The 121,896-nt window shown below is 40.7% G+C and overlaps 1 protein-coding gene across 2 annotated transcripts; it reads right to left on the bottom strand.

Annotated features, from left to right (window-relative positions):
* Nucleotides 1–972: 972 nt before the first annotated feature.
* On the bottom strand, nucleotides 973–110,969 carry UHRF2 (ubiquitin like with PHD and ring finger domains 2). Of its 2 annotated transcripts, none has more exons than XM_064140861.1 (16): nucleotides 110,347–110,969; nucleotides 97,726–97,968; nucleotides 93,526–93,788; nucleotides 78,525–78,743; nucleotides 46,973–47,082; nucleotides 38,900–39,086; nucleotides 35,952–36,075; nucleotides 35,446–35,553; nucleotides 32,004–32,108; nucleotides 10,781–10,887; nucleotides 9,028–9,190; nucleotides 8,388–8,525; nucleotides 7,465–7,585; nucleotides 6,889–7,052; nucleotides 4,649–4,747; nucleotides 973–3,233 (listed from the first exon to the last, which is right to left on the bottom strand). In XM_064140861.1, the coding sequence occupies exons 1-16, from the start codon at nucleotides 110,497–110,499 to the stop codon at nucleotides 3,087–3,089; spliced, it is 2,451 nt and encodes an 816-aa protein (XP_063996931.1). In that variant the 5' UTR covers nucleotides 110,500–110,969; the 3' UTR covers nucleotides 973–3,086. The 2 variants fall into 2 exon arrangements, with proteins under 2 accessions (XP_063996931.1, XP_063996932.1); XM_064140862.1 differs by having other exon boundaries at nucleotides 6,889–7,049.
* Nucleotides 110,970–121,896: the final 10,927 nt, after the last annotated feature.

Raw genomic sequence — 121,896 nt, 5'->3', positions numbered from 1 at the left:
TTCCTCATAACATCCAGCCTAGACCTCCCCTGGCACAACTTGAGACTGTGTCCCCTTGTTCTATTGGTTCTATTGTAGCAGTATTCTCCTTCCAGTTTCAGAGATTTTTTACTTGTATGCTCACTTTGGCTCACACAGTGAGGGCAGCATTTGTTATGCCTGTGGCTTGTGCGAAAACTGACTCATAGCTTTATCTCCGGCCCCCCAGACATAACAACAGCACCCTGAGACCCGAGTCCTACTGCTACACACAATGCTACATTTAATCACTCCGTATCCATAACACTGACCATAACCAGGAACTTCCCAGTCAAATTTTCAGTAAACCTGATCCTTTCACAGTCATGCACAGCCCCCTGCACCACCCAGAGCATCTGAAAGGAGCCCCAGAGCCAGTCTGCACAGCTTCATTTGTGTTTGATGCAAATGAGTGTCCCTACGGAGACAAACTCATTCAGACCTAAGGTGTAGGAACTTGGTGAATGAGGAAGTGGGTACTTGGTAACACCAGACTGTGAAAATGACTGCACAGGTTTTCACCTTACAGCCAGCAACTGCTCAACCTCTTCTTGAAGAGCTACATGTACACTCATGCCTTGAAGATTTCTCTGACACGACACACAGGAGGCCAGTGTTCTAAGCACTGTTTTAAGTACTGTATTTTTGTGTCATTTTATAATGTAAGTTTTGGGGCTCGAACACTTCAATTACCTAACTTATGCCTTCAGCGGGCACTTTAATTAACAAAGAAGCTGCAAATGACAGGAGAAGAGAATGGATTTCATTAAAGCAAAGTCAGCCCAGGTACCCGTTTTGATGTGAAAAGCTGGACCCGGTCTTAAATCATCTAAATACACACTGAAGAAAAGAGCTACTGACACAGCACTTAGGGTGTTAAAAAAATGTGCAACAACGCCGCCAGCTTGTGATGTGAGGAACGACAATCTGTGGCGCCAATCTACCTCCACAAAGTCTTGTCAAGCTACTTTAATGTTTGTTAAAGACAGTTTCACGTTGCTTGATTGTCTGTCACTGAAAAGATAAAGTACTGGTTTACACATTTTTGTATTAAGCAGAGAACTTCCCATTGTTGACCTTGAGCCGACAAATTCATCAATTAATTGGTAAAAGCTATCAAATGGAAAAAAGCATTAAAAGGTATAAAATATTTCACAGCACTCAAATGTCAAGTAAAAAGCCACAAGTCTCATGTGCTTACTACACAGACACAATGATTGTTACAAAGGTAAATTACATGTTTTATCCCCATAAAATACTGAGTTTCCATTTTGTAAAACAGTTCATCAGGATATCAGAATCTGTCTACTGTTCCTCTGAACAAACGCCGAACAATTGTTTCAATAACCATAGAAGTTGAGGAGTTAGATCTGTCAAAGCTGTTCAACAACACCTGTTTTTTTTTTGACCTATGTCAAGAGACAGTACCAGCAGTATGTAATTTGGACTCAAGTACTAAGTAGACTGGAGAGTGAGGAGAGAAGTTGCGTATTTCAGATGAAGCTAATAAGCCATTTAAGCCAGCTTTCAGCCACAAACCCCAGCAGTGCCAGGTGCATCCCCACAACCAGTTCATTACCACACCAGGGTAAGGCCCTTAAATTACTGAGAATGACATAAACTACATATGCCCCTTTGCATGCTTCAGGCTCAATGCAGCCCTGTGCTTGCAGTGGGAATCTCTCAGATGGTCACACTCAGCTCTCAGCTCCACTGCCAACGCCAGCAGGTCAGGAAGGGCTTCCTATTACTCTACTACATAGATTGTGCACTAAGTTTACCTTCAAATGTTCAGCAGAGAACAGAGTAGCTACATGACAGCTGCTTTGTACATTGATGTTGCTTGGGTTTTTTTAATCATTTCACATTTTGTTTTTCATTGCAAAATGAGTTAAGAAACTTGAAAGCACCATGTCTGAAAAAGAAGCAGCCCACCTACAGAAAGCATTTAGTAATTGGAAAAAACTTCCTATAAAAAAAGTTATGATTTCATTAAATGGATAATAGTAAAAACAAAATTAGCAACTTTTCTGAATCATAAAATATTTAATAAGGTATATTTGGCAGGGGGGTATATTGTATATAAAATTTAAGATCACAATATGAAGCGATTTGAACCCTCTCCAAGCTAGCACTGCCTTCAATGCCATGTCGATGTATTGCCACTGATACAAGACCTACTAAAAGCATACAGTTCAACTAATACAGAAGTGGCTTTTTTATATGAAATATTTTTTACACAACTAGAGTGTCTTGAATACCCTCTTAAGTGCAAAAAACACAGCTCACCTTACACTAATGCAGCAACAATGCATTCATATTGTTCTCATTAGTCATTAGTAGTCAACTTGCATAAAATACAAGAGAAGCACAATGAAGCTCACAAAAATAGACTAAAAATCAGCCTGTTCTTGCAAAAAAGAAAAAACCAAACAGCATAATAGAAGAAAAAAGACAAAAAAAGGATTCTGCACATCACAGAATTTTCTGTTGTTTAATCCAGCTGGCTTAAGTGCTGTTTCTGGTTTTTTGCTGTTTTTTCTGTGGGGTTTTGTATTGGGTTGGGTTTAATTTTGTTGTTTTATTTTTGGCTTGGTTGGTTGTTGGGTTTTGGGATTTTTTTAAATTTTTTTTTTTTTTTTGTAAATCAAACCACATGGACCAGGCACAACTAAATTCAGGAGGCAGTGTGTAGCTAAAACTTCACGAACTTTTTGTTATCCCCACAATTTATTTTCCTCTGTCCTGAGGTAGTTACAAAAAAACAATTCATAAATTAAGCATCAGCTAGGCCAGTAAGAGCTGAAGCTTTTCTCTTTTATTTTTTTTTTCTTCAAAAAACTTCTTTGTTAACTGGCCCAAACTACCCTTGATGTTAAAAGACAGCTGAGAGAGTTTTCACTACACCAAAAGATGGCTATGAGGGGAAGAGGGTTAGCTGCTTCAAAATGTGTCAATATATTGAGTCCCATTATCAAGCTGGCTGGTCCATTGTCGCATTCCCCATATTTATTCTCCTTTACTGTCTATAAAGTTACTGGGAGCAGCACATGAAGGATCAGAGCACATCATCGTCCTTTGCTGTAACCAGGGAAGAACTGGTCCAGTAGCGTCTGCAGTATCTTGTTGGGAACCATGGTGTAGCCTTTTCCCAGGTCGTAGCGGCAGGCAGGGCAGGTGAAGACTTCAGCTCTGAAGGAACGCTGTAAACAGCTCTAGGACATACAAAGACAGAGAAGTAATCAATGAGAACTTTATTTTATAGTGACAGGTTAATCAGCAAAACCTATGGAGTCTCACCATAGACCAGAGGCTGCTCTACTACTGGCAAAAAAGAAGTCATTATCAAGCCCTCTGGTGCCTAACACTGCTTCAGTGACTACAATACCCTCCTAATAAAGGAACTCTGCTCTGTGCTGGGATGTGAAGCATCGAGCTTGGCAGGAATTAAACCACTGCTGAGAAATCCCTTTCATTTCCACTAGTGCCTTCCAGTGAATCAGTCATGTCTGCATCTTCCCCCCAGCTTTGTGGTCAGATGCTACAGTTTTCCAGACCTCCATTTCAAGAGGAAGGTGAGTATACCAGCTATACTGTTTAATAACAATCTCCATCTATCTCATGGGATGAGATTCAGTTAAGCCTCAAAGATGTACAGAACAACACAATCCCTCACACATTGACACCACTGCTGCCCTCCTTACTGTGTTACCACAGGCTGCTTACCTATGTAGCCACCAAGCATGTGAACTGAATATCATCAGGGCAGATCTACGCCCGAAACAGTAACAGCTACTTACTATCAAACTATTCCTTACAACTTCAACTGCATTTGCAAATCTTCACTGGCATCTTCCAATTCTGTGCTTTCTGATTGTATTGCCATTGAGCTTTCTCTTCTCCATGGTCTTCCAATTTCGGTCATTAGTCTCTCCATAATAATTTTTATGTTTTTTTCAGAAGCCATAATCAAACTCTGCGAGCAGGCCACTCATTACAACACAGTGATTTTTACTGGAGGGATACCTATCTTCTTGAACAGCAAACTCTCTGAGTCCTTTCAGGCTTTAACACAAATTGGATTCCAAACTCCTTACATTATATCCAACTGATCAACACTTTAAGATACAACAGTTATAAACTGACTTCTGTGGCCCTCCTACAAAACAAACAATGCCAAGAATAACAATGTAACATAACTTCATCCAAATAAGTCCAAGTAATTTTACTGTATTTACCCTGTATCCTTTCAATTACTCTTACTGAGAGTGTTACACAACTAATAACATTTGGGTTTATTCCTTAACTATGTAAAATTAAATTATTGTTACTGTGCCAATATCTAGCTTCTGGACCAAACTAATTCCTAGTGTAATTCCATAAATCACAAAGGAATGACTGCAATGGTAAACTTCACTCATTATGTCTATCAGGAACTATAATGAATTACTTCCACTTTTATTACAAGCAGTTAAGGTAATGCAGCAATCACTGAATGCAAACTTGTTGCATGTTTTCGCTCATAACATTACGCAATAATCATGGTCTTTCTATAAAGCACACATGGATTTGGCAAGTGGCATCTCAGAATCAAGTAAGCAGCCCAGACAAAGGCTGAGCATATTCTTACTTTACAGACGTTGTGCAGGCACTCTGTTGTCACTGGCTGGTAAACCAGCTCCTGGCAGCAGACACACATGAAGGATTGTTCCAGCTTCTTCAGAAAATTCTAGTGTAGGGCAAGGAAATATTAGTTATATAGACTCCACTAAGGTTCTTATAATGGTCACCTATTACATAAAGATGATGAACTTCCAAAAGTTAAGTTCTCCATATCCACGAGTGCAGCTTTCTGAAAGCAATCAGGAAGCAGGTCCGTGCATGTTTTATTTCCCTGCTCTTCCGCAAATCAGAGAAGTAACCTTTTGAAGATTATTTGCCTGTTTGTACGATTATTACTATAAAGAAAATTAAAGAGGCCAGAGGGCTCCTCATGCCTGATTCTTAGCATAGGTCATAAAATTCAGTAATTGTGTTCAGAAACTGTTGTTAGAATCTGCATATCCTGATTCTCTACCGAGGGCATTTCTTCTGCTAAGAAAGCCACTTCTGCACCTCCCCCTGTGTTTATGACTAGATTACTGACTTCTCCTCTCCTCAGGCCAAATTCTCTGCAGTGTGCACACTAACATAATCATAGAATCATAGAATCAACCAGGTTGGAAGAGGCCTCCAAGATCATCCAGTCCAACCTAGCACCCAGCCCTAGCCAGTCAACTAGACCATGGCACTAAGTGCCTCATCCAGGCTTTTCTTGAACACCCCCAGGGACAGCGACTCCACCACCTCCCTGAGCAGCCCATTCCAATGGGAAATCACTCTCTGGGAAGAACTTCCTCCTAACATCCAGCCTATACTTCTCAGGGCATCGCTAAAGAATCTTGAGTTTCAGTTGCGTTGTGTGTTTTACACAAATGGCATACTTATCTCTGACATGTCAGTGATATTCAAATATCAATACAACAATCCAAGCTGTGGTATAGGAAAATAAACTAACAAGCAAACAACCCCCCCCAAAAAAAACCCCAGACCTACAGCTAATCAAAATATAGTTCTTCATAATAATGTTTGAAATACCAGATCCACCTTAAGCCAGATTGTTTACTTAATGGGAAGGTGGTTATTTCAAGCAGAAAGGTTTAAATTTTAACAGCAGAGACCCAACACTGACAGAGATTCTCATTGCCTTGAATGGCAACCAAATGGAAATCTTACTAAAATTACGGGTAAGAATCTGTAGAAAAATGGTTTCTTAGTAACTCAACCACTTTAAAATTACTGCTGTCTCATTTTCACAAACATGCCTCCCTACTGCCTCTCATCATGTACAATTTTATGAGCTGAAACTCCTCCTGGCCATTACAAACACTGAGTAGAAGACAGACAACAGCGAATATGCAAAGATAATTTTCCTACGCAAAGATAACTACAGCAATATCACAACAAAAACTAGTACTGTAAGTCCAAGAACAGAGAAGTATAGATTTTTTTTCCTGTTACAGAAGCACCACAAAGAGCCACTGATAATTCACAAATAAACTAATTGTTTATGTTGCTTTTAGACAGTTGAACCAATGGTTTGGTTTTCACTGATCTGAGTTTTATCAAGGTATAAAACTCAGTGCCTTCTGCAAAACAGTTCAAACGACTATGAAATCAACACTGGTAAGACTAATTGTCAGTGAACATGTAATATTTCAGGACAAATTGTTTCTGTGGACTTCTTTTTTACTAGCATCTATAATCTCTTCGATATTGAGTCACTCGTAATTTCTTTACATTTAGGGAAGTATTTTCTCTCTTACTTAAGCTTCCCACTCAAAAGAGTGCAATAATCCAGATTTGAATGAAAATATTTTAATTTAATATCAAAACATGAATGTGGCAGTACTTCTGTCTTCTTACACAAAGCAAACTGTGTTCTCTGCCATAAAATTATTTTCTATCTAAACAAAACATAGCAACTAGGAATTTATCTTTGTTTGTGTCTGATTTCTTCCACTAGCACAAAAAGATACTGATAACTTCAAAGAAAATAAGATCCCTTCAGGAATGGAAAAGCCACCCCTAACTGTAAAATGGAGGTTTTTGAGCAAGAAAGATCTCCACTATGCAGATGAAAACCTGCAACAGCAAATTATGTAAGTAAAGATTGTTTTCTTAAAACCTTACCTATAAAAGTAATGCTAGACACAGTCTGTATTCAGCAGAAGCTCAAAAAGAAAATTAAGTTTTAAGAAGGACTCAAGATTTCTTGTAACAATTTTAAGAAAATGTAAACATTGAAATTTATTCATGCAGCAAACATACTGGTCCTTCCTTAAGTGAAGCAAGTACTTCATCCCACAGTTTCTGGTTCATACAGTCTTCTCTAATCAGCCATTGCTGCTCTTGGGTCAGCTGGAAAGCCTCTCCTTTCCCTCCATCTCCCATTTTCATGGCTTTGGGTGTACTCGTAGGTTCTTTTATACCTGCTTAAGATTATAACCATCAGATACAGTAACAAACAGAGTGTTAGTCTTAACTAACATAATGGGAAGAGAAAACTGTTTTTAGAAGGCTATAACATGGATTACACTCATAAAATGCATCATTAAAACCACTACTTAATCACTACAACTCATACTATTCAGCATTGTTTTGGACTGCAGCACAGCTGCACAAAAGAATGTTCACTATTAAACAGAGCTCTTAAGAGTACAAACCTCATAAGAGCAGAAAATGGGGTAAGATCCCTACCCTACTTAATTACAAAGCATGTGTTTATCAGTTTACATCAGTATTCCAAATAACTTCACACTTCTGCTAAGTTTTTATGCTACTGGCTTAGTAAATGTGACATCACAGACTTTGATGATGAATGCTAAAATATCTAAAAAGAAATACCATCAAGAGTCCTTTTCTGGTTTCCATTACTCTGGGTGGTTGGCTCCCGTCTCACAGTTTGCTTTTTAACCTTATCTTTCTTCTCCTTACTAGCCATGGCTTCCAAATAACCTTCTGGATACTAAGATGAAAAAACACAGATTTAAACCAAGACTGGGATACAGGAATACCCAAATATCAGCACAAGCAATTCCTAGAAGATTTTAAAACCTTGTAACTACATGTTAAAAAAACTACAGAGTAATACATGATAAAGGAAACATTCAAATTAGTATATATTATTAAGAAAGCATAGTCAAGTCAAAGAATCTAACCCAGACTGAATCACATTCTTCTAATATGGCCGTATCTGTGCCTTTACAACTACACAAATAGGTTAGGCAAAGCTGAACATGATGCTGTATTGTAATGTGTATCACTGCCTTGCTTAGAAAAGAAACAGTACATAAAGTCTTTCTTACTCTCATGGAAACTACAGTGCCCAAGTCATGATAGGTCAGTTTATTTCTGTGCCTGAAACACACCATCTGTGCAAACTCCTCAAGTCAATATGGAGATAAAAATGCATTACTATGCATGGGTCTTTTTATTTGTCAGACTCAACTATAACAATAGTTGCTTGTAGAAATTCTTTCCAGCCTAACAATTACAAAACTGGATTCCAACTCTTGATTTTTCAATCCATGTATGCAAAGCAGTTCACTGCTAAAGCAGAAAAAGCTTCATCCACTGTTCCCTCTGCTGAGTCACTACGACAGGATTCTTTTGGTCAGCAGATAATGGGTAGTGACTTTCGGCATTAAATTCTGCCACAGTGAAGTACAAGGGCAAAAAAAAGGGGGTTTCATTATACCTACTTCTATTTCTGAAACTCATTTACTGGAACTGAGAACAAAAACAGCTCTGCGAGTCCTGACTCAAACCTGTACGCTCAGACCCAGTTTCTTTGTACGCTCCATCCCCTCTGAAGTCCAAGGTGCAGGCTCAATATCATCTCTCCTCAGAAGATATCGCCAAACCAAAAATCCACATTTTCCAATTTCTGGCCAATACTTCACCACCTAGGAAACAATGTAACATTACTGCCATTATTTTGTCTCGAGCTAAGCACATGCATGTAGTCCTACATTAACTGCACAAGAATGGAGAAGACTAAGCTGTCCACAACTATTGTACAGCAGCCCTTTCCTCAGGTGTGACATGTTTGCATTTCTGATAGAGTGTTCTTGAAAGGCACACACCTTTACATTACATTTTACACAAACCTGTACACTGAGAAGTCATTAAACATGCAAAAAGCTACCACACAGTTGGAAGGACTGAGCAATAATTTCCAGGGATGGATATGACTCAGTAGCCATACATAAAAGTAGCTTACATAATCACTACACTAGTATCACTCTTCAGAATACTTTAATTCTAGTGCTTTCCAGAATTAGCCAAGGATAAAAAGCTATGACAGAATTATTTCAAGTAGCAATGAAGAATTTGTTCTGTAATACGAGACTTCTTTAAAACAGTTGAAGAAAAAGGCTACGTTGCACTCAATAAAAATCAGAGTACCTTGTAAATGCCATCGTATCTGTTGCCTTCCTCTGGAGCATATTTGCTGATCCGCCGTCCTTTCGAACTGCGCACCACTCTGACTGGCTTACCAGCTCTCCAGTTTTTAGACTCTGCTCCATTTTTGTCATCCAGTGGGGCATCACAGTTGAGGGCCAGTGCCCTAGAAAGAGATTTTAAATCTTCATAAACTAAACTGCCTGACATGACAGATTTTTGAGAATAACATAATTAAGCCACACCTAATTCCCTTGTCTAAAAATGCTTTATCAAGTAGCAATGGACTTTTCAGTATATTCTTTAACAACTGCAGGACCAAGGGAAGCAATGAGATCTATGTATGGCAAGAAGAAAAAAAAGAGAACACAAAATAGTTTGCTGTCAAGGTTCCAGAAGAAAACTCAGCTGACATTGTTAAGTAAAACAAGCCAACCATCCTAGATTTAATAGTTTTCATTTTTAAAAATAATATGAAAATCAAACTTAAACTAAACCATGGATCACAGAATGGAATGTGGCTTAGACACAGTCAAAGTACAGGTAGGAAACCCATGGTGTACAGAACAGTAAGAGACAGGTGTGTTGTGACAACTTTTAAAATGTTTCCTATGTAAAAACACTTCAAACTGGAAAAGTATCTGAAGAAGCAAAACCAGTACTGATTCAATTAGAAAGAACTGTCATAATTTTCAGGATCAAAGTGCTGGAAAACATACCAAAATCAATAACTGAGAGCAGTACCTTGTTGTACATACTCCATGCACATCAAGACCTGCAAAAACTACAAGGTAAGCTTTGCCAGTGCATTTCTCATTTGTGAAGAGCAGAGAAATGCTGAAACTAAGGATTCCAGCTTTTAATTCAATTCCCCAAAGCAAGGTTTCTCTCTTCACTGAGTGCAAGCCTGTTCCTTGAACCTACTTTTATCTTTCTTCCTTCCTTGCTTTTGTTCGTATCATGTCCTGTCTCCCTCCCTCTCTCCCTTTCTCAGCAGCCAGGTCAGGTGTTTCCTTTCTGTTCTCTAATTATCACTGAAAAGCTTGAAGAGTCCCTTTCCAGTCTGCTCGATAGCAGCAACAATCCAAAGGCAGACCTGGCAAAGAAGAGGCCTCAGTCAATCGCTGCGCCCCACAGATGTTATGTGGTTATCTGTGTAAGAGATTATGCTCTTAGAAATAGAAAAGGATAGAGAACTTTTTCTACAAGATAGGCCTCTAACGCACGTAAAAGCATTTCAAGCTGATGTCTAACTCAACTTTTGGTTCTGCTTATCTGTTTTTGATAAAGCAACACCTGATCACTTGTTTTTCAAAGGAAATTAAGATGGAAGAAAGGGCTGAAAAAAATAGGAAAGATTATTTTAACACGGGAATATCAGAAGCTTTCTTCCTAATCAAATTTCACACTTGATTTAATCATTGAAGGTGAAACTTAGTAAAACCACCCAGAACAGAAAACTTCCACCCAACTTCTCACTACATTTAAACAGAGTCCCCTGAAGGAAATTGTAGGACAATGGCATAGACATGAACACTAGCTGCAACAGCAATACAGGCATGTATTCCATTGAGATGAATGTTTCCTTAAATCAACAAAACATAGTGATAGATACAACACCTCTTAGCAGCAAGAGGCACCACAAAAGCAGCACATACTGGAGTAAATGAATATAGCAAAATGTTAGGTTTAAATGAAAGCACTACAAGCAACCTCCTTGTTTTAGAATACTGATAATTTTATCTTCAAAACTTACCTATTCATGTGTGTTAATGTCTGATCAAATGAATGTTCTCCAATCCTTTTATTACCAGAAAGATCTCTACCTCCACTCCCAGTGTAGGTGAATTCATCTCCTCGATCCTGTGCAAGAAGATTACCCTTCATTTTAACACAAGTTGAAGAAAAATGCAACTTTCATTTTCAAGGCATGGAAAGATGTGTTTCCAACTTCAGCATCACTGTCCTTTGACACTAATTGTGCTGCACAAAGCCACTTGTCTGGATGTTAACTTATTCACCAGAAAATACACTTTAAAACTGTTTGCCTTTAAAAAATTGGACTTTTGCATCATTTAAAAATCTGGGTTTGAAATAAATAAACAAATAGTTTTAAGGAAAAGAACACATACTATCAAGTGGTTACCTGTTCTAGAACTTTCATTCAATTTACAAGAACTTACTGTTTCTAAAATACAAAACACCTCAGAGCTGTAACTTCAGTTTATGCAAAGGTTTAAGCACTAATAAGTACAAAAAGCTTTGCCCTACATACAAGGCAGGTGCTTCAGAGCAACACTAATCCTAGCTCTTCCCAATCAGTAAGACCTAAAATTCAATTTAGATACACATTTTGCACTAAGACATATTACAGACATAATTCCGCAGCCTATTTCCTGCATGGAGTTTTCTTTGAATCAAAGGATTTACCATGAACCATATAAAAACCCAGTCAAAATATGCATAAGCAATAAATAAAGGTCAGTATTACTACTTTCTTTAGGAAATGTGTCACAGAAGCTCATATTACTCCTGGCAAAATGAAGTACTTCTAGAACACACATACTCTACAAATACATTCAGTATATCTGTTTGGAGATGCAATTTTTGTACAAAGCATGAACATAAACACTGAACAAGAAAATGATCTTTATATTACATTTTTATAGCAATAATCTGAACATAGCTGTATATGGTAGAAAAATCCAGTCTATTTCTTACTACTACTAGAAGTCTGTACATTATTATGGATCCAGTGTTACAGATATTTTGTGACTGACAACAGCAGACAGAAGTTAGAAAGAGATATGCCAGATGAAGAAAGCCATAGACTAATTGTAGAAATTATATTTCTTTTATTCTATGAGGGGAAAAGCTAGCATAAATTTGGATGCAATTTTGAGTACTTCTTGATCAAAATTATTCTAGACGTAGCAAGAAGTGCTATGAAATAAAAGTACTCAAAACCTAACATGTGTAAAGGCTAGAATATATCCATTCTTTAGGCAGTTCACTTACACTGCTCAACGACCCACCTAAACATAAGAGAAACTGAATGATGTTGAATAAGGACAATATATGAAACAAGCTCAAAAGAATTAGACCAACAAGTGCTATTTCCTAAGAAGAGACATAAAATAAATCCTACTATAGAACTGAGCTATGTGTAATTTTACAGTGATTGTCAGGGCAAACAAAATGTGCAGATCACACACAGGTTATTTTCACAGAATCATAGAATCAACCAGGTTGGAAGAGACCTCCAAGATCATCCATTCCAACCTAGCACCCAGCCCTATCCAGTCAACTACACCATTGCACAAAGTGCCTCATTCAGTCTTTTCTTGAACACCTCCAGGGACAGCGACTCCACCACCTCCCTGGGCAGCCCATTCCAATGCCAATCACTCTCTCTGGCAACAACTTCCTCCTAACATCCAGCCTAGACCTCCCCCGGCACAACTTGAGACTGCGTCCCCTTGTTCTGTTGCTGGTTGCCTGGGAGAAGAGACCAACCCCAGGGATGGATCTGCTTCATGAATCAGGCCTATTCAAACAAACTACATTTTAACACTGAATAAGAAGCTCGTGCCCAGTTCAGAAAACCAGAAAGACAGATCTCAGAAAGTCATGAATCCACAGTGATATGGGTTTCACAACAAAGAAGAAAACAAATATGTCTTTGTGGTGTGGCAGTGGGGAAAACCACTATGGTAGTTTTTTTTAAATTATTATTTTCAAGGAGAAATAAACCAAAACTGGACAAATACTGAAATAACATGTCTAAGAAAGCAAAAAGAATACAGCACATGGAAACACTACAAATGCAAGCAAGATAGAGAAAATGATTTACAAGATAATACAAGTTCTTGACAAACTGTTTTGTTTATCAGCAACTAGGTAGGGCAATGTTAATGAGAAGAAAGGGCTGCATAGACTTGCATTGGCATAACAGATAAACATAAATCACTGTGGTCTTCAGCCAAGAATTCAAGCTAGAAGGCACAAATTCAACAGTACTCACAATTACCAGCTGCAACACACTCCTATGGAAAATAGATTAAATGTAAAAAAGGCTAAAATCATCACACTTCCAAAGTCTTCAGAGAAAGGCTGAGTGGTTCTCTAGGTGGTAATCTTTAATCACAGAAAACCAGAAGACACTATGCTAGAAGAGACAGCATGGATATAAGGCCTACACATACATGCTCACCTTTTGAACAGACTCCATATTTGATAGGTTACGTTTGCTTCCCTTTAATTATCCAAGTAATCTATGCACAAGTATACAAATCTATATGGGCTTAGGGGGAAGCTGGAAATGTAGAGGAAGGAAATGGAGGAGAAACAGAATGATTAGGGAGCATAATTGTTACTGGTTAAATAAGAAGAAAATGGCATCTTTTAATGCTCTCCAGATCAAGAAAAGGCTCAGTTCTGCTCTACTTGCCAGAACTACACTCACTTATTTCACATCAGACACATTAAAAATAAAGAAGACTGTGTGGAACAAAGCTACAGAGGTCCTAGAACCAGAGGAAAATTACAGAGATCTTGCTATACAGGGTGCTGATCCTTTGATTTGACAGTAACTCCTAAACAAGGAGAGGAAGAAAGCTCTGGAGCATATAGAAGTGCTTTCGCTACAGGGAGAAAATCTAGAACCACAAGAATAAGTAAAATTACTGAAATCAGAATGAAACAGGTCAAACCAAACCAGCAGATTAACCTGCCTATTTCTATTTTCCCAACACAAAAGTGAGGGGAAAGTAGCACACAAAAACTCAGGGTTGTGATAAAGAGAAAAGAGTTTACTGATAAAAATCTGAAAAACATAGTACAAAATGCACAATTCCCTTAGCCTATTTGCAGAAAAAGCACAGCATAAAGCAGCAGCAGCAACTGAACCAAAATCCCAAGACTTTAGAAAACTACTCCCCTCCCCATATCTCCTTGTTCCACTGCTATCCCAGCAGAAAAGACCAGCACCCAAGAACCGGGAACACAGAAGCGGCAACAGGAACAGGAAGCCTCCCATGCTGTAATCTGAATTTCAAGCCCCATAATACTTTGCTTCATCCAGTAACCTTCACCTCTGAAGTTACCATGACTACAGCACAGTAGGAATAGCAGCAGCAGGTCCAACTCGATCTATGACAGTAAGAGATGCACAGGACAGAGAATCCTTTGAGTACAGTAATTACGGAGAGTAATACAGCCCGTGAAAAGCAGAATTGAAATGAGCATACTGGTAGCCTGGAAACCTAATGGAAGACTTACAGAACCTACTTCCCTCATGGTTATGGTGTTTACTTTGAAAGTGGAGTATGTAAAGGGTTCTTGTGATGTGTTAATCAGTAATGACTCACTAAAACAATTTCTCAGCAGTATGAAATTCTGTCTATAGACAATGATCTTTCTACCACCCATAACAATGTACAACAAATATTCTGTATGTGACACATGTAATGTTATTTTTCTCTTGAGAGTATCAGAAAGCAGATGTTAATATACAGATAGTGATAAAATTCTGCATTCAACAATTAAGGAAAACATTTGACAAAAGGAACTGTTGATGTTTCTAAGTCCTTCTTTAAGAAACGAAGTAATGGTCAAAAAGGCTATTAAAAGAGTTGTCTATCCCTCCTGTTCCTTCTTCCTGCCTTTTCTTCATTTTCTTATCTAATTCTGCCTTTTCTTCTCTTCTGCTTTCCACAACTTAATTCGAATTTCTTGCGTCAAAACTTACTTTCAACAGCTAGCAAGTCTTTTGTCATTCTGTCTTTTCTTAATGCCTTCTGTGTTTCTCTGTTTCTTATGTTGTCTCCACAAAGTCATTTGTTAAATGTCCTGCTTATAATGTTTGACTACTTTATAGTGTAAACTTCAGATCACACACAGTATCACACAGTATCACCAAGGTTGGAAGAGACCTCACAGATCATCAAGTCCAACCCTTTACCACAGAGCTCAAGGCTAGACCATGGCACCAAGTGCCACATCCAACCTTGCCTTGAACTGCCCCAGGGACGACGACTCCACCACCTCCCCAGGCAGCCCATTCCAGTGCCCAATGACTCTCTCAGTGAAGAACTTTCTCCTCACCTCCAGCCTAAATCTCCCCTGGCACAGCCTGAGGCTGTGTCCTCTTGTTCTGGAGCTGGCCACCTGAGAGAAGAGAGCAACCTCCTCCTGGCCACAACCACCCTTCAGGTAGTTGTAGACAGCAATAAGGTCACCCCTGAGCCTCCTCTTCTCCAGGCTAAACAGTCCCAGCTCCCTAAGCCTCTCCTCGTAGGGCTTGTGCTCGAGGCCTCTCACCAGCCTCGTCGCCCTTCTCTGGACATGCTCAAGCATCTCAGTGTCCTTCCTAAACTGGGGGGCCCAGAACTGAACGCAGTACTCGAGGTGTGGTCTGACCAGTGCAGAGTACAGGGGCAGAATGACCTCCCTGCTCCTGCTGACCACACCATTCCTGATGCAGGCCAGGATGCCACTGGCTCTCTTGGCCACCTGGGCACACTGCTGGCTCATGTTCAGGTGGGTATCAATCAGTACCCCCAGATCCCTCTCTGTCTGGCTGATCTCCAGCCACTCCGACCCCAGCCTGTATCTCTGCATGGGGTTGTTGTGGCCAAAGTGCAGCACCCTGCACTTGGAGCTATTGAACCCCATCCCCTTGGACTCTGTCCATCTGTCCAGGCGGTCAAGGTCCCGCTGCAGAGCCCTTCTGCCCTCCAACCCAGCCACATCTGCCCCCAGCTTAGTGTCATCTGCAAACTTGCTGATGACTGACTCGATGCCCTCATCCAGATCATCTATGAAGATGTTAAAGAGGATGGGGCCCAGCACTGATCCCTGAGGGACACCACTAGTGACAGCCGCCAGCTGGATGTGGCACCATTCACCACCACTCTCTGGGTCCGTCCCTCCAGCCAGTTCCTAACCCAGCACAGAGTGTTACCATCCAAGCCATGGGCTGACAGCTTAGCCAGCAGTTTGCTGTGGGGGACAGTGTCAAAGGCCTTGCTGAAGTCCAGATAGACCACATCCACAGGCCTCCCCACATCTACCAAGTGGGTCACCTGATCATAGAAGGAGATCAGGTTAGAAAGGCAGGATCTGCCCTTCCTAAACCCATGCTGGCTGGACCTGAGCTCTTTGCCATCCCTCAGGTGCGCAGTTATTGGCCCCAAGAGAACCTGCTCCATCAGTTTCCCTGGCACTGAGGTCAGGCTGACAGGTCTGTAGTTCCCAGGTTCCTCCATCCGACCCTTTTTGTGGATGGGGACCACGTTGGCCATTTTCCAGTCTCCTGGGACCTCTCCGGTGAGCCAGGACTGACCTACTAGCTCCTACTGAGGCATCTGAGTGCAGGCTAAGCCCAAAGCTCTAGTACTATAAGCTAGTTATCCTAAGACATGAAATATAAGAGGATGGTCAGTTTTATTACATCATACTCCACTCTTTTAGTGTTGTCACATAATCAGTTGTAAGTCTAACAGTGTTATCATGGAGAACAACAACAAAAAAAACTAATTCCACCTAAGCATCTGACCACCTTATTTCTATGGATTGCTTTTATATGGCAGCTGATACAGGCAAAAGATACTTCAAACTACTGCAATAGCAGCTATCTGAAGATAGCTCTCAATTACCTTCTCTTTCCATGAATGCCTCTGGTATTATGCTCAGATTACTAAGTTTGGTGTCAACATACACATAGAAGTTGCATTTATCAGTTTGTAAAGTATGCTACTATGTCTAGTCAGAGACCTGTGGCTAGTAGTGTTCCCCTAGGATCAGTACTGGGTGCAGCCTAGCTTAAGATACTCTCAGTGACCTCACTGATTGTAGAGAGCATACTCTCAGCAAGTTTGCTGGTGATATAAAAATGAGAGGAGCAGGTGACACACCAGATGGCTGTGCAAGACATGGGCAGGCTGGATAGCTAGACATAAGGAACCCTCACAAAGTTCAACAAGGGTAGTATAGAGTCCTGCACCTGGGGAAGGGTACTTCCATGCATCAGTACAGGTTAGGGGTTGGTGAAAAGCAGCTCTTTGGAGAAAGGCCTGGGAATGCTGCTAGACAACAAGCACACCATGAGCCAGTCATATGCTCTTGTGGCCAAGAAGGGCAACAGTCTCTTGGGATGCATTAAGAAAGTGTGGCAAGCAGGTCACATGAAGTTCTCATTCTGTTTTACCATGCCCTTGTGAGGCTACACCTGGAGTTTAGTGTCCAGTTCTGTGCTCCCCAGTTTAAATGGGACAGGAGTATCCTGGCAAAAGTCCAACAGACAGCCATGAAGATGATGAGGGGACTGAGCATCTCCCTTATAAGAAGAGGCTGAGAGACCTAGGGCTCTTTAACCTGGAAAAGAGAAGACTGAGAAGGACCTCATTAATGCATATAAGTATATAAAGGGTGGAGGTCATGAGAATGGTGCAAGGCTCTTCTCAGTGGTGCTCAGTGAGATGATAAGGAGCAACAAATGCAAACTAGAAGGCAGGTAGTTTCTCTTGAACTTAAGGAGAGACTTCTTTATTTTGAGGGTGACAGGGCACTGGAATAGACTGCCCAAAGAGGTAGTGGAGTCTCCTTATCTAGAGACTTTCAAAACCCACCTAGACATGTTCCTGTTCAACCTGCTCTGGGTGTACCTGAGTTGGCAGCAGGGGTTGGCTAGTTCTGGGGGGTTCAGAGGTCCCTCTGAACTTCTACTATTCTGCAATTCTAATTTTCTAGATAAGCTTCAAGCTCCAGCTTGAACCAGTAAAAAAAAAAAAAAAAACAACAAAACCCCCCCAAAAAACGTTAAATTGGCGATTTTGATACAAGAAACCTCAATATTTCATAATTTCATCAAACCCTGGACTAATCAGATTCACCTCAGCAAAACATGATTAATAAAAGCCAAGATTTTGATTAATATGTTAAAGCAAAATAAAAAAGCACTAAGACTTTTAAAATGAAGTTATTCAATCCAGTACAAATATTAATTATCAGGCAACTACATTTGAAAGGATTTTCCTTCCCTAGTAGTAGAGGTACCCAAAAAAGTATTGTGATCATTCGTCCCAGTTATAGTCTCACAAGACTGTATGCATATAAGTGCTGACTTAATTAGTCTACTTGCCCAACTGTCTGGTTTATGTTTGATAATTTCATGGTTTAGCACTGCAGTGAAAGGTGTCAATCAAATCAATAAAATGCAGAGCTTAGGTATCTCATAATTGATGTTTCTCAGTCTTCCTCGCAAATGATCTTGAGAGCAAGAACCTGACAGTAGTGGGAGATTACTTAGCAGATCCAAGATTTTTGGAGACATTTTATTACTAATAATTACACTGGACTATTTGTTGGAGATTGCTGATTGTGCCTCTGAGCACAAAAAGTCCTGCAGTCTCTATCAGGAATTTAATCAGCCTACCATAATTCTAGTTAAAGCAAGGCAAGGCAAACCCCTCTATTTGACATTCACTTCTCTCCATACATATCATTAGAATTCCTTACTTTCACCCTTCTTTTCTCTGCTGTATTTAAATAAATGCTTAATATCATAACAATCAGTTTTTATAAGTTAATGTTGGTAACAGACTCATTGTGATGTCCTAGAACAAAATCTCTTGTTTTTCAATGTTTTTTAAAACTTTTTTTTAGGAAAGATGAAGAAATGCTTGATTTGAGTTACATCCTTTTAGTTACACCCTGTAGAGAAGCAATGCATTCAGACAGTTCTGCCTCATGACTCAAGAATAGGTGTATGGTTGTAGATCTCTTTGAGTGGTGGCATTACACATGAGAAGTGCTTCAATTAGAAGCAAGATCTTCTAGCGTGTGCCAAAACTTACCTGATAGCAGTCAATGCTAAATAAGAAAATACCTTCTAACTTCATACTAACTGGTCAGATGCTGAATATAATTTCCTTTCCCCTTCCCATTGTCAATAGGTATGTGTAGCAAAGCAATGCTACAATGTGTTTTGTATAATGAGTTCCTCTTCTGAAGGAAAAGGCCCAGGTGGCCAAGAGAGCCAATGGCATCCTGGCCTGCATCAGGAACAGTGTGGCCAACAGGACAAGGGAGGTTATTCTTCCCCTGTACTCAGCACTGGTCAGGCCACACCTTGAGTGCTGTGTCCAGTTCTGGGCCCCTCAATTCAAGAAAGATGCTGAGGTGCTGGAACGTGTCCAGAGAAGGGCAACAAAGCTGGTGAAGGGCCTGGAACACAAACCCGATGAGGAGAGGTTGAGGGAGCTGGGGTTGTTTAGCCTGGAGAAGAGGAGGCTCAGGGGTGACCTCATTGCTGTCTGCAACTACCTGAAGGAAGCCTGTAGCCAGGTGGGGGTTGGTCTCTTCTCCCAGGCAACCAGCAACAGAACAAGGGGACACAGTCTCAAGTTGTGTCAGGGGAGGTATAGGCTGGATGTTATGAGGAAGTTCTTCACAGAGAGAGTGATTGGCATTGGAATGGGCTGCCCAGGGAGGTGGTGGAGTCACCATCCCTGGAGGTGTTCAAGAAAAGCCTGGATGAGGCACTTAGTGCCATGGTCTGGTTGACTGGCTAGGGCTGGGTGCTAGGTTGGACTGGATGATCTTGGAGGTCTCTTCCAACCTGGATGATTCTATGTGAAAAAAAATCAGTGAAGTTCAGCAAGGAACTTATGGTTTGACATGACAAAGATTAACATAACTAGGCTGACTCTTCAGAATTTTATGGAGGGAATAGATTCATGACACTACAAATACTGCACTAACAGGACTGATTTCTCTTGAAAGCATGTGACTTTCAGAAAGTATTTCAGTTCTTGGACAGAGTGTAATACAGAATCCCACAAAATGAAATGGTGACTTGTGAAGTACTGGCAACATTAATTTCTACTTTTTAATCTGCTCTACCATTGTGTGAAATGGGTTTTCAGCACTCTAAAAACAACCATGTATGCAAAGTCCCCTGAATTAACTCTGGAAAAGCACAGGTAAAGCAGTACAGGCAAAGATTCCACAATCCATTGCAAAAGAAGATGACAGGCAAATAAGGCTACCTTCACATATGTAGTAGTAGCAGTGATAAATGACAAAAAGCATCTTTATAATGCAACAAGGCTTTCCAGAATTTGTAAGTAATTCTGAATATAATGCAGGTGCAAAGGAAATAATGAAATTCAGAAATGCAAAAAAGAGGTTTTTTTAGTATTAATTATCAGTTTGCATATATAGCTAGTACAGAGTAATAGAAAAGATGGAGAAAAAACTGCTGCAGAATGGAAGCTGTCCTGCAAAGCTGAAACACTGGTAAGAACTAAGTATTAAAGTGACTGCTTTACAGGTTGTCAAGTATGCCCTCAGTATTCAAGGTAACAAGAGTGGACAAACACACATCTAACTGGTAGGTATACTGAGATACACAAATGTTTTCACATTATGTTGGGGCTCCAAGCAAGTCACAAAAGAAGTAGGGCTTTCAAACCTTGGAAACATGACTGCTTTTGAAAAGAGCAAGTTTCACGGCACGAAGCATCAAGTTTTCAGTTACATACTCAATTCAGGTGACTCACAATAGAGAGGCTCTCAGTGTAACAGCTGTAATGAACTTCTTGCATTGGATTCTCAGTACTACAAAACAGGTGTGAAAACGTTCCCTTGGAAACACAGTCAGCTGTCGTGGTTTGGATGTTCCCCGCCCCCCCCCCCACTTTAAGAAATACCCAGCTAGACTCAGCCAGGTTCTGGGAATATAAATGAAGCTATTTATTTACAGCTAGCACAACACACAAGCAGATATTTACAGTATATACAGTTATATACAGAAATATACAAGGTAAAAAGTAATACGGAAGCACAACTCCCCTCCCAGAAACCTGAGTCCCCAGGAGGGGCTTTCAAACACCCCTGCACCTTCCCCCTGCCCCTCTCAACCTTACCCCAGTCCTAAGGAAGAATAGAGGTGCAGCCAAGAGGTTAAGAAGCAAAAGTGAGTGGCAGGAGAGGTTAGGGAGATGCAGCTCAGCCAGAGCCCAGCCAGAGAGTGAAGACAAAATGGCAAAAATGATATCTAATGTTTACATTCTTCTTCAGCAAGACTCAGAGGGAAAGTAGATATCACCATTGGTTTTTGTTTTTTTTTAACAGCCTATGGTCTAGTTTTTCTTACCAAAACATTCTAGCCTGCTTCAAACTAGCACAATCCACCCCTGTCTACTTCACTCAGAGTATCGCTGAGAATTATCTGATCTAATCTAAACCAATATTTACACTAACGAATATTACAAGTTCAGTTCACACTTCATTCCAGCTATCTCATGTGTAGGTGATTCAAAAGCTCAGAACAGTTTGTCTCCTCACAGGTGAGACGAGAACAGGGACTCCCAGGTGACATTTGGTTCGTGCTCATGTACTGTAGATTCTCTCATAGATTCTCTTATTGTTGGATGCCAATGGTACCTAGAACAGAAAACTCCTAATAGCTTGTATTAGACACTCTGAATTTAAACTTTCTCAGCTAAAGTTAGATTTCTCTGTGGCACACATTGGATTTCACCATCCTCCTGCATTACCCAGTAGGTGTGACCAGGACCTTCAGCAGACACCACCCCTCGGACAGGTTTCCCTTCGCCCGAAGGAGAAAATACCCAAACAGTTTTCCCTAACAGATTCTTTTCACGTACAACAGGAACTTTATCACTGTCTACTGTTTGGACCAAGTCTGATTGTGCAGGTCCTGCTCTGTTTACTGAACCTCTACTATTTACCAACCAGGTAGCTTGTGCTAAATGTGTGTCCCAGTTTTTCAGAGTTCCACCCCCCATGGCTTTTAGGGTGGTTTTCAGCAAACCGTTGTAGCGTTCAATCTTCCCTGAAGCTGGTGCATAGTAGGGTATGTGGTAGATCCACTCAATGCCATGCTCTTGGCCCAGTTTTTCACTAGATTGTTCTTGAAATGAGTACCATTGTCTGATTCGATTCTCTCTGGAGTTCCATGTCTCCACATGATTCGTCTCTCCAAGCCAAGAATGGTGTTACGTGCAGTAGCATGTGGAACTGGATAGGTTTCCAACTATCCAGTGCTGGCCTCTACCATCGTTAGCACATACTGCTTGCCAGAACGAGATCGAGGTAAAGTGATGTAGTCAATCTGCCAGGCTTCACCATACTTGTACTTTGACCATCTCTCACCATACCATAAGGGCTTGATTCGCTTAGCCTGCTTAATAGCAGCACAGATGTCACAGTCATAGATCACTTGGGTGATAGCATCCATGGACAAGTCAATTGACCTATTGCGAGCCCATCGGTATGTTCCATCTCTGCCTTGATGTCCAGATGAGTCATGGGCCCACCGAGCTAAGAACAGCTCACCTCGGTGTTTCCAATCAAGGTCAAGATCAGAGTTTGTAACAACTTGAGCAATCTTAGCAGCTTGGTCTGCCTGCTGGTTGTGGTGATGTTCCTCAGTAGCTCTGCTCTTAGGCATGTGTGCATCTACGTGCCGCACCTTCACTGGAGTTCTCTCCAGCCGTGCATCAATGTCCTGCCATAGATCAGCACACCAAATAGGCTTTCCTTTCCTCTGCCAACCGTTCTTCTTCCAGTCCTTTAGCCAACCCCATAGAGCATTGGCTACCATCCATGACTCGGTGTAGAGGTAAAGGGTAGGCCAATTCTCACGTTCAGCCACATCAAGAGCAAGCTGGACAGCTTTTATCTCAGCGAGCTGACTGGATTCTCCTTCTCCATCTCTCGCTTCAGTAACTCTCCTGGTAGGACTCCAGACTGCTGAATTCCATCTTCACTTGATCCCAACAAGACGACAGGAACCATCTGTGAACAAAACATAGTTCTTTTCCTGATCAGAGAGATCACCACAGGGAGGAGCTTCCTCAGCACGAGTTATTTTCTCCTCTGGAGGTTTGGTACAGACTGTGCCTTCCGGCCAGTTGGTGATCACCTCCACCAGACCAGGTCGGTCAAGATTCCCCATTTGTGCTCGTTGGGTTATCAAAGCCATCCATTTAGACCAGGTTGCATCTGTGGCATGATGTGGTGATGAACCTTTGCCCTTGAACATCCAGTTTAGAACTGGCAGTCTAGGAGCTAAAAGCAATTGTGACTCAGTTCCAATCACTTCAGAAGCTGCTTTCACTCCTTCATAAGCTGCTAGTATCTCTTTCTCTGTTGCAGTGTAATTTGCCTCTGAACCCCTGTAGCTACGACCCCAGTAACCAAGAGGACGACCATGTGTCTCGTTTGGAGCTCTCTGCCAAAGACTCCAAGTTGGACCATTGTCACTGGCAGTCGTGTACAGAATGTTCTTAATGTCTGGACCAGATCTCACAGGTCCCAAGCCCACTGCATGGACTACTTCTCACTGCATCTGATCAAAGGCTGCTTGTTGTTCAGGTCCCCACTCGAAACTGTTTCTCTTATGAGTCACATCATGCAGAGGTTTGACAGTTTGACTGAAACCAGGAAGTTGTAGTCTCCAAAATCCCACTACACCCAAGAAAGAAAGTATGTCCTTCTTACTGGTGGGAACTGCCATGGTAGAGATGGCAGTTGATCACATCCTGAGGAATGTGACGGCGACCATCCTGCCACCGCACTCCCAGAAACTGAATTTCTCTGGCAGGTCCTTTGACCTTGTCTCTCTTAATGGCAAAACCTGCTTGCAACAGAATGTCAATAATTTTGTTACCTTTCTTGAAGACTTCCTCAGCAGTTTGGCCCCACACAATGACGTCATCGATGTACTGGATGTGCTCTGGAGCTTTACCTTTCTCCAGTGCATTGTGGATGACTGAGTGACAGATGGTTGAGCTGTGTTTCCACCCCTGAGGCAAACGGTTGAACTGGTACTGGCTTCCTCTCCATGTGAATGCAAACTGAGGCCTGCACTCCTTGGCTATGGGAATAGAGAAGAAAGCATTAGCAATGTCTATGGTTGCATACCATTTAGCCTCCTTCGATTCCAGCTCGTACTGGAGCTCCAGCATGTCCGGCACAGCTGCACTCATGGGTGGAGTCACCTCGTTGAGGGCACGAAAGTCAACTGTCAGCCTCCAATCGCCCGTAGGTTTACGCACAGGCCAGATGGGACTGTTGAAAGGTGAATGAGCTTTCTCGATGACAGCCTGACTCTCCAATTGACGAATCAGCTGATGAATGGGCAACAAAGAGTCACGGTTAGTTCTGCACTGCCTGTGGTGCACAGTTTGAGTTGCAATTGGCACTTCCAGATCCTCTATGTCATGATGTCCCACAACTGCAGATTCATCAGAAAGTTCAGGTTCGATGGACAATTTCAATTTACCATCCTCAGTCTCTACAGATGCTATTCCAAAAGCCCATTTGTGACCCTTAGGATCTTCGAAACAACCTTGTCTCAAAAAGTCAATTCCCAGAATGCAAGGCGCATCAGGACCAGTTACAACAGTATGTTTCTTCCACTCTTTACCAGTTAAACTGATCTCAGCCTGCAACTTTGTTAACTCTTGAGATCCACCAGTGATTCCAAAAATAGATGTAGACTCTGTCCCTTTGCAGTTGGGTGGCAACAAAGTACACTGAGCACCTGTGTCAACTAAAGCCCTGTATTTCTGAACTTTTGAACTGCCAGGCCACCTAATGAATACATTCCAATAGATTTGGTTCTCTCCACTATCCCTTTCCTCTTCCTGGCTGGAGGCAGGGCACCTCTAATGCTGAACGTGGCATTGTGGGGTGTACACAATGTTTGGTGTTGTTGTGAGAGGAACTGCAACTGTTGGAACAATTGCAGTTGCTCTGGGGAGCTGAAGAAGTGACAGCTACTTTCCTGGCATTGCTGCCTCTGTTTCTGCCACTCTGCACACCCCTGACTCTCTTTGAAAGAGCTGAAGTAGGTTGACCATCCCACTTGTTCACGGTCTCACCATATTTGTCACGCAGAAGTATCCACAGTGACGCATGTGATTGCTGATGTCTAGGTGGAATTTGTCTCCTCCTGGGCTGGAATTGCCTTGCAGGAGGTGAGCATCTGTTCCTGATGGCAGAAACATGCACCCATTCAGATGATGCAGGAATGGTATGCTTTACCAGATTGGAAATGGAGGTTTTGATTTCCTCCTTCAGTTCTTTCATGGTATCTTTAATGTCATTCCTTATCTCTTTCATCTCTGTACCCAGAGTTTTTATGGCAGAGTCTAGGCCAGAATGTGACAAGCTGTCCTCTACCTGCCTGAGCTGGTCAGTGAACTCACCAGCAGTGAAAGACCTTCCATTATCACCCCTTGATAGAAACTTGCTGGCCAAGATGTTAGCATAGGATGAAGGAGCACGCTTAATAAGCTTCTTCATGAGACCTGTTCCAAGAGGAATGTCATCAGGCTCATGTGTGCCATGATCTCCATAGAGCACTTCCTTCACAGAAAACTCCTTCAGAAGCTTAATTCCCTGCTCAATGGTGTTCCACTTCTTGGCAGCCCATGGCAGATCATTTCGGGAAGGATATCTCATAGCCACAGCAAATAGCAGGCGTGTCCACAAGCTAACCTTACCAAGAGGACTTGCCAGCTATTTGTCCACTCCACTCTCCTTGGTGAGTGGTCCCAGCTGCTTGGCAGACTTGTCTCCTACCTGCAGGGCATTAGCACCAGTGCTATGGCATCTCACAGCCAGCTTAGGATTGGCTCACCTGATTCCCTTGAGTATTTCTTTCTAACTTCCCTGACCTCTCTGAGTGGATCGTTGGAGTTCTGGATGTCATCCTTCTCCTCTTCCTCTTGTTGATCTGGTTGTCCCTGGCCTAGAAACAGAACCTTCCTCATAGCACTCTTAAACTCATTGGAACCATCCTCTTTCTTGGCAGCCAACCTCACAGCGCTCTTCTCATTTGAGTACTGTGATCTCAGCATGTTTACCAGGTCTCAAAGATTAAATGCCTCCTCTTCCTCCTCTTGCTCACCAGAGGTCCCCTCTCTTACATCCTCCTTTGAACCACACTTTGTCAAAAGCTGTGTCTTGGCTTTTGCCTTAGCAGGTGCCAAAAAGGCCTGCACAGCAACAGACTTGGACGTGTCTACTGGAGGGTTTGAATCATTGGGGGTCTGGCCTGAGGTCTGTGAGTTCAGATGTGCCTTAGAATTAACAGGGTTCTGGTCTGCTGGTTGGGGATTCAAACTGGCTGAGCTGGTGTTATTAGTATTATTATTAGTGGCATTATTTGCCTGTGCTCCTGGGACCCCTGCCTACCCTGACGTCTTATTATCTTTGTTGTTAGGAACATTGGCAGTTTTCCCATAATCTGAAGAGGGAGGTATAATGGCAGATGTCCCTGAATTTTGCTGGGAAAGAGATTGTGTTCCTTTCGCTTTCGAGACAGAGACTTTCCTAGTTCTTACAGACATTGCATTTGAATTTTTCACACATAATGCCAGAATTAATATGAAAATCAAAACTATAAGACCCAGGATAACATACGAGAGAAGCATCACAGTTTTACATGAACAAAAACCTGAACAAATGTCTGGCATCTCAGTTCTGGTGTGAATCACCCTCATCAGTGCTCTAGATAAGGCAGTGTTTTGGTTGCTTGTAAAGTTATTGGCAAATACCCTTCTAATGTTACTGGTAAGATTTTCAGTGACATTAAAACCAGCATACCCAAGAAGGAGATAACCCCAGGACCAGATAGTGATTGTCACTTTAGCTTTAGCCTTCGTATAATCTACATTAAGAAAGTAAGAAACAGTTTGGGCTTTGATCCAATTGAATGCAAGAAAACAGAAACCAGACCACGTAAGAGCCCCCACCAAGTACAATAGCTGCTTTATTAGCTTCATTCTGATTCCCAGAGTTAATTAACAGTCACTCAAATGGATTTACCCCACGTTGGGGAAGCCAAATAAAATATGTGGTGGTTTGGGTGTTACCAACCCCCCCACACTTTAGAAATACCCAAACTAGACTCAGTCGGGCTCTGGGAATATAAATGAAGATATTTATTTACAGCTAGTACAATATCTAAGCAGATATTTACAGTATATACAGTTATATACAGAAATATACAAGGTAAAAAGTAATACAGAAGCACAACTCCCCTCCCAGAAACCTGAGTCCCCAGGAGGGGCTTTCAAACACCCCTGCACCTTCCCCCTGCTCCTCTCAACCTTACCCCAGTCCTAAGGAAGAATAGAGGTGCAGCCAAGAGGTTAAGAAGCAATGGTGAGTTGGCAGGAGAGGTTAGGGAGATGCAGCTCAGCCAGAGCCCAGCCAGAGAGTGAAGACAAAATGGTGAAAGTGTTATCTAATGTTTACATTCTTCTTCAGCGAGACTCTGAGGGGAGTAGACATCACCGCTGTTTGTGTTTGGTTTTTTTTTACAGCCTATGGTCTAGTTTTTCTTACCAAAACATTCTACTCTGCCTCAAACTAGCACATCAGCATAGCACAACAACTCAGAAAAGTCACACCTCTGCAAGGGCTCACGACGGATTCAAGTGACGCAGGAAAATCCAGCAGGTTAACTGGTTAACAAATCAGCAGATCACGGATCAAGATAAATTGCTAATCACTGTAGTTTTTGGATATAAACTATTCAGGTGTAAGACCACTATTGCTACTTAATTTGGATTTAAAGCCATTTATGTATGCAGTTCACTAGAGCACTGCGCCTTCAGCACTGGTGAATTGATGAAGTCCTCCAACACAGAGGTTCTAAAATGCTCTATCCTCATAGACCTCAGGAAAAGCTGTGGAGATAAACAACTGCTCATTTTCAGTTTTACTGCTTCAGACGAGTGCAGTAACTTGTCAGCTGCACTGACACCTTAGAACTGATTAATGCAAAGGCCCAGAACATTTAAAACGGACACCAAGACATTTCACAAAGTGACTCGTGAATGCTGGTATGTTCCAGACACTGAATGAGCTTGGTACACAGTATCAGTGAACCTAAGCCATGAGTATATTTGCCTTGTGTCCTTTAACTAGAGAAGCTGTTCTCTCTATACTCTCAGAGTATTTTACAAGATGTGAATCATCACAGCAGATATTATTTTCCACAAGGTTCTAAATTTCAGTTTGGAGATTTGCAGAGCTGCTTGAAGATACAATCTCTGTCCAGATAAGCCTAAGCACATATAACAATTTATTTATTATCTTACAACACTACCTCAACTCGGCAGAAATACAGATCTTGAAAGTTCTGAAAATAAACAGCTGTTTTAGCACTGGATGACAGTGGAAGGTTACAGTGTCACACAGAATATAAGCAGTAAGAGGGTGACTTTTCGCTACAGAAGTGACATTTCTTTGGCTGCTCACTTTGACGAACAGCCTAGTTGTCATGGCTTTTAAAGGTAGCCAACAGAAACTAAACTCTCAAATCAAATTGGAGAAAAAACACATGATTATATGTGGAGAGAGATACAGAGAAAGATATTACAAAGCAATTACCACATCCCTGGCAATCTCCCTTTAGTTTTCCCCAATCCCAAAAAAACTAAATCTATACTCCCCAGTGCTCCAATCCTCCGTGTGTCCCCTGCCCTCAGTGCCTTTGCCATACAAGAGGCCTAAACAAGCCTCGGGAGGCCCCAAAACAGGCCTACTGCTTACATGTCCTTCCTGATAAAGTGGCTCCTGCCAGACACAGAGCAGGAGGAGGAGGGAAGGAGAACAAGCTGACCTTGTTGTGAGTTTAGAAAGACATAGCAGAATTATGGCGTTGAATAACAATCTTCCAGTCCCCAGAGGATCTTTTAACCCTATAGTCTCAACCTAGGACATTAGTCCAAATACTTTTCTCACCGACACTGTGATTGCACAATGTCGCGGATGGGGCATTCTGCGACCTACGCCGATTAGGCACAGAGGAAAAATTAATTAATGCAAGAGGATATTTATAAATATATATATATTTATTAACGTCCAATATTCCAACTCTCGCCACACCCAACCACTGAACTTTAATATTAAATTGTTCTTTACATAGTTATGAAGACATCACAGCATCACAGTATCATCAGGGTTGGAAGAGACCTCACAGATCATCAAGTCCAACCCTTTACCACAGAGCTCAAGGCTAAACCATGGCACCAAGTGCCACGTCCAATCCTGCCTTGAGCAGCTCCAGGGACGGCGACTCCACCACCTCCCCGGGCAGCCCATTCCAGTGTCCAATCACTCTCTCAGTGAAGAACTTTCTCCTCACCTCGAGCCCAAATCTCCACTGGTGCAGCCTGAGGCTGTGTCCTCTTGTTCTGGTGCTGGCCACCTGAGAGAAGAGAGCAACCTCCTCCTGGCCACAACCACCCTTCAGGTAGTTGTAGACAGCAATAAGGTCACCCCTGAGCCTCCTCTTCTTCAGGCTAAACAGTCCCAGCTCCCTCAGCCTCTCCTCGTAGGGCTGTGCTCAAGGCCTCTCACCAACCTCATCGCCCTTCTCTGGACACGCTCAAGCATCTCAATGTCCCTCCTAAACTGGGGGGCCCAGAACTGAACACAGTACTCAAGGTGTGGTCTAACCAGTGCAGAGTACAGGGGCAGAATGACCTCCCTGCTCCTGCTGACCACACCATTCCTGATGCAGGCCAGGATGCCACATTATGGGAATATATATCTACAGAAACTTATTAATAACTAGCAAACATTGAATCTATTACCAGAGAGAGAGTTTTCCCCACGGCTTAATGCCACCTGGGGTCTTACACAATTTGCCAAGCAAAGCTGAGCTGAAAGCTGCTGTCTGCTTTATGGCACAGGTAACAGAAATTAGAGAGGCATTTCAAGTATTTACTTACAATTCAGATTAACAAGAAATCACCCTCTGGGCTACGTCACAGCCTATTGCAAGGGTCAAATTCTTCAGGATCTCTGCCTGTGGACTTTAAGGCTGGAATTCTCCCGTTTCAGGGGAAGTGGCAGTCTCTGACCTTATGCGGCTGGATCCTGCTGGCTGCTCTCTCCAAGGGTAGGCAGGCAGGATCTCTGGGTGCAGAGGCAGGATTCTGTGCAGTCTGAGCACAGGTCTAACGCTGGCTCCTCAGGCTGATTGAACGCAGACAAGTGGCTCTGCACCTGGCAACTTGTGGCAATGGCACACACCAGGCAATCATATAAAGGCAGGCATAAAGCTGCAAGGAAGTATGCAGGCAGCAAGCAAGCAATACGTCAGAGGCGCAAGTAATGTGGGGAAGGCTGCACATGAGCCTGTGCACCCCTATTTATTCAGTGTGGGCCGAGAGTGAATGGTCTCATTGGCCACTAGAATGACCAATCAGGTTGGCAGTCAGCCAAACCTTACCATACTGGGCAAAAGGCACTTGCTTGGACTATCCCAAATATGGGGATCACATGGGCTTACATCAGGAGACATGAGCTGGGCATGTGGGGACTTGCACAAACAAGTGTCCTGGGCAACTGACTTTATGGCCCCGGTCTGTTGTGCCCCTTTGTGCTCGTTTACCCCTGGCGCAGGCAGAGAGACATGTCCAGGCAGATCAGGCATAGATAAGCCTGCTTTCTGGCCTACAGGCCCTCCACAACACACAACCACTATTAATGCCCAACATCTGGTTTTGAAATGTTATTCTACTCTGAGTAATTCTCAAGATTTCCACATTCCTGAAAGACTTCCCATTTGTTTCAACCGATGTTTGCATTACGGTTACTATCCAGAACAAGACCAGGAGATTGGCAATGTTAACATACCCAAGACTATACAGCTAACTATTGTAATACTCTATTTTAGATGGGCAATCCATGTCACTTGTTGCTAAAAGCCAAGGTTAAATATTTACAAGAGGGAGATTAACACACAGACATTTTCCACGTGCAGAAGTAAGCACAAAGTAAAGCACAAATTAAAAACACAGTATATAGTGACCTGACAAGGCAGGTGCAGCTACTTAGCACAGTACTCTGAGGACCATCCAATGGCTAAGGGTCCTAGAACAGGGTTTGAAGTTAACTCCAAGTACATAGTACATACATATCCCAGCACCAGCAAGTACCTCCTCACAGGACTTCTTCAAAAAGAGGCACAGACACCTTCAGAAGCAATACACTGAAGCAGCTAGTAAGTGCTGTTGGCAACGAATACATTACATTCTGATGCCACTTCAGTCACTTATTTCTTTCTTCAGTGTCATTTTTCCTTGTGACTAACAGCTAGGCATGTTTAAAAAAAATCAGATGGCTTGCTGCTTTATCCTTCACATGATGCATGATTCAAAATCCCATCTGAGATCACAGATCTACAGAAAGAGATGTATCTTGTGCAACCTTTACTTATTTGCAGAAAAGAGCAATCTATTAATAAACAAATGTTGGCCAACACCAAAAGATGAAAGTCAGATCCAGTTACTGTTTTGTTTAGCAGCACAATTACTTTCATCGCTCCACTAGGTTGTTACCATCAAAGCAGAAGATTTTTGGAGTTCCTTTAGGCATTTTAACAGAAGACACCAAGACTTTCCTAAGAAATGTTGAAAGCACTCATCAGCAGGAGTCAAGAATGCCCAGAACTTAATAGAATGAAGTAACATGCACCTTTTATTCTTGCTTCTTTAAAAACAATGTATCATGTATTTAGAAGCGCTAAACCTGAAGGAAGAGGCATCAATCTGTCTTGAAAATAATAAAAATGTCCCAATCAGAAAATAAACTCACAATTTGCATATAATTACAACATCACATTTCAAATAATACTAAAGATTCCAAAGGTTCCAAAACTAAAGATTCAAGAATCCAAAAGTGTTTTGTAATTTACCTACCCTGGGCAAAGTAAAATCCAGCTGCAATTGACATATTTTGCTTGAGTAGAACCATGAGCATAAGCACGCTCTTAAGAAATATTTTCTTACATATTTCTCCCCCAAATACTAAAAATTACTCTGTCTGTCATCAGTAGCTGCATAGTGTTAGCTTCAGGATCAAGAACAAACACTGATACATTAGAACAAACAAAGCTGTCACTGGCATACATGACTTACCACTTCATCTTCAAATCCTCCAGCTAATACAAGTGAATAAGCTCCATCGTTACTGCGTCCATGAATTCCACCCACGTGTGGTCTGTGAACACCTGCTTCGCTCACCTGGCAACATGTGAAAACAGGTTCTAGCATTCTTTTCAAGCAACCAGCCATCTACAATAATTTCTAACAATCTCCTTTCTGTTTAAAATATTGTAGAAGGGTGTCTGTGTAAACAGCTAATGTAAGACTGCCACTGAAAGTGAAAATCCCACTTGTTTTCAGACAGACCAGTCAAAAGTAAGGAAGAACAATGCGGGACACTAGTGGCACTGGAAGACGTGAAGATGCACTTTCTTCTTTGGGAAAAATCTCCTTGATTCCTTCCATAGGCAGTATGTACTCACTACTGTACTCCACTTGCACAACCATTTAGAACAATTCAAAGCAGATAGAGATTTTTGTTGTATTGTACATAATTGTATAGCCATATACACAGCATCACATCTTCAATATTGTTGCATGATTAAGTCTTCCTGGGTTTATGAAACCCTCACAGTTGTTCACATTACTAGATCTTCTTTTCCTGACTCTTCTTTCCACAATAATTTAACACTTTATTTACTTGGTGATCACTACTGGGTGTCAAGGTGACATATTTTTAGAATTAGTTACTAGATGATCTCTTTCCTAAATAACAAGTAGCTGAAAGTTCATTACATATCATACATTTAAACATCAACAACAACCTAGCATTCTCAACTAACTTCATCAGCTATTTGCCAATTTTTCCAAACCATTTACAAGTATGCTGAATAGAAAGCCCTTATTGTTCTGCTCCTCCTTCCTGATGTATCAAGCATTTTTTCATTTATTCCTCCCTCCTTTCTTTCATTAAATTTATTTTTATGGAAGTTGAACGCTGTTAAGTAATTCACTCTAAAGACGCTATTTAGATGCTCTCTCCAGGAAGAAAATTTAGTCAATTTACAGTATCACAGTATCACCAAGGTTGGAAGAGACCTCACAGATCATCAAGTCCAACCCTTTACCACAGAGCTCAAGGCTAGACCATGGCACCAAGTGCCACGTCCAATCCTGCCTTGAGCAGCTCCAGGGACGGCGACTCCACCACCTCCCTGGGCAGCCCATTCCAGTGTCCAATCACTCTCTCAGTGAAGAACTTTCTCCTCACCTCCAGCCTAAATCTCCCCTGGTGCAGCCTGAGGCTGTGTCCTCTTGTTCTGGTGCTGGCCACCTGAGAGAAGAGAGCAACCTCCTCCTGGCCACAACCACCCTTCAGGTAGTTGTAGACAGCAATAAGGTCACCCCTGAGCCTCCTCTTCTCCAGGCTAAACAATCCCAGCTCCCTCAGCCTCTCCTCGTAGGGCTGTGCTCAAGGCCTCTCACCAGCCTCATCACCCTTCTCTGGACACGCTCAAGCATCTCAATGTCCCTCCTAAACTGGGGGGCCCAGAACTGAACTTCTGGGGAACAGAGAATTTGTGTCTCACAAAAAGACACAATTCAGAAAAAAAGAAACTACACTCTCTAAATCCTAACAGATTTCCTGAGACAAACTCATATCTCATACAAGGGTCTAGTCATGTGAGAAACAAGAGAGCAATCCAAATTTCTATGCAGAACTTTCAAAAAAAAAAAAAAAAAACCACCAAAAAACCAACCACTTGAGCACAGAATTGAAATGGTAATTGCCTTTCCATGTCTAGTCTATATACATATAAGCATTCTCTGCTTGATTCTCTCACAAAAGCAGTGCTCTAATTTTGTTCTCTTTTCCTGCCAGCACCAGAAAGATCTGGAAATTATCAGGTTTTGTGTCGCCCATGGCATTCCTGTAGAATGGTGAGCTACTAATTTCAATTATTGTTCAAGCAGTCAAAATTAAAATTGATTTCAAGATTTTCACAGTGATTTTAGAAGCTGCTCTTATTTACAAGACTAACCTGGGAGCCAACAAAAAGAGAATTATTGAATTATTTTCACATAAACATTCTTCAGACTCCTACAGAAGAGTTCAATGAAATATCCCAAAGAATCAAAACTGAATTTTGGTCTTAAGCAAGTACCTTTGTATAAAATTGTATGATGAGCAGGATAATTTTACATGATAAATTTAATCTATGGTTGTATCAGTGGTAGTGCTCATGAAGGATAGCAAATGGGAAAGGAATGAAAGAACTAGTTTTGGTTTCAACTGCTTCACTAGGACTTGCAGTAAGGAGAAAAACTTAAAACCATTGATAAATGTATCAGCCTTAAAACTTGTACAGCCTTACAAATAGAGCTTTTCATACAGCGCTGGAAGACAACTCTTACAAGAAAACTTCCTGTAAAGTGCTCTCTTCTTCCAATTGAACAGTAAAAAAATATATTTTCTTTTTATAAGAAAGTAGGTGAGGAGAGGTTCAGAAAACAAAACAGAAGAGTTGGATTCTTGGCTTTCCTCCTCAAGCAATTTAAAACCATCTTGATTCTACTCTTTCAAGTATCATGAAAAACATTCCATTTAATACCTTTACACATGCACAAGACAAAGAACTGATTTTGGAAACAAAAAAGTATACATTTCCCTGTGTAAAAAAGAACATAAAAAGCCAAAGAAACAAACAAACAAAATCCATGCTATCAGATAAAGAGCTGGGGGAAATGTAACAATGTTTGATGTTCAGTGGACATTTTGAAACCACCAAAAAATTAATGCTAGCAAAAAATGAAATTGTCCCATTCTCCCTGTTTGTTTGTTGTTTTTTTTTTTCCCCTGACCCTCTGAGTATTGTCACAGTGCCTACACAACCATAAAGTGAAATGGACTGAGAAAATTACCTCATACCCTACCCCAGGTGAGATTACCTTTCTGCCAGTTTTTTTCTACCAATCTAGTTTACCACAGAGTCTAAGAAACGCAACAGAAAATGAGAGTTTGAGAAACTGTGAAGGTTGAATGGATAGATGACACTACACACACTGATTTCAGTAGCAGTATAAGTTTACACTTCTCCAAAGCTGATCATCACCCTGAAAGCAAGAGTTGGACGTCCATTACATACGACAAAAAAATCCAAAAGGGAGGCAATTTATAGGGACATCAGATAACATTTTCATAATCTACCTTTCCACAGTCTGTGTTTTCATAATCTGCAACTTCTAAGTGGGACAATCACTTCATGTGAAATACCCTTCAGAAAACATGCCAACAAATATTTAACTTCATTTTAACACGAAATTTCTTCATCCTAGTGACAAATTCTCATTAGTTGTATCCCACTTCAACCTTTGCTACTATCAGCATTACTTTCAATGTTACAATCATAACAGGCTTGGTTTATTTAGCCTTGGTGAGAATGGCAACTGTCAATCTAAACTTATTTTAGTGTTCAACCCATTCATTATGTTCCTTCATACTACTTCAGATACAGCCCACACTGAAACAACATACCTGGACTCTGAATTTCCAGGTTGTCCCAACAGGAACACCAGGTATAGGTCCATAATGATTTGAAGGAACAATAGTGCATTCCTTAGTACGACCAACACAGGCCATGCCCTAAAAACACATCAGATTAAATTAATTAGTATTACAATATTGAAGACTATTTGCAAATTCAAGGCAGATGTCAAGAAATCAGATGACTGTAACAAACACATACTTTAAAATATGTTAACAATTGTTTAAAAGAATGTTAATTAAACAACACATGTTTGTGGGTTTGCAGGAAGGATCAGGGTGTTTGTTTTTTGTTTTTTTTTTTTTTTTACCTCTAGTCACCTTAATAATTCTCCCATTGATTTAAATGCCAGTAGATAGTGGGCAAGATTAAACATTGTCTTATCGTCTGTGCAGCCCAGTACTGAATTTTGTGTAGTGCATATGTAAGTAGAGTTATAGATGTAGCACATACATGAACAATCAGAGTTAACAGCTGTTTCTAAAATACACTCTACCTTGCCCCAGTCTCTCTGGCTTTCAGTACTGGCAGATGGCATCTTTGCTTTCTTTTTACTCTGTTTGAGCTTTTCTCCAGCCTTTACAACTTCATTAGAATCATTTTTGCAGGAAGGACAATACCTAAAAAAAGGTTTTAGCAAATTCTCAATTACTTAATAATAATGGCAATACATTTCTTGTAGCCAAAATAGTGTCCATTTGTTTATCTTCACTGAATACTTCAAGTTAGCAAACACATACCAGTCTTAAGCAGCTGAAGCCTATGGCATACAAAAACGAACCCAACATGAACAAATGCTGGCAACTTTTAGAGAAGGGCATTGCAACATACTTCAAAGTAGAGTGCAAAGTCAAAACTTTTAATTATTCTTTCTCATATGATATGTAAGAAGTCCCCATATCCCCTGTGTTCTTTCTTCCTTCTGCCCTCTGTCACTTAGATCACGTACAGAACATAGCTGATAACAGATTATGGTGATAACCAGTACTCACGCTTGTTTCTACATCCTGTCCACTGCACCCTAATTTTTTGCTTCTAGTGCAATAGACAAGGTATTATGTAATATGTGAAGACACATACACTCACTCCACAACGCTGAGCCTCACTTCAGCTAACAAAAAGTCATCCTGCTAGGAAAACAGGAGAGATGAACACACAGTGGCTACATCAGAGAGACAAATGGAGCACACTGGTCCTTTTGCTGCTTCTAGTATGTTTTTACCCAACTCCAGGAATGTCAATGCAAAGGCAATTCTCTGTGTTTCTGGCTCACATGAGCTAGATTTGGCCCACACTTCACTCGTGGAGGAAGCACAATCTACACTAACATTGGTAACCTACTTTAGATAAGTACCACGATTAGCATTACTACCACTGTTAGGGCTTTACTAATTAACTTTTGTACGTGAATAAGAATAGAAGAATAAACGACTAATATTTACAAGAACAGGTTTCACTATGTCAGTAAGGGTGTTGAATCATTAAGGCAATGAAGCTATGTAGACGAAAACAAATTAAAAACAAAACGAGATGCTGAAGTTGTCTAACAGTAAGACTTTGAATGATGATATGGTTGTAAAAAAGAGTATGCAATGACCACGTAAATGAAGGAACGTGACATAACACAAATTCACAAAGTGAATTAGTGACGGCATTCCCTGTGTCTTGACAGAGTAACCATATTACCTTAGTAATTCTTAAACTGAGTTTTGTATGGAATATAAAATACCATTTCACATATAGAGCATCTTAATCTCCAAAACAGAAACTTAACATCATTTCTCAAACTGCAGGCTTAGCCCCTGCTGAAAGTTCGTCAAATTTTACACTGTTTTGTTTACCAGAAAGTCTTCTGTGACTAGTACTGGAAAATAGATGGATTTTATTATTGCTAGAATACTTGATAAGAGCTGGTTCTGTGAGTAAGAGCAACTGAAAAATAGATGGACCAAACAGATATGTACTTCCAGACAGATTGTCTCACTGAATATTCTGAATGAAGTTAAAGAAGAGCTTCTCAGGTGCTATATCCAAAGGACAGGTGCAACCAGGTAAAAATACTGTTATAAACTGCAGACAGGAATAAATCATTTGTATAGTATGAGTGGTTTCTGACATGTAACATCAACTTACTTATAATGACAAGTAGTAGGAAGCAAGAAGATGTCATGCACAGAATGCCAATCTGGGAGAAAGTTCAGATCAATACACTGTGTAATAAACACTGTTGAATAAACACTGTGATTATTTTGCATATGCAGGAAGTGGAAGACACACAGACAATGTTCTATTATAAAAGCTATTTTTAGTTCAACTAACTCATACATATTTCTAGTAGTTACTGAAAATGTGTTTCCAGATAGTACTTCAGTTGGCAGTTCCTCCAAAACCAGCAAATACATCTCTCCCCGTGCATTAATTTAATGAGAAAATACCTAGCAGTATCCCTAAGGCCAAATGTACACATTGAGAAACACCTATCAATGTTAGTGGTCTCAATTACTAACTCACACATAAAAAAAACACAGTGACCCAGGAAACATGCAGGCCATTAGGAACTGACTAACAAACAAACCTACTGTGGCATCTGCCACACAGGAGATTGAGTTATTTAGAGAAAGTTAACATTTCCAAAATACTTACACAGATTTTAACAAAAAAAATTAATCACAAGGAAGAAAGACATTCCATAAAATTCATCCATAGACATCTTAGATATTTACTAATGTCTATATAATGGAAAACTCTATTTGAATAAAGTTCTGTTCATTACTTAATTATAAAGGATTAGTGTCTCTTGTAAATCACAGGCAGGTGATAAATGCCAGCAGTGTAAATTGTAGACAACTATTAGAGGCAGAAAATGGTACAGAACCCAGGACAACTTAATGGGCCATTAATGGGTCCACACAGATTCACTTCAAAGTACTATTATTTGGACTCAACGCCAATTTTCAAGCTGGTAGAAATGACGAATAGCAAGGTGGTGGTCCTGCCATAGAAATATGAATGAACAGAACACAGGCAACAAGAAGACACAGGAAGGGCACTGGGACAGTAACAAGGACAGAGGATGAAGTGAAAGAGAAGGCTGATCTTAAGAGGAATTTTTAAGCAGTGAAGCTTGAACAAAATTAAAAGGCTGGATTAGATCGGATAATGTTACAGAAGATCACAATGATCATAATGAACAAAGTGAACACACCAGTTTTGAAACTCCATAATGGTCATTAAAGCTTACTACTAACCCTTTGTGAATGATTTGATTAACCATGACAGAAGACACAAGGCTTGTATTAAGCAGACAGATGAAAACCACATCAGAATTAGAAAAAAATCTCCAGTATTGTCTCTGATGAGGTGTAAAGAACAAAGAGGTGTCATGTATAGAACTTACTTATCTGTATTGCTATACAGATAAATAAGTCATCCTTGTGTATTTACCAGTCCTCATCTTCTGGTATCTTGCTTAAGGGAGGGTTCAGGCAGTATATATGATAAGCCATGTTACACTCATCACAGAGAAGCTGCATGTGAGCATCCTGTTTTCCACCACACAAATAACATGAACAAAATCGGCATTCCTTGTCTGGATCAGCCCTACAGTGCTTGCATTCCGGGCCACTTTTTCCTGTCAACAGAAGAGAAAAAGTCAAATGTCAGGTATCTTAGAGAAGTGCACTTTTGTATCTACAGCAAAAACCATATTTCTGCACAAGAACACTCCCACCTTGAAAATGCTTTTTGCGTATAACAAGAATTTTGACTATGAAGGCTAGAGGGATTTTTGCTGCTGTATAAAGTAGCAGTAAAAACAGTGACTACTCAGTAATTTCTCTTATTTTCTCCCCTCCCATTCCCAACATGCCACCTGCACACTCTCCCTTAAAAATGGAGTTTTACAAAGATCTGTGGTTAGAGTCTCCTTAAGTACAGCCATGAAGTAATTCCAGTTAGGTTACTGGTAACAGTTAAAAGTAGATGAAACTACAATTTGGAACAGAGTTCTTTTCCTTAAACTAAATTAACAGTTTGATAGAAGTAGCAGTCAGAGATCACGGACAAGGGTTAACCCACAGTACTTTCACTGCAGCAGTTTAAACACAAAGAAACACCTTCTGTTTCAGCTCACTTGGAAATTTGGACCCAGGAACCAAGTAAGAAACAAAACACTGGCATTTGCCCCCCAGGGAAAAAAATGTTTTTATACAGAACAAAATATTTAGTAGCCTAAACTAGATATGGAGATGAGAAGAAACACTGACTTAACACTTACAGGATGTTTGCAACAAGTAGTAAGTCCAGAGAAAGGACAGATTACTTCAGACAAGAGCATTATTAGTGCCCAAAGAACTCTAAAAAGACTATTTCATAGCTACAAGTTGAAAGTAGGAAGCTGAAGAATCTACACAGCTGAGACAATGGAACATTTATCTTAAAGATTAGAAAGGGACAGAAAATGTTCTTTCAGGTACTGTTCTGAAGGAAAACAAAACCTGCAGGTAACAGATGTTCAGATGGCGACTCCACTACCTCCCTGGGCAGCCCATCTGCCATTGGAACAGGCAGCTCAGGGAGGTGGTGGAGTTACCATCCCTGGAGATGTTCAAGAAAAGGCTGGGTGAGGCACTTAGTGCCATGGTCTAGTTGACTGGCCAGCGCTGAGTGCTAGGTTGGACTGGATGATCTTGGAGGTCTCTTCCAACCTGGTTGATTCTATGACTCTATGAAATAGCTGGAATATCAACACCTGGAATAAATTTTAAGCCCGCAGCTGTGGACTTAAAGCTGTCTGAGGAACTCATTAACTGTTTGACAATGTCTACTCAAAGACAACTGTGTCATACGGAGACAAGCTTACTCCTGTCAAAATATTCGACAAAAGTACTCAAAATATCCAAAAAGGAGGTGGGGACAGGAGGCAACAGGAGGAGGAAACAGAACAAAGATGAATAAAAACAGGAGAAAATTTTTATCAAAAGAATGAAAAAAATTAAAGCTGCAAGAAAAATGGGAAGAGGTGGAGAAAAAGGGGAGAAAGAAGTAGAAGAAACAGGAGGAAGAACTGGAAGACTGAGAGTAGTCAAAGACTATAATCTCAAGGATCTTTTCTGAACTAAATGATGGTCATGATGTCACAAGTAAGTTCATTAGAAGTTTTTAAGAGCAGACCCACTACAAAAATGAAAACAAACAATCCCCCTAAAACCCTGCTTCTGGAGGCTGCATAAGCATCACATTATTCCACAGCTGTTGCACAGAATATTAGACAAAAGGAGAGGGCACAAGAAACAAATTATGCTTACAGAAAATGTCACCTGTTCCCACACAGTTAAAGATTTAGTCCTTATGAAAACAGTTTTTTTTTTTTTCTTTCATATTAAAGGACTACTGCCCTTGTGATGTATTTACAGAGACCTTAATTTGTCAAACCTCAAACATGGAGAGCTGCCAAAGGTTTCTCTCATTAGCATAAGAGAACAGTATACAAGGGTAAACTTTGTTATCTTTTATTTTTCTTCACTGTGAGTCACTATGTAGCTGTTTATCAGTTCCTTCCAAGTTAGCTTTCTTGGACATAAGCAGCCAAAGTAAGTATCTAACTCAGCTGGTTCTTCAGTAGAAAGATGAGATGGAGTCCTGATGTATCCAGAGGAGTTCTATCAGTCAGAGGCATAGGGGCAGACAGCAACAGGACTATAAAGCACATAACTTCTAGCTAGAGGAGTTCTATCAGTCAGAGGCATAGGGGCAGACAGCAACAGGACTATAAAGCACATAACTTCTAGCTAGAGGAGTTCTATCAGTCAGAGGCATAGGGGCAGACAGCAACAGGACTATAAAGCACATAACTTCTAGCTACTGTAGCAGCAAAGGTTTGGGGACTGAAAACAATGTGAAAGCCTTTTCTGACTGTAACACTGATAGGGAGGGATGGAATTCAGTCAGCAAAAAGGACAAGAAGGAAGACCAAGGAAACTCCAGGCCAGTCAGCCTCACCTCCACCCCTGGAAAGCGCAGAGAACAGCTTGTTCTGGCCATCATCTCAAAGCATGTGGAAAAAATAAAGGTTACCACAAGTAGTCAATATAGATTCACCAAGGCACAGTCATGTCTGACTAATATGGTAGCCTTCTACAAGGGTATGACTGGATGGATAGATGAGGGAAGAGTAGTGGCTGTGGCCTATCTTTACTTCAGCAAGGCTTTCAACACCATCTCCCATAGCACACTCACAGGCAAGCTTAAGAAGTATGGATTGGATGACTGGATAGTGAAGTGGACTGATAACTAACCGAAGGACACAGCTCAGAGGGTTGTGATCAGTGATATGGAGTCTAGTTGAAGGCCCTTGGCTAGTGGTGTTCCACAGGGATCAGTACTGGGTCTGTTCTGCTCAATATCATCATCAAGAGCCTGGATGAAGAGACAAAGTACTCTGAGCATGTTTTTTGATGATATGAAACTATAAGGAGTGGCTGACACACCCGAAGGCTGTGCTGCTATTCAGTGAGACCTGGACAGGCTGGAGAGTTGGGCAAGAAATTCAACAAGGGTAAATGTAGAGATCTGCATCTGCTTTAGAACAACCCCATGTACCATTACAGGATGGGGACTGACTTGACAGAGAGCAGCTCTGGGGAAAAAGGACCTGGGAGTCCTGGGGCACAAGAATTTCAACATGAGCCAACAAAATGCCTTGATGGCTCAGCAGGCCATGGGCATCCTGGGGCACATTAAGACTGTGACAAGCAAGTGGAAAGAGGTTCTCCTCACCTTCTACTCCGCTGTGGTGAGTCCTCATCTGTAACACTGCACCCTGTTTTGGGCTCCCCTGTTCAGTAAAGACAGGAAACTACAGAAGAAAAGAGTCCAGTGGATGACCAGAGAACTGGAACATCTACCTTACAAGGCTGAGGGAGCCATGCCTCTGTTTAGCTTGGAGAAGACTGAGGGAGAGTCTCATTAATGTAAATGTCAGAAGGATTGAGCCAGACTCTTCTCAGTGGTATTCCACGACAGGACAGGAAAAGAAAGGCAAAAACGGTAACACAGGAGGAGGTTCCACACAAACATCATGAAAAATTCTTTACTTTGAAGGTAGCAGAACACTGGAATCATTTGCAGAATCTCTTGTCTCTGAAGGAATTAAAAAACCACCTGGATCTGCTCCTGTGTGATTTACCCTAGCTGCTCCTGCTCCATCAGACCCCTTCCAACACATACCATTCTGTGATTCTGTACACTTGTATGTTTATTCCTAGGGGTACTGAGAAAGAAAGGAATAACCATGCATTTGCAGAAATTTCAGCTCCTTCCTGCTGAGGAAAAATTTGCCCTCCTAACTGAATAGATTTTGTGGAAAATTCAACCCACGTGGATAAATACCTATGGAGTATCTCTGTGTAGAGAAATTCCAGACTGAAATTTTCTAAGGAGAGCTGAAATATTAAGTGTAGTGCTATAGCTACACTCCTTCTGAAGTACTCTGAAAAATATTTTTACTTTCAAAGGTGGAAGTAGTTAGGCTTACAAAAGGAAAGAGATGGAGTTTTGAGTAACAGGGAGTCAAGGGGCTGCTAATGTATTAGGAATCAACAGGGGAACACCTGTGAAATGCCTCAAAGGCAAGAGGGTTTTTTCCCCTAAAAAGGTGACAGAGTTCATAGTCCAGCTGAAACATCTCTACATTCATTAGATGAATGTAGTGTGGGAAAGAAGAGGAATTGGAAGTGACTGTGCAGGTGCAAAGCTATGATTTAATAGCTATCAGTGAAACTTGGTGTGACAAATCACGTGAGTGGAGCATTGCAATTGATGGCTATAAACAGATGATTAGGGAAAGAGAGGTTGGCAGTTTGCCCTCTATGGACTGACTGCACAGAGGCATCTTTGATAAACAGCAATGAACACAGGTCAAGAGCTTGTGGGTGAAAATTACAGGGCAAGCCAAGAAAGAGTATCTCATGTTGGATGTTCATAATCAGCCACCTGCTTGAGAGGAGCCTGGTGACTAAGTGTTCTTACTTAAGTACAGGAGGCATCATGCTCATATGCTCTGATCCTGCTAGAGGACTTCAGTCACACTGACATCTGCTGGAAAAGCAACATGGCAAGCTGTAAGTAGTCCAGGAATATGTTGGAGAGCATCAAGAATCATTTTTTAGTACAGGTGACAGCCAGAGATTAAGCACTACTGAACCTGCTGCCTACCAGCACAGATTAACTCACTGGAGAGATGACAGCCTGGGCTGAAATAACTGTGCCCTGGTGGAATTTACAGTCTTGAGGGTTATGGGCCAAATAAAGATTAAAGTCAGGATGCTGAAATTTAGGAAACCAAACTTTTAGTTAGTTAAGGAATTGGTGGATGGAATTCCCTGGGAAACTGGAAAAAGAGACAAAGCAGCAGAAAAGACCTGGCAGCTCTGCAAGGACATTTTTCTTAACGAGTGCAGGAGCTCTCGACTTCCACACACGAGCAATCAGACAAGTGGTGCAGCAGACCAGCACTACTGAGTAAGGACCTCCTGGTCAAACAGAAGAGTAATAGAGAAGTGCAGTGGAATCAGTGATATACAACCAGGACAGAGTATGGGGATGTGTAGGGACAGGACACCTAAACCTAATGCATATTTGGTGCTAAACTTGGCAAAGAACATCTTCTACAGGTACTTTAGTCAGAAAATGAATAAAGAAAATGCACCTGCCTCTCCATTCCCCTTTCTTTTTACCAGTAACCTCTGTTTCCACATCTCTCAAGTCCCTTAACTTCAAGGCTGGGACAGGTAGAATGAAGTCCCTCCCACTGTAAAAGAAAATCAGGTTTGAGACCACCTGAGGAATCTGGACATAGGCAAATCATTCACAAGACCAAATGAGATGAATCCCAGGGTTGAGAGGAGTGCCTGATGTGTTGCTAAACTTCTCTCAACCATACATGAAAAGTCATGGCAGTCAGAGAAAAGTCCTCGAAGACTGAAGGAAAAGGTGTATCATATCCATTACGGAAAAGGGTAAAAATCAGCACCCTGGTAATTACCAACTAGTGAGCCTCACCTGTGCCAAATAAGGTCACAGAACAGAGACTGCTAGAAAACAAGTCACAGCATATGGAAGACAGCAAGGTGACTAAAGATAGCCAACAGGGTTCCAACAAGGGCAAATTGTGTCTGATCTAGGGGTCTTCTACAACAGACTGATTGTATCACTAGGTCAGGGAATGCAAAACATGGGCCCACTGCTGAATGGGATGGATGACCTGCTGACAGAGGACACAGAAGATTGAGTTACTGAATGCCTTCTGTTCTTCAGTCTTCATTGTTAATGCTGGCCCTTAGTCTCTGGCTGTAACAGAAAAAGTCTGGAGGATGGAAGACTTGCCCTTTGTTGAAGAGGATAAAGTTAGAGATCAATTAAATGATCTGTATAACCACAAATCCAGTCCTGATGGGATGCAGCTGTGAGTGCTGAGGGAGCTGGCAGAAGTCACTGCTGAGCTGCTCTCAATCACCTTTGAAAGGTTCTGGAGAACAAGCAAGATGCCCGAGGACTGGAGGAAACCCAGTGTCACTCCAGTCATCACAAACGACCAGAAGACAGACTCAGGAAACCAGAGCCCAGTCAGCCTCACCTCCATTTTTGGAAAGAGGATAGAACAGCCCGTTCTGGCCACATGGAGGAAATGAAGGTTATCTCAAGTAGTTAACATGGGGTCACCAAGACAAAGTCATGTCTGACTAATGTAATAGACTTCTATAAGGATGGATAGGTGAAGGGAGGGCAGTACATGTGGTCTATCTTGACTTCAGCAAGGCTTTCAACACTATCACACATAACATCTTCATAGGCAAGATTAGGAAGTTTAACAGACAATGAGGTGGCTTGAGACCTGGATGAAAGGCAGAACTCAGAGGGCTGCAGTCAGCAACCAGACCAGAATCTAGTTGGAGGCCCTTGACCAGTGGGGTTGTTTAGCCTGGAGAAGAAGGAGGCTCAGGGGAAACCTTATCACTCTCTACAACCACCTGAAAGAAGGCTGTAACAAGGTGGGGATTCATCTCTTCTTCCAAGTAAGAAATGATAGGTCAAGAAAGCTGGTATTGGATAATAGGATGAATTTCTTCACTGAAAGGGTTGTGAAGCATTGGAACAGGCTGTCCAGCAAAGTAGCTGAGTCACTGTCTCTGGAGGTATTTGCAAGACATGTAGATGTTGCACGTATGGACATGGTTTAGTGGACTTTGTTAGGTTAACGGTCGGGCTCAACAGTTTTTTCCAACCTAAATGATTTTATGATTCTACCATAAATACTACTTATGTCAGATTAGATTGTGCCACTGCAGAAAATTCTGTATAGTCAGCAAGTAATTATTCATGCCCTCGAACACACACAATTAAAAAAATTAATTCACTACAGAGTAGCTGCAGGGAACAACTAAATAACTGAAGTAATTTCATATGCCCTTTAAAAAGTTTCATAAACAATTACAAAATAAGTAGGTACATAAATGCAAAGCAGCATCTGTAAGTTTTTTTTTTCTCATACTACACTTTAAAAAATAAAACCAGGTTTTAAGATACTGCAAAGAAGCATTTAATGTAACCAAGATAAAAATGAAAACTGACGTCACAGTGATTCTTCTGTGAGTAATCTGTGAGCAAAGTAATGGAAAATTGTGACAAGTTCATTTACAGAAATTCCCATTTTTAAGAATACAATGACAAATGGTATTCAATCCTCTGAAAAATGGATTTTTTTTAAGATGACAGGAAACAGAATAAGCAGACTTGCTTTCAGAACAAGGGTTCTGAAAAAATGCCTTGGAGTCAGGAGTCATATATATAATAATTTCCAATACCCAGTAGTAGAGCTGCAGTGCAATTGTTCAGTGTTGCCATCACATACATTTACCACGCCTAACTTTAATGTATTTATAAAGTCAAGATAAAATGTCACACTACTTTTACGCAAGCTGCCACCAACTCCTTCTTATGGTTAGGAGGAGGTTGAGGTGGTATGACGATTGCCTTCTTAGAAGCTTATGCAAGAAAAAACACTTATTATTTTTTCCATAGTACAAGCAGGTTTTGCACAAAGTGGGGTTTTTTTTGTAATTCTGACACGATGAGAGAGTTAGAGTGCATCACCACAGACTGGTTCCATCTTTGACATTTATTCATTTATTGAAAGTTTAAATGACAAGTCAATTGTAAGAGCAGTTTTGGTGACCTGGACACCTGTCGAGGGACTGAACTGAGACTACAAATTCATTCTGTATATTTTATTTAGAACATTTTTAGCTGTTCACTCATGACTGACAGCACGGAGATGCTAAGTTTCTTAACAGAGACGCCAAATATACTTGTTCCACAGGAATCTACTAAAGATTCCATGTTATTACTTTCTAAAACACACAAAACACTTTTATTACCTCTGCATGCTTATCCTTTTATTTTTCTACAGAAACATTAATTTGTTTTGTACTTCTAGTTGAATAACTTAAAAACCCATACTTTTGAAATCTCCATCTCCAAATGTCAATGGATAGGCTCCTGGCTTTTCGATCTTGTACATTTCTTCTATGAAAAGGATTTTACAATCATTTATTGTGTCTTCTGGGCCTCTGAAAAACAGAAAGTATAAAAAGAACATTCAGTTTAGTTCCTCCGAAAACATATTCTCTACAAATCCCAAGCAATGAGATAAAGCTAACTAGCACACCCTTTACATCATTGATAGAATACTTAATTTCAATTTCAATTCACCTGCTGAGTTAATTAACCACAGTTCAGTAGTACTCTCAACTTTTAGAAAACCAAACATGATTCTTAAAACTCACATGAAGTGTACTGCGCTACCTGCAGCTTGCCTGGCACCTGAATATGTACTTACTAACAGATATCCATAACTTTGCAATTAGACTTTGAAAACACACAGTTTTTTTTTCAGCTGAACATAGCAGACCAAACAAGAATCATATCCTCACAACATGCCATATCGAACACTATTATGAAAGTATATTGTCAGAAATGAACCCATATCATGACTTAGCAGACACATTAGTAGATGCTACTTTGAATCCAAAGCAATAGAAACCTTTAAAAGCCCTTCCATGGCTCCTAAGTGTTCTGGAAACCTAAAACCCAACCCTGCAAAGACATTCACAACACTGAATTATGCACTGCAAGTAGTCCCGTTAACGTCAGGTTTCTGTGCAACATCTAAAATCTGTTCACCATATCTCAGTGATGACTAACAAATACTCCATGACTTCACAACACTAATGCTGAAAGCCTTCCAGAGAAGGATTAGGAAATACTAAAATGTAAAAAAGTTTTTGCTTCTTCTTTCTATAATCTCTTTGTGTTTGCTAAAATTCTACTTCAAATGTAAATGTTGCTAGGAAGAAAACAGTCAAATGCTAGCAAATTTGAAAGAGAGCATACAAATACTACACCAACACAAACACAGTCATCAGACAGAGCTTGTTTTTTTCTGACCAGGAAAATCATTTAAGATAACCTTTGTTTGCACCCTAGAAGGCATAACTTAAAAGCAGTTCTGGCCACTGTGGGCAACACTCCCTAGATTTTTTTTGGCATACCATGCAGTGAACACTAAAAAGTGATTTTCTGCACCTTTGTCTGCATGACACTGTGCATGGTCCAGTCAGCCACACTGGAAAACCAGGCACGGCTTCTGTTATGACAGAGTATGACTCCGACAACCCAAGGCTACTTCTAGTCTGTAAATAGCTACAGCACTTAAATTCCTCCAGCTGTTGACAAATCTACAGCAGTATTTAAGCCATAATCTCCAAAATTTTTAAGCGAGCCATTCAACTAGGAAATTGTCCCTGAAACAAATATACACAACACATACTGATTAAATGACAATCACAAATGCACTGTACGTGCAAATATAGAAAGGACAAATTGTACAGATATGTCTGACAGGTAAACTGAAAGAACAAATACAGACTAAACCTCTCAAAGCATCAAGGTTTGCCTGTTTACTTTTTGTACTTCAGTCTTAACTGCTCTATACTTGGTAGTTGCAGACCATTTCAAGTTAAAATCACATCAAATCTCCTGACACTCTTTAATGCTATGAATCTCATTATATTAGGACCTTCCTCCTTAGCTATGCCACTGCTTACCTATCCAGCCCGATTCCTCTAGGACTTACTTCTACCATAACTTCTAAGTACCAAATCTACTTTAAAACCAAAATACAGAACTACACTTTCTTTTGTCACTCCCCTTTGCTCTTGTGAGACCCCACCTCAAATATTGTGTCCAGTTCTGGTGAACCCATCATAAGGGGGATACAGAGCTGCAGCAGCAAGTCCAGAACAGGGCCACAAAGATGATCCAAGAGCTGGACCACCTCTGCTGTGAGGGTACGCTGAGGAAGCTAGGGTTGTCAGCCTAGAGAAGACCACAGGGGGACCTTACAGCTCCCTTCCAATACCTGCAGGGATCCTACAGTCAGGCTGAAGATGGACTTTTCATAAGGGTGTCTAGCTAAAGGACAAGAGAGAATGAATTTAAGCTGGAGGAGAATAGGTTTAAACCTGATCTTAGGAAGAAATTCTTTAGTATAAGAGTGGAGAGACTGGGAATAGAATGCCCAGGGAAGCTGTGGATGTCTCCTCATGTTCCAGGCCAGGCTGGATGAGGTCTTGAGAAGGTGAGTCTAATTGAAAGGTGTCCCTGCACACAGCAAGGAGGACGGAGTACACAGTCTCCTAAGTCCCTTCCAACCAAAGTCATTCTATGATTCACCTACATACTGTGAAATCTTACACTCTTATAAACTTAACACAGAAACGTAAAATGCACTGTGTTGGGAGGGACCACTACAGGCAACCTAGTCCTTCCTGCTACTTTGTATAAAAAATCAGCAAGCACACCTTAAACTTTAAGCAGATCTCCATGAAAAGTCAGAATAGTCACAGAAGTTAGTAACATGATGAATATTAGTAAGCACACTACTGTAACACATGCATCTACAGAGTGTTTGAAGTGCTGTTTAGTAAAGTTAAAAGCAAAACATGAGCTCAGCAGAATTTTTCTTAGGAGTAAATTCCGCTGCTGTCAATTAAAACTATTAAAATTACTTAAATTACTATTAACTACAATAATTATCATATTGTTTTCTTGGAAGATACAACAAAAAATTATCTCTATGATGTTACTGTTCTGAAATGCACCACAGCAAAAGGTTTCTTTGAAGTATGAAGAAATGTGGGCATTTTATCATCAACTTTATTTAAAAAAATCACATATATATATATTATCTCAAAGAGTGGAAGTGCAACATTTTTTTAATATATAGCAAATTAAACAAAACAACTCTAATAGAAAACACAGAAGTCTCAATAATTAAATTTGACTGCATAGGTAACAACTAGTAAAAGCATGGCACAGCACTGCAATTCTGCCGACATAAGAAATACTATTCCTACATCCAGATGGAATTGACAAAATAGATGAAATTATCTGTATCGTGTATTAGCTCACGGTCTTCTGTATTTTTCCTTTGGGATAAGAGCACTCCAAAAGTAACTTTCAGAATAAGTTTTTCCTACATATAGCCAGTATTCAAACCAGAGACATTTCATTTTCTATGAGCTACGCAAGGAGCAAGCAAATACTATACCTTTGTAAAGCTGGTACGTTCCAACAAATGCCACAGACAGATATCTGGAACTACACTGTGACAAATGGCAGCTAGTAACAAATGGTTAAGTGTTAACAAAGCTAAACATCTCTACTCAGCTAGTTGCTCTTAGAAGAGTAGTTCTTCTGACCTATTACATTGTGAGGTCATATCATGGCTGAAGTATGTGTACCTTAAAAGTTACTGTTGTCCAATAAAACTGCAGTTATATTATTCTATCTACACAAGAAGTATTACCTTTCTTCATTCCTTCATACTACCATACCAAAAATTTGGTTAAAGAAACCAGTGAGTAACACAGATAAGTGGGACTTAAGCACTGGTATTTCACTTAAGCACACTAAATGCTTTAAAGAAATCAAAGCCAAAGCCAGACCCTTCAGTACAACAGAACTGCTAGTAGAGGTTTTTCCTTTCAAGAAGATTAGCCATAGGCAGACAGAAACCTTCAGCTGAATCCTCTTCTACTTTCCCACCCCACCATAGTTTCTGTTCTGTTTTTAAACTTTCAGGTTGCAAATCACTCTAGACATATGCAGTCTATGGCTACATATTACAACTGACATATGCAGTCTATGGCAACTGGGCATCGCCCTAGATATTTAAAAGGTCAACTTCCAATAAATAAAAAATAAAAGCTTTCAAAATAAAAGCTTCTAGATGGCAATTACCACACTGTAAAAACTCAGTTCTCGGTCTGTGAAATTAAGTTACAATTGCCAGATTTCTGCCTGAAATTTTCTGGGTTTATCACTTCACCACAATGAAACTACAAGAAAAACACTTCAAAGTACACAAGGTGTGCAGTTCTACACAAAAAAGAGGGGGGAATTTACTATTCAAAAACGTAACAAAGGTGATACTTGTACCAAAAAAAGGAAAAGTAGTTAATGAAAGTCAACAAACAATAACAAAATGAGAAGAAGACCAAATTTTCTTTTAGTGTCTGTATTTTCATGTGCTACTGTTTACATCTTATTTCCACCTGTCAGCCTCCATTCCACTTCTGCAAACCTTTCAGCCAGAAACTATTTTCTCCCACCTCAAACAACAGCTGTGTAACTTCTTCAGAAAGATGCAAACCATCTTGTTTTTATTACCACTCAAAATGCCTGCTAGAACTCTTACTACCATCCCAAGCTGAGCTTGTAGAGTTCATATCGTAACAGTAATTCATCTTCGCCTTTCATGCTTTCATATTTAACAGCTGCATGAACACGTATCCTAAGTAAGTATATACTCTTTAAAGTGAGGACTGTTTTTTTTAAAACACTTTCTTTGACTTTGAAACAAGGGAAGCTGTGCTCTTGAACAACTGTTTATAGGCTTTCATTATTAAAATAGTAAATCAGAAATATATGACAAATCATCAGGCTAGAGAATCAAGTATGCACTATTGTAACAAATAATTTCCACAGGTTATCTTAGAATCATAGAATCAACCACGTTGGAACATGTTCACTTCCCTACCCACATTATTAAATAGAATGCTTCTAAATTCAAGCAAATACATATCAGGGCAAAAAATACGTTAAATGGAAAATACCTCTGACAAAATATTGCAATGAGAAAATTACTACAGGTTGCCTTACATTCAAACATTAACTGTAACTTAAGCTAAACTGTAGTTTCAAAACACAAACACACACTGTCCACACAGAATGAAACATCCATAAAGTAATTCTAACCCTCACCAAACATGACTTGAACAACCTTGCTTAAAAGGTAACCTACAAAACCATGAAGATAGCCAATTACACTGATTATTTGACCAAATTCTGCTGTGTTGCTCTGAATTATATAGAAGTTATTTATATTTTTTACTGTATGCAGGCAGAAAAGCAGACAACATTTCAAGATTTTTCTCAGGATATTTCACACTCGTGCAGTTTAGCATGAAATTACAGAGTTACAAAACAGGACAGTATTAGCTGTACTTCTAATTCAACTTTCATTCACTTTTATTACACAGGCCACTGGAATAACAATGACAGAAGTCAACTTTTAAACTATACAAAAATTTGGTTACTATATACAGCACTAGGATTGAAAAGAAAACAAAAATATAAAGCACACCATTATTTTCCAGAGTATGCCAAAGACTTTACTATCAAAGCTATCATGATCCAATATGAATTGTTAATGCTCTTAAAACCAAAATAACACAGAATACATGTGCTAGTTCGAAGCAGGGTAGAATGTTTTGGTGAGAAGAACTAGATTACAGGCTGTGAGAGAAAAACAATGGTGATGTCTGCTCCACTCACACTCTCACTGAGATGTATGGCAACAAGAAAGAAAAACATTAGATAACACTCTCACCATTTTCTCTCACTCTTGCTTGGGCTGCTGACTGAGCTGCATCTCTCTAACACACCCTCCATTTGGACTAACCCACTTTGCTTCATAACCTCCTGGCCGAACCTCAATTCTTCCTTGGGACTGGGGTAAGGTTGAGAGGGGCAGGGGCAAGGTGCAGGGGTGGTTGAGAAGCCCCTCCTGGGGACTCAGGTTTCTGGGAGGGGAGTTGTGTTTCTGTATTACTTTTACTTTGTATATTTCTGTATATAACTGTATATACTGTAAATATCTGCTTGTATATTGTGCCAGCTGTAAATATAAGCTTCATTCATATTTCCAGAGCTGGCTGAGTCTAGTCTGGGTGATTTCTAAAAGTTGGGGGAGGGGGTAGTGGGGGGGGGGGGGGGGGGAGGGGGGCAGGGAACACCCAAACCATCATGCATTTTTATTTGGCACTCCAATGAGGGGCAAATTCATTTTGAGCAATTGTTAATTAACTCTGGGAATCAGAATGAAGCTATGAAGCAGCTATTTTACTTAGTGGGGGCCACTGTGTAGCCTATTTTCTGTTTTCTTGTGTATAATTGGATCAAAGCCCACATTGGTTATTTCTTGTTTAATGTAATTTTTAAGAAGGGCAAAGCTAAACTCACACATGTTTTCTGGACTTGGGGGGATTTCATCCTTGGGAATGCTGGTTTTAATCTCACTGAAAATTTTACTAGTAACATTACAGGAGTATTTACCAATAACAATAAAAGCGATGGAAGTACTTCTGCTTCGTCTACAGCCCTCATGAGAGTTATTTTACCTAAAACTGAGATGTCAGACCCTGGTTCAGAATTTTATACACGTCACACTGCAGTATTTCTGGTGTGTGTGATCTTAGGTCTTATAATTTTTTATTTTATAACACTTTTAACATTCTGTGTGAAAAACTCAAGTGTAATGCCTGTAAGTGCTAAAAAGAAAGAGAAGGTGCCAATGCTGTTTCAGATGAAAGATAATCAATGTACCAGTGCAAACCAAAAGACAGATAATTCATGGGCACAGCAAGGAACAGCTACCAATACACCCACTTCTCCAGATTCTGAGAAAGCTGCCAATGTTCCGATTAGGAACGATAACACAGCAGGACTGGCAGGATTCCCAGGAGTACAGGGAAATAATCAGAGCCAAGATGTTCCCTCTACTAATAACACCAACTCAGACAGTTTGAATCCCCAACCAGCAGGCAAAGACTCTAGCTCTAAGGCAGATCTGAACTCACAGGCCTCAGGCCAGATCCCCAATGATTCAAACCCGCCAGCAGACTCATCAAAGTCTGTTGCAGCGCAGGCCATCTTGGGGTGTGCTACGGTGAAAGCAAAGACACCACGTTTGACAAAGTGTGATCAAAAGAGGACTTTAGAGAGGGGACCTCTGTTGAGCAAGAGCAGAAAGAGGAGACATGCTTAGATCCCAGTACTCTAATGACAGGAGCACTGCGAGGTTGGCTGCCAAGAAAGAGGATAGTTCCAATGAGTTTAAGAGTGCTATGAGGAAGGTTCTGTTTCTAGGCCAGGGACAATCAGATCAACAAGAGGAAGAGGAGGAGGATGACATCCAGAACTCCAACGATCCACTCAGAGAGGTCAGGGAAGTTAGGAAGGAATACACAAGGGAATCAGGTGAGCCAATCCTAAGCTGGCTAGTGAGATGTCGTGGCATTGGTGCTAATGCCCTGCAGGTAGGAGACAAGTCTGCCAAGCAGCTGGGACCACTCACTAAGGAGAGTGGAGTGGACAAACACCTAGCAAGTCCTCTTGGTAGGGTTAGCTTGTGGACACGCCTTCTGTTGGCTGTGGCTATGAGATATCCTTCCCGAGATGATTTGCCATGGGCTGCCAAGAAGTGGAACACCGTTGAGCAGGGAATTAAGATTCTGAAGGAGTTTGCTGTGAAGGAAGTGCTCTATGGAGATCATGGCACACATGAGCCAGCAGTGTGCCCAGGTGGCCAAGAGAGCCAGTGGCATCCTGGCCTGCATCAGGAGTGGTGTGGTCAGCAGGAGCAGGGAGGTCATTCTGCCCCTGTACTCTGCACTGGTCAGACCACACCTCGAGTACTGCGTTCAGTTCTGGGCCCCCCAGTTTAGGAGGGACATTGAGATGCTTGAGCGTGTCCAGAGAAGGGCGACGAGGCTGGTGAGAGGCCTCGAGCACAAGCCCTACGAGGAGAGGCTTAGGGAGCTGGGGTTGTTTAGCCTGGAGAAGAGGAGGCTCAGGGGTGACCTTATTGCTGTCTACAACTACCTGAGGGGTGGTTGTGGCCAGGAGGAGGTTGCTCTCTTCTCTCAGGTGGCCAGCTCCAGAACAAGAGGACACAGCCTCGGGCTGCGCCAGGGGAAATTTCGGCTCGAGGTGAGGAGAAAGTTCTTCACTGAGAGAGTCACTGGGCACTGGAATGGGCTGCCTGGGGAGGTGGTGGAGTCGTCGTCCCTGGGGCAGTTCAAGGCAAGGTTGGATGTGGCACTTGGTGCCATGGTCTAGCCTTGGGCACTGTGGTAAAGGGTTGGACTTGATGATCTGTGAGGTCTCTTCCAACCTTGGTGATACTGTGATACTGTGACATTCCTCTTGGAACAGGTCTCATGAAGAAGCTTATTAAGCTTGCTCCTTCATCCTATGCTAACATCTTGGCCAGCAAGTTTCTATCAAGGAGTGATAATGGAAGGTCTTTCACTGTTGGTGAGTTCACTGACCAGCTCAGACAGGTAGAGGACAGCTTGTCACATTCTGCCCTAGTCTCTGCCATAAACACTAAGACTACAGAGATGAAAGAGATAAAGAATGACATTAAAGATAGCATCAAGGAAGGTACTAAAGATAGTATGAAAGAAGTGAAGGAGGATCTCAGGAACATTACCAATCTGGTAAAGGATACCATTCCTGCATCATCTGAATGGGTGCATGTTTCTGCAGTCAGGAACAGACGCCCACCTCCTGCAAGGCAATTCCAGCCCAGGAGGAGACAAATTAGACCCAGACATCAGCAATCACGTGCGTCACTGTGGATACTTCTGCATGACACATACGGTGAGAACATGAACAAGTGGGATGGTCAACCTACTTCAGCTCTTTCAAAGAGAGTCAGGGAACTGCAGAGTGGCAGAAACAGAGGCAGCAATGCCAGGAAAGTAGCTGTCACTTCTTCAGCTCCCCAGAGCAACTGCAATTGTTCCAACAGTTGCAGTTCCTCTCACAACAACACCAAACATTGTGTACACCCCACAATGCCACGTTCAGCATTAGAGGTGCCCTGCCTCCAGCCAGGAAGAGGAAAGGGATAGTGGAGAGAACCAAATCTATTGGAATGTATTCATTAGGTGGCCTGGCAGTTCAAAAGTTCAGAAATACAGGGCTTTAGTTGACACAGGTGCTCAGTGTACTTTGTTGCCACCCAACTGCAAAGGGACAGAGTCTACATCTATTTTTGGAATCACTGGTGGATCTCAAGAGTTAACTAAGTTGCAGGCTGAGATCAGTTTAACTAGTAAAGAGTGGTAGAAACATACTATTGTAACTGGTCCTGATGCGCCTTGCATTCTGGGAATTGACTTTTTGAGACAAGGTTGTTTCGAAGATCCTAAGGGTCACAACTGGGCTTTTGGAATAGCATCTGTAGAGACTGAGGATGGTAAATTGAAATTGTCCATTAGACCTGAACTTTCTGATGAATCTGCAGTTGTGGGACATCATGACATAGAGGCTCTGGAAGTGCCAAATGCTACTCAAACTGTGCACCAGAGGCAGTACAGAACTAACCGTGACTCTTTGTTGCCCATTCATCAGCTGATTCGTCAACTGGAGAGTCAGGCTGTCATCGAGAAAGCTCATTCACCTTTCAACAGTCCCATCTGGCCTGTGCGTAAAGCCAACGGCGATTGGAGGCTGACAGTTGATTTTCGTGCCCTCAACGAGGTGACTCCACCCATGAGCGCAGCTGTGCCAGACATGCTGGAACTCCAGTACGAGCTGGAATCGAAGGAGGCTAACTGGGATGCAACCATAGACATTGCTAATGCTTTCTTCTCTATTCCCATAGCCAAGGAGTGCAGGCCTCAGTTTGCATTCACATGGAGAGGAAGCCAGTAACAGTTCAACCGTTTGCCTCAGGGCTGGATGCACAGCTCAACCATCTGTCACTCAGTCATCCACAATGCACTGGAGAAAGGTAAAGCTCCAGAGCACATCCAGTACGTCGACGACATCATTGTGTGGGGCCAAACTGCTGAGGAAGTCTTCGAGAAAGGTAACAAAATCATTGACATTCTGTTGCAAGCAGGTTTTGCCATTAAGAGAGACAAGGTCAAAGGACCTGCCAGAGAAATTCAGTTTCTGGGAGTGCGGTGGCAGGATGGTCGCTGTCACATTCCATAAGATGTGATCAACAAAGTCTCTACCATGGCAGTTCCCACCAGTAAGAAGGACACACTTTCTTTTCTTGGTGTGGTGGGATTTTGGAGACTACACATTCCTGGTTTCAGTCAAGCTGTCAAACCTCTGTACGACATGACTCGTAAGAGAAAGAATTTCGAGTGGGGACCTGAACAGCAAGCAGCCTTTGATCAGATCAAGCGAGAAGTAGTCCATGCAGTGGGCTTGGGACCTGTGAGATCTGGTCCAGACATTAAGAACATTCTGTACACAGATGCCAGTGACAATGCTCCAACCTGGAGCCTTTGGCAGAGAGCTCCAAATGAGACACGTGGTCGTCCACTTCGTTTCTGGGGTCGTAGCTACAGGGGTTCAGAGGCAAATTACACTGCAACAGAGAAAGAGATACTAGCAGCTTATGAAGGAGTGAAAGCAGCTTCTGAAGTGATTGGAACTGAGTCACAATTGCTTTTAGCTCCTAGACTGCCAGTTCTAAACTGGATGTTCAAAGGCAAAGGTTCATCACCACACCATGTCACAGATGCATCCTGGTCTAAATAGATGGCTTTGATAACCCAACGAGCACGAATGGGTAATCTTGACCGACCTGGTCTGGTGGAGGTGATCACCAACTGGCCGGAAGGCACAGACTGTACCAAACCTCTAGAGGAGAAAATAACTTGTGCTGAAGAAGCTCCTCCCTATGGTGATCTCTCTGATCAGGAAAAGAACTATGCTTTGTTCACAGATGGTTCCTGTCGTCTTGTTGGGAACAAGCAAATATGGAAGTCAGCAGTCTGGAGTCCAACCAGGAGAGTTACCGAAGTGAGAGATGGAGAAGGAGAATCCAGTCAGTTCGCTGAGGTAAAAGCTGTTCAACTTGCTCTGGATGTGGCTGAACGTCAGAATTAGCCTACCCTTTACCTCTACACAGACTCATGGATGGTAGCCAATGCTCTATGGGGTTGGCTAAAAGACTGGAAGAAGAATGGTTGGCAGAGGAAAGGAAAGCCTATTTGGTGTGCTGATCTATGGCAGGACATTGATGCACGGCTGGAGAAAATTCCAGTGAAGGTGAGGCACGTAGATGCACACATGCCTAAGAGCAGAGCTACTGAGGAACATCACCACAACCAGCAGGCAGAACAAGCTGCTAAGATTTCTCAAGTTGATACCAACTCTGATCTTGATCTTGATTGGAAACACCGAGGTGAGCTGTTCTTAGCTCGGTGGGCCCATGACTCATCTGGACATCAAGGCAGAGATGGAACATACCGATGGGCTCGCAATAGGTCAATTGACTTGTCCATGGACGCTATCACCCAAGTCATCTATGACTGTGACATTTGTGCTGCTATTAAGCAGGCTAAGCAAATCAAGCCCTTATGGTATGGTGAGAGATGGTCAAAGTACAAGTATGGTGAAGCCTGGCAGATTGACTATATCACTTTACCTCGATCTCGTTCTGGCAAGCAGTATGTGCTAAGAGTGGTAGAGGCCAGCACCAGATGGCTGGAAACCTATCCAGTTCCACATGCAACTGCACGTAACACCATTCTTGGCTTGGAGAGACAAATCATGTGGAGACATGGAACTCCAGAGAGAAACAAGTCAGTCAATGACACTCATTTCAAGAATAATCTTGTGAAAGACTCGGTCAAAGAGCACAGTATTGAGTGGATCTATCACTTACCCTACTATGCACCAGCTTCAGAAGACTTAACACTACAACGGTTTGCTAAAAACCACCCTAAAAGCCATGGGGGGGTAGAACTCTGAAAAACTGGGACAAACATTTAGCACAAGCTACCTGGTTGGTAAATAGTAGAGGTTCAGTAAACAGAGCAGGACCTGCACAATCAGACTTGGTCCAAACAGTAGACAGTGATAAAGTTCCTGTTGTACGTGAAAAGAATCTGTTAGGGAAAACTGTTTGGGTATTTTCTCCTTTGGGCAAAGGGAAACCTGTCCGAGGGGTGGTGTCTGCTGAAGGTCCTGGTCACACCTACTGGGTAATGCAGGAGAATGGTGAAATCCAATGTGTGCCACAGAAAAATCTAACCTTAGCTGAGAGAGTTTAAATTCAGAGTATATAATACAAGCTGTTAGGAGTTTTCTGTTCTAGGTACCATCGGCATCCAACAATAAGAGAATCTGCAGTACACGAGCACAAACCCAATGTCACCTGAGAGTCCTTGTTCTCGTCTGATATGTGAGGAGACAAACTATTCTGAGCTTTTGAATGACCTACATCTGAGATAGCTGGAATGAAGCGTGAACTGAACTTGTGATATTCGTTAGTGTAAATACTGTTTTAGATTAGATTAGACCAGTTCTCAGCAATACTCTCAGAGAAGTAGACAGGGGTGGATTGTGCTAGTTCGAAGCAGGGTAGAATGTTTTGGTGAGAAGAACTAGATTACAGGCTGTAAAAGGAAAACAATGGTGATGCCTGCTTCCCTCACAGTCTCGCTGAGATGTATGGCAACAAGAAAGAAAAACATTACATAACATTTTCTCTCACTCTTGCTTGGGCTGCTGACTTAGCTGCACCTCTCTAACACATCCTTCCATTTGGCCTAACCCACTTTGCTTCATAACCTCTTGGCCGAACCTCAATTCTTCCTTGGGACTGGGGCAGGGTTGAGAGGAGCAGGGGGAAGGTGAAGGGGTGGTTGAGAGCCCCTCCTGCTGCCTCAGGTTTCTGGGAGGGGAGTTTTGTCTCTGTATGACCTTTTTACCTCGTATATTTCTGTATATACTGTAAATATCTGCCTGTACGTTGTGCTAGCTGTAAATATAAGCTTCATTCACATTTCTAGAGCCGGCTGAGTCTAGTGTGCATGATTTCTAAAAGTGTGGGGGGGCGGGGGGTGAGGAACACCCAAACCACATGCACGGAAGTGTCAAAACTACAAATTCATGCTGTGGATTCACACACAAGTCATCCAGGACATTACTTTTTTTTTCCTTTCAGTAGTTGATGTAATGCTTGATGCATTTACAAATCCATGCATTACATTTCATGGGGCCAGAATCTGGAAGCAGATATTTGGATGCAGGGATTACCCTTTTTTACCTTTGCCTGGGAACTGTAAGGAAGATTAACATTAGAGAAGAAGGCATAAAATTAGTACCTGGGCAAAGAGGAAAGCACTGGCTTTAGAGAGAACAGCAAGTCCCATTATCAGATCCCAATAATTTATTTACCACAGTAGCTCAGGAATGTGACCCTGCCCTGTGCCATAAACACCACTGAGGAGGCAGAGCCCGTGGTAGTGAGTGAAGACTGCTCCCACCTATTCCATGCTCATATGAGTCAGGGGTCAGCAGTGTGGTTGCATGCATCCATGGTCCTATGGGAAAGCCATGCGTGCAAATAGCTGAGGGGGCAACAGCAGCATTACCACAACTACTTCCTTGTTGAGTATTAGAGTATTACCATGGAATGCACCAAGTTGGAAGGGACCCTCAAAGGTTATCTTGTTCAACCTCCACACGAGAAGTGGGGCCATCCCCAACTAGACCAGGTTGCTCAGCGTCCCATCAAGTTTTACCTGGAATGTCTGCAGGTATGGGGCAATCACAGCCTCTCTGGCTCAGAGTGTTAACTGTTAATGACTGCATTTATATTCAAAAAAATGGGCTTTCTTCTGCCCAAATCTCAGAAATGCCTCTTATGGACAAGCTGGAAAGTCCCATCCCAGATGAAGAAAAGATGCACTGTCACTTTTGCAAGACAGGTGTCTACAGTGTTCATCTGCATAGCAAAAGAGCTCTCTTTTCCAAGCAAGCAATTCAGGGGATCTTCTTGTCTCCTTTCTGTTGTGAATGATGCCAGCCTACAAGAGAAACATCAGAAATCCCCTAGAACCCACCAGCTACATTCCCTGTAAAGTGCAATCCAGCACTAACATGATTTAAAGCCTCAGATTAACAAACCTTGCCTTCTCACTCTGGAGGTTCCCAGCCCACTGGCTGCCATAGCTGATAAAATCAGTTTGGCTGGACTTGCAACTATGACATAGCTGATATTTTTTTCTATTTGTTTTTCCAGCCATGAGTTTTGGAAACACCTTCCTTCACAAAGCTCATGATGTGTCTCCTGTTTAAATGCTGGGATTTTCCAGTGCAGTCTTATCAAAGAGGCCCATTATGCAGCAAAAAGAGATTGCTTAAAATCTTGGGGGATGCACAGCTTTGTGGGCTTCAGTCACACTTTGGTCGCTCACTGGCCAAAGCAGCCAAAAAAACCATCTGCTACACCACATGAATCCATCACACCCTTCTTTTCAAGCCTGTTGACCATATATCTCTTTAAAAGGAGTGAGAAATTAATGTTAGGAGAAACTGAGGTAGGAGTCAAGTCTGACACTTCTCACACCAGTGTTGTACCTCTGTATCTTCATCAGCATCCAGGCACCACTGCAGTGAAGCTCCTTAAGTGACATGAGATCTCGCACCATCACTAGATCACTCATTCATGCTTCATGGCAGAGGAGGGTTTTATGGAGGCCTCTGCATGCTTTGCTACTGCTTCTCACTGAGGTGCTCCCCAGAGTCAAGGTGCTTGCCCATATACTCTCACCCTTTCCCTTCTCATCAGGATACAGTGCAGGTGACATCACCAACCCCCAGCTGCCATAGAAGCCTCCAAACACACATATTCATCCCCTCAGAGCAGCTCCAAAATCATGTAATACCCAGGTCCTTATACCATGCTGACAACTCTTCAACACCTTTCAATTTTAGGGACAAAGCCTTGACCTCAGCTAAGTTTGTGGCTTGCACTACCACAATGCTAAATGGACATCAGGTTTCCAAACATGGAGAAGTTAACACCAACTTAACAGAATGCTCATCAAGAATAAGGTAAAAAGAGCTAGCTGAACCTAGAAAGGGATTGAACCCCAAAGAACTTATATAAGAAAATGAAAGCTTCAGGAGCCGTGTTTGGTATCACAGAGTGTGGACTAAGCTACAGTTTACTTCTCTATATATTTACGGATTGATTTCCAAGATCTGGAACAATGCCAAGAACCTGGTCAGGACACCATTCTACTATTCTGTACTAGCCAATAAGCTCTTTTGTACTAGGAAGAGGCAGAGCCACCAAGTGGTGATTCTTATCAGAAGAGGTTAAAAGCTTCTCTACAGACCTTACATTAAGGTACAATTCTGAAAGCAGATGCAGCACACATACTCATCATGAGCTTAGATACAGTTACAAGAGACCAGTCTGTGTACCCAGATGGACGGAGGATTTCAATTCAAAAACAACAGCATGAGATGAAGCAATTGCCTTCAAAACAAAAAAATCATGAGGATACTCCCAGGGTGGAAAATATCTCCAGAAAACAAAGAATAACAAAGGAAGAGTCTCTAAAAAATAGTAACATATTAAATATGATGTACAGTAATAATAAATACTTTGAAGGTGCTTTCAACCCAAATAACCCTCCCCTTTCTCCTCTCCCCCCCCCCAAAAAAAAATAAACCAACAAACCACAAAGTAAAAATATCTGCAGGTATCTCACCATAGAACAGCAAATACAAAGAAGCACAGATATTTCCCACAGAATCACAGAACACATCCAGTTTTAAGAGACCTCAAAGATACCTTATCCAACCCTTGATCCAGTACTGAAGAGTCAACACTAAACCAGTCCCTAAGCACCAGTTCTACACACTGTTTGAACACCTCCAGACACAGTGACTCTGACACTGCCCTGGGCAGACCAATTCAATGTTTGATAACCTTCTCTGAAGTATTTCCTAACACCCAGGCTGAACCTCTCCCTGTGCATCTTGAAACCGTTTTCTCTAGACCTGTTGTTTGCCACCAAAGAGAAGATGCTGGCCCCCTCCTTGCTCCAAACTCCCTTACTGTAGAAGGAGATGAGATTAGTACGACAGGATCAGCCTTTCACAAACCCATGCTAACCGGGCCTGACTGCCCAGTTGTCTTTTAAGTGCCATGTGATGGCACTCAGGATGACCTGCTCTATAACCATTCATGGCACAGAGATCACACCAAGTGTTTTATACAGAACCAAATGCATATGAGAACTGCTCAAAAACAAGGTCAAAACTACACTTCTATGCCATGAAGTCAGTAATGAATAGATTGTTACAAGTTCAATGTACATAGTAGCATTACTTTAGTAAAAAATCTGGCATCCAACAACGCCCCTGCTCAGGAAGCATGAACTTCATCTTGAGAATTTCTGAAAGTCAGGAAGTATATGACCTACAGAGAGAAAAATTCCTAATTAATTCAGCATTTATAAAGCAGATGTTCATTTTGGAACGCCTTCATTCCTTATATTGCCCAAATCTCTTCAAATTACACACTTACCACCTGTGCCATGATGTTCAAACCCACTAGTGCATGACACTAAATGTTCCACATACACATTCAATTACTACAGCGTGATGGCAGTACAGCTCTTCCAGGTCTTACATGTATGCTCATTTTTATGTAGATATGTAAAAATGTTCATATTCTTTTGAGGAAAACGCTTAGACATTCCTCAAGAAACAAGTGAGGAAACCATGGATGTGGTAGACAAGCAGAAGACCTGACATGATGCAAAGAGAAGGAATATAGTGGTTAACAACCACATCAAAGCAGACACTTGGAAGTGTGGTCACATGAAAAATAAGAGCCAAGAAGCAATCTTTACGGCAAAAGCTCTGATGCCCTTTTTGGGTAATCAGCACACTTTGGTGCCTTCCTGAAACAACTATGCATCAATGCATACATCTTGGGGAACAAGCAAGAATCTGTGTAACTCCTGCAGGTCTGCGACCTCACTAGGATCATGGAGATGTAGTGGGATAGTTCACAAGTGGAGTTCTGTGCTAAACAGATATGGACTCTTCAGGAAGTACAGGCTAGAAAGGCAAGGAAGAAGGAGTTGCTCCATATGTAAGGACAGGTCAGAAGTCAGTTAGTGCTTAAAGGTCAAGATCTGCAGACAGAACATGGGTGTAGTAAGTGCTTGATAAAGACCTCCTAATTAGGTATAAGCATGTAAGGCCTTCTTCAGGCAAATTTAAGTTTCATGGTTACAAGCCCTGGGTTCTCAAAGGGAACCTGAAGCAACTCAGTGTCTGCTGGAAGCACAGCAGAACATAACACAACCAGCCAAGGAAATTTCTGCAGTGTGGTGGTAACAACTTCCTGACACAGGTGAGAAAGAAGAGATGCACTGCTTAGATCAAATACTTGCAAACTGGACAGAGCTGATCATGGGGCATTAAAGTTAGGGCAGTTTGCCTGCAACGATGGGAAGATGGTGTTAAGGGTCCTTAGAAGAAAGGGCAAAGCAAAAATCAAGACAACTTTGGATTTCAGTATATGGACTGTAATCTCTTCAGAGATCTTAGAAAAATCTCACAGCATACAGCCCTGGAGAAGAATACAGGTCAAGCAGTGCTGACTGATACTCAAAGCTGATGGAAAGTATAACACTATGGCAGAAAATCAAAGGCAGAAGGAAGCCCACATGGACGAGCAAGGAGCTTCAAGACAAAACTCAAGACGTGGAAGTAGTGGCAGCTGACCTTGCTGGGAGTATGGAGCTCCCGACCAATTCTGTAGGCATAGGACCGGGAAAGCCAAAGCACACCCTCATCTGTATTTTATGAGATGTAGCAGGAAACATGGAAGGATTCTGTAATTCTACAATAAGAAAGCGAATCCAGAGAAAATGACTGCGCACCACTGAACATGGCATGGCCTCTGATGAAAATTAACACAGAAAAAGCCAACGCAGTCAGCACTGCCTCTGCCTTAGTGTGCATGACCAATGCTCAGGACTACCAGGCCCCAGGATCAGATGGAATGTGTGAAGCAAGACTTAGTGGAGAAGGACAGGGCTATAGAGTACTGAAACTGGACATACATAAGCAGGTAAGGCCTAACAGGCAGCACCCATGAGTGCTGAGGGAGCAGCTTGACCTCTGCACAAGGTTATTCTTAATTGTATTTGAAAGGTCATGACAACTGGGACACCTTCCTGAGAATTGGAAGAAAGCAAATGTCACAGTCTTCAAGAGGGAATATCATCTGATGGATTGGTCAGCCTCAACTCAATCCATCAGCTCAACCTGGAGTGAAAAACCCTGGAAACAAATTGCAGATACAATGACACTGTGATCAGGAATTGTCAGCATGTACTTACAAGGGGAAATCATGCTCATCTACCCTGAGAGTCTTCTACAATGAGGTGACTTGTTTGGAAGATAACAGAAAAGAAGGATATATTCATATCCACTTTAGTGTAAGGCTTTTGACACTGTGTCCCAAACATCCTCAGATATAAGATGACAAGGAATGTGTTAGGTAAGTGCACAGTAAGCAGGAACGAAAATTGACTGAATCCATAGGATTGTGACCAAGGGCACAAAGTCCTACTGGAAGCAAGTTAAGTAACACCCCAGAGGTTGACCCTGGGGCCAGTATTGTTAAACATCCCCATTAATGACCTGAATAACAGGAATAGATTGGACTCTCAACAAGTTCACAGATTATACAAAACTAGAAATGGTTAATAACAGATGCTTGTGCCACTTTTCAGAGCGATCCAGACAACTGGACACAGAAAGGTGTCACTACATTTGACAAAGAGAAATGTGGAGTCCAGCACACTGGAAGTACCCCATGCATCAGCAGAAGCTAAGTGCAACTGGCTGAAGAGTAGCTTGTTGGAGAAGGGCCAGGAGGAACTCAAAAACAAGTTGGCTACAAACCAGCAATGTACCTGTGTACACAAAGGCCAACAGCCTCCCAGACTGCATTCAGAGCGTGACCAACAGGTAAAAGGAAGGTGAATGTTACTTACTACCCAGCACTGGTGAGGCCTAGTCTGGCCTCCCCCAAGGTAAGAGAGACATGGGCTTAGAGAAGTGGTTTTAGAAAAGGGCCAAACAAAAAATTAAAAAAACAAGCCAGCAACCTAACGACAACAAAACACAGCAATGGCCTGGAACACCTTTGACATGGAAATGTTCAGCCTGTGAAAGAGAAGGCTTTTATTTGGAAGGCTTTTATGCATGCATAACCAGGGAGCCTGTCTCCTTTGGCTAGCACCTTCTGCTAGCACAAGAGGCAACAGGCACAAACAAAACCACATGAAATTCCATCTGACCACAAAAAACACGTTTCTATAGTGATTGTCCAGAGAGGCTGCTGTTCTGTGACCCATAAAAACATTTAAAATACAACTGGACATAGTCCCAGGCAACCTGCTCTAGCTGACTCTGCTCAAGCAATCTGAAAGGCTCTTTCCCATCCGCAGTGAGCATCCTGGATTTCAACATGACTCCTTTGTTGTTTTGTTTTCCTAATACTGTGTTTGTTGCCATTTATCTTCCTCTCACTCTTCGCTTTCTTGTACTTGTTTTCTTCTGCACTTGATCTTTTTTTTTCTTTTTAATTACTTTTATCAGTAGGAACAAACTAAGATTCAAAGCAGTTTTAAAAATCATCCCTTAAAAAGTCAGTCAAAATACTCTGATGCTCTATCTCTGCATCTGTATTAGAAAAAAAGATAGTGTTACAAATACTGGGCATACAGTCTATGTTCTGGGAAAACAAACATACCCCTCAAAATACAAGTTGACCCTCTTTTCACCTTCTAAAGATACTTTCATCTTACAGTAAATATGAAATAGTTATTAAATCCAAAACATTCCTAATTTTAACATTTGTACTTACACTTCTGTTGTTAAAAGCAATTTTTTTTGTTGTTAAAAACTTAGCGAAGAGTGTGTTGCACTGCTACTCCAACCTTGTTGCTTAAAATACCAAATACAGATCTCAGGATACAACTCTGCAGATCCCTGCTTGTTAATCCTTTCCAGGTAGCATACAATTCCCTAAGGACTACCCTCTGAGCTGATCATTCAACCTTATTTTCTTTAAAACCATGTTATGGGTTGAGCCGAATCTTCTGCTGATAGTCAATACCATGCCGCCATCATGCCAGCTACAAAATTAAACTGCTGGCTGGAGCAAAGTAGCATGGGGCTTGAAGTTCAGACTGCAACATGAAAGGCTTCCTGTTACAGTTGCTGCTTTTGGTTTCCAGGTTCGGGGCGCCAGACTTTTCAGCTGGGCTGGCTCTGGGTTTGGGGTTAGGTCACTGGCTTAGGCTGCTGTTTCTGGGGTTTGCTGTGTTTTTGTGTAAACAGGCTAGGGTAATTGTGCATCTTTATCATTGCATTAAAATGCCGTATTTCAACTCAGAATTGTTGTTTTGTTTCTTGTGTTCCTTTCCCTCCAATCTGTGTGGGGAGAGAGGGGCACTTGTAAAAGTATGCTGTGTTAACCCAGAACACCGTATGGTTACCTGTCCATCCAGAGCACATACTAACTGGGACAGGATATTATGGGACACAGATAAAACATTTGCTACACGTAACATCTAGTGTCATCCTCTTGGTCACAGAGCAAATCACAGAAGGCAGTTAGGCTTGTAAGGCATCACTTACTCAAGAAAAAAAACCAAATCATCCACCGTGGCTATTTCAAATCACCTTCACATGTCTAGCATGTCCAAGAGGACTGTCCCATTGTTTTTCCTGCACTGAAGTAAGGCTGACTGGCCTTCTCTGAAGATGGATATAACATCTGCTCTTCTTCAGTTTTCATGGGCCTCCCTGACCTCCACAACTTTTCAAACACTGTACAGAGATGCATCTTCATAAAATCATCTGGTTCCATTGGCACACTTGCACATAACCCATTTAATCTGATGGGCTTTCTTTGGTCAAGTTGCAAGCGCTCCTTGGCTCAGTTCTCAATTCACTGCTGAAGGCTCTCCTTGAATGCTTTCACAGCAACAGGCTGTCAGTGAAGACTAATGAAATGAATCTCTTAATAGTGAATCATCTGTCTTTTCCATCGGTAGGTCTATACCTTCCTTGTGCAGCCTTCTACTGTTTGCCACAGAAGTGGTAAAAGTTCTCTGCGTTGCTCTTATTGTGTCTTTCAATTGTTAACACTACAGAAGCTTTGGTTCTCCTAACACCATACTTGCATGCTTAAAATTGCCTCTTTTTACACTGCTCCTGTTCCAAACTCCCATATACTTACTTTTTTGCACTGCAGCTGTCAAATAGTTTCCTGTTCAGTCTTGCCAGTCTCCCAAATGCATCTATTAGTTTCTTGGTTATTAGAACGATACTTTGCATTGGAGAAGGGTGTCTTTAAGGAGTTACCAAATCTGACAAACCCCTTTAGCCTTCACAGTTGTTTCTCATCAGATCTTATCAAACAGTTCCTTGCATAATACTGAAGTAAGCTCTATTAAATTCCAAAATCTCTGCTCTGGTATTTTGCTTTCTCAGTTCCAATTACGATCTTGGTATCTATTATTTCACAGTCAGTATAGCCCAGTCTGCCATTGCTCATCTGATCCCCAACACAGTTGTCAATAATAAACAGCAGATCCAGCTGTGTATCACTCCGTTAACATATCCAGTACCTGTATTAAGAAGTTCTCAGACATTCTTCATAGAGCTTCTTGATTGCTTGTGTTTCTGTGTTGTTCTGTCAGCAGAAGATTTGAGTCCTCCATGAAATTCAGTGCCTGTGATTCAGAGACTTAACGAATCTTATAGTCATAGAACTGTTTCGGTTGGAAAAGATATCTAAATTTATCAAGTCCAACCATAAACCTGACACCACTATGGCCACTGAATCATGTTCCAAAGTGCCATATCTACACATTCTTTGAACACATCCAGAGATGGTAACTCCACTGCTTCCCTGGGAAACATATTCTAATGCCTGATAAACCTTTCTGTCTTCTAATATCCAGTCTAAACTTTTCCTGGTGCTATTTCACCTTGTTCTGTCACTTGATACCAGGGAAAAGAGACAAACACTCACCTCACAACAACTTCTTTTTAGGTAGATGTAAAAAGCAGTAAGGTCTTACCTCAATCTTCCCTCCTCCTCACTAAATGATCTGTTTCCTCAGCCACACCCCATAGGACTTGTGCTCCAGACCCTTCAAAATTTTTGTTGCCCTTCTCTGGACACACTCCAGCAATGTAACATGCTTCTTGTAGTAAGGAACCCAAAACTAAACACAGTATTTGAGGTGCAGCCACATCTCTGACAAGTACAGAGGCAAAAGAACTAATAAAATAGGGGAACTGCAATGTTGAAATGGCTTTGCCTTCTTCCTCACTCTGATGGGTGACCACTGTGTCACTCTTTTCAACCTCTCCCATCCTTGTCCACAAGCTCTAAATAAGACTGCTGTCATGCCACAGAGGAGGACTCCTGCATCCAAACTTTATTACACCACAGCAGCCATGCTTCTCTGATCTTTGCCTTTCCTGAGTTATCCATCCATCTCTCAGTCCACTCACGAGAGCTACCTCATCCTGTATCCACTACAGAAACAATATTGCAGTTCTATGACTACATGCAGAAGGAATTTCTCCTGCTTGTTCTCTTGCATGCATGCATGCACTCAAAACAGGTACTCCTAACAGTCCCAGTGAGGGTTTCCACTACCCTGTACACTTTGCTTTCTATGCACAGGCCAGTATCTCCCTTAATCCTGGGTAATAAAATCCCTTTGTTAACCAAATTCTACTCATGATGTTGGCCAACCTACTGGCACAGATGCTCTTATCCCATTTCAAGAGCAAAGATTTTTAGAGGCAAATGGGAACCCATTAAGGGCCCCATGGCACTAAGCTAAATGTCAGTTGATACAAGTTGTGCAGCAGACCAGGTTTTTATTTATGGTGTTTGCTTGCTCCTTTCGCCAAAATCTTACCCTTTCAAGCAGCAGGACAAAAGCTCTTGCATACTTGAGCTAATTAACCAAAGACATAACATTGTCTCTAGTAAGGCAGATTTAGTTCCCATTTTTCAGAATTACAAGGATCAGAACGTTCACAGTCCAAAAGACTTAAAATATAATTATAAGCATCTAGTTTGCCCTTGTTCTATTTCCAAGAAGCTTCTGAAACCACTGAGTATAACTTTCTCCATATTGCCAATTATGAACAGGCGAATCACACAAAAGACAAATGAACTAGAACCACAGAATCAACCAGGTTGGAAGAGACCTCCAAGATCATCCAGCCCAACCTATCCCCCAGCCCTAGCCAGTCAACTAGACCATGGCACTAAGTGTCTCATCCAGGCTTTTCTTGAAGACCTCCAGGGACGGTGCCTCCACCACCTCCCTGGGCAGCCCATTCCAATGCCAATCACTCTCTCTGCCAACAACTTCCTCCTAACAACCCCTACCTGGCTACAGGCTCCCTTCAGGTAGTTGTAGACAGCAATGAAGTCACCCCTGAGCCTCCTCTTCTCCAGGCTAAACAACCCCAGCTCCCTCAGTCTCTCCTCACAGGGTTTCTGTTCCAGGCCCCTCACCAGCTTTGTTGCCCTTCTCTGGACACCTTCCAGCACCTCAACATCTCTCTTGAATTGAGGGGCCCAGAACTGGACACAGTACTCAAGGTGTGGCCTGACCAGTGCTGAGTACAGGGGAAGAATAACCTCCCTTGTCCTACTGGCCATACTCTTCCTGATGCAGGCCAGGATGCCATTGGCTCTCTTGGCTACCTGGGCACACTGCTGGCACATCTTCAGCCTACTATCTACCAGTACCCCCAGGTCCCTTTCTTCTTGGCTGCTCTCAGCCACTCTTGTCCCCAGCCTGTAGCACTGCTTGGGGTTGTTGTGGCCAAAGTGCAGAACTCTGCACTTGGCCTTGTTAAATCTCATCCCATTGGCCTCTGCCCACCCATCCAGCCTGTCCAGGTCCCTCTGCAGGGCTCTCCTACCTTCCAACAGATCAACACCTGCTCCCAGCTTGGTGTCATCTGTAAACTTACTGATGCTGGACTCAATCCCCTCGTCCAGATCATCAATAAAGATGTTGAACAGGACTGGGCCCAGCACTGACCCCTGGGGAACACCATTAGTGACAGCTGCCAACTGGATGTGGCACCACTCACCAACACTCTCTGGGCTCTGCCATTCAGTCAGTTCCTGGCCCAGCACAGAGTGAATCTGTCCAAGCCATGAGCTGCCAGCTTGGCTAGGAGCTTCTTGTGGCAGACGGTGTCAAAGACTACATCCACAGCCTTCCCCACATTCACCAGGCAGGTAACCTGATCATAAAAGGAGATCAGGTTGGTGAGGCAGGACCTGCCCTTCCTAAACCCATGCTGGATGGGCCTGATCCCTTGGCCATCCTGTAGGTGCTTTGTGATGGCACTCAAGATGACCTGTTCCATCACCTTGCCTGGCACTGAGGTCAGGCTGACAGCTCTGTAGTTTTCTGGCTCCTCCTTTCAACCTTTCTTGTGGATGGGTACCACATTGGCCAGCTTCCAGTCTTTGGGGACCTCTCCAATGAGCCAGGACTGTTAGTAAATGATGGAGAGTGGCTTGGCCAACACAGCTGCCAGCTCTCTCAGCACCCTAGGATGGATCTCATCCTGTCCCATGGACTTGTGAGGATCCAAGTGTCTCAGCAGGTCCCTTACTTCTTCCTCATGGATTACAGGGGGACTATACTGGGCCCTAGCTCCATTTGCCACTCCAGGAGTCCAGCTGACCTTGAGACAACCTGTGCCACTATTGAAGATTGAGGCTGCCTTTTCCTCATCCTTTGTCACTATGTTCCCCTCTCTAATAAGGACTGGAGGTTGTCCTTGGCCCTTCTCTTGTCATTAATATATTTATAAAAACATTTTTTTATTTTCCTTCACAGCCGTGGCCAGCCTGAGCTCCAAATGGGCTTTTGCCTCTCTGATTTTTTTTCTACAAGACCTAACAACTTCCTTGAACTTCTCCTGGGACACCTCCCCTCTTCTCCAATCTTTAATTCCTTCAGCAGCTCCCTGCCCATCCAGCCTGGCTGCCTCCCTCGTCGGCTCATCTTCCGGCTCAGTGGCACTGCCTGCTCCTGTGTCTTCAGGAGTTCTTTCTTGAAGTAGGTCCAACCTTCCTGGACCCCTTTGTTTCTAAGGGCTCTTTCCCAAGGAACTTTCTGAATTAGTTCCTTAAATAGGCTGAAGTCTGCCCTTTGGAAGTCCAGCGTGGAGGTTCTGTTGATGCCCCTCCTGGTTTCTCCATGTATTGAAAACTCTATAATTTCATGGTCACTGGACCCCAGGCAGCCTCCAACCACCACATCCCCTACCAGGCCCTCTCTATTTGTGAGCAGCAGGTCAAGCAGGGCTGCCCCCCTAGTAGGCTCATGTAACAGCTGGGATAGGAAGTTGTCTTCCACACACTAGAAACTTTCTAGACTGCCTCTTCTCTGCAGTATTTAGGTCCCAGCAGATGTCTGGTAGGTTAAAGTCGCCCACCAGAAAAAGGGCAGGTGATCTTGAGGCAGCCTCCCCTTGCTTAAAGAGTAATAAATCAACCTCTTCTTCCTGGTTGGGTGGTCTGTAACAGACTCCAACCAGGATATTGGTCTTGTTGGCCTTTCCCTTAATTCTCACCCATAGGGACTCAACTTGATCATCCTTGATTTCTACCTCCATGGCATCCAGAGGATCTCTAATATACAGAGCCACTCCTCCACCCCTTCTCCCTTGCCTGTCTCTCCTGAAGAGTCTGTAGCCATTGATTACAGCACTCCAGTTGTGTGAGCCATCCCACCACGTTTCAGTGATGGCGACAATATCATAGTTTTCCTCCAGCACCAGAGCTTCCAGCTCCTCTTGTTTGTGACCCATACTCTGTGCATTAGTGTACATGCACTTCAGCTGGGCTGCTGCTTTTACCCCTAGCTCTAGCCTACCATCCTCAATTTCCTTTGATTTATCTCTACTGCTGTCATGTTTAACCTCCTCCCCCTTCCACTCTAGTTTAAAGCCCTCTCAACAAGCCCAGCCAGCTCATGTGCCAGGCTCTTTCTCCCTCTCTGCTTCAGTTGTATCCCATCTGTTGCTTGCAGACCTGTGGCAATATAAAGTTCCCCAAGATCAAAGAATCCAAAGTTTAGTTGGAGGCACCAGGCACTGAGCCATTTGTTAATCAAATTTGCTTTCCTATTCCTCTCTGCATTTCAACCTGTGACTAAGGGTATAGATGAAAAGATTACCTGTGCCCCTGCTCCCTCAACTGCTTTTCCCAGTGCCTTACAGTCCCTTTTGATAGCTTTTAGCCCTCAGTTATCAACCTCATCATTTCCTGCCTGTATAACTAATAAGGGATAGTAATCAGAGGGCTGCACTACAGTAGGTAGCCTCCTGGTAACATCCCTGACCCAGGCCCCAGGGAGGCAGCAGACCTCTCTGTGGAAGGGGTCTGGCCGGCATATGGAGCCCTCTGTTCCCTGCAGAAGGGAGTCACCAATAACAATTACCCTCCTCTTTTTCTTTTGGGAACTTGTTCTGATGTGAGGGGGCAATTGATTTGTTTCAAGTGCCCTCCCAGCTGGTGATGCTTTTGCCTGCTCCAAAACCTCCTCAACCTCTAGTGCCCTATATCTATTCAGGGAGTATTTGTAAAGTGGATTTTTTTTTTCTCCAAAGAGACATGGGCAAGAGAAAAAAGGACAGATGAATAGGGGATCTGTAATAACAAGTCAACCCACTACCCTTCAAAATATATTCTTGCAGTTCTGTCTGAAACTCTTTTTATTTCATATAGTACTGTATCTCGTTGATGACCTCAGCAGAAAGGAAAACTATCACAGGGAATGGTAAAAGGATTCACTCTGTGCTCTCTTCATGAACTATTCTCAGTCAGGCATTGTTCTTCTGTCTCTTGCCTCTAATCACAACAAATCCAGGACAACTTTTCTCCAGTCCTTGCGTACTTTAATACATTCTGTGCAGTTTCTCCTGCAATCCAGACTCCAATTTCAGTTCTTGGTTTTGTTTGTCTGCTTGGTTTGTTTTGTTTGTTTTTTTCCAGAGGAGGCACTATATGATACTCAAAAGTCCCTAATAATACTCCACCCTCATGTGGATTCTATATTTCTTGAGATTTTCCTCAAGAATGAAATCATGACTAAAGCAAGATCAAAATTTTAACCTGGAATTTAAAAAGAAAAGTTTGATTTTCAGTCAGCTTCACTTACTTTTATCCAACAAGTTTTTTTTATTCAGAAAGTAATTAAGTGGAACCCCAAAAACTCTTCCTGCTAGAATCGTTCCTATTAAGAAGTGTGACATTACTACTTAAGGCTATGAAAAGAGCCAGCTCTCACTGTAGAGATCAGCATAAAGCAGTCCACAGATGCACTTAAGAAGCTCTAGGCACAAGCTCTGCAGAACAACTATGAAAAATGCCAGCAGGCTTCTTGGACAATAAAAATATGCCTTGATTTTAAACAGATGCATCCACTAAAAAAGAGGTCTCTTCAAAGATAAACCACTCCAATGCAAGTCATGCAAAGAGAAAAGAGGGAGGTACACATTCTGTTGCCTAGGAATACACCATTTTTAAGTCTGTGCAAGAAACCTGCACATGTTCTTCAGCAATTAGAATTCTTATTGTTAAGATCCCTGCTGATACAGTGTAAAATCTTGTTAGTATTCCATATGCCAGCAAAATAACACCTTCCCAGATTGACCAACAACAGACAAAAGAACCTACATTAAAATAAATTAAGCGGGAAGTAACTTTGGGTAGAAAGCTGTATCACAAAAGTATACAACCATCAGTAAGGAATAAACCACACAGACAGAAAATCCAGTCCAAAAAGCAAGAAACATGGCATGAGAAATAGACTGTTGGGCAAAAAATGTGACAAAAACTATGGCACTGATTATCACAATACATACTGAGAGAGACAGTAAATATTGGTACTGTTACATTTCTAAGTGCTGAAATAAAGTACAAATGCCAGGAACATTTGTTTTTTACCTGCTAGGTATAAATCTGCAATCTGCAGAATCTTAAAAACTCTTAAAATGATACAGAACAACAAGCCAGACTTGTTTCCTTGTTAGTTCATGACTCTGTAAGGTGTTTCAGTTCCACAAGTTTGCAAAGCTACAAACAAAATTTTACACATGATTTCAAAAAGAAGTATAAATGGGAAAACTTGTCCAAAAGAACTACAAGAAGCACCCGAAAAGCAAAATCTGTACAGGTTCCATAAAGACCATAAAAAAAAAAAGCCATCACAGTGCCTTCTGAGAAAATGAATATGCAAGACATAAACGAGTCTCATAAAAGACATACAGAAACATAATGTACAAAAACCCAAACCATCCATCATATACCAAAACACCCATACCACCACAAACAAAAAAACACCCCAAACCTAACCAGAATGGCAAGGTAAGTCCCACATCTGGCAGGTTACGTACACAAGCATAAGCACATTTAGAGAGACTGATCTGAAAATCTCCTTTTTGAGGGCAGGAAGTCTCAGCACTATCTCAGAGAACTAAAAAACGACACACAAAACCAAAAATTTGGACTCTTTTCATTGCTTTCTATTACTGCTGCTCAATGAAAAACTTACATTTATTAAATCTTAAATCTTCAGTATAAGAAGTGTAAAATCTGCAGAATACTTTTTCCTGATATTCTTGTACAACTCCAATAAAATGTAAGTCTTGGTATTGACGGCTTCCTTACTGAACTCAAACTTTTAAAGCCTGGAGTGATGAAAAGAACTGATTTTGTCTGTATTTAACATGAGTTAATTACCATTTGAACTACACTGATTTAACGTGGTCTTGTGACTTCAATCATGTTAGCCAGATACAGCATTAAAATTAACTGTGAACCGTTTACCTCACAACTAGCCCTCAGTAAGAGGCATTTGACACACACCCTTTGAAATGCAATTACAAGACAACGCATTACAAAAAATTGTCTTCATCATTAAACAGAAGATATTTCCAAAAAGTAAAACCAGAAGATGGTAAAAAATAGAGGTTCACTCTGCAAATTCATATAAAATCAGTTCAGAAGTACCACACAGAGAGACCATTCTAAGCTGTAAGCATGCATGCAGCCATAAAAGACCTAAGGTTCTAGTCCTGTGTGTATATTGCATGGTCAAAGCACTGGTGTTTCCCTAATATTAGTACCTGAGACTCAGTAAATCCAGCCTGGATAATTCTTAGACATCCTGGAATCACAAATTTCTGTTGCAACACAAATGCACTACAAATGAGAATTACTGGCAAGTGGTCAATTCTTCCATACAGTGATGTTTTTATCTCCCCTGTGCAGTCTTATTCCTCTCTTTGAAAATATTCTCTAACCTGCATCTACTTCCTAAAAGATGAACAAATGATTCCAGACTCCACACATTTCATTTAGGTTATGATCTGAGACATAAACGAAAGTAACACCTAACAAACAAGCATTTCAACCATATACAGTAAAGAAGTACCCATACCCATCACATGTTCTGCTAGTTTCAAAGCATTAACACAAACAGCACACGTTATTTTCTGTCATTGTGCCAACAGCTTCACGAAATCTTTGTCAGAAGCAGCATTAACACATTTTATGTTGTCTACTATGTAATTATATTAGTGTATTAATACATTAATAAATAATGAAACAAAGACATTTTACATTTTGTAGCCCAGTATACCTGCAAGTGATTCTTGTTGCATCATGTTCCTTCCACTAGTTAAGGACAGCAGACCTTTTACTTTCACTACTGAGAGGAATGGCTCGCATAACAAAAAATTGTTCTGTCACTGGTGGTAAGTTTCAGAAGTGGGAAGAGTCTGAGGACCTTACTCTGCAAACTAGTCAATTACTGCACATACAGGGTATCAACATACAAATGAAGCCTCTCTATTCCTAGTTAGGAAGAAAGTTAACTGAAGTAAGATTCAATTTGCAAAAAAATTAAATAAATTTGAAAATATTCACTGCATCAGGACATTTGTCAACTTGGCCTCTTCTCCCTCAAATTCTTTCAGAGAATGACATCAAGTACTGAGAACCCATACTTGCCACAGCATTCAATGGTCTTTTAAGTTAACATCTTCCAACTTGAGTGTGAACTGTCACATAATTTAGATTTTTTTAAAAAATATCCTATAGAAAGAACTTGTTTCAAATCAGCATGAACCAAATTTTTCATTAGCCACCATGTTTGCTTTTGCCAACATAAAACGTATTTTGAATATCATGTTTCAGTAAGTGGGGGAAACTGGAAAGAAACATACAAATTATAGCTTTAAATAATGCTATCAACAGACATTTGAAACCAACATAAAACTGATGTATGAACAGTTCTATTTATACATGGTCATGAGGTTCACCCGACTGACCAAATGCTACACAAATATTAAACATACTACTGTGAAAAATCTTTCTACACTGGCCTCCATTTCCTAATATCTTCTCCACTGTAAGTTTATTATTCAATCTATCTACTCAAATTCTTCTTGATTTACATCTGAAGTTTGGGCTTTTTGCTTTGCACTCAGAACTAGTTCCAATGTCTGCTCTGCTCAATACAAGACCACCATAATATGCTCAGATTGTCCAATATAACTCCTGTTGTAACTAAAAACATCCACAAGACATTTTAATTTCTTCACATGGATTACAAAATTAGTATCCCAGTGCTACCCATGATTGTATTTTTTACACAATATTGAACTGCACATGGTCATAAGTCTTCTCTGAGTTTCTTCCAACTAACAATATCCTACAACGCAAATCTTCCTACCAATGTAACAACTCTCTACTCGAATGTGCAAAATAGTTCAATTTGTTCTGGGAGTATATGCCTCAAAAAATCATTCTACTCATTGAGTGGGTGTGTCAATATGAAGTCCTTTAAGTAGAAGTTTCACATTAGCTTGTTTAAATTTAAAATCAGTTTCACAGAGGTTGACACACACTACTCTTCTGCATGAATGGACTACATTAATTTGCTTTTAGCTCTTTGTGCCAGCAAAGCACAATACTAAATGAATAAAGACAGCTAACGAGGAGGAGGATAGTTACATTGAATTCCTCAAAGAGTCTATCACTAAAGACTGATCATCTATTCATCCTTAAGGTGGCAACCACATAGCTTACTGACAATTGCACCACATGGACTTTCAAAGAAAATAATGTTCCTAAAGAACTATACACAGATTTTTAAATTAAATAGGAAGATAAAGCAAAGATTCTCACATGTTCAAAATCATGAAAAATTATTATTTCCACATCCCACCTTTCCATATTTTACTTATCAGAAGCTACAATACCAGCATAAATGTTTTATTCTTTTATAAAGTCAATTACCCAGTTCAGAGTCTTACTCAAATTGAAAGAGATAACTAAGAGTGAGAGGTTCTAAATTATCTGAAATTACTGAAAATAGGTTTTCCAGCTTTAAATAGGATTGAACATATAACACATGTAAATTAATGTAAACGTGTAAATACATAACATATAAAGGAATATAAATAAAAACACATCCTGATCAATTTGAATCACAGAAAAAACACAACATTTTACAGCTGCCTCCAGCACTCTCAGGAAACATAAGAATTCTGACTCCTAGCTAAATCTGCACCCCATAAAAAACATACTCTGGAATCAAGGTATGACATTAAGAAGGATGACAGTTATTTTCATCTAGTGATGACCAGTGGACAAAAAAAGCAACGATACAACATACTTTATATTATATGTAGAAATTTTATGAGTTGGTCAAACAAATCTTACCCCAGCAGAATTTTAGCATGAACCTCTTTGTTAGTCCTTGAAATTTCTTTCAAAGAGGTAATTTCTGCATCAAACCAAAATCCTCTTTCTTCTGGTGTCTCAACGTTGTAGTTAACCATCACCACATCACCCACTTTTAGTTCACTCCATTTAAGAATGGTTCGTGCTCGGGGTCGAAGATTCCTGGTTTCCATTTCTATTATGCCATTCTCTGGGTACCTTGAAATGCAAAACCAACATCAGTGAGTATTATGATTCCTCTAACACCAACTAAGAAGTCATCAACATTTTTCAAAAGCACAAATATTTAAATGTGCTCTATATGAAACATAGAATGTAAATCTGGCTTAATATCACTTTGAAAATAAAGCTTCCATCTTAACACAGACCAGATAACTCATCTCAGAAGGAAAAAAAACACCAAACCAGCCTCCATAGGTTTAAAAAAAAAATTAAAAAAATAATTTAAAAAAAAAAGTACTTTTGACAGGAATGCAAATCAAGTCAAAGGTTTTGGAGCACACACAGCTCCAGTTTGCTCCCAGTAAAGTCAACACACCAATTAACATTACAGTGAAAAATTAATGAAGACTAAACCAATGTTTATCAACCCAACGTATGTCTAACTTAGCTTTAATACAATTGTTCCATTTCCACTAACTTCAATGACACATTCATTCAGGACATTTGACCTGAATGAATAGCATATAAAATTCATTGGTGGAAACAGTCCAAGTTCACATTTCATACAATGTGGTTAACAAAAACAGTCTAACTATAAAACTCAGTAAATGAGAAATAGAACTATGACTGTCAATGAGATACATCAGCTAAACTACTGAAAATGTTTCCCTGTTTAAGTTAAAAGGGGGAAAAATAATCTACAATACATGTGAGAATCATTCCTTCTTTTGACAACACAATTCTCTTGGCAAGATCTAGTAAGGAAGTCAATATTAAAATAAATGAATACTTTACTAAACTGCAATTAATAAACTTTGGTTATTTTACATTAAACCTTGATGACTTTTCACACAGTACTTCATATAACGTTACCCAAAACCTGGATTTATAAGAAATCGCTTTATTCTGCTGTGTTGGTATACACCACCACAACACACACATACAGAAAAAAAAAAAAACAGCCATAATTGAATGATTTGAAAAGCTCCAGTTTGTTTCCAAGATGAGAGACTCATTTAGCAGATGACAGTGATGTTGGACAACACTAAACTAAAATCTCAGGGCATGAAAAAAATTAGTATTTCAGATGTTAACTTTTCAGCTCAACACCACAGACCCCTATAAATCCTCTGCATAGGACAATTAACTCAGTGATTAGCAAGTCTGTATGTCTCATATATGTGCCAGAAAAATAGCAAAATATGGCCAGGATGGAAATAATGCTCGGAGAAAAGAAGTTAGCCTTACAAAAACTAGTAAGATGCTAGACTACAACAGTGCAGTTCCTTTTCTGGTGGTGCATGTAAGCAAATTAAGAAACTTCCATTCACTCAACTAGCACCAGGTAAGGTCACAGTACAAACTTAACTGACAAAAGGATGGCAAGCCTACTGCTTATAAACAATTTCTATCAGAAGTATTCATTCCTCCTTCTTAACAAATACTGCTGAGTGTCCCCATAAAAGAATAAAATAAATTTAAAAATATAAAAAAATGTGTGACTTAAAACAGTTTACACTCTTTAAAATGTAACTTTAATCCGATTAAAAAAACCCAAATATCCGTTCCTTTCTAAAAATAAAATCCATTCAGTTTCTGTTTCGTCCAACAGAGCTTTGGACAAATATTTTTTACTTAATGACAAAAGCCATTGCTTTCCCAAATGCATATTTATGTTATCTTTCACACTTGTATAGAACTCAGAACAGAATTTCTCCTACCATACTGTTGAGGAAATGCAAAGATTTTGTTAACAAATACAGTATCACAGTATCACAGTATCATCAGGGTTGGAAGAGACCTCATAGATCATCAAGTCCAACCACAGAGCTCAAGGCTAGACCACGGCACCAAGTGCCACATCCAATCTTGCCTTGAACAGCCCCAGGGACGGCGACTCCACCACCTCCCCGGGCAGCCCATCTTCATCTATGCTCCTGGAAGTATCTGATTAGAGGACTGAAAGAAGATTGTTTATCTGCACAACTAAAACAAGACCATTTATCAAAAGAAAACCAAAAAAGTTCCCTTTTATAGGTTGAAACTAACTACTTCCTGAAAAAAGGAAGAAGACACTCCTCACTGAATAAATTGTTCTTATTATTGGCTAGTTTTGAATCCTAAGATCAGCAACTTTGGAAAATCAAAGACAGTTCACAAAGGGGTGAAAAGTCCCATGTCATAATTCCATCCTTCTTTAGCATGAGGTTCCAGACACTGAACGTTTTACTGCTGTGCCTTTACATGTAGAAATATGTCTTTACAGACAAGCATGAATGCTAGCAGACATACAACCATTCATGTTCTTCTATAACTGGCACATCAGGCAGAACAGCAGAAACAGCATTTGTCATAAGATTTTGAGTTAGGCTCAAAAAACTGTAGTCATACAGCGTATGTTAAGCGCAGTATCACTGTTCCCTATTAATCCCAGTAAACAGTACTTCCAGGATAAAGATGCCTTTAAATGTATCCAATGCTACAATTTACCTAAGTATGGAAAAAATACGTGCACATTAAAAACTACTACCTAAATTTAAAATTATTTGTAAATATCTAACATTTTACTTAAAATCTCATTTCTTAAGTATGCAGTAGTTATAATGAAATATACTATAAACAAACTAGGATATGTGGACTAATGTTGATAAACTAAAAGAAATAGATGCAGCTATAATAAAGGACTACTGTTAGACATTAATATTTACTGAAAGCATTTTCTTATTTATTGAATCACTTTTAAAATCCTGAGATGATCCCCAAAACAGAAAAACATATTCACAAATTTTCTAACTAGACAGGCACTACATTCAGCACAGATTAAATTAAAATTTTGACACAACTCAACCCTTAAAACTACTGAAGGATTTTTTTTTGTTTACCATATTTTTCATGACTCTTGGCACTTAATACTGCGAGAAGCGCGACAGTAAGTATGATCACAACAGTTTAATGAATATTGCCCATAAGAAGTTTCATGTTCACTGTTAAATTACAGGGAAATAAAACTTAACTTTTTCCTGTAGTATTTCCAAATATAAATACTAACACCAGCACAGGAAGTTTAAGATTTCCTATCTGTGTAGACAGATTCCATAGCAAACAATTACCCACAAAGTAAAAATTCCAATTTTTCTTGGCTATGGTTTCTGATGAGTCCTAAAATGATCAAATACTCAAAAATGTATTAGCTCTATGTCAGAATATACACAAATCTGCTCAGTTTACTGCAAACTTGTACCACAGCCTTCACTGCTTTTCTCACTTGTTACTAGAACAACTGCAACTGGAAAGATAAAGTTCTTGAAACCAGATTTGCCCATCTTCTACCCCTAGTAATATAGTACAGAATTGATAGTGCAGATGTACAATTTCTTGAAATTTTATTTTTCAATGAAAACATAATTTTCTAATACACAGACAAAGAAGAGTCATTAAAAAGAGGACACATAAGAAAGAAATGAAAATTAACTCAAAGAAGGTAAATATGATTAAGAAGGTACATCTGCATCACTACCACTCTCTGATGAATTGCTACCCTAGCAATTAATGAGCATAATTTCGATGTGGCATTCTGAAAAGGTATAGTGATACCAGAAGAGCATCTAAGCCACAAGTGCAAATTAATAAAAAAAAATAATCATTTGGATAACACAGATGTGTGTTTGGCCTTCCAAGTGAAGTTCATTAGGTATGATTATCTGTCACTGCGATTAAGAAGTAGCATATTTCAAAACACAGCCTGGAAGGAATAAAGAGTATGAGGCATAAGGAGTTTCATGTAAACATGAGGAGGAATTTTTTCACTGTGAGGGTGACAGAACACAGGAACATGCTGGCTAGGGGGGTTGCGGAGTCTCTCCTTCTGGAGACATTCGAGACCTCACTGGATGTGTTCCCATGTGATCCTGCTCTGGCAGGTGGTTGGACTAGACGATCTTTCTAGGTCCCTTTCAGCCCCTGACATTCTGTGAAAATATAAAAATTAGTCACATAGAACATAAACAAGAGTTTGAAAACCTCACCTAACAACTAACAATTACAGAATTAAGCAACTTGAACACCAAGAAACCCTATTGCCCTGAAGAGAAATGTCTATTGATTTTAGCCCTAATTATTAACCTCTACATTTACACTGTTGCACTGCATGGACAACATGGATACTTTGAAAGAAGACAAGTTGCAAACAGTATCAAAACAGAAGCTTTGATACTTATGACAGAAGTTGTAAGAAATACCACACAGGGTTGCATTTTTAATACAAAGCCTTCGTATAGTGAGTCTAAATATTGTGAATGTAATTGAAACCATGTTTACTTCACCAGCTAGCACACAGGTTGACAAGTCACACAACTATTCAACGTTCTGTGTTTTTTTTTAAAAAATCCCTTTCTTCAGGTGTTTGATTCCATCACTTCAAGGTGGACACTTAACACAATATAAACAGAAAAAATTAAAAGTAGATGTTCAGTCACATTCTCACTGGCTGCACTTTTTTGTTTGTTTTTTTTTTTAATTAGTTTTGGAGGAGGAAAAGTTTTAACTGTTGACATTTTACTTGCTCCTTCAAACAATTACTAGGGCAGCAAAGCTCCTCTCCCCTCATAGGCTTCCTGAAAAGGCATGAGAAACACCTCAATTTTCCCCCCAAACCATTTCCTTTTCAGTTTGCAAAATGTGTCTTCATCCTTTGACATCAAAGACTTGCAGTTAATGCCAGTTATCAAATCCCTGAAGACTAACACATGCAAACCCTTTAAACACAGGTCATGCAGTCAGGAAATCCACTACTAACAGGACAAGGAATCGACTTCAAGTGTGAACTAACATGTCTAGACAGCCACATCTTAGTGGCCCTCTTTATCTAATGCAGATGTAAAGACAGAAGACTTATATGTGACTTAACAGGTCTCCTTGTTCTAGTTTTGTGTAATAACCAAAATGAGAGCACGCTGAGTAAGTAAACAAACTAATCAGTAATAAGAAACTAGAAGTACGAAGCTAGCAGAGGTACTCCAAGTAGCCATTCAGACCAACTATAAAGAAGCTCATTACTGACAGAAGGCTGCACAAAACAGAACTGTCTGCATCACACTTCCATCAACACTGTGCAATGCAGCTACCTCTCAAAGTAGCAGTGATTTTCTGTTGTTCTGCTCACCATCCTGGCACTAAGCAAATTAATTGGATCAGCACAGTGGCATAAAAAGGAGCAACATACACTTAATGAAAACCACTTTTTAGAGATATTAGGAAGCAAAACCTCTTCACTGTACAGCCACAGACCCACCGAATTTAGTGTAGCTCAACTATCACTTATGTATAGCTGGGAAGTAAGGCAAGAGAGAGGCAGAGTGGACACCTCATCTGACAATGGCCTATAAAAATCAATTTATCAGTAGTGACACCTGTTTGAATTCTCAAATACATTCTGTTAAATCCCAGCCTACTATCTTTATTTGAAATTTCACATTAAAAAGATGCCAAAAACCACACCTGTCAAATGACTAATCTTCAAATCGCTCCCTGAGAACAGCAAGTTTAAGACTATTTTCCTCTTCAGCTAAGAAGACATTTTCAATAACATGATTTTTCTTCTAGACCAGATAGTATTTTGAACTTTTCTTCTCATTTCCTCAAAACATTTTGTGCTTTCCAGCTACCAGACTGTGTCTTGTGCATTACTTGCAGCACACAGGATGACTAAAATGTTTTAAACACTATCACAAGACAGTGAAATTCTGATTTGCTTAATTAATGTGTGTGTGCATAGCTACATACATGCACACATTTTTAAAGAAAATGCAGATTTGCGCATAAATGTAATCTTTTTCAAAGGTTAATTATAGTCTGGACAACAAATAATGGATAATGGCTACAGCAGGACAGAGCAATTTAGAGGGCTAGGTTATTACAGTCTTTCAAACAAAATGCTTTATTTCTTTTGTTTCCTCCCTGTATAAAAAGGATGATTAGTAATACCTTTAGCCTTCATTGGGAACTGTTTCTCCTCACATCACTTTCAAGGTGAACTTCTCCTACTGTCTGCAACCCTGATTAGTCCTGAATAAATAGAATAGATGTGTAAGAAGGTTTAAATGAAGAAAAAAAAAAAAAAAGAAGTAATGTTCTTGACAACGAGAAACTCCCCTTCTACTTAAAGGCCTTTTTGTCCTGCATTTAAGAGATTTCAAAGCTCCTACAGCATGAAATAATACAGGAATAAATGTTTTGCAATTAAGTAGCATAAGATACAGGGACTGAACAAACTTTAAAAAAAAAAAGAAAACAGACACCAAAAACTTCAAGTAGGATCTTGTCCAACCTCTTTCTTCACGTTTTTTCCATCTTGCACTATTCACCAGCTGTCCAGATACAAAGATTGGTGCCCATATTTTCCTATTTTTGTATTCTTTAGCTAGCATTAGACAACTATACCCCCCTATCACTGAAACACTTCAGAAGGAGAAGCAAATCATCTTAAAGTGGTAGAAAAGAGCCAATCTTACAAATACTTCTTAAGCAGAAGCACAAATAAAAAAACCGAACTAACAAAAAAACACAACAAAAACCCCAAAACCCACACACAAGAGCACCAAATTCACAGATCAATGAATTTTAGCAGTTTCAAACAGCAAAAATCTTCCATCCCAAGATGAGAACTACCACTGACAGACTTACAAAATTCAGTTACTTCAGATCTACACTTATGAACACAGAAGTCCAACAGGTGCCCACAACACTGCGATCAGTCCCCTTTTATTAGAGTTCACTACTCTCATTGATTTTTTTCCCAGACTTCATTTTTGGTCTGAGGGCCTAGAATGACCGTAGTATTTTGATGATGATTAACATGGCTTATGAAACACTATCTAGACAATGAGACAGATTTACTGACTGAGGCTTACAAGTGTGGTAATCAATGGCTAATGCTTATGCGCTTTCAAGCCTTAAAAGCTTTCTTTAGGAGTCCATATCTCTCTCTTAGGGGTAGGCAATGTCTTTTTTTAAAATGGTTCTAAAAAATTCAGCACAACAGTATGTGAATTTATTTTTGAGGACTGCAGGCCCAAACTGGTAAAAGTGTTTGATAAAAGCATATATAGCATGTCAACACAAGCTCTTCATTTAGATGCAACAGCATCAGCAGCATAAAGCCAGAATCAGTTCAAACAGACCAGACACTGAGGAAATTAGTACTGTTCATAATTCCTCAGCTAAAGAACAAAATGGAGTACCCAGCAGTAATTGTATTTTTTAGAAATACTCTGTAAACAAAATTGGCTATGTAACGGGCACATATCCGCACACAATCTTATCTTCCCATTCCTCCTGTCCTGTATTTTTGGTCCAGTGAATGCATACAAATACATCACTAACAGCAACTACCCAAGTTCTCCACAACAATCAAGGGTCAGCATGCTCCAAGTACAGATGACAACATCACCCCAGAAAAGCCACACTCATGACCATGCTTGCTTTGTCAGGCTATGTGCAACAAAATTCATTCTATTCAAAGATAACTATTTTGTCTGCAAAAAGTAGCTGTTGGTTTCACTCAACTTCAAACCTCCGATTGCACACAGTGCTCCAGGATAGATGACTGACAAATATCCACATGGAAACGATATTTCAGAGAAACCAGTTGCTGTTAAGAACCCCTCCTAAGTGCCTACACATCAGCCTACTGGCACAGTCACTATATTCACACATGCACAGCTTTGAGTGGGTCTGATGTCTTCAACACACAATAACTACTGTAGTATTACATCTAAGAATAGCATAGTTTATAAATGTGTAGTAGCCAGTACTAATATTCTACAGATATCCACAATGGTGGCATTCTTTAACAATGTCATGGTTATAAGCAGACAGATTTTCAGATTACCAACGTCCACTGAGATGATCGCTAAGATCACTGAATCCTTTGATCTTCAGGCCAGCAGCACAAAGACACATAAGGACTGTATAAAGTTACTGGTCACAAGCAAGTCAGACAATGCCTGTTCAATGCCACAAAACTTCAGAAGAATATAGGAAAAACAGTCCTCTAACCAAAATCAGAAGCATGTTGAGCCTTAGTTTAAGTAAAATCTAGACTGGGTCCCCAAAATAATCTTGCAAAACAAAAAAACAACTGCCAAACAAAACCACACAAAAAAACCCAACCAAACAAATAGGCAAAACCTACATGCAGGCTGTTATTTTCCCTCTAGAAGTGAGAAAAATAACAAGAGTAATCTTGCTGAAAAATACAAGTAGCAAACTGGTTGCCACAGGCTACAAATGTAAATATCAACTATCAGTTTTCCACTCCATTAACGAAAAGGATCCCACAGAGACTGCAGCATTCTCAAATCCAGAAGAAACATTGTTTCCTTTGTACTTTTACTAAAGATAAGCTTGGCAAATCAGCTGAAAAGATGGTGCACTGATACGTAGCAAGAGACAAAGTAATAATCAGATAACTAAGAAGCATTAAACAAAGAGCTTCCATTTGAAGGACACTAATGGACAAGAACCCTAACGTACTTGTGAGCAGGAGAAATTTAACTGGACAGACATAAATTCCCCAACAATGACATATATATTTTAGTAAAATGAAACATTAAGAGCTGGGGAAAAAAAGAAGTTTAAAAGAAACCTACTGTTAACAAATCTACCTCTTAGAAATACTCTAACTTCTGCCCTGCACAGATTCACAACTTGGTAAAGCATTTAGGAATCTGAACTATTCGTAATGGCCATCTGGCTAACTAAACTGCCAAAATCAGGCTGGACGTGTTAACTCATACTGCGTCCTACTTTACGCTGCTTCTCCAAGAGGCTCTACACAGCAAAGGTATCCACGCGAAATCTTAAAAATCACCACCGCACATCCTGCACGGAACAGACAGTCTTGACTAAAATTCCTCAGGCTGAGAAACAAACAGACCTCAGACTACTTCCACATCCAAAAAGCTTCAGAGCATCACTCCACAGCTCACATTATACATGAAGAAAATCAGTTAACCCCTCTTGCTGCAGTACCTGGCTCTCCAGAACAATGGCAATGTATATTATGACACATCATGCAGATATTACTTCAAGATTTAAATTAAACTTTTTGATGACTGATGTAAAACCTGAGAGGGGTAACATCAGCCAAACATGATGTCCCTGAAAAGTTACTTATACTTGAGTTAGACAAAACATATACCTGCTTATCATCTCAGGTTGCAGAAACATCCAGTCTTCTTGTGACTACTGCTGGTAGGCTTCTTGAATGGCAAGCCTTCATTAGAAATTACTTGAGCAAGGAAAGAAAGGAGAAGGTGGCATTTGTACATCAGGAAGTCTTTCCACTACTTCATGGAAGATGTAACCACAAAGAAGCTAACACAGAGTGAGGAATCTGCCTTCTTCAAACTAAGCAGACTATACCCAGTGCTGCACATGCAACAAATAGGAAAGAGTAAGTTTAGAGGAAAGGGCAAACTTTCTTATGACAGCACTGTAAGGCATGTCCTTATAGCACCACATTAAGCTACTGAAGTGTCCTACTCCTGATTCAGAAGTCATTCTTAAACACAGGTAGTGCACTCCATTGTGATGGAGACTTCACCTACAGTTATCTCAGCTAATTTTATGATTTAAGTATGTACTGGATTCCTTACAAGTCCTCTCAAACAAGAATTTGTCTTTCTTCTGTTCACGACAGGTTCACATCATCTTCTGTATTAAAAGACAGTTGCTTCAAGCAGAAGAAAGAAACGTGTAATAACTTATGAAACTTGATAGCACATCCTTCACTTAAGTCTTTAACGGCTTCTTGTGATACCAACAAATGCAAAGGTGAAATGGAAATACAGAGAACTAAGTGATAGGAAGCAGATGACACTGATATAAAGAAGAAGACACCTATAAATAATGCTGCCTCCAGGAAAAAGGCTGTATTCAGTAACCACATGCAGAAGATGGACTGTAAGGAAAAAGCTACATACTACCACTGGATGCTAGTACAGTTGGTACTGACTGCTTCAGCTTCACACTACTTGTGAAGCTGAAACTTTGGTCTCTTCCTTACTGATGATGACACAGTTCTTAAAACAAGCACAGGTGTTTTAAATCTTGAAACCCATCAAGAATTGTGACTCATTTTAATCTGGGATGGAGTTCTGTTTCTCCAAATAGCACTAGGTTCTCTCAAAGCAAATCCTGCTTCACCCTTTAAGCACAATTGTTTTTACGAGAATATAGTTTCCTAAAAGTTACTCTGTTGAGAAAGAATTGATTGATTGGACCATTCACTTGATGAGACTTATCAAGTCCTTTCAGCTAGAAAAACAAAGCCAACTGAAAATCACTATGTTGACACTCTCTGAACTACTTTCAAAGAACCTTACATGAAGCATATGAGCAACCTGGCACAGCCTAGCCTCCTCAATGCAGGCACAAGACCACACAGGACTGGCTAGGGCAGCATTATCCCTTATGGTAACAGGTGGAGGGACTGTGAACATGATAAACTTCTGGACACATTTTGAATGAAAATTCTTAATTAGTACTTCATGCTCTTTTACAGATTTTCTTAACACCCCAAACCCCTACATAGTATAGAGGAAGATGCTCCTGTATAAACTAGCCATATAATTACAGCTGAAACTCACTCGGATAAAATTTCCAGCTACACAGTTCTGAGGCAGATGTGAAACAACATGTAACTCAGTCCTAAATCTGCGAATACAGTGTGAATATCCACAAGACAACTGAGAAAAGGAAAGAGCAGTTTCAAGCCTTCATCTGAGTTAGGACGTGGACCTGTGTGTTTTGGAAACAGCAAGATGAAATTAGCCTGCCTTGCAGAACTTTGCTGAAAAAAATGGGTCTATGGTAGTAGAAAAACTGCCCTCAAGATGGGGTCGCACAGACTTCTAGTGTCTCCTCCATAAATATCACCACTAGCATTAACTGATTCTAGTCATCAAGGGGATGGGGTAAGGAGGGAAAAACAAAAAAAAAAGGCATATTGCTTTTTTTTTTTTTTTTGAAGAGTAGGGTCAGACTAGCCTGCCAGTGATGTATAGTTACTGTTCATCACAATGACACCTCAGATCAGACAGGGGGCAGTAGTAGACAAATTCAATGCATTACCAGTAACCTATCCCTTAGCTATAATTATCCTCTTTCTTAGTGACTTTTTTCCCAGACCAGAAAGATGTAAGAGGAAGAAAGGGAGAACCACTCTGGAGCTTCAGTATTAATCACAATTTGAGAACTTTTGTAAATGTGTCCGCCTCTTACATACTTCTTCCAATGTATTAAAGTAATTTGGATAGTTTTACAGACACTAGGTGTATGTCATTTGTTTGTAAGCTATTTTTATTCTGTCTCAGATAACATCAAGCATTTTCATACCTTGTAAGAATATAGCTGATGCAGGCGAGGCAGAGCGGAAATTTTGCCACTCAAAAGAATTACGTCCCTTGCAGGAACAACACTGCAAGAACAAACTAGAGAATGCCAAGTACATGTGGCAACAAAATGCATGGCCCAAACATAAGAGTAAACTACACAGGAACAGGTGACTGTGCAGAAGATAGATAGAAAACAAGCAGTAAAATATGAAACTTGAAGAACGGGAGTGAAGATGCAAAACAATTTCTGAAGCAGATAATGAAAGTGTGGCAAATCACATCACAACTTCCCTATCTACTAAGCACACAAGTGGCAAGCAAGGTTTGTGGCCTACAGACACCAAGGGGGTGAACATCAATGTGTGAAAACAAAGTGGTATGAATGCTCATACAACTACCATATGAATGTGTATGTTAGGTAACAGAAAAGAAAAAACTGAGACGTCAAAAAGATTTCTAAGAACAGCAGTCATCAAACAACCAATTGCTGATTGGTTGACTGATAGGCTGGAGTTGGGCAGGGAGAAATTTAATGAAATTCAACAGGGGCAAGTGTAGACAGAGTCTTGCACCTGAGGAAGAACAACCCCATGGATCAGTATAGGTTGGGGACTGACCTGCTGGAGAGCAGTTGTATAGGGTTAACACTCCTGGGGGAGTGACCCTGAACCTGACCCTAGGGGTCTCGGCCCCTCCTCAGGGGTGGGCCACACTCCAGGTGATGGTTAGCCCACTCCCCCCACTTCCTGTGGTATAAAAGACAGGAGTTCTCCTGTCTCTTCCTCTTTTCGCCCTCTTGCTCACTACCTGCGTTCATGACCGCACACACACACTGATACTGTATACCAGCCACGAGGCAGAGACACCATCACACTACTCGGGTTGTATCCATCCCTGTTTTGTATTTTGCTGTTTTCCCTTCCTCATCCTTTGTAAACTCCCCTACCTCCAATCCTTTTTTTTTCTAAGTTATTGTTAAACTTTTCCTTTTTAACTTCCAAATCGAGTGAGATTGATTTATTGGGGTGTCCCTACCTTTTATCTCTCTCCCTGTCTTTTGGGGAAAGGAGGGGGAGGAGGGGAGGACACTCTATAAACTCTATAAATTCTATAAATTGTCATTGGGTCTACCAAATTTATAAGAGTCTCTGGGAACTTGCATTTGAACCCAAAACAGCAGTGGAGAGGAAAGAGACTCGGTGGGCCTAGTGGGTGGAAAGTTTACTGTGAGACAGCAATGCGTTCCTCTTCTGGCCAAAAAGGCATTATGGGGTGTATCAGAAGGGCTGTGGTTAGTACGTGGAGAGAGGTTTTTGCCTCACTCTACTCTGCCCTTGTGAGGCCACATCTGGAGTGCTGTGTCCAGTTCTAGGCCTCTCAGTTCAAGGAGGACAGGGAATTGCTTGAAAGTGTCCATCACAGAGCCACAAAAAACGATGGAGTGGAACATCTTTCTTATGAGGACAGACTGAAGGGGCTGGGGCTTTTTAGCTTGGAGAAGAGGAGACTGAGGGGTGACCTCATTAATGTTCATAAATATGTAAAGATTAAGTGCCAAGAGGATGAAGCCAGGCTCTTCTCAGTGATGCCAAATGACAAGACAAGGGGCAATGGGTAGAAGTTAAGGCATAGGAAATTCCACGGAAACACGAGGGAAAATTATTTCACTGTGAAGGTGACAGAACACTGGAATAGGCTTCTCCGGGGGAGTTGTGGAGTCTCCCTCTCTGGAGATATTCAAGACTCTCCTGGATGTGGTCTTGTGTGATCTGGTATAGGTGGTCCTGCTCTGCCATGGGTTTGGAGTAGATGATCTTTCAAGGTCCCTTAAAGCCCCTAACATTCTGTCATAAATGTAAAAGTCTCAATTCCCAGACTTATAGAAATTTTTCCTTCCAATGGCTGAAATTTCCAATGCTTTACATTAATCTTGTTGGCTAAGAACAGACAACTGGTATACATTATCATTAAAGACAATCTGATGAAAGGGACCAGTTAGATCCTGAAGTTCACACAGTTGTCAATCTTTTTTCTCTAGTATGAATACACCAAAGAAAAAACACAACTGTTGTGAAACACTTTCTACTTCTATACTTTTAACTCATGAAAAAACAGTAACTACAAAAAAGCAGCAACTTTCCAAGAGTTACAGATACTGTTTCTCAGAAATGTTTGCCTATGGCTACTTATATCCACAGTATTAGAGGATCAGGTAAACTTAAAGCCACATCAAAAGAGATATGTAGTTTCAAGAGAAAATAGTTTCATTTTAATTATACTAGTTAACAAAGTTATTTTCAGGTATTTCCTGTAGTAGTCAATAAAATAGATAAATTTGTACTTCCACCTTCATTAATTCTCTAACATTTTAAGCAGAAAACTTAAAAGTAGAAAACAGTTTCAGGTACAGAATCTGAACTCAGAGTCCTAGAAGTACACTAAGCTCTATCTGTTACTAGTAAAAGCAACAAACAAAGTTCTATGTAAGTCAGATTTACAGTTACATATAAAAATAATTCAAGTTGAAACAGCTGCTCTACCCATGTATTTTGGAAATCCGCATTTAGTTAATACTAAATATACTTTGCATCCTTCTACCTTAACCTTATATTCAACTAACTACAATATTTCACTTAGCACCAAAAATTTGAAATCCTGATCTCACTTGAAGTTTTAGTCATTTAGAAGCTTAACAATGCTTTAACAGATGTTATTTAAGAAAATAAAATCCAGACCAATTTTTCAAGCAAATTAAGCAGCGCAAAATCCCTTCATAAATCCCTCCATACTCAAAGTTCTCCTTCTGTGCATCTCAGTCTATGGAATTTTTTTACTACAGAAAGGAACAAAAAGAAAAAAAGACACAACCCACACTTAAAGCTTTCTCTCCACTTAAGAACCATTTTCATGCCCTCAGGCACAAAGTTTTAATTAACAAACCTTTACTACAAGTGCAGACTTGCAATTCTATGCACAATTGCTCTTTCTAGAATAAAACTGATCCGAATCAAAGTAAAAAAATTTGCTTTCATGATTGTTTTCCTTTGGTTCCAATGAGAGGAATTCAATACTCACAGGGAACAGTTAACAAAACAACCAAAAAAGAAACCACAACTGAAAAAAAAAATCACCCACTTTAAAAATTCACTAAGTTTTTTCTGCTTATATAAGGAGGATAAATTTTAAGTTTCATAAAGAGAATTCAATTAATATTTGACAAGTATTTAGGCATGAAAAAATATCATTACCCACAATGGATTCACTATATCCAACTGAAAAGTGTTATAAATTTTTGATAATTTTTTTCTTGATTGCAATATTGAACTTGCTTTCTTTGACTCCAAGCTTCTTCAAGAATTCTTGGTTTACAGAAACCAAAAAACAATACGTGATGTCCTCAAAATAGTATCAGGAGCACTTACTCATCATACTTGATATGATAAATAGCTTCTTCATCAGTGTCCATACAGTCTGAGTAAGATGTGGATGGTGTACTGTCCAAATTATTTGCATTTTCTCTAGAATGATCTTGACTTAAGTTTCCATTAGTCCTTTTGTAAGTGTTACCACTCTTTCCTTGAGCTTTACCATTCTTTTGTCCTGTTGTAGCTCGGGTAACATTTTCTATATGAGCTTCAAACCAGGCTCCAATGCTGACATCACGAGCATCCACCAATTCATTTATCTGAAATAAAAATTCAGCAATAAATTTTGCTTGTTTTATACAATCATAATTTTTAAAAAAGACAGTAGCATAGTAAATTTGTCTAACTTTGTCAAACAACCAATTCTAGTAATTAGTTGAATTTGGGCAACTCAAGTAACACAGTCATAGGAACATAATCTGTATGCAATTCTAAAAAGCAAGGCTGGATTTCCTTCTTTTTGTTCCCTTCAAGACCTGAAAGTTAGCTTAATCACTTTCATTGTGCACATTCCTTTGTGCACCACCAGTTTTCCTTCTAGCTAAAATAAGAATATACAGCATATAGTATTAGGTTACAACCAAGGGTTAAAGACTTTCCTGAGCCTTGAACTTGGAATTATTAAACCTTCTATCTTTCTGGCCTACAAAATTTAAGTCCTTAAACACTTAAGGAGAAAGGAGGAGGAAAAAAAAAGTCTTATAAGTTTGCCACCAGTCAGCCAAAATATTGTAACGGTAAGAATGTCTCTGAGATTTCTGCCTTCTGTACTCACAATAATACTTGTATTAACCAATTACACCACTTTACTATCCTAAATCATGCTCCTTTTTCTCAAGTCTTCAGCAAATTAAGCAGATATTCCTTTAATACCGAGAACACTGGGAAAAAAAATTATTTAACACTTCAATAGTACACAAACCATATTAAAACAGAACTAATGCACAGCTATATCACAGACAATATCTATAGTTACCTAAGATACATATACATACACATATAAGTGTATGTGCATATACATGGTTTAAGCTATACTTTTGTCAAATGCCAATATAGTGGCAGAGACATACTTACTTCTAACTCCAAAGACCGGTTTCTATAAACTAAACAAGTTTACTCTACTTTAATATGTATTTTTGGCAAGCCAAAATTTATGCTCAACATTTTTTTGAATGAAGTATTCCTCATCTGAACAGTACAAATGACAGCACCTTGAGCTAACAAGTTTATTCTAAGAAAACAATATTTTCTGTTTTACACTTTTCATTCATTTCCTTAAAATGATCTCCAAAACTCAATGCTTTCTTCTTCCCCTCAATCAACAACTATTTTTTTCCTTACTAACTACGGTACTCCAAGCACAGAGTTTTTTACCAGGATAAAAATTTCAGCTGTGTAATAAACAAACCAGAAGACATTTTCAACCTGTCCATTTGTTTTGAACAGTGGATTCTGGGACTTCTAGAAAGAACACTCATGAAGGCATTCCAATGCAATTTTATGTGTTCTTTGTAGTTCAAAGTTATCTTTTACTTCCTCCTCTCAAAAAATTATAATTGAGACAGATCACTAAGGATTCCCTCATCTACTCTTGCTGCTTATGAATTAAATGTACCAGAGGAACCATGTTAGCCAAATAAAAATTTGTAGTATCTGAGAAAAAAAGCTTTTCTTACATGAAAATCAGTCTAAACTCCCTTAGTAATTCCTCTCCAGTGCACCCCCTCCATAATTTTATGTGCATGCTCACATAATAGGTTTTCCTAGTAAAAAGGAAATAATTACCACAAACCACTGAAGAGTATCACACAACTACCTTATGTGAGTGATGTTTGGTGTAAGAACAAGGTTATTGGTATCTCTTTGTATAGCAGTATAAAACAAACACTGATTTTAATTACAAATGCCCTTTGTGTGGTTTCCATTCCAAGCTAGTTACTGTTTCTCAGCTAAAATGTTTTTGCTACAGGCAGATGTTTTTGGATGAAAAGTTATAAAAGCTGTCTGAGAATCAGACAAGGAAACATATCTATTCTTCTGAATGACCTTTGTTTTTTATAACATTATTACATCATACCCAACCAGACCTCTCTCAGAGTATGTCTTGTAGTCTCATTTTTGGCACTGAAAATCAGCTTTTGGTACCCTACTTAGCCAAAGTTCATCTTGGGATGGAATCTCGTATCTTAAACCAAACCCCACTAACAATTCTGAAACAGGAGTTGAACTTAATTCCACCCACTACTAGTCATTCAGGCCCATGTAAAGATCAGGTATCAGGTACAACTGCAATAAAAAAACAAGCTGGAGGACTATGATTCATACAATGTAAAATAACCACATATTTAAATCACTATCTAGGAATAATTATTTCCAGTATCAACTCTATTTAATTATAGGTTCCAAACTGGGTATCATTTCTATTGGTAGTTGAAATCACAAAAGAGAAAGGAGGCACAGAGGCTGAGACTATTCAGAACACGGAGGAAGCAACTAACAGGTATTTTGCTGAGTCTATCTCTGGATGCAGAACCACTGAGGCACAGGTCTTTTGGGGACAAAAAAAAAGTAACATGCTATCCTTCCTATAACAATTCTTTTTTGTATGACAAACAATCAAATGCAAGGTAACTAAATATGTCCATCTCTAGGCATCTAACATCGCTTAGTTTATGGCCTTTTTAACTGACTGCTTTTTAAACAATTTACTACCTTTAAATTGCACCACTGGCTAAAAATACATTCTCACAATTCTGTAAGCAGAAATTCTCTCTATGTTTCTACTGTTATCTACAACTAGCAAAGGAGGGAGGTGTGGAGTCACCGTCCCTGGAGGTCTTCAAGAAAGACTGGATGAGGCACTTAGTGCCATGGTCTAGTTGACTGGCTAGGGCTGGAAGATAGGTTGGACTGGATGATCTTGGAGGTCTCTTCCAACCTGGTTGATTCTATGATTCTAAGAATGCAATGACGATACCTTCATTTTTCTTCTATGTGGTTGGCTGAAAAAATATTCAATTTACAGGTAATGCAGGATAAAGTGTTAAGTGCCTAGTATTAGAGATCACAAAAATTCCAGGTGACTCAATAGAATAGGTTTTCTTCCGCATGTTTGCCAGTATTAACAGTCTCTGTTCCACTTTCTGTTTTGACCTTCAACAAAACCAGCTAAGAAACTATCTGACAATTTTTATCTCCCTCAAAAAAACCCACATTTTAATACTCCTTTCCTTTTATCAATTGATTCTCTCCACAGTATTCTCTCTCACCATCCTTTCTGCTATTTCCTCTTACACTCATCAATTAGCTGTAAAGACTCAGAACTGAAGAACTGTTTTTTTCACCCCAATGCAATAATAGGAGATAAAAGACAAAGAATTCTACGATTGTAAGACAGCTTCCCATCAGGGCAACAGTGTCCCTCTAACTGAAATTAACTTGTATACATACAGTAGGCTCAACCTCCTTTTTCTTCTAATTTCCTTCTAACCAGGAGAATTACTGTTATTAACATTTGCTATTTAAGAGAATACTCAAACAGGAGGTAAAATGCTGTCATTTACTGTAGATACACATCCTAGGAAATAACTAATGAACTAGCTATCAGGAAACTACCCCTTCTCTGTTTAAATTAAACTTCTGGTATGCTGACATAGTCCTACACAACAATATAAAAAAATTCAATGAGGTACAAAACTAATGACAACTATGATATACAAGACTCCTAAAAATCCTGTAATAAATGAGCAATACATACAGTTTAAAGAAATTGTGTACTTCATAATTTATCTAGTTACAAAGCTGCAGTGAAATATGACCATCATAACAAGTATCTGGCAAGCTTGAGAAAACTAATTTGGAGAATGCTGTACTTTTTCCACTCTTTTTTTAATTAGCTTCTTCCATTCATAAAACATGTTTCTGTTTCACAAGCCTCTAAATGTTTTGGAGAAGACAATACATCAGAGCTTATGAACTCCCCTGAAACCTGCAGCATCAGTAAGCCTGATACAGAAACACTTCCATAATTCTGCAAGAGTCAGTTTAAATCAAGTCAATTTGACATTACGTCAAATTGAGGAATTATGTCAAATCATGACTGGAAAAAAAATTAACATACACACTTTCATAGAATAAACCAACAGATTTTACCCACAAGTGTGAGGCAAGTTTCCAGCTTTTAAAGATTCTACCTACCTTGTACAATCCAATGCCAGGATCAATCAGAAATGAGCGAGATGATGTAGACGGCTGACTGGGTGACCCATTATTTGTTTTTTTGACTTTGTTCTTGCAGTTGGAAACAGCACAGGGATTAGCTTCCCCATCCTGATCTGTCACAGAAGCAGTGGTGGGAGCTTCAGATTCAGAACGTATCAAAAGCTGAACTATGTCATTTAGTCCGACATTGTAGTCAAATAAAGTGTGCCCATCTTCTAGCTGTCAAAAGAAAGGCATACTTGTGAGATTCTATCTTGAGGTACTCATGTAGTTTCTGTACCTTCCTTTTACAGACATTTTCACAGACTGGAAAAGGCAAGACATCCGTTTCAGAACACTAAAAGCCTGTGTGTTTTGAGTACATGAAAAAACAAACTCTTAAGAAGTTACCTGCCATGATCACACCCAATGAAAAAATCACTGAAAGTCTTCATTCTAGAAACAGACATTTTTGCAGACTTTGAACATTAATCATGCATCAACATCCAAGCCAGTGCAGCAATTTTCTATTCAAAAAACAGGTAGTATATATACTGCCACTTACATCCAGTAGAGAATAAATATAAATGAGATTTTTTAACAAATCACAGTGTTGTACAGATTTCAGCTACGTAACCTCCTAATTCACACTCCCCTTCTTTTCCAGAAAACAAGATAGGAGCTAATACATGCTTAATACTTTGGGAAATATTTCCTAAATATAATACTTCTATGTAATTCCATTTACTTTAAGAACTGTAAGATCTGAAATAACTGTGTAAGAGTGACTATACTTAGAGGGAAACAACACCAAAAGTACAAACTGTGCCATCTAGCTTATGAAATGAAATCTCCTAAATGGAGAGCATTCAAAAAATATACTTATTCCCTATTTAGCCAAGCTCCCCAATCCCTAGCCCTAAAATCAAATCAAAATGATTCACAGAAAGTAAGTATTTTAACTGGTCAGCTTAAAAAGTTATAAAAAAGAAACATGCATTGTTTCACCCATATGACTTTGTACATCAGCCTCACTGTGTTCCAGATCCAACTAGATCCTGCAGAACACCAGAACAGATACCTTTACATCATACATAGCACACCATTACTACAAAATTCTTTTGCACCCCACAGTTTTAAGACATCCATTATAATCATCTTTATTTTACCTGATCTCACCTACTTGCAATTAGGCTAAAAAACTCACACTAAAAACCAAATTGTGTAACAGGAGAGTAGAAAAACAGTGAGTATCGATTAACACTGCCTTGCTCAGTTAAACACTGTTAATGACCTACAGCATCTTTGAAACAGAGATTTTATTTACCTAAAAGTATAATGCACTGCTTTGGAACATCAAAATTAGAATTTGCCTAGTTATATCTTACTTCATTTTGCAGTGGAAACAAAAACCGAAACACATCACAAAACACCCAACCAAAAAAGTACACAGCTAAAAAACCTCCCATCTGTTTCCACACTACTTTTGCAACAAAAATTTGTCTGGCCTTTTTCCAGAATAAACATCACTGTTAGAAGAATATTTTACAACATTTGTGGGTTTGTGTGCTTATAAGCTATATGAATGAAAAAAAAGAAGAGCAGGAAGAAGCAGGGGGGAAACTGAGAGGGAATGCCCCATCTTCTCACTAGTACAGTTTTGTGTAACATTCAAATATCTTGAGATAGACAGAAGGGGAATGCATGCCTCTTCCATCATTCCCTTTGCTTTTTAAAAATAAATCTCAAGGGCGTGGACATAACCTGACACACAAGCAATTGATCAGTTCATCCATTTAAGACTTTTGTTTAAAAATTACTCACCCTACTGCTGCTAATTACTGTACCTACAGCTGGGCTGTGTATGTAAGGCTACTCAATAGTTTGTTGCAGTGTAACTGTAACTAATTCACTTGCCTTCTAAAGAGCTACAGCAGACAAAACCATTGAAGGTTTTGATGCTGTAACTATTAAGCAAACGTAACTTTCCAAATGGAAATCCTCAGCAACTTGTTATTCTGTAATTCTGCAGGTGACTGACTGCCAACACTGCCTCAGTAACTGGCAATATAGGCTAGGGGTTGATATTGAGTAGCAAGCTACTTAACCAAGTTTAATAAAGCTTTCCCCTCCTACCACATTAAGTGTTTCATTAAAAAAAAAAAAAAGGGGGGGGGGGAGGGGACACGACGCAAGTGTCCTTGGAGCCTTAACACAATCCAGACTTCGGTGCTTTACAATGTAGCTCTAAGGTCCTCCAAGGTCCCCCCAGGGTCTTCCCTTCGCTAGGCTGAAAAACCGCAGCTTCCCGACACCGCAGGAAGTTTGTATTTTCACTGTTAAGATTATTAAAGAAGTTTAAAATGCAAATAAACCAAATACAAATAACGATCTTGCAATAATACATTTGAGGGGGAGAAGAGTGAGAAGATCCACATTTCTGGAGCTGCTGCTGCTTCTCAGCAATACTCCAGGACCATTTTGAAGATTCAATCCCCCACCATGAGATGTCTTCTGTTGCAAAACGTTTTAAATAAATAAATCAGTAGGACATCTGCAACACATAAGAGCAGAAGAGAAAATAAATAGTTATTCTACCCTTTTTCTCTGGACATGTGTGAGAGTCTAAATCCTCTCTCTTGTTCATCATCAAAGATAAAGATTGCATTTAACCTCCGAGACTAGGTGCTTGGCCGAAAGCTCAGGGATGCAAATCGAAAGAGAATGTCTTGGAAATACCTGGATCTCATCCTGAATGCCCAGGATGTGTACATCTTACAACAGCTACCCCGAAGAGAAAAGGGTCATGTGTATTCGGGGTATGGACAGGTACATTGCAGGGAGGGGACGGAGGCCCTCCCTCGGCAGGACCCCTGCAAATGCATGAGAATACACAGGAAGATTTCCCTGGGGAGCTGCACCTGGACACCGATCTGAAAAAACTGTTTAAAACACAGCAGCAATGCCTGCCAAAAGTGTGCACCTCCAGAGCTGCACCACCTCCAGCAGCACCACCAAAGCTGTCCTCCACCAAAAGAACCCCTGACGAACTTCACAGAAGATCATCCCTGGGCCTCGCACCCGTCTCTGTCTCTCTCCCCTTTATCTGCGACTGAGGGTAATATGATCCCAGCTCTTTTCCTTCCCTGTTTCTTCTCTTCTTCATCATTCTCTTTATCTCTCTCCCCTCTTCTCTCTCACTCTCCCTCTCTGTTTTGCTCAACTTTATCCTTTATTAAATAGTTTTGTGGTGATATATGGTCTCATTTGCACCTTAATTTCACAACACAAAAACATACAAGAATAGATTTTGCTCCTCTGGACAGAGATATTGTTAATCTTTGTTCTCTGGACCTTGACAACATGCCATGTGGAGGCTGACAGAAACACGTTCTGAGGTTCTGCAGTTAAAATCCAGTACAGTGAAGATCTAAATACAAGCAGTCTGAATTATCTAGAATAACAAGATAATCAACAGGAAGCGAAAAAACGCTGTATCTTCAGAAATTAATTCTTCCTATATGCATAACAGAAAACAAACAAACAAACAAAAAATCCACAAACCACTCAAATACACACACACATACCCCTCCTTTAAAAAAGTAATCTGTACTGCAATAGTTATATTGCACATATTTAGAAAGCACAACATACCTAGGCTAGGCTTTGAGTAAGAAGCAGCCTTCTCTACTGATGCCTGGCCCCACCCTGATGCACAGATTGCCTACTCCTCCTGATCAAAGAGATCAGGTTTGATGAATGTGAAATAATGGTCAACGGAATAATTGTTGACCACAAAGCTGTCTACTTTATAGCATTAATTTGTAACAAATTAGCATTCTATTCTGTGCCCAAGTGGTTGTGGGGTTTAGTGCTGTTTTTATAGTTCTTCAAAAAAATATTTTTTTTTATGACTAGACTACTCTATGACTAATGATGTCATGATGAAACCTGAAAGCACAGCAAGAGGCAAGGTAAGCACACTTCAAATGAAGCAGGATGTAGCGCTTGGCACTGCGATAGGGAAAGAACACCTGTTTATAGTACAAGCAAAATTAGTCCCAGATTATTAGCAACTGTATAAACTTAGACTAAGGCAGTGCTGCAAAGTCAAGAAACAAATATTCAACTAGTAAAATCAAGTTCACATGCTACTTGCAAAAAGTAATGTGTGTATCTATAAATACACCTATTCCAAACATTATTGCCCCACTGACAACTGAAATGGTTTTCGTTGAAAAGCTGGAAAACAACCAATATTTAAAAGAACTCCATCCCACAACAGGAGAAGAACAATAAAAAGTTATTTCTTGAATTACTGACACTAGACTGATGTTATACGACAATGAGATCTTGGTCACTGAGGCTACAAACTGAGGCTACAAACTCACAAACTACTAGAATAAGAACACAGCACAGGATTATAACTCTACACTATACCTGTTCCTCTAGATAATTTTTTCCCATTTTTTTTTCAAGTTGATCCAGGATTGCAAAGCATCTTTTGAAATTATATTACTAATAGAGTATAAGATGCAGGAAGCTCAGGACCTATCACTACACTTGTATACTAATAAAGAGTAGGAGAGAAAGCACAGTACCCTTCTTTCTACAACTACATTTAAAATTCTTCCTGAAATACAGTGTTTCCTACACAAAAAAAGCAACCCAAAACCCCAAAACCATGTAAAAACAATCCCCCACACACATACATACACTCCACCTCTCCCTATTACTCCGCAGCAAATACTGCCTTACTATGCCATCAAAATTCAAGATACCATTCCTGAATTGAGTCCCAAATAACCTCAGACAGGTTAAATACTCAGCTCAGAAAGTTTTTTTTTTTTAATTCATCACAATCAAACTGACAATTTCTGAATTAAGTGCTGACCAGTTCCCCAGTCAGATTTACAGTATGCTTGCTTCTAAAAATAGTTATGTAAGTTATTTCATCTCACTCTGCTGCTAAGAGGATTCCCAGAATATTTGTCTGCCTGCACAGTTCATTAAAAGAAAACATTACATGTTAATTATAAGCATTTAAGGACACTTGTCATTCACAAATTCCTATATGCAAACTGGAAACAAAGGTAATTGGGCAAACACAAAATAGGCAAGCTCTATCTCCTTCAAATAGGTTATGATTTCTTAATGGTGACTAGAATATATACTAGGGCAAAAATAACTGAACAGACTACTTAATTTATGACAGTCATATGACATAGCTCTACTGATCCTACTGTCATTAAAAACAGATGCATTTGTTTAGTTTCACTTTTTTCCCCCTCTCAATGTCTGGCATGCTTCAAAAGCCTTTAAGGAATCATTAACTTATTCTGAATTGACACTAAAGAACAGCTAGATTTACTATATCTGATAGTCTTTCACTATACTATATATCCAGAAGCAGAGAAACAGATGACACACATCATAGACACTACCAATTTCAAAATGCTTCTTGAGAATGTTGTTTCAAATACGGAAATGTAAGACAACACTGCTTAAACTACTGCAGAACATAACTGCTAAAATGCAATACTGGAACTGTACCTACATGTCACTGTTAGAAGAACTGCCTTGTAACAGCAAGCCACAAATTACTTTAAAAGCATGCAGATGCTGCACTTACACAAACGTAAATGATCATGCAGCGTGCACTATGATACTACATTACTTGGAAAAAAAATATGCCTGACAAGAAATTTACCAATTACTGTCACATTAACTGCTCTACAAGACTCAGCAGAAAGACAGTTTATTACGGATTATACAGCGTATGCAGAAACCTCCCAAAAAAGCACTGATTATTTTTTTATCTTAAAGTGTGATCCAAGAGGGTATGTTTCTAGGTCTCCTTAATCCAGCTATTCCACATCACAATCAACATATTTAATAACTTATGGAAGTGTGCCTGTGACTGTTTTCTGAGTTTTCTTCCTGTTAAACAGATGCAAATGGCAGATGATTCCCTCATTTCAGAGGAAATTTACTCAACAAAGCAAGATAAAAATTACTGCTCTGTCTTATTCACTCTTGCTCAGTATTCTATTTTGAATGACAAAGTCATAATGGAACACAGAAGCAGGTGAAACATCTGGACAAGGAAGTTCTCAGATAAGATTTTAGATCCACACCCTTCCAGAACAAAATACAGGCAGATCACATTTTAAAGAACAGTAACCAAACAAGTACATTTTTTTATATCACAAGATTCATGTTTCAAAGCAACCTGTCTGAAGACACATTATGCCACTAAAAAAATTCAGAAACAAGGCAACACAAATTCAGTCCTTATACCAGAGACTGTGCTCCTTTTTAGCTGTTGTATAATGTGTATAAACAGTTAATAATCTACACTGGACTTTACTAAAAAATGTACACATAACACTGAATGGTATCACATGTCTTACTTTCAATAAAACATAATCCACAGAGACTCCCACAGTATCTGCAGAAAGCATACGGCAAGAGCTGCTCTTAGAGAACTAAGAATATGGAAGCTTCCAGTACTTGGTAAAGGCACTTCAACAATGAGAGTCATAATCAATGAGTTTGACCTAAAGCACAGTGTGAACATGTGTGCTGCTTCAACTCTCTTTATTAAAGAGAAGTCTGGCATGCAACACCAAGCCACACAAACTAGCAAGAAACTACAGAATCCTATTGCTGACATTGCCTAGAATTACACATCAATCTCAGCACAAACACCATGATAAGTGTACATTAGTCATCTCTATACTCAATCAACAAGACTAGCTTTTTTAACCTCAAACTAACTTTTTCTGAAGTTTTGTAATTAAAATTAAGTTGTAGAGAAGCCTGTACTTTAAGGCCACATTCTCCAACATAACAGTTACTAAAAAATTATCTGCAGCGTATAGGCGACACCAACACATTTTACTGTTTTGATCTGGATTAACTATAATCCAATAGACTCCAGTGTACAAGATTAGTGCCAATATGCAAACAGATGAAATGTAAGAGCTGTTAGAAAATATTTCTGGACTTAGTCAGAATATCAAGCTGAAGACAGCCATTCTCAGTCTCAGCCAATGGCTTCTACAGGGTTCACAGCTGCACCTTCTCCAAGTTTAACTTGCTACTAAGAAGTTCAGGTTTTGAAGACTATTTCTTCCCTTATTACTGGGTAAGATGCAGACTGTTATTTTAGACATGACATTTTCCTCCTCTTAGATAAGGGCCTAAAATCCATTAAAGGAGCATTTGTTCATTAACTTCTAGCTAGGTTATTAAGTTATAGTAGCAAGACTTCTCTTTTGTTCTCAGGAATTCTGTGATTGATCTTCTGGCTGATATTTACAATTATCTGATAGCATCATAAACGACTGAAAAAAGATTCAAAATATAAAGCTGTGCTGAAATCCTTAGAAGCATGGGAAGACTAATCCATGCTGAGGGTCTTTTCCAACCGCAATGTTTCTGTGATTCTGTCATCTTCGTGCTGATTAGATGAGAGTGGTCAAGTACCTCCTAAATGATGGTATGGACTTCTATAGCACAGGCAACTGAAGTTCAGCAACAGTAATGCCAGCAGAGCAAATTATTTATCTGCAGCTTGTAAGGACACCTGTAATGGAAGAACCAGTTACTATCTCAACCTTCCACAACCAACAATAAAGTATAAAAAAACCACACCAAATAAAACAGCCAAGTATCAATGCAATTACCTTAACATAATTTAACAGTTAAATGATTAGGAATAAGATCCAGTTAAAGGCTTTCAAAGAAGAGAATCATCTCACAACATCCATCCATATAAATTATATAGACATTTTATCACATTCCATCACTGGAAATCCTTATCTTATCATCAATGTAGGGCATATATCATGTGTGTTCTGCATCTAAGAATTTCTGATAACAACAAATACTCTGTTTCCAAGAGCTTCCAGACACATTTTAAAAGAACAAGTACTAAACTCTACTACCTAGATTGTGGCATAATTCATGTAAACTACAACCCTAAAGCTGGCTGGAACTTTCAAACACACTTCAGCTTTTCCTTTGTTTGTTTAGGTGCTCTGATAATGGTAACAAGGAAGTTGCATTAGTGGTAGTGCACTGCGAGTTGCACTAGTAGCTTTACAGTAAAAATTTAACAAGAAGCTGATTTTGATAAACTTCCACAATTGTTCAAAAACCTTGCTAACAGGGCTATCATACTTACTGCCAGACAAATTTAAAATACATTCCATCTGTGCTTCTGGAATTCTGGAATGCAGTCTGACTATCTGCCCTGATGAGTCCAGATAAATGTCTCTCTCATCAAACTACTTGCTACCAGCTTCATCAAAGAATGAAGAAATCATAGGAGGAAGTGACTGCCAAACCACTTTTCCAAAATATGACCGCTGTAATTGAAGACTTCTCACATCCAGATTCTGCCTGAAGCAGATGGGGTTTGGACAGCTTCAACTGAAAATGTCTACTATTTCCCAAACTAAAAAAAGCTGGGAAGAGATTGCATTAAGAAACCCAACTCTTTTCCAAATAGGTTTAGCAATGTTATTCTTCAGGGAAAGACTCCACAAATACAGCTTTTCTAGCCTTCTGGAAAATTACCCAAACTGCAAGTATTTATGAAGCACTTAATTATACAATCAGGAAACTGAAGCTCAGAAGCTTGAACTTACATGAAATCCTGTCCACTGCTATGCACCCTGGTCAGCAGGAGTTAAAAAGGTCATGATTAAGAAAGGCTGTAGGTGAAATACTGCATGTTTCACTGAGGCTGCTGTACACTCTCACGCAAAACTAGAAGCTTCTATACTTCCCTTCTCTATTTACAGAGACAAAACCTTAAATCCTTGGGTATTACAGCATGGGCCTGCCAAACTACTGCCAAATTAAGAGTGAATTCATACTGCTAAGTAACATGATACATACTACTTTTTCGTGCACAAAAACTCACAATAACTTTCACATCAAGTAAATGGCCTCAATACTCTCACTTCCACCTGAAGGCTCCCATAAAACAAGTTTGGAGCATCTTCTTCACCAACAAGATCAACAACTTCCCTCTTACATATCCTGGGAAGAAATATTTGGGCTATGATATCCTTTGTCCATGATTGGTAAGCACTATGGAAAAGCCACTACAGAGGATGGCTTAACAACAATAGCCACTGACAAGTTTCCACTAAGTTGAAATTCCAACAGAGTAGGAGAGGATGATGAAACATGACAATGTAATGCTATTTTTTTATATTCTATGAACAATAAATATTGTTGAAATACAACACTGTGCACAATTAGTTCCAAGTGAAACATAAATTGGTATTAATATCCTTATAATCTTCCAGCAGCCTTAAGTTCGCTGGCAAGTTTAAATAAATTTCAATATATCTTTAGTGAGCATTTTTTTCCAGCACTGTAACGAATCCTAGAAATCTAAAAATTAGTCTATCTTGGTCCTATAATCTATAGTTCAGATCAAGATGACCTGATGGTAGGTCAAGATGAAAAGAATTTGTCTACTGCAGTCTCCTCTTCACTTAATGAATAAAACTGATAATGTCTCATGAAGAAATGGTATGCAGGTTTCCCAACTGGGACAGAGTATGCTGCCAGAAGGCAGACTGTCTTTTCTGAAGATTAGAGAACTCCACACAAAGCGTTTAATTCACCAGTTTATTCAGAGTTAACATGTAACAACATACAAAGTATCATACAGGAATAACCTGTGGTGGAGTCAGGGTAAGATAGGATTTGTATCAGTATAAGTAAGTTTCTGTCCCTCCAAGAGACTCTTTTCAGACAATTATCAAACTTACTCAATAATGTCAGCAACACTGCAAGTTTCTATATCCAGTAGACCTCCCTGGCTAACTGCAAATTAGGTTATTGCATCACTGTGATCTATTCCTTTTCCTCAGGAATTTCTACCTCAGTCTACAGAATGACTTGACTTCCCTGGCTGACAGGCAGTTTACTCTGCTTTGCAGAAATGTGGATCTGCAAAGATTCCAGATCAAGCTATACAGAAATACCATCTCTCTTCAATGCCACATGTGAATGAATGGTATGCTCTCTTGGCAGTTAGAATTAAAACACAAAAATCTGATTGTTCAACCTAGTGCTTTTCCTGGTTTTACAAGAAAAAAAATAATAACACAAAGTACTACATTAACCTCAAGTTTTCATTAGCAGTTGTAGAGTATTTTAACCTTTAAGGAGTGTGAAGTAATGCCCACTTAAGTGGAAATTACAGTATACCACATAAACTGGATGTGGACACTGCTAAAAACCTGCACAGTAACAGCTCTAGTTCAAAATGCTAGTTCAAGCTGTTCTCTACGTCAAACTAAGAACATGAAGTTGCTGAAATTCAGTTCATAAATGGTGACTCATTTAGACTACTGTATCCTTATAACCTCATACACTCACCATTTTAGAAGTAGTTATTCAGTCTGTATGTACCCACCATTTTCAAGGTTGGTGTATATATTTACATTCTCAGAGAGACTACAGTAAACAGTACTGAATAGCAAGATCACAGTTCTATCACTAGACTCTACCTGTTTAACCATATTGAGTGTTAATCAGACAAACCAGGAAAAATTAGATAATGGCTTTTCCATGTTTTGACCTCAATATACTGCTTTCAATTAATCTCAGATTGATTTGAAAAACTTTTTTTTGTTACAGCCCTGAAAGAGACTAAGTTCAGTTTCCTCTGTTTATGTCTTCTTATACTCAGTCCTCCTGACTTTTTCAACTTACTAGCAGAAAAGCAAACCACAATCAAAAAAAATTAGAATTATGCAATTGCAAGAAAATGGACATAAGCAGTGAGCAAAGCTATACAAAAAGGAACTCCCTAAATCTTCACTAAACGTGACACCTGTACTGTGTCCAAACTTGGAAATTGAGTACTAAACTTACAAATGCTGCTCATGTATGCAACTTCAGTTACAGTATTTGACTACTGTGCTTTCTCAAATAGGACATCTGTTAACTAAAACACTCCAGCTAATTGGCCTGGCCACTGACAGACAACACAGAAACGCACAACGCATCACATGCTCATCTTCCTTGTTTCTTGGGTAAACACTGTGCCCCAAACCAACCTCAGCAATAAAAGGTGTGCTGTCACACAAAGCTAAGCAAGTTACACAACTTCGAGAGCGATATTCCTTGATCTGGTCTTTCAGAGAAACACGGAATTAAATCGTCTCTATTCGTTTCGATATGCACATCCTCACAAATGATCATTCACTAATCTGTGGAACACAAACCCCAACATGTTACTGCCTTCACGATCAAAGTTTAGCATCTAGCCATTAAATTGCTTCTTAAATGTCTTAGAATTCCTATTTCTTACTTTTCCCGGTTATTTGTAAAAATACGCATTCCATCTCTTTTGAGGAAGGAATCTCACTGCCTTGCATGACTCAGTTTAGATTAGCACTGCAACACTCATCCGCTGCAAGAAAGTGCACCTTAAGAACCAGGCTCCTGTAACTACACCACACAGCCAATAAATACCTTTTTGTCAGGTAATTGCATTCGGTTTATTATTCGGTTTAACTTGAAAGGTTACCCTCTTCATAAACAAACATAAAGCCTGAGACAATCTGTTCGCACTAAAACCTATCTAGAACGGGAAGAGAAGTGTCAGCTCACAGACGGGCTCGCAGCCAAGTCATCCCGGCAAGATCGGACGCCGGTCCGGCCGTACCGCCTGTTCGGATTGCCCGCAGCAGCCTGATGCCTCCCGCTACACACCGACCTCTGTACCAGTGAGGCCCAAGGTGCCCCGTGCAAGCGAACCCCCCGCCGCTGCCCCGTCTACGCAGGAGTCCCGCCACCGCCTCCCGGCTCCAGCCGTCACGTGCCGACCCGGGACCCTCCCGCGGGGCGGTAGGAGGAGTTCGCGGCCGGCGGGCCCCGAAAACCGTTATTTCGGCGGGGGAGGGGCGAGACACACGGGCCATGCAGCGGGTACTGACCGGACGCTACACTTCGCGCCGACCCTCCGCCCCTGCTTCCCCCCCCCCCCCCCCCCCCCCCCCCCCCCGCCACGTGCGAGCCCCGGGGGCGGCGTTCCGCCGCGGCAACAGCCTGCCGTACTCCCGCGCCACACGCTTCCCTTCTGCCCGGCCTAGTTAGCAGCAGCGCCGGCGATGGGCGATCTGGTGGCTCGGCTCCCGGGGCCTGGGAGAGGCCAGTAGAGGTGCCTGCTGCCTCTCGCACCGCGCCAGCCGCCCTGTCACTCTGGTAACATAAAGGCAGGGGCTGGGGGAGGAGCCTCCCGCGGTTCAGGTGGCAAAACAAACACACAAAGCGGCCTCCCCAGCATCCGCTCTCCCTCTAGAAAAAGGCGGGCTGGAGGGCGCGAAAGAAACTCGCCCTAGGTTCCCGATCCTCTTGTCAGGCCAGAAGCTTTGCCTTCCTCTTGCCCCTCATCTCCCTCTAGGCCCGACGGGACGCGAGTAAACAAAAGCCGGAGCCAGAGGACGACACACATGGGCGGGGATGAGGATCCCCGCACCTGGCCACACAAAGAACCGAACTCAAGATGGGTTCGGGAGAAGGGGAGAACGCCCATCTGTCTCCATCTCTGCCATCCAGGTATGGACGTTCCCGCCTCACCTGTTTGCCTCGGTAAAAAAGGCGCTGACGGCCGGGGCTCACGCGGAACGTCTCCTGGATCTTCTCCCGTAGGCACTCGATCTTGGTAAGGCGGCTCAGGTCGTCGATGGTCTGGGTCTCAGTGCCGTCTATTGTGCGGACTTGGATCCACATGGTGCGCGCCCTCCCGCTCGCTTAGCCAGCCGCAGAGAAGGCCGGGAGGTCTGGGACAGGAGGTGGAAATGGAGCCTGCTGCTCGGCTGCGAGTCTGCTGTGTCGAGGGATAAGGGGAGGGGGCCGAGCGCTTCCCCAGCTCTTTGTTCGGCTCGGTGGGGCTGGACTTTCAAATCCCGCGGAACAGATGCGAGCCTCCCCGCCCGCCGGCCCGCCGACCTCCCTCCGAGGGGCGCCGAGATGGAAGGAGACCAGAAGCGACACCCTCCAGCTTCCAGATCGCTCGCGCCGCGAGTGCCCCTAGGCAGCACAAGGTGAGGAGGAGCCTGACTGGAACCGCCGCAGCCACGTCTAACGGGCGCCTCCGGGAGCCATCTCCCAACCCCGGAGAGTGTTTACCAGGCGCTGCCACTCTCACATGGAGGTCACGGCGCCAACGCTGATCTCGCGAGAGCCTGCGGCCTCGGCCGTAAAGCGACAACAACACGGGGGCGGGGGTGAGCGGGCCGTGCCACGCCCCCTCCCGTACGCCAGGGTCGGCAGCCCTCGCGGTGCGCTCGAACCGGCAGCGGCCCCGCCCACGCAGTTCCCGCGCTCAGCCGCGTCTCGGGCGGACGGCTGGCGCGAGGACTGCGGTGGGGGAGGAGGGGCTGCGCGCTGGGGTGGCGGCCGTTGGCATCTCCCTGGCGGCCGTTGGCATCTCCCTGGCGGCCGTTGGCATCTCCCTGGCGGCCGAGCAGGACCTGTGTGGCCATCCCCAGGCCGGCAGGCGTCCCGGGCCTCTGCGGTCCTCAGGGCCTGCGGCCTACCCCTCGCTGAGACTGTCAGGCGCTAGAATTGCTAAACGTTCACAGGCAGCTGGAAGAACTGTGTCCGCTGGCCACTGGAGAAACCCAGGGCCCCGCGGTCCCAAAGTCGAAGTATCTCCAGTCACCTATATTTAGCTGTACCCGAAAAATAAGGATGGGCTGCACTTCTTTACGCTAGACAAGTGAAATCACGGGACAAGACAGGAAAAGGCAAGCCTCACCTGTACTTAAAATCTGACGTGGATTCGTCATACAGTGCTCCTGTAAATTGGGTAATTCTGCAAATTAACGTCAAAAAATGTGCTGCTGCCGTGCTCTTGTGGGCTACCCGTTGCAGACATATGCCAGCTGGTCACTCTCTCACAGTAGGATGGGGAAGAGAATCAGAAGAGTGAAAAGTGAGATAATTCAGGTTGTTATGAATGATCTTAGGCACAAGCCAACCAGTACCAAAGCCAATACAACATTTATTTGTTAAAATGGAAGCAAGCAGCACAGGGCACAAGGGCTGCGCTCCACCAGCTCATACTACCAGCGCACCACATCCTCTCCCATTTATACACTCAGTTTATGCATGTGTGTTAAGTTTGTAAATAAGTCCTTGAAATCCTTGCTACGATGGAAATTTTTTGTGCACCTGTGTTGTCTGGGCTGTTTGCAGTCATCTGGTCACCTCTGGTGATCATTGGCAGTACCTTCTCTGCATATCCTCCAACTCTGACCCCTCAGCACAAGCGCAATAGAAAAAGCACTCTGCCAGTTGCCACACTGATTCTCCATCCCAGGGACACGCATCTCCTCCCCTTTTGTTTCCTCCCAACATGAATCATGCTCCTGTTTATCACAAGATCAAGATAAAGATGTTCAGTAGATAAAGCCAAACCTATGCACATCAGCAAAGCAAAATAAGGATGTAATTCAGTACTTTGTTCCAGCAGGCAGATGTTTACACATTCCCAAGTGTGGGAAAACTGCATATCTTACCACGGGGCAGGAATACAGATTAATTTAGTGCATGATTTGAGTGCCCAAGTAAAGACCTTTGCCTAATTAACTGCAATTCTAGTACTAACATTGACATTACTCAGCATAATAATGAGGCAGAGTACATGCTAGACACATATAACTCTGTTACTCAAATGCTCTCCACTCAAATGCTAAATGTCACCTAGAAGGCAGAGACAGAAAGGTTTAGGGTATATAAAAAAAGAACAAAACTCCTCTCCAGACTTTTATCCTCGATGCTGTCCTTAAGCATATGAAAGACAGTGGGGTCATTAGGAGCAGTCAACATGGTTTTACCATGGGAAGTCGTGTTTCACCCAGCTGATAGCCTTTTATGAGGACATAACCAGGTGGATTGATGATGGTAGATGTGGATGTGGTTTATTTTTATTTCAATGAAGCATTTTACACTGTCTCCCACATCATCCTTGCAGCTAATCTGAGGCAGTGTGGTCTGGATGATCAGGTAGTGAGGTGGATTGAGAACTGGTTAAAGGAAAGAAGTCAGAGAGTTGTGGTCCATGGGATGGAGTTTAGTTGGAGGCCTGCATCTAGTGGAGTCCCTGAGGGGTCATTACTGGGACCAGTACTATTCAATATCTTCATCAAGGACCTGGGTGAGGGCACAGAGTGCACTGTCAAGTGCAGTGCCAAGTTTGCTGATGACACCAAACTGGATGGAGTGACTGCCGCACCAGAAGTCTGTGTTGCCATTCAGAGACTTGGGAAGGCTGGAGAATTGAGCAGGGCAAAATTTAATGAAATTCAATAAGGGCAAGTGTAGAGTTTTGCACCTGGGAAAGAATAACCCCATGGATCAGTTTAGGTTGGGGACTGATCTGTTGGAAGGCAGCAAAGAAGAAAAGGATCTGAGAGTCCTAGTTGGTGGGAGGTTGACCATGAGGCAGCAATGCCATTCTGGGGTGTATTAGAAAGGCTGTGGTTAGTGGGTTGAGAGAGGTTCTCCTGCCCCTCTACTCTGCTGTGGTGCAGCTGTGCCTCAAATGCGGTATTCAGTTTTGCACCCCTCAGTTCAAGAGGGACATATAACTGCTTGAGAGAGTCCAGTGCAGAGCTACAAAAATGATTAAGGGATTGGAACATCTCTCTTACAAGGAGAGACTGAGGGAGCTGGGTCTCTTTAGCTTGGAGAAAAGGAAACTGAGAGGTGATCTCATCAATGTTTATAAATATATAAAGTGTAAGTACCAGGAGGATGGAGCCAGGCTCTTCTTGGTGATGCCTGATGACAGGACAAGGGATATTGGGTGGAAGCTGAGGCATATGAAGCTTCATTTAAACATGAGGAGGAATTTTTTCACTGTGAGGGTGACAGAACACTGGAACAGTCTGTCCAGGGGAGTTGTGGAATCTCCCTCTTTGGAGGTATTCAAAACCCGCCTGGATGCATTCCTGTGGGATCTAGTAGAGGAGATCCTGTTCTGGCAGAAGGTTGGACTAGATGATCTTTCAGTGTCCCTTCCAGCCTCTGATGTTCTGTGATTCTATGATTATGATTCAATGACTCTGGATTTAGCAGAAACAAAGGCAACCCATATTTCCTCCACCCAAGACAGGGATGCCTTATTGATAAAAATTCACCAGCACCATAACTTGTAATGTCCCACCCTTCTTCTTTCCCACACTCCACTTTTATAGCTGAGCGTGCTGTCATATGATCTGGGATATCATCGAGGTCAGCTGGCACAGCTGGATCCCTTTCCAGCTTCTTCCATACCCCTGTCCTACTTGCTGTGAGGCAGTGTGAAAATCTGAAAGCATCTTTGATCCTATGTAAGCACCATTCAGCAGCAGCTAATCCACTCTTTTGTTATCAAATACCATTTTGGTCACAAATTGAAAACAAAGCACCACACCAGCTACTATGATGAAAAGCTGCTCAATCCCTGCTAAAATCAGCAATCATGAATGCTGGTAATGTACTATAAAAATATAGCTGATACAGGGCTCACTAGAAAACAGAAAATGCCACTATGGATGCCTGTGGGAGGAGCCAGCAATGTGCTCTCAAAGCCAAGAAGGTCAATGTCATCCTGGGATGCATTAAGAATACTGGTGACAGCATGTCAAAGGAGGTTCACTTTGAGCCTTTGTGTGGAATACTACATCCAGTTCTGGGCTCACTCATTTCACAAGGACAGAAGAAGTCCGGTGAAGAGCCACTAAGATGACTCGAGGATTGAAACATCTACTTAATGAGGAAAGGATGAGGCAGCTGGGCCTGTTTAGCTTGAGAAGAGTAGCCTGAAGGGAGGTCTCATTAATGCATATATGTATCTAAAATGTGTCAGGAGAAACTTGTCTCAGTGGTGGCCTAGAACAAGACAAAGAGCAGAGGACACAGTCTGGAATACAGGAGGTTCCACATAAGGGAAAAATTCTTCACCTCCAGGGTGGCAGACCACTGGCACAGGCTGCCCATCTCTGGAGGCATTCAAAACCTGCCTAGATGTGCTCCTGTGTGATTTACTCTAGGTTGTCCTGCTCCAGCGGGTGGGTTGGAGTAGATGATCTTCAGAGGTCCCTTCCAGTCTCTACCATTCTGTGTGATTCTGTGAATTTTGAGCATTATTGTGGTCTAAGACTTGGTAGCTGGATTAAAATGCAGTTTTACAACATCCAGATGACACTGGTGTACTTTTGTGACTTTTTCTTTTTTTTTTTTTTTCATTTTTTCTTTTTTTTTTTGTACCAGGTGTTGCAAATATCATTGGTAGCATTTTGAGTCAGAGTTTGCTGGTTTGAGCCTAATTGGAATAATTCCCAAACCACTACACAGGGAAAGAAATAGTTCATAACCCTGAGTTATTATAAAACTGTTTATTAATTTGACTTATTATTAATTGCAGGTAGCTCACTGTACATGCAGTGAGTTCCTCACACAATGTGGTCATGTGGCTGGAGCAACAGTGGAGACACCAACCCCAGCAGCTCACACCAGAGCAGAGGCTCATTCTCATACTCTGGGGATTTCCAGCCAGCTGTGTACAGTTACACCTGGAATCCCTCATTTCAGCAGGTGTGCCTAATTGTACATACTGCTCTGCAGCCTTTCTTCACCTGTAGCACTGCTGCCTTCAATGTTGTGTAGATTACCTGACCTGTCAGTGTTGCTAGTGTGTGCTGGAGGCTTGGGCAGGTTCAATTAGCAATTTGTATCCAGCACTACTAATGAGGTCTTGTGAAGATTTTGTATGCTGTCTCTCATCATGTATTTTTCTTGTCTTGGTCCTTCTGTTCTCTGGTGACTAATTCTCTATTCACATAGAGAGACACTTCTAGAGTCCACCTGCACAGCTTTTAGGACAAAGATGGCAGCAAGGATTCCTGTATTTTACTTTCAGGTCTGGAAATTCCCACTGTACTTTTGAGCAAGTTACTACAGGCTTGATTTTGCAGCAGATTTGTTCCTTTCCTTTTCATGGCACACAGCTTCGTTTGCTGATGCTGTCACAAAATGTCATCATCACAAAATGTCACCAAACTGCCACTTACACGAATTTGGATTTTGGTTTCCAAGTTGGTGGATCTGATGTCAGAAGAATAGAGTCAAAACCTTTTAAGCCAAGTAAGTTCATAATGAATTAGTCTGAAGACAGGATAACAAGAATGAAAGAGGCTATGAACAACAAGTTGAGAGCTTGTGGATGTGCTGGTTTGAGGCTAATTGTACTATTTTAATGAGAGAAATTAGATCATTGGTGTAATGAAGAGTATTCATTAATGAGAGATGGGACTTTTTTCAAAATTAATATTGTTTATTAATTTTGATATACAAAACTCCACTACCCACCCAGTAATTTTAAAAAATAATTATCAGGTTCTTCGCAATGGTCATAAAAAGATTAGACAAAGGAATAACTGGATCTAGAACTAGTAACTAGCAATAATACAACGTTAAACTCAATTGAACTGGAAGACAGGATGAGTGGGAAAGGAGGGGGGTTGGTCGTTAGCTCTCCTGGGCAGTCTGGCTTCTTGGAAAGGATTTTGAATTTCTGTATTACTTTTTTAACTTGTGTATAATTGTAAATATCTGTATATACTGTGTATATATGCTTGTACACTTGTGCTACGCTGTAAAATATAGCTTCATTCCTTAACTTCCAGCCGGTGGAGTTAGTCTGGTAAATCTAGGGGAGGAGAGGAAAACTTCCAAACCACAGCACTCCTTATTTTGGCACTGTCAAGTGGAGCTAATTCTATTTGATTCATTGCTAATTGAGTTTGGAAGTTAAGATGTCATTTGGGTGCTAGTCTGGTTATTATTTCTTTGGTTCTTCTATCGTTGGATAATGGCCAGAATTGGTGCCTTGGGTTTTGATATGCTGTGGAGAAAAATTAAATCCAAATTTTTGAACTTTGAAGACTATAGTCTTGGCTGGATTTAATATTGTGAATAATAGTAACAATTCCACTTTTACTGTCAGGAAATGTTACAACTTCTTCTTCATCTCTATTGAGAATTATCTGACCAAAAAGTGAAATTCCAGATGTCTGTTGTGAGTTCTACACACGTAGTATGGTCATCTGCCTTTCATATATAATTGTAGCCCTAATCATTTGGGTTTCAGGACCAAATGCAACATTACATGTAAAAAAATTGAGCATCACTGCTTTAATGAAGAAGTTAGGCAAAGGTAAAAGGCAAGTTTCTAGGTGCTCCCAAACTCCTCCTGAGAGAGGGATTCAAGGTCTTGAAATAGGCAAACAATTTCTTGTTCTGAAAACAACTCTCAAATTCCTATGGGGAGGAAAAAGGATTTGGCTACCACAGATATTTGGAATTTGGCCAAGAGCACATTATCTACTAATAATATGGCAGACAGTCAAAAGGCTTCTTCTACTCAAGCCACTCAAGTGTCTGCTGTTTCTAATTCTGACTCTAGTTCAGATCCCCAGGCAGCAGCTCAGACCCTAAAGATTCAGACTCGCTAGAGGTGATGCCCAAGGCATTTCTGATGCCAGCAAAGACACAAGCAAAAACTAAAATTTGATTAAGGATTGATTCAGAAGAGGATTTAGGAGAAGTAACTTCTGGTACACAGGAAAAGGAAGAAGAGAAATACAGCCTTAGAGATACAACTAAATTGCTCATACCCCAAAATAGTGATGATGGCAGAAGTTATGTGAAAGAGGCTGTCAAAAAGGAGGATGTCTCTAAGGAGTATAAGAATGTTCTTAAGAGACTTTCCCCTCCAGACCAAGCACCAGCAGAAGAGGAAAATTATGATATCTAGAGTTCCAGTGATCCCCTGAGAGAAGTCAGCAAAATTAGAAAGGAATATTCAAGGGAAATAGTAGAGCAAATCCTAAGCTGGCTAAGAAGATGCCATGCTATTGGTGCCAATGTCTTACAGGTAGGAGACAAGTCTGCAAAGCATTTAGGGCCACTTACAAAGGAGAGTGGAATTGACATACATAACAAGCCGTCTCTGTAGGGTTACCACGTGGACATGCCTCCTCTTGGCTGCAGTAGTGAGATACCCTTCCTGAGATGACTTGTCATAGACACCTAGGAAGTGGACCACAACTGATCGTGGAATTATGCTTCTGAAGGAGTTTGCTGTGAAGGAAGTACTTTATGGAGATTATGGTACACATAATTCTGATGACATTCCTCTTGGAACAGGTCTCACAAAGAAGCTTATTAAACTTGCCCCTTCATCTTATGCTCATATTTTGGCTAGCAAATTTCTGGCAAAGAATGACAATGGAAGGCCTCTTACTGTTGGTGAATTCACTGACAAAATCAGGCAGATAAGAGGATAGTTTGTCACACTCTGCCCTAGTCTCTGACAAAAAAACTCTGGTACAGAGATAAAAGATACCATGAAAGAACTGAAGGAGGAATTTAAAACATCCATATCCAATTTGACAAAGGATAACATTCCTTCACATTATGAATGAGTAAATGCCATCAGGAACAGATGCTCACCTCCTGCAACGCAATTTCACTCCAGGAGACAAATTCCACCTACACATCGGCAATCACCTGGGTCACTTTGGATAATCCTGCATGGGGGGTGTAACATTGAGAAACCGAGACAAGCATTTAGCACAAGCAACCTGGATGTGATTCTGTGATTTTGTCTTTGCCTGAAATATAAATGCAGTTGTACTCTATGTCTAAAATATTTAATTGCCTCAGTACTTCCAATGACATGACATGTGAGAGTGGTTCAGACTGCTTCGGGGAGGTTCAGGCCTTCTTTACCAAGAGGGTGGTCAAACACTGGAGCAACCTTCCTAAAAACTCTTAATTTTTGGTCAGCCTTGGAGTGGCCATTTGAACTAAATGATTGTTGCAGGTCCCTTCCAACTGAAATGATCTTGTTTTGTTCCATTCCGTTCTATTCCACTCCATTCCATTCCATTCTACTCTATCTTATCCTAATTTATCATATCCTTTTCTATTCTGTTCACAGCATATTACTGTGCCCACCATGACAGCTCAAGGAGAGAGAGAAAATTAAGCACCCTGCTTTGTTAAGTAATGGCTATCCTGAGGAACGCTTTCACATTCTGTTCCATTATCTGATTTTAAGCTTAAATCTATTAAACTCTCATAGCTATTTGTAATGTTAGTATATGTAACTGGTATTCATATCTAGAGCCACAACAGACCAAGTCCTACAAAAACATGGAAGAGTAGATGTGTTGCAGTTTAGCTGACCTAGACTACTTAAAAATGTCTCAGCTACTAGTATCATATCAGCCTCCTACAGTAAGATATTGAAGCCTTTTAATACAACAGTCATAATTTTCCAGACAGGAAGGGCAATATGTGACTACTTTCTTGGTCCTGTATCTTGCATCCTGTTCTTGGTACTCCTCTGCTTTTTTTTTCTGCTTGGAAACCTCTGGAACTGAGTCTCAGTTTATTCTAAGGACTGGCTATTCCACACTGGAATTTTGTATTCAATATGCGCTGACGTAGCTGTAAACAAGCAGACAAGATTTCACTGCTTTATACTAACATTGATTCTCTATTTCCATTTTCAATTATCCTATTTCCTTCTATAGGTAATCTTTGTTTAAGAAAAAATATAAACTAGGCTCAGCTTAACTCTATAGCTGAGCTGAGTCTTCAAGGACTTCTAATTTTTTGTGGAATGTGACAGTCTGGAATACAAAGGTTGACATTTTCTGTAACAAAAATCCTAAAGTACCTAAAGGCAATGTATGACACTCCTTCCATCTGATTAATTGGCCTAGTATAAGTGACCGTATTTTTGGTTTGCACTGGTATATATATATATATATGTATATATATATATATGTATGTATATGTCCAGTGTGATATAAAACTACCAGCCTTCTCTATGCCATGGCTGTCATCCTTCATTTCTGAACATATTTAATGTCCCCATGGTACACACACTTAAATGTTCATTACATTCAACACACACAGAGGGGTGCACTCAGCATACTAGATAGTAAGTATAATGGTACTAAAACATTTAAGACTAGAGGGAAAAAACAGAGTAAAGGTTGAATGCTATAGTGACATTACAGTATTCAGGAAAAATAGTTCTTGGACATCAGTAGAGGTTTTTATGAGTACAGGATAAAATATGTTTTCCCAGGAGAAGGAACCTGTGACTGGCACCAGAATCAGTCTCTGTTATTTTTGTGATGCCTTTATTTTAAAATGTTCAGTTGTCTGGTATTTAAGGAATTTACCTGAGGCAAAACAGCAGAACAGTTCTATGAGATACAGACTGGCACTGTAATATATTTTAGGATTTTTATTGGGGATATTCAGGAATTTTATAACCCATATAGATGATTTTATTGAGTGATAGACTTTACAATAAAAATCTCTGATAAAAATGTAACCAAATGAAGCAAATCAAAACAAACAAGTAAATAAAAAAGGCTTTAACTTTTCAACACAGAATGTGGATTTGTGTTAGGCTTTCTCACAATAATTCAAGACACTCTCTTGCATTAAATTGAGGAGGTTGTATAATCAGGGATTCTACCATCTGATCTAAAACTAATACATCAGGAAAAATTGTATGGAATCTTCATTCTGACATGTCCTGCAGTAACACTAATGACAGATACAACTAAGGGAAGCAGTGAACAGAGTTGTCTGGTTTACAGCAAGGGTCAACTTGCTCTTAAGGTATGTGAATCCACAACTGCAAACTCCAGTTGCTGCAAGGACTGGAATGTACACTGACTTATGCCTCTCCTTTTTATTCTTGACTCTCACAAGCCAAACAACATGCCTCTTTTAATTTTTTTTTTTTCTTTGTCACATTGCCTTTACAAGGTTTCTAAGGAGATGGATTACTTAGCCTTAGGATGATGCTATTTGGCACCTGCTCTAGTGCATTGTAAGACAATGCAAGTGCCAGTATCTAACCCGATTAATTCTCCTCTTTATGGGTTTGGGGGTGGTTTTTTATGTTGCTTATAGATGACTGTTCCGACAGCTTTCACACTCGCAGATTTTCAGCCACTCTTTTGTACCAGAAACTGAAGTTCACTGTTTTGGGAGAACATTTTGCACTTACAAACTTGTGGACCGTAAGTGGAGATGCTTTTCCGTTTGTTCGGAGCAGTTTCCTGAGAGCGTCGAACTGATTTCATGCGTTCACAACACGATAAAACGATGCTCAAAGAAATGCAATTCTGGAGAGTGGTAAGGGAGCCATCCTGTGGCTGTTGTGAAACACACAGCCAAGAAAAAGAAAGAATCTCAAGATTCCCTTCTGTCTATTAGGTTGCAAATGTGGTATTGTCCAAAACCAGTCTGTACTGTTCCATACGAAATTCCTTTAGTCTCTGGGGTCACTGTGTAAAAAAAAATAAAAAATCCCCAAATAATGATTTTAATTTTTAAATTTCAGGATGTGGAGCTGTATTTTCTAGAATACTCAATCAGTTAAAGTGTGAACACTAATCTCCCCCCCCCCCCCCCTTTTTTTGTTCATCCCTTTGATTTCTATTCTGAAATAGCTTAATGCCAATGGTTTTAGTTCTAAGTGTGTGACATTTTAACTGAATTTAATGAGTTTCCAAATTCCCATTGTCAGTTTATTCAGATTCTTTGCAGAGGTTCTTACAGATGGTTTGTATATGATTTATTTACTTACCAGAGTAAGCTGAAGAGCAGTGGGGAAATACTACTTTAAATGCTCGTAGCAGCACAAGATCTCTAATCCATAGCTCAACTTTAAACACTCAAGGAGTAAGGAGAATTTGCCAGTATTTCCTAAGCTTAGGGAAAATGTTAACTCAGAAGAAAATTAAGATTTATCTTTATTCCCACCAACCTAGCACCTAGTAGACCTTTCTTATAATTCATACAGTTAAAAATTTGATAAAGGATTGATCTTCAGTAAAAACACTTAACTTTGCTTCTTAACAAAGCTTAAATAGCGATAATGTTAGATATAATAATGAAGTCATCAAAGTATCCAACTGAGCAACTGTTAATTGAAAAAGTAAGAATTCAGCATGATACTAGAGACAGCTGTCAAATTTTTATTCGTTCTTGTAGTGGATACTCCTCTGAGGTATGTTTCTCTTTTGGTCACCATTATTA

The sequence above is a fragment of the Pogoniulus pusillus genome, chromosome Z, assembly GCF_015220805.1.
Source record: "Pogoniulus pusillus isolate bPogPus1 chromosome Z, bPogPus1.pri, whole genome shotgun sequence".
NCBI lineage: Eukaryota > Metazoa > Chordata > Aves > Piciformes > Lybiidae > Pogoniulus > Pogoniulus pusillus.
Note: the sequence above shows the minus strand (reverse complement) of the source record. Positions and strands in the feature narration are given on the sequence as shown.

What these genes read in the sequence shown, in the direction of transcription:
- UHRF2 (XM_064140861.1), bottom strand. Translation starts at nt 110,499, where the DNA reads ATGTGGATCCAAGTCCGCACAATAGACGGCACTGAGACCCAGACCATC. An exon ending in GCCAGAGAGACTGGGGCAAG is followed by an intron (nt 35,554 to 35,951) that starts GTAGAGTGTATT and finishes ATGTGTTTTTAG; the next exon opens with GGCATGGCCTGTGTTGGTCG. An exon ending in GCCTGCACAACGTCTGTAAA is followed by an intron (nt 3,234 to 4,648) that starts GTAAGAATATGC and finishes TGTATGTCCTAG; the next exon opens with AGCTGTTTACAGCGTTCCTT.